This window comes from Oncorhynchus tshawytscha, linkage group LG09 (assembly GCF_018296145.1).
Source record: "Oncorhynchus tshawytscha isolate Ot180627B linkage group LG09, Otsh_v2.0, whole genome shotgun sequence".
NCBI lineage: Eukaryota > Metazoa > Chordata > Actinopteri > Salmoniformes > Salmonidae > Oncorhynchus > Oncorhynchus tshawytscha.
In genome coordinates, this window is record NC_056437.1 from 14,224,156 (window position 1) to 14,368,334 (window position 144,179).

The 144,179-nt window shown below is 43.5% G+C and overlaps 4 protein-coding genes and 1 non-coding gene across 7 annotated transcripts in view; 2 read left to right on the forward strand and 3 right to left on the reverse strand.

Moving 5' to 3' along the window:
- Positions 1-3,674: 3,674 nt before the first annotated feature.
- On the reverse strand, positions 3,675-30,272 carry dhx29 (DEAH (Asp-Glu-Ala-His) box polypeptide 29). Its single transcript, XM_024430778.2, has 27 exons — positions 29,704-30,272; positions 29,458-29,531; positions 29,256-29,369; positions 28,991-29,120; positions 28,731-28,858; positions 28,412-28,555; positions 27,981-28,107; positions 23,436-23,603; positions 22,874-23,042; positions 21,992-22,112; positions 21,347-21,709; positions 20,990-21,256; positions 20,616-20,759; positions 11,006-11,182; positions 10,454-10,594; positions 10,040-10,184; positions 9,717-9,837; positions 9,486-9,570; positions 9,162-9,379; positions 8,965-9,040; positions 7,666-7,890; positions 6,997-7,133; positions 6,606-6,696; positions 5,679-6,011; positions 5,270-5,401; positions 4,263-4,359; positions 3,675-4,060 (listed from the first exon to the last, which is right to left on the reverse strand). Exons 1-27 carry the CDS (start codon positions 29,867-29,869, stop codon positions 4,005-4,007), a joined length of 4,149 nt encoding a protein of 1,382 aa, XP_024286546.1. The 5' UTR covers positions 29,870-30,272; the 3' UTR covers positions 3,675-4,004.
- Positions 30,273-30,287: 15 nt separating this feature from the next.
- LOC112257290 (exosome RNA helicase MTR4) lies at positions 30,288-90,240 on the forward strand. 2 transcript variants are annotated; one of them, XM_042326582.1, is made up of 26 exons: positions 30,288-30,411; positions 32,424-32,567; positions 32,842-32,908; positions 33,043-33,105; positions 33,245-33,357; positions 33,557-33,731; positions 33,975-34,190; positions 34,587-34,685; positions 38,125-38,245; positions 38,395-38,526; positions 45,010-45,089; positions 46,081-46,191; positions 46,481-46,582; positions 52,277-52,402; positions 59,573-59,723; positions 60,270-60,442; positions 60,672-60,740; positions 62,334-62,462; positions 63,783-63,893; positions 64,088-64,276; positions 74,266-74,429; positions 83,055-83,160; positions 85,483-85,539; positions 86,384-86,546; positions 89,239-89,343; positions 89,966-90,240. In XM_042326582.1, the coding sequence occupies exons 1-26, from the start codon at positions 30,320-30,322 to the stop codon at positions 90,016-90,018; spliced, it is 3,111 nt and encodes a 1,036-aa protein (XP_042182516.1). In that variant the 5' UTR covers positions 30,288-30,319; the 3' UTR covers positions 90,019-90,240. The 2 variants fall into 2 exon arrangements, with proteins under 2 accessions (XP_042182516.1, XP_024286548.1); XM_024430780.2 differs by lacking the exons at positions 83,055-83,160; positions 85,483-85,539; positions 86,384-86,546; positions 89,239-89,343; positions 89,966-90,240 and adding an exon at positions 74,801-74,885.
- Positions 34,362-34,490, forward strand: LOC112259501. The gene has a single exon (XR_002954853.1). It is a non-coding gene; the product is annotated as a small nucleolar RNA SNORA35 (small nucleolar RNA).
- plpp1a (phospholipid phosphatase 1a) lies at positions 90,076-120,222 on the reverse strand. Of its 2 annotated transcripts, none has more exons than XM_024430782.2 (6): positions 119,685-120,222; positions 104,393-104,544; positions 102,264-102,547; positions 99,640-99,697; positions 92,440-92,616; positions 90,076-91,086 (listed from the first exon to the last, which is right to left on the reverse strand). In XM_024430782.2, exons 1-6 carry the CDS (start codon positions 119,740-119,742, stop codon positions 90,967-90,969), a joined length of 849 nt encoding a protein of 282 aa, XP_024286550.1. In that variant the 5' UTR covers positions 119,743-120,222; the 3' UTR covers positions 90,076-90,966. The 2 variants fall into 2 exon arrangements, with proteins under 2 accessions (XP_024286550.1, XP_024286549.1); XM_024430781.2 differs by lacking the exon at positions 104,393-104,544 and adding an exon at positions 108,228-108,382 and having other exon boundaries at positions 119,685-120,219.
- Positions 120,223-132,683: 12,461 nt separating this feature from the next.
- The window catches only part of LOC112259460 (chondroitin sulfate N-acetylgalactosaminyltransferase 1), an 80,197-nt gene continuing 68,701 nt past the window's right edge, over positions 132,684-144,179 (reverse strand). The window contains exons 5-8 of the mRNA XM_042326583.1: positions 139,762-139,940; positions 139,502-139,596; positions 138,322-138,403; positions 132,684-134,365 (exon numbers count right to left, since the gene is read on the reverse strand). Coding sequence (XP_042182517.1) covers positions 134,070-134,365; positions 138,322-138,403; positions 139,502-139,596; positions 139,762-139,940 — 652 coding nt within the window. The 3' untranslated portion in view covers positions 132,684-134,069. The remainder of the gene's footprint in view (positions 134,366-138,321; positions 138,404-139,501; positions 139,597-139,761; positions 139,941-144,179) is intronic.

Genomic DNA, 144,179 nt, shown 5'->3' on the forward strand with positions numbered 1-144,179 from the left:
GAGCGTTAAGAAACAAATGCACAAGATTGATCAGGAAGTCCAAATCAGATTTCTATCCAAATGCAGTCACAGAGAACCTGAACAACCCTACCAAGTTCTGGAAGCTAATAAAATCTGTGTCAGGTCCTAATACTGAGGTAAAGACAGTTTCAGGTTGGATATTCAACGGATATTCGCGCTTTCAAACCTCAATAGCTTTTAAACTACTTCAGCAAAAGAATCCAAATAAGTGTCATGATGTTGGAAAAATGTGTTCTTATTTTCAAGATATATACATTAATTTGCATTCCAAAGCTAATAAACATGTGGAAATGTGAGCAGCATTTTGTATTCCTAGTTGAATTAATTAGGGAGCATAAGCAAAGTACTTCTTTTTTTTTTACATTCGAATTTCAACAGCTCCTTGGTCATGTGACTGACTGACCTCAAACAAGGTTCAGAATGTACACTCAGTGGGCCTACACATTGCACACCTTTTAGTTTGTCCATTTTCATCTCACACGATTTTACATGAATTTTGTAATCTTTAGAATTGCAATAGCTCCTTGGTCATGTGACCTACTGACCTCGAACAAGGTTCAGAATGTACACTCAGTGGGCCTCACACGATTTTATATTAATTCATTTTCAGTGTTTCCAATTTCAATAGCTCTTTGGTCATGTGACCTACTGGACTCAAACAAGGTTCAGAATGTCCACCGACTACCCTTCTATATTGCACACCCTTTAGTTAATGTAAAATCGTGTGAATTTGATCATATTACTCCTGTGCTAGCCTCTCTACACTGGCTTCCTGTCAAAGCAAGGGCTGATTTCAAGGTTTTACTGCTAACCTACAAAGCATTACATGGGCTTGCTCCTACCTATCTCTCTGATTTGGTCCTGCCGTACATACCTACACATACGCTACGGTCACAAGACGCAGGCCTCCTAATTGTCCCCAGAATTTCTAAGCAAACAGCTGGAGGCAGGGCTTTCTCCTATAGAGCTCCATTTTTATGGAACGGTCTGCCTACCCATGTCAGAGACGCAAACTCGGTCTCAACCTTTAAGTCCTTACTGAAGACTTATCTCTTCAGTGGGTCATATGATTGAGTGTAGTCTGGCCCAGGAGTGGGAAGGTGAACGGAAAGGCTCTGGAGCAACGAACTGCCCTTGCTGTCTCTGCCTGGCCGGTTCCCCTCTTCCCACTGGGATTCTCTGCCTCTAACCCTATTACAGGGGCTGAGTCACTGGCTTACTGGGGCTCTCTCATGTCGTCCCTGGAAGGGGTGCGTCACCTGAGTGGGTTGATTCACTGATGTGGTCATCCTGTCTGGGTTGGCGCCCCCCCTTGGGTTGTGCCATGGCGGAGATCTTTGTGGGCACAAGGACAGGTGAAACAGATCAGGGCGTGACAGTTGGTGGATGTAAGGAAAACTACAAGCTAATATTTGTTGAATACCCAACCTGAATCTGTTTTTACCTCTGTGGTTCTAATGTATCCTCTGGCCTTCCTGACCATTTAATGATGGATTCTAATGAAGTGAAGGATAAAGCCGATAATGGAGTTTTTAACAAGCAAATATCTGCTGGTTCAGTTTTTGATAATGGTGGGGCCCAGGCCTCTAATGTAAGCTCTGTTACAGTAAACTATGATATAGGCCCTCATGGGAACTATTTGAACTTTGAGCCTGTTTCTTATGCGGAGGTCTATAAAGCACTAAAGGCAATAGACACTAAAAAGTCTGCAGGTCCAGACAACCTGGATCACTACCTCTTAAAGGTAGCAGCTTGTATTATTACTGAACCTGTGGCTCACATTTTCAACGTGTCTCTTGACCAATTCCTTCAGGAGATCCTTCAGATGCTAATAACTATCGTCCTATCTCTAAACTCCCTATCCTGGCCAAAGTCTATGAATCCCTAGTGAACTCCCTATCCTGGCCAAAGTCTATGAATCCCTAGTGAACTCCCTATCCTGGCCAAAGTCTATGAATCCCTAGTGAACTCACAGCTGAAAAACTTCTTATTTGAAAAGAATATACTGAGCAGGGTTCAGTCTGGCTTTAGATTGGGACACAGCACCACAACTGCAGCTATGGCCGTGGCAAATAACATACTGAGCGGGGTTCAGTCTGGCTTTAGATCAGGACACAGTACCACAATTGCAGCTATGGCAGTGGCAAATGACATTAATGGACTTGATAAAAAGCAACGTTGTGCTGCTCTGTTTGTTGATTTATCAAAGGCATTTGATTCAGGTGACCATGCATTGTTGCTAGCTAGACTCAGTAACATTGGTCTCTGTGAAGGGGCAGTAAACTGGTTTAGGAACTATCTTTCTGACAGAAAATAATGTGTATATACTGACAATCACAAGCCTAGCTTTCTTGACATTAATAGAGGGGTTCCCCAGGGTTCCATTTTAGCTCCTGTGTTCTCAATTTTTATTAATGATTTGGGAAATGCAATGCAACCAGCAAAGTTGCATCTATACGCAGATGATAGTCATATATTCATGTGCTCCTTCTCTGGTTCAGGCTGTTGAAGAGCTCCAGACTGCTTTTCAGTCACTGCAGGCCTCCCTTTATGGTCTCAAACTGGTCTTGAATGTACAAAAAACAAAATTAATGAACTTTACCAGAGTTCGCACTCAGCCAGAGAACTTTAGCATTGTCACATCTGGTGGCTTATACATTGAAAAAGTGTAATCCTACAAATACCTTTGTATATGGTTGGATGACAAGTTGTCCTTTAAAGTTCATATGGATAATCTTGTAAGGAAGCTTAAATTGAAATTGTTTTCTTATTTTCGTAATAAGGCTTGCTTGCCGCTTATGGCTAGAAAGTAGCTTATTGAGGCCACTTTTCTCTCTGTAATTGAGTATGGTGACTTATTGTATATGCATGCAGGCTCCTCTGTCTTACAGAGATCAGACTCTGTTTATCATGCATCCTTTATTACAAATGCCAAGTCACTCACCCACCATTGCACCTTCTACCAAATGGTAGGTTGGACCTCACTTCATATACGCAGAAAGCTACATTAGTATATGTTCATCTACAAAGCCCTTTGGGGTAAACTCCCTCTTCACCACCAGCCAAGTTCTGTTTGGTAGCATCCGAACCGTTTGGGCTACAAACCAATGGGACCCCACTATAGAAAGATTCTGAGCAACGTGGTGTTCTTGTAAAGGCCAAAATCAATATTTTTTTCCGCAATTTTTTTTTATAAACATTTTTTTTTAATACCTAAATCAAATGGCTAAATGAGCCGTAGTATGACCATCTTAAAACATTTCCATGTCACCTTTTCACCCCCCTCCCCCAACAACCTAAACTTTAAAGAATTATGCAATAAGGCCCGAGGGGGTGTGGTATATGGCCAATATACCACGGTTAACGGCTGTTGTCTGGCACGACGCAACGCAAAGTGCCTGGATACAGCACTTATCCATGGTATATTGGCCATATACCACAAACCAGTGAGGTACCTTATTGCTATTATAAACTGGTTACCAACGTAATTAGAGCAGTGAAAATAAATGTTTTTTCATACCCATGGTATACGGTCTGATATACCATGGCTGTCAGAACCACCCAGTTTATAATCTGAAATAACTGTTTGGGCAGCACCAGTCTGACATAATTGCAGGAATATTTCAAGGATGTTTACTAGGCGCACACACAAGGCCATTAGAGTTTTGTTTATTTTAGAAAACAAAGACATGCTAATCACCAAAGGATGTTTGTTACATTCCGAGGGAGGGAGCTATGAATTAATTTCAAATGTTTATTTCCCTAAAACAGATATCAAACATAAATTAGCCATCAACACCTCATACAGCTTTATTTTGTTTGGCAACAGTCATCATTGATAAGAGAAGAAATATATTCTTTAATTTCATGATTTAAATGTCATTATACAGTGCAACCACCACCCTCTGCTTTAGGATGTCCATCTGTCCTTGGACAACCATGTATGACCGAGGTCTCCAATGAGAGGTCAGAGGTCACAGTGGTCAGAAGACATTCTCCATCTTTATCAGTTCTATTATCAACTGGATGGTCTTCTCATCTACGGGAGAGAGTAAAAGAGTAAACAACACCATTTACCACTACACAGTTAAACAACACACAGCACAATGTCATGAACACAAAAAAGAAAAATGTAGCGGGCTTAGGAAGAGACGAAGGATGAGGAAGATGGAAACAGAAAATGAGAGAGGGATTCAAGAGAAAAGGGAGGGGGAAAAGACAGAAAAAGGGTAGAATATTACCTTCTAGATTCATCCTTGGGTTCTCCAGCTTCTTCTCCAGTAGTGAGTCTATGAGCTTCCTCAGATGTTTAAAGATCACTCCGATCCTCACTGGGGCCTGGGAGAGAGAGAGGAGGACAGGGAGGAACAGAGATCAGACAGAGCCTTGCTTGCGACAGTATGCTCAAGTACAAGGGTTTCCTGGACCTAGATTAAGGCTGCAGTCCAAACACAGTAATTTTAGCCCTCGCAATAGCCACTTTCCCTTGGGGGAATCCTCGTCAAAACCGGATGCAGTTTGATTGCCATCTTAAGTGGAGGTCCAATTCACTAACGTTGCCCCCTCGGTCCTTGATTTAGCTTGAGGGAGCAAGTGAAGAACTTTGATCACTTGTGGGGTTGATATGACCCACAATTCAATGCAAACTGTAGTCACGTGTCAAATTGAATCAACATGGCTGAATTTTCGGCATGTCAGACAAAATTATGACGCTAGCTTGCTAAAAAAAAATATATAGATGGCATTGATTTTAGCATTGGCAAATTGGCTTAGTCTCGTAGTGAGGACCCTATGAAAACGTAGTTAGCTTCATAAACATATTTTTGGGGAATTCAGAAATGTATTGGAATAAAGTAGCTAGCTACCTGACAGGACTGCTAGCTAGCTGTTAGCTTACTAGGTACATTAATAGCTTTAGGTTGTTTGTTTTTAAACTCAATTTCAATATTTCCTCCAACAACGTTGCCTCTCCGATCAACACTCTTCCTCGCTTGGGCAAGGGACATTTAAAGTACACTCGGATGTAATGATGTAAAACATCATTCAAGGGCTGAGGGTTTAGGGCCGAGGGCTGTCTACTTTGAATTTGGATTGTAGCCTTTTTTATCTGGGTCTGGGAAACTGGCTACAAGAGTTTGATTTTCTTTCTCTTTGTGTATCACACTGTCTCTGCTGTAGCACTGACACACCACTCTAGTCATTCACGACACAGACATGTAATACAGCTGACCCAGATATGAACCCTGACCTGGAAGTGTATCCATCCATCCAGAGAGATGAGTCTCTCCCGGTGTTGTACGTCGATGTCCCCTCCAAACAGTAGCATGGGGAAGGGAGAGATCAGCGTCGTGTCCCGCAGGTAGATCTTAGAGTATTTTACCTGAGGGAGAGTCAAAATTAGATTAAAAAAATGTGCAACTTAATAGTATTTTACCTACAATTACACACAGTAAATTATTCTATTTACGCCTACCTGGAGCTAGAGGTTGCCCCGGCCTAGCCACATCCTTGGTTAGGATTACAAGTAGGGAGAATTTGATCCTATCTCCAGTTAAGGGCACCTTCTACACCCAGTGAGTAATCGATTTCACCATAGAGATTACAGACGGGTAGATTGAATGATCATGGATCAATAGATCTCTATGGGACCAACTGACCTTCTCCTGGAAGAGCAGCCAGCCGCGTGTCTGCAGGCAGCGGTTGACAGAGGAGGGGTGGACTTGGGCCTTCCCCTGGGCGGTCTCCACAGAGCACGCCACCCGGTCCAGGACGTCCACAGAGGGAGCGTAGAGGATCCGCCCCACGCTGTCATACAGTCCTGCCGTCAGCACCGCGTTCAGGACACAGATCTGAGGCTTACCAAGGGGGGTGAGGGGAGCCTGGGGACCTCTGGGGTCAGACCGATCCCGGGAAGGTGGTCCTCGACCGGACCTGGAGGAACCAGAGAATCCAGCCTGGTCCATCATACGCATCAGCTCCTGTTTGATGTCCTGATGGAGAAGAGATCCATGTTTAATGTCCTTACCAACCACTCTAAATGTCATATGATCTCTTATAACTACTGTCACTGTGTACAGCAGTTGTACATGCTCAACAGGGTTGGGGTAAATTCAATTTCAACGGCCTCCCGAGTGACAAAGTGGTCTAAGACACTGCATCGCAGTGCTAGCTGTGCCACTAGAGATTCTGGGTTGGAGTCCAGGCTCTGTCGCAGTCGGCTGCAACCGGGAGACCCATGAGGCGGCGCACAATTGTCCCAGCGTCGTCCGGGTTAGGGGAGGGTTTTGGCGGCAGGGTCCTTGTCCCATCGCACACTAGCGACTCCTGTGGCGGGCCGGGCACAGTGCACGCTGACACGGTCACAGTGTTTCTTCTGGGTTAAGTGGGCATTGTGTCAAGAAGCAGAACTCCCAGACGGGAGTTGCAGCAATGAGACAAGACTGTAACTACCAATTGGATACCACAAAATTTCAATTCAGTCAATTCAAGAAGTAAACTGAAATTTGAAATAGACCCCAACCCTGATGCTCACTGTTAAAGCATATCAGATGAGAGAACCATACACAAGTTAGAAAATAGAGTACCTCTATGGTGATGAGGGCGGTACGGTTCAGGAAGTGTTTCCTGCAGTAGGCCATTTCAGCTCGATATCCCTCACTGCGTATGTTCTTCCACCTGTTAGCAGAACAATACCATTAGAGAACAGAAACCAAGATGGTGGCTGAGCCATTAAAATGGCACAGGAACAATCAACTTCTTCAGGGTTAGGCTATGTGTCATTGCTTTTAAAAAAATGTATTAGGCACAATATGGAATAAAATGTATTGAAACAGAGAGGGACTAGGTGAACTTGACCAAGACACACGTTTTCTTTACTGTCGCAAAACAATTTGCTGCCACGTGCCCAACTGAACATGACCCTGAATTATCTCTCAGATTTGAGTCATTCATACTCTTGAAAAGAGATGCACCTACCCCAGGTAAGCATTGTAGATAGTCAGGTGATCTGAGTTGGCTACAGCCAGGGCAGCTTTAGCCAGGTTAGCCTGATCCTTCTGGTTCATGGGTGTGGCAAAGGGAGACTTCTCCGAGATCGCTGCTGCTATAGTCGCCTGCAATACAATTACATTCAGTCATTATGGAAATTAGATTTATCCTTTAAAGCTGGAATCCTTAGTTGCTACATCTATTTTTGGACTTAAAAATAAATTCTATATACCCATTTATTCTTGAAGAAAATAACTTCTAAATGCCTCTTGAGCTTAGTTCAACTGTCGTACCCCATCAGTACCCAAAGTATAAGCTTGTTTTACTCCAATATTTGTAAACAATGTCAAATGTAAACAAACACTGTATAGCCTGAAAACATGGTTAAAACTATAATTTTGATATCATGGATCGTCAGTCCTTGAATCCATAGCTCTTGTCTATGAATTTGAGAGTGGTTAAATTTCTCCAGGCCCATCCCTCAGCTTTTTACCAAGACACAGGCGGGGTGACTGCTTTGTTCTTGTTTCAATTAAGGATTCTAGCTTTAACTAGGTGAGTCCCATTTCACATGTTTGATTGCTGATTTTGCAAGCAGTTAATACAATACAATGCTAATTCAGATATGTATGACACCCCGCATGGACTGTAACTTACAATGGGGTCCAGGCAGCCCAAGATGGCACCAAAGATGAGCATCTTGCCGATCTTGACGTTGACAGGCAAGGTGGCGAGATGGTGACCCAGCGGGGTGAGGGCGTGGCCCTCCGGTATACACGCTCCGATCCTCCGGAGCAGGCACACGGCGTTACTCACAGACTGGGGCTGGGGCGCGTCTAGGGCTCGACACAGGAACTCCTCTGGAGAGCCATACTCACATTTCTGTATAGGGGACAGAGACGGAACAGTGATGGTTAGGGTGGTTTACAGTGGTTAGGGTGGTTTACAGTGGTTGAGGTGGTTTACAGTGGTTTACAGTGGTTTACAGTGGTTATGGTAGTTTACAGTGGTTTACAGTGTTTAGGGTGGTTTACAGTGGTTAGGGTGGTTTACAGTGGTTAGGGTGGTTTACAGTGGTTAGGGTGGTTTACAGTGGTTAGGGTGGTTTACAGTGGTTAGGGTGGTTTACAGTGGTTACGGTGGTTAGGGTGGTTTACAGTGGTTAGGGTGGTTGAGGTGGTTTAGGGTGGTTGAGGTGGTTTAGGGTGGTTTACAGTGGTTAGGTGGTTTACAGTGGTTTACAGTGGTTAGGGTGGTTTACAGTGGTTAGGTGGTTTACAGTGGTTAGGGTGGTTTACAGTGGTTAGGTGGTTAGGTGGTTTACAGTGGTTAGGGGTGGTTTTACAGTGGTTAGGTGGTTTGGTTACAGTGGTTTACAGTGGTTAGGGTTAGGTGGTGAGGTGGTTTAGGTGGTGGTGGTGAGGTGGTTTAGGTGGTTAGGTTTTACAGAGGTGGTTTACAGTGGTTAGGGTGGTTTACAGTGGTTACGGTGGTTTACAGTGGTTACGGTGGTTTACAGTGGTTAGGGGTGGTTTACAGTGGTTTGGGGTGGTTACGGTGGTTTGGGGTGGTTACGGTGGTTTGGGGTGGTTGGTGTGGTTACGGTGGTTACATTGAGATTGCCATCTATTTTTCAAGTGAGCCCTGTGAGTGGATTGTTCCTGTGTTTATTATGAAGAATATCTAAGAATAATTAAGCAATAAGGCACCTTGGGGGGGGGGTTGTGGTAAATAGCCAAATATACCATAGCTAAGGGCTGTTCTTAGGCACAGTCCTTAGCTGTGGTATATTGGCCATTTACCACAAACCCCAGCTGCCTTATTGCTATTATAATGTAATTAGAGCAGTAAAAATAAATGTTTTGTCATACCCGTGGTATACGGTCTGATATACCACGGCTGTCTGCCAATCAGCATTCAGGGCACGAACCACCCAGTTTACAGTTGTCAGTGTACCATGATATGAAGACACAGCTCCTCCAGTGGAACCCTCAGTATCTCTGGTATGGAGTAATCCATGAAAGCCTGAAACCTGTTACATAGAAGAACATTCACAATCAGGCTGTAACTTGTGTAGCTGCTGACCTCAGATAAGGCAGTAGAGGTATTTGTGTCGTAGACAGCAACTTGTTCTGTGATTGAGAGGGGCTGACCTGAATTTGGGGTACAGGCGGAAGCAGAAGCCGTCCCGCACGCGTCCTGCTCTGCCTTGCCTCTGGAGGGCGCTGGCCTTGCTGACAAACGTCTCCACCAGGGAACTCATCTGGCTACTCTCATGGTACTTGTTTTCTTTGGTCTTTCCGGTATCAATAACGAACACAACATCAGGTATTGTTACTCCAGTTTCCGCTATGTTTGTGGACAGCACAATCTAAAATAGGGTAGACAGGGTAATAAAAATTAGTTTTTCACTTTTGTTAATTCATAGCGATATGTATCTCAGTTCATCACTGCACTAAACAAAGAAACCCCAGTACCTTTCTAACTCCAGTAGGGGGCACTGTAAATGCAGCAGCCTGGTCCTTAGATGACAGTGTGGAGTGCAGGGCTACCAGTTTGTACCTGGACAGTGAGACATAAACCAATCTCTTTATGAAAGCTAAAACCTTTGCTACAACAAAATAGTTTATAAATTAATTTAGAAATTGCTAGCACGCAAGATGGCATTCTTCTCAGGATGACATTGTCAGTGAAGACTATAAACTCACCTGTCTTTGCCACGGAACCTCTTGTCTGTGGAGAGCAGGTCATAAAGCTGTTGGATGTGGGCCAGACCTGGGAGGAACACCAGAACAGCTCCATCCACCACTGCAAACTGAGGAGACTTATCTGGGGGAAGGGGAAAAAATATTACAGTTGGCGCAACACCTATCAATCAATCAACATCTAAATTGCCCCAACATGTAGTATAGCCATATCAACAACCATAAACCAAATATAAACTGGACTAACTCTCCAGTCTCCAGCTCTCTCCACGTCCTCACACTAGGCTGAATGAACCCGCAACTCTGTCCAGGAGCTGTGTATTTACCCAGGTAGTCGAGCAAGTCCAGGACCAGTTCCATGTTGATTTTGTTGGGGTTCATGTACTGCAGGGCGTGGCGGGTCCGGCTGCTGAAGTGGTCCAGGTCAGGACCCAGGTCCCAGCCAGAGCCTGAGTCTTTCACTATAAACTCCTGGAGAACACACACAAAACACCATGAGTTACATATTGGTTCCTGTTCACTGTAATGCACAACATGGATCTGAGGCATTTGCAGTAGTGTAGAATAGGATAGCACACAGCACAATGATTCAGTATAGTTAAGGAAATAAGGCATTTCTACAGTGTTTTCAGAGACAAGTCAGTAATCAATCTGGCCCTGTGACCCAATGCAGCAGGTAGGTACTATCACCAGGCCCCTCAATCCCAAAGATCTCACCCCTCTGTCACATCCCCTCTCACCTGGTGCTGCATGCTCTTCCCTCCTTTCTGCGTGAAGTTGATGTTGACCTCCTCCTCCTCCTCCAGGATCTTTTGGCTGTATTCAGAGTCCTTCTCCAGGACATAGCCTGTCTCCTCCACTATGTCCTCCAGATGGAACACCTGACAATAGAGGTGCAACAAAGCACTTCAGAACCACAGAAATATAATCACTTTCCGCTTTATTGCCGTGGGGACACTCAAAATGGCCGACCAGTCCACACATTATGACATTTTATTTCACCTTTCTATTCATTTTAATGATATGGTCAGAACACATCAGGACAACACCATACAACAGAATATCTGAGAGACACACTGTAACAATGCTCTACTACATCAATCGCTGAAATAACATTTTATATCAGGACAACCACAAGTAGTATGATACAAATAACATCCTTTTTGGCACTTAGACAGACTAGGACAGGAATATAATTCACTTGTGATGGAAAATACCATTTAAACAGAAAATACAGTTCATATTTTCATATCTGTGAACTATAGGGAAATGAAAAGTTCCTGACATCTAACCTCGACAGGGAAGGTTCTGCCAGGGATGTTGACTATAGGACAGCGGTTGAAGTAGGCAGCGAACTTATCACAGTCGACCGTGGCGCTCATCATGACCAGGTGCAGGTTGGACCGTTTCTGGACCATATCCTTCAGGATGGTCAGCAGGAAATCAGACTGGACGCTGCGTTCATGGACCTAGAATGGATGAGACAGACAGCGTGTTTGGGATCGGTTTGAGCAAGGCAAGGCAAGGCGCAGCATAGTTTATTTTGGTTATTTGGCATGCAGGGTAATATGTAGATTAGTAAGTCTGCCCAGTTTGGCTGCAATGTAGTTGATCTGAAACATGCACAGACTGAAGTGTGAGAGTCTGACCGAACCCTGGGCACAGTGGGCAGTGTGTAAGAGGTCAGGTGTCTAGACTAGAGTTTTCATAGATCAGCCTGGACACAAATTCCACAGACGCAATCGGGAACTGAGCGGGTCCAGATCCAGAATTCAAAATAATTTCACAGGTCTGTGTCAGATCTGTTATGATTGTCATGGGTCAAATCAAATCAAATTGTATTAGTCACGTGCCAAATACAACAGTGAAATGCTTACTTATGAGCCCCTAACCAACAATGCAGTTAAAAAAAAATAAGAGTAAGAATAAGAAATAAAAGTAACAAGTAATTAAAGAGCAGTAGTAAAATAACAATAGCGAGACTATACACAGAGGGGTACCGGTACAGAGTCAATGTGCGGGGGCACCGGTTAGTTGAGGTAATATGTACATGTAGGTAGAGTTATTAAAGTGACTATGCATAGATGGTAACAGCAGAGTAGCAGCAGTGTAAAGGGGGGGGGGGGGGTGCAAATAGTCTGGGTATCCATTTGATTAGATGGTCAGGAGTCTTATGACTTGGGGGTAGGAGCGGTTTAGAAGCTTCTTCGACCTAGACTTGGCACTCCGGTACCGCTTGCCCTGCGGAAGCAGAAAGAACAGTCTATGACTAGAGTGGCTGGAGTCTTTGACAACTTTTAGGGCCTTCCTCTGACACCGCCTGGTGCAGAGGTCCTGGATGGCAGGAAGCTTGGCCCCGGTGATGTATTGGGCCGTTCGCACTACCCTCTGTAGTGCCTTGCAGTCGGAAGCCGAGCAGTTGCCATACCAGGCAATGATGCAACCAGAGGAAGCTCTCGATGGTGTAGCTGTAGAACCTTTTGAGGATCTGAAGACACATGCCAAATATTTTCAGTCTCCTGAGGGGGAATAGGTTTTGTCATGCCCGCTTCACAACGGTCTTGGTGTGCTTGGACCATGTTAGTTTGTTGGTGATGTGGACACCAAGGAACTTGAAGCTCTCAACCTGCTCCACTACAGCCCTGTCGATGAGAATGGTGGCGAGCAATGTCCTCTTTTTCCTGTAGTCCACAATAATCTCCTGTCTTGATCACGTTGAGGGAAAGGTTGTTGTCCTGGCACCACACAGCCAGGTCTCTGACCTCCTCCCTATAGGCTGTCTCGTCGGCAAACTTCATGTTGGAGTCGTGCCTGGCAGTGCAGTCATGAGTGAACAGGGAGTACAGGAGGGGACTGAGCACGCACCCCTGAGGGGCCCCCGTGTTGAGGATCAGCGTGGCGGATGTGTTGTTACCTACCCTTACCACCTGGAGGCACCTGAATAGCATTCTCACATGTGTTCCTTTTGTCCAGGTGGGAAATGGCAGTGTGGAGTGCAATCAAGATTGCATCATCTGTGGATCTGTTAGGGCAGTATGCAAATTGGAGTGGTTCTAGAGTCTCTGGGATAATGGTGTTGATGTGAGCCATGATCAGCCTTTCAAAGCCCTTCATGGCTACAGACGTCAGTGCTATGGGTCGGTGGTCATTTAGGCAGGTTACCTTTGTGTTCTTGGACACAAGGACTATGGTGGTCTGCTTAAAACATGTCGATATTACAGACTCAGACAGGGATAGGTTGAAAATGTCAGTGAAGACACTTGCCAGTTGGTCAGCGTATGGTTGCATTACATGTTTTGGAAATCCGTCTGGCCCTGCGGCCTTATGAATGTTGACCTGTTTAAATGTCTTCTATCGGCTGCGGAGAGCGTGATTACACAGTCTTCCGGCAGCAGCTGGTGCTCTCATGCATGTTTCAGTGTTATTTGCCTCGAAGCGAGCATAGAAGTAGTTTAGCTCGTCTGGTAGGCCTGTGTCACTGGGCAGCTCTTGGCTGTGCTTCCCTTTGTAGTCTGTAATGGTTTGCAAGCCCAGTCACATCCGACGAGCGTCAAAGCCGGTGTAGTACGATTCGATCTTAGTCCTGTATTGACGATTTGCCGGTTCGTCGTTTGATGGTTCGTCGGAGGGCATAGCGGGATTTCTTATAAGCTCCCGGGTTAGAGTCCTGCTCCTTAAAAGTGGCAGCTCTAGCCATTAGCTCAGTGTGGATGTTGCCTGTAATACATGGCTTCTGGTTGGGGTATGTACGTATGTACGGTCACTGTGGGGATGACATCATCAATGCACTTATTGATAGAGCCAATTGTGTTACATTCTCCTACATTCAATTCACATTTACACAAACTTCAGAGTGTTTTCTTTCAAATGGTACCAATAATATGCATATCCTTGGTTCTGTGCCTGACCTACAGGCAGTTAGATTTGGGTATGTCTTCAGGCGGAAATTTAAAAAAGTAGGGGGGGTAGCTCTAAGAGGTTTTAACATAATCACTAGTAAACTACACATGATTGATGATATTACTAGTTTATCTAGCTTGTCCTGCGTTGCATATAATCGATGCGGTGCCTGTTTATTTCTCATCGAATCACAGCCTACTTCGCCAAATAGGTGATTATTTAACAAGCGCATTCGCGAAAAAAGCACTGTCGTTGCACCAATGTGTACCTAACCATAAACATCAATGCCCTTCTTTAAAATCAATACACAAGTATATATTGTTAAACCTGCATATTTTGTTAATATTGCCTGCTAACATGAATTTCTTTTAACTAGGGAAATTATCTTGCGTTCCGTGCAAGCAGTCAGGGTATATGCAGCAGTTTGGGCCGCCTGGCTCGTTGCGAACTGTGTGAAGACCATTTAATCCTAATAAAGACCATAATTAATTTGCCAGAATTGTACAGAATTATGACATAACATTTAAGGTTCTGCAACGTAACAGCAATATTTAGACTTAGGGATGCCACCTGTTAGATAAAATACGTAACGGTTCCGTATTTCACCGAAAGAATAAACGCTTTGTTTTCGAAATGATAGGTCATTATTATGGTCAAATCTGGAAACTAAGGCTCGTATTTCTGTGTGTTATTATGTTATAATTAAGTCTATGATTTGATAGAGCAGTCTGACTGAGCCGTGGTAGGCAGGAGCAGGCTCGTAAGCATTCATTCAAACAGCACTTTCATGCGTTTGCCTGCAGCTCTTTGCTGTGCTTCAAGCATTGAGCTGTTTATGACTTCAAGCCTATCAACTCCCGAGATTAGGCTGGTGTAACCAATGTGAAATGGCTAGCTAGTTAGCTCGGCGCGCGCTAATAGTGTTTCAGTCGGTGACGTCACTCGCTCTGAGACCTTGAAGTAGTTGTTCCCCTTGCTCTGCAAGGGACGTGGCTTTTGTGGAGCGATGGGTAATGACGCTTCGAGGGTGGCTGTTGTCGATGTGTTCCTGGTTCGAGCCCAGGTAGGGGCGAGGAGAGGGACGGAAGCATGATTCACAATATACACTGCATTCGGGAAAGAATTCAGACCATGACTTTTTTCACATTTTGTTACTTTACAGCTGTAATCGCTGCCAAAAGGTGCTTCAACAAAGTACTGAGTAAAGGGTCTGAATACTTATGTAAATGTTATATTTCAGTCCATGTTTTTTTATACATTTGTAAAAATGTATGAAACCTGTTTTTGCTTTGTCATTATATAGGGTATTGTGTATAGATTGAGAGGGTATTGTGTATAGATGAGATAAATCTATTTTAGAAGGCTGTAAAGTAACAAAACGTGAAAAAAAATCAAGGAGTCTGAATTCTTTCCGAATGCAGTGTATATTGTGAATCACCCATAAGTTTGAAAATAATCTTATATGATTTCTAGGCCATATCACCAAGTCCTAAGAATATGGTCATTCAGTAGACATAAGGAAAGATGAGTAACTCAGTGAACATATGGTACAGAAGACCAAGTCATGCTGTTCAATGAGGAACATCGGAAATTCAGATCAACTGACTGAATTGAAATGAAGGGTTTGACTACAACCCCGAATCAATGCATGACATAAGGAGAGCTGAGCAACTCATGGTTCAGTTTAAACTGAACAGATCTTGAATCAGTTAAACATTGTCATCACGTCTTTCTCTCACCACAGGAGTTGTCAGAGTATGAAACATGAACATGGAGTTTGACCCTCCCATTGAAATCAATACCAGCTGTTCGTGAGGGACTTAAAAGGGGCAATCAGCAGTTGCTACATCCATTTCCAGAGTTCTAAATTAATGATATGTACCCATTGATTCTTGAAGAACATAACTTCTCAATGCCTCATGAGCTGCCACACTCCAATGTTAGTAAACAACGTAAATGTAAACACATATCATAATAAGCCTGAAAAACACACATCCATAGCTTTATGAATGGTTACATTTCTTCATCCCCACCCATCAGCTTTTTACCGAAACAGTGGCGGGGAGTGCACTTCGTTATCGTTTCTGTTTTGAGTAGAGGTCGACCGATTAATCGGAATGGCCAATTAATTTGGCCGATTTCAAGTTATCATAATCGGAAATCGGTATTTTTGGACTGCGATTTTTTTTAAAATATTTTTTTTACAACTTTATTTAACAAGGCAAGTCAGTTAAGAACACATTCTTATTTTCAATGATGGCCTAGGAAAGGTGGGTTAACTGCCTTGTTCAGGGGCAGAACGACAGATTTTTACCTTGTCTGCTCAGGGATTCAATCTTACAACCTTACAGTTAACTCGTCCAACGCTCTAACCACCTGCCTCACGAGAAGCCTGCCTGTTACGCGAATGTAGTAAGAAGCCAAGGTAAGTTGCTAGCTAGCATTAAACTTATCTTATAAAAAACAATCAATCATATTCACTACTTACACATGGTTGATGATATTACTAGTTGATCTAGCGTGTCCTGTGTTGCATATGAAATCCAAGTTTATTTGTCACGTGCACCAAATACAACAGGTGTCAACCTTACAGTGAAATGCTTTCTTACAGGCTCTAACAAATGGTGCGAAAAAAAATGGTGTTTGTGTGTGTAGGTAAGTAAAGAAATAAAACAGTAAAAGGACATTTGAAAAAAAGAGTAGCAAGGCTATATACAGACACCTGTTAGTCAGGCTTATTGAGGTAGTATGTATATATACAGTGCCTTGCGAAAGTATTCAGCCCCCTTGAACTTTGCGACCTTTTGCCACATTTCAGGCTTCAAACATAAAGATATAAAACTGTATTTTTTTGTGAAGAATCAACAACAAGTGGGACACAATCATGAAGTGGAACGACATTTATTGGATATTTCAAACTTTTTTAACAAATCAAAAACTGAAAAATTGGGCGTGCAAAATTATTCAGCCCCTTAAGTTAATACTTTGTAGCGCCACCTTTTGCTGCGATTACAGCTGTATGTCGCTTGGGGTATGTCTCTATCAGTTTTGCACATCGAGAGACTGAAATTTTTTCCCATTCCTCCTTGCAAAACAGCTCGAGCTCAGTGAGGTTGGATGGAGAGCATTTGTGAACAGCAGTTTTCAGTTCTTTCCACAGATTCTCGATTGGATTCAGGTCTGGACTTTGACTTGGCCATTCTAACACCTGGATATGTTTATTTTTGAACCATTCCATTGTAGATTTTGCTTTATGTTTTGGATCATGGTCTTGTTGGAAGACAAATCTCTGTCCCAGTCTTAGGTCTTTTGCAGACTCCATCAGGTTTTCTTCCAGAATGGTCCTGTATTTGGCTCCATCCATCTTCCCATCAATTTTAACCATCTTCCCTGTCCCTGCTGAAGCAAAAGCAGGCCCAAACCATGATGCTGCCACCACCATGTTTGACAGTGGGGATGGTGTGTTCAGGGTGATGAGCTGTGTTGCTTTTACGCCAAACATAACGTTTTGCATTGTTGCCAAAAAGTTCAATTTTGGTTTCATCTGACCAGAGCACCTTCTTCAACATGTTTGGTGTGTCTCCCAGGTGGCTTGTGGCAAACTTTAAACAACACTTTTTATGGATATCTTTAAGAAATGGCTTTCTTCTTGCCACTCTTCCATAAAGGCCAGATTTGTGCAATATACGACTGATTGTTGTCCTATGGACAGAGTCTCCCACCTCAGCTGTAGATCTCTGCAGTTCATCCAGAGTGATCATGGGCCTCTTGGCTGCATCTCTGATCAGTCTTCTCCTTGTAGGAGCTGAAAGTTTAGAGGGACGGCCAGGTCTTGGTAGATTTGCAGTGGTCTGATACTCCTTCCATTTCAATATTATCGCTTGCACAGTGCTCCTTGGGATGTTTAAAGCTTGGGAAATCTTTTTGTATCCAAATCCGGCTTTAAACTTCTTCACAACAGTATCTTGGATCTTGGCGCTTTTAACGGACCTCTGAGACTAGCACAGTGCAGGTGCATTTATACGGAGACTTGATTACACACAGGTGGATTGTATTTATCATCATTAGTCATTTAGGTCAACATTGGATCATTCAGAGATCCTCACTGAACTTCTGGAGAGAGTTTGCTGCACTGAAAGTAAAGGGGCTGAATAATTTTGCACGACCAATTTTTCAGTTTTTGATTTGTTAAAAAAGTTTGAAATATCCAATAAATGTCGTTCCACTTCATGATTGTGTCCCACTTGTTGTTGATTCTTCACAAAAAAATACAGTTTTATATCTTTATGTTTGAAGCCTGAAATGTGGCAAAAGGTCGCAAAGTTCAAGGGGGCCGAATATTCGCAAGGCACTGTATATAATTCTGTGTGATTATTTAGGTATTTAGTAAATAAATAATTAAGCCTATTTGTGTATTGCTGATTGAACTTATTAGTTAGGGTTCGTGCAGATAACCCATTTCTTACAACAATCAGAATGAGACTGATCAAGGTGCCGATTAATAATTGACTGCTATTGATATAAAAGATCTTCAGATCTTTAAGAGAGTGGATTCTGGAGATAACCGCTCTATATAAATTAATGCTTCCCCAGGTTATTAATGGTTTAATTGTTGCATGGTTTAATTCAATCACGTAATAAATTAAACGTTAGGTAATCGATTTGATAAAATAGCATGTCATATAATTTAATCATAGTCAGAGATACGACAGGCCAGATTGGGAATTCAGCCAGGACATCGGGGTTGACACTAGAGGTTGACTGATTAAATCGGAAAGGCCGATTAATTAGGGCCAATTTCAAGTTTTCATAACAATCGGTATTTTTGGACGCCGATTTTGCCTTTTTTTTTTTTACAACTTTATTTAACAAGGCAAGTCAGTTAAGAACACATTCTTATTTTCAATGATGGCCTAGGAACAGTGGGTTTAACTGCCTTGTTCAGGAGCAGAACGACAGATTTTTACCTTGTCAGCTCTGGGATTCAATCTTGCAACCTTGCGGTTAACTCGTCCAATGCTTTAACCACCTGCCTCACGAGAAGCCTGCCTGTTACGCGAATGCAGTAAGAAGCCAAGGTAAGTTGCTAGCTAGCATTAAACTTATCTTATAAAAAATCTAATCAATCAATAATAATCAATAGTTAACTACACATGGTTGATATATTACTAGTTTATCTAGCATATAATCAATGCAACGCAGGGGGATGATTTAACAAAAGCACATTTGCGAAAAAATACCAAACGGTTCTGTATTTCACTGAAATAAACGTTTTGTTTTCGAAATTATAGTTTCCGGATTCGACCATATTAATGACCAAAGGCTTGTATTTTTGTGTGTTATTATGATAGACTTAATTCTATGATTTGATATTTGATAGAGCAGTCTGACTGAGCGATGGTAGGCAGCAGCAGGCTCGTAGGCATTCATTCAAACAGCACTTTTGTGCGTTTTGCCAGCAGCACTTCGCAAGCACAGCATTGTTTATGACTTCAAGCCTATCAACTCCCGAAATTAGGCGGGTGTAACCGATGTGAAATGGTTAGCTAGTTAGCGGAGTGCGCGCTAATAGCGTTTCAAACATCACTCGCTCTGAGACTTGGAGTGGTTGTTCCCCTTGCTCTGCAAGGGCTGCGGCATCTGTGGAGCGATGGGTAACGCTGCTTCGAGGGTGGTTGTTGTCGATGTGTTCCTGGTTCGAGCCCAGGTAGGGGCGAGGAGAGGGACGGAAGCTATACTGTTACACTGGCAATACTAAAGTGCCTATAAGAACATCCAATAGTTAAAGGTATATGAAATACAAATGGTATAGAGAAAAATAGTCCTATAAATACTATATTAACTACAACCTAAAACCTCTTACCTTGGAATATTGAAGTCTCATGTTAAAAAGGAGCCACCAACTTTCATATGTTCTCATGTTCTGAGCAGGAAACTCAAACGTTAGCTTTTTTTACATGGCAAATATATTGCACTTTTACTTTCTTCTCCAACACTTTGTTTTTGCATTATTTAAACCAAATTTAACATGTTTCATTATTTACTTGAGGCTAAATGGATTTTTATTCATGTATTATATAAAGTTAAAATAAGTGTTCATTCAGTATTGTTGTAATTATCATTATTACAAAAAAACAAACAAAAACAAAACAAAAAAAAAAATCAGCCAATTAATCAGTACCGGCTTTTTTTCCGATCCTCCAATAAATCGGTATCGGCGGTGAAAAATCATAATCGGTCAACCTCTAGTTGACACCCCTACTCTTATGATAAGTGCCATGGGATCTTTAGTGACCACAGAGAGTCAGGACACCCGTTTAATGTCCCATCCAAAAGACGGCACCCTACACAGGGCAATGTCCCCAATCACTGCCCTGGGGCATTGGGCTATTTTTTAGACCAGAGGAAAGTGTGCCTCCTACGGCTCTTCAACACCACTTCCAGCAGCATCTGGTCTCCCATCCAGGGACTGACCAGGACCAACCCTGCTTAGCTTCAGAAGCAAGCCAGCAGTGTGATATGCTGCTGGTAAAGTATCTTAAAAAATGAAATAGAGGCCTCCTTAGTGGCCCAGCGGTCTAAGGCACTGCATCGCAGTGCCAGAGGCATTCCTACAGACCCAGGTTCGATCCCGGGCTGTATCACAACCGTCCGTGATCGGGAGTCCCATTGGGCGGCACACAATTGGCCCATCGTCTTCCGGGTTAGGTTAGGGTTAGGCCGAGGGTGCTTCACTTGGCTCATCGCGCTCTAGCGACTCCTTGTGGCCTGCCACAAGGAGTCGCTAGAGCGCGATGAGCCACATTGGTGCGGCTGGCTTCCAGGTTAAGCAGGCGGGTGTTAAGAAGCGCGGCTAGGCGGGTCATGTTTCGGAGGACACATGACTCGATCTTCGCCTCCCGAGCCAGTTGGGGAGTTGCAGCGACGAGACAAGATCCAAATTGTGGAGAAAAAGGGGTAAAATACACAAAAGAACATAGATAAATAACAATAACTAAATACCTCGTCCACTATGATGTGGGTCAGAGAGCTGAGCATGTGGTCCTGCTGCAGCTTCCTGAGGAGAACCCCGGTGGTGCAGTACAGAAGACGGGTTGAGTCCGAAGACTTGTTCTCCATCCGGATCTGGTAGCCGCACAGCGATGACTAAAACATCAACATTGTAAACATGTAATAGAAAATACCTTCATCAAATGTGTTGCATTCAACTCTTCCCTTACCCAACACCTAACCTTTTTGAGGCACCCTATATATCCTAAACCACACAAAAACCACCTAACGTAACCCCAACCTACATGTAACTTATTGTTGTCAAGCTCAATCCAATCTCAAACCACCTAACCACTTCCACCAGCCCATCACATATTCCCTCTAACCTTGGATCCAGGCCCATCGTCACAGCCCAGCTCCTGAGACACCCTGCTGGCCAGACTCATGGCAGAGATCCTGCGTGGCTGGGTGACCACTATGTTACAGGGCTGTGCAGCAGCTCCCCCAGTCAGAAGCTCCTCTAGGATAAACTGGGGGATCTGGGTACTCTTCCCGCTGCCCGTCTCCCCCGCTACCACCACCACACGGTTGCGTCGCAGAGCCTCCATAACCCGCACGCGGTGCTGGAACACCGGGAGCTGCTCTCTGTCCGTCTGTAGAGTTTAGAAACATTTAGTAAAGTGTCCCTCCACAATATTACAACTATTGATAAGACATTAAAACTGATTAAAAACATTACAGACCTGTAACCGCCTGGACAGGGCCGAGCCACGGAGCTTCAGAAGAAGGGACCGAGCCGCCACCTCTGCAACCCCACCACCTCTCTCCTTCGGGGTAATGGTTTTCCCTGGGTCCTCCTCTTCCTCCAGGTTGGCCAGGCTCTCCCAGTCATCCTCGAGCTCGTCCCCAGCTCCCTGCAGCCCTGGCTGGGGAGGAGGACACTTCTTCTGGGGTTGCTGCTGCTTCAGCCGGGTCAGCAGTCGGGTGATGAATTGGTCTCGGGGTTTGTTGATGGCTGTGCGGAGCTCCTCCTCCTCTGCCTGCTCGCTGTCCCGCCACTCCAGCCACACCTCACGGTACGTGGGAGGGATCAACATATGGACTGACTGGGATGGAGAGAGAGCAAGAGAGAGACAGAGAGAAATCGAGACAGAGAGACACACACACACAGATAGAAAGGCAGACAGAAAGAGACAGACAGACACACAGACAGAGAGAGCAAGAGAAAGAGAGACAGACAGAGAAATAAAGAGACACAGAGAGCGAGAGTGAGAGACACACACAGACAGAGAGAGACAGACAGACACACAGGTTACAGTTATTGGAATGTAAAACAGCATCAGAAACACACCTGACCCTAGTTGAGGTTACATAGAGTATGAACTCACCTGTCCTTTACATAGGTTGTAGATGGCCAGTGTTGCACCCAGGTGCTGAGCCTGCATGCCGTCCTCAGTGAGAATATTGGGACAAACCTCCAAAACATCATCCAGTCTCTGAACACGAACCCTGGGAGAAACAATACCAGTCTTACTGTGAGACAAAACTTATAACACATCATACACTGTCTAAGTCTGGCTGACACCAAACTCCAAGTCTTCACCACTTGGAAAGACTCTTTGATGTTGCAGGCATGATAATGAAGGAGGCTGTGATTTTTTACAGGTTGGTTCTCCTCTGTGTCTTTCTCACTCAAATGCCCACACAGACAACCACACACAGCCCCTGAGCCCCACTGCCCCTAACCCGGATTGGTTCTCTCAAACTTTTTTTCTTTCCTGGGGGTTGAGACCTCACGGAAGTGGGCGGCGCTTAGGGGCTGTGTGTGGCTGTATCAAGGTTAGGGGGTGGCTCTCAGGGGCTGTGTATCGCTGTATCAGGGTTAGGGAGTGGCGCTCAGGGGCTGTGTTTGGTTGTATCAGGGTTAGGGGGTGGCGCTCAAGGGCTGTGTGTGAATTCTGCATTTAAAACAGACTCCAGTCCAGCTCTCCCTGGCTGTCTACCATGTCAGCCAGGCTAAAACTGTCCATCTTCCAAACACTATCCCTGGAGGATAACAGATTGCAGAAAACAGATGTGCAGCTTCTCTGACTATCAATGTTAAGGTAAATTTCATTTTAATGCAGTTAATTCAGTAAAATAAACTGAAATTCCAACTCAATGAAAACTCATTGAAAAAGCAGTTGACTGAATGAAATGGCATTGACCACAAGCCTGCAGACTACTTTAACAACATGCCAGAGATCCTGAGATTGGATCCAATCACTCACCTGCACTTCCAGTATCTCCCAGCAGCAACCTTCTGGAAGGAGGGAGCAGGGCTCTTAGGGAGGTTCTTCCTGACCCAGTCAATCAGGAACTGTTTGGGGGACTTGCCGGTCCAGCTGCGAGCCGTGTAGTCAAAGTTACGGATGTCTTTAGGCTCATTATTTTTCGCTGCTAAGGAGACAGAAATAAATATGATGTTTTATTACGAAACCTCAGTACCACAGTCAGTTATACTGTAATGTGTAGGATTTTACTACACAACTTAGTATGCATTTGAACACTCATATACAACTGCCATGCACTATTGTTTTGAATAAGTACAGATATAGTGCATCATATACTCAGTTGACACCACAGGAGGCTGGTGGTGCCTTAATTGGGGAGGATGGACTCCTGGTAATGGCTGGAGTGGAATAAGTGGAATGGTATCACCAACATCAAACACATGGTTTCCATGGTTTCCATGTGTTTGATGCCATTCCATTTGCTCCTTCCCTGCCATTATTATGAGGTGTCCTCCCCTCAGATTGACCAAACAAAGACATTTGGTCAATCCATACTTACTTTTCTCTGCGGGAGGGGGCGTTTCCTTTTCAGCTTGTTCAAACAGGCCGAATGCCAGTTCTTCCTTGCCCTCAGTTGGAGCAGGTGGTTTCTTCTCCTCGATTTTGGGCGTGTCTACAACTTTTATCACTGTGTTGAACATAGGATGGGATTCTAGTGGCTTCATCTCTAAAATGTGAATAGAAACATAACCATTAATATGTGGTGTGAAAATAAAACCTATATAAACTCAGCTAAAAAAGAAATGTCCCTTTTTCAGGACCCTGTCTTTCAAAGATAATTCGTAAAAATAAAAATAACTTCACAGATCTTCATTGTAAAAGGGTTTAAACACTGTTTCCCATGCTTGTTCAAAGAACCATAAACAATTAACAGGTACAGGATGGCAACAACAACTGCCCGAGTTACACCAGGAACGCACAATCCCTCCATCAGTGCTCAGACTGTCCACAATAGGCTGAGAGAGGCTGGACTGAGGGCTTGTAGGCCTGTTGTAAGGCAGGTCCTCACAAGACATCCCCGGCAACAACGTTGCCTATGGGCACAAACCCGTCGCTGGACCAGACAGGACTGGCAAAAAGTGCTCTTCACTGATGAGTTGCAGTTGTCTCACCAGGGGTGATAGCCGGATTCGCATTGATCATCGAAGGAATGAGCGTTACACCGAGGCCTGTACAGTCGTAACCAAAAGTTGAGAACGACACAAATATAAATATCTTTAGAATATTATATATTTTTGTCAGATGTTACTATGGAATACTGAAGTATAATTACAAGCATTTCATAACTGTCAAAGGCTTTTATTGACAATTACATGAAGTTGATGCAAGAGTCAATATTTGCAGTGTTGACCCTTCTTTCTCAAGACCTCTGCAATCCGCCCTGGCATGCTGTCAATTAACTTCTGGGCCACATCCTGACTGATGGCAGCCCATTCTTGCATAATCAATGCTTGGAGTTTGTCAGAATTTGTGGATTTTTGATTGTCCACCCGCCTCTTGAGGATTGACCACAAGTTCTCAATGGGATTAAGGTCTGGGGAGTTTCCTGGCCATGGACCCAACATATCGATGTTTTGTTCCCCAAGCCACTTAGTTATCACTTTTGCCTTATGGCAAGGTGCTCCATCATACTGGAAAAGGCATTGTTCGTCCCCAAACTGTTCCTGGATGGTTGGAAGAAGTTGATCTCAGAGGTGTGTTCTTTATTCATGGCTGTGTTCTTAGGCAAAATTGTGAGTGAGCCCACTCCCTTGCCTGAGAAGTAACCCCACACACAAATGGTCTCAGGATGCTTTACTGTTGGCATGACACAGGACTGATGGTAGCACTCACCTTGTCTTCCCCGGACAAGCTTTTTTCTGAATGCCCCAAACAATCGGAAAGGGGATTCATCAGAGAAAATGACTTTACCCCCATCCTCAGCAGTCCAATCCCTGTACCTTCTGCAGAATATCAGTCTGTCCCTGATGTTTTTCCTGGAGAGAAGTGGCTTCTTTGCTGCCCTTCTTGACACCAGGCCATCCTCCAAAAGTCTTTGCCTCACTGTGCATGCAGATGCAGTCACACCTGCCTGCTGCCATTCCTGAGCAAGCTCTGTACTGGTGGTGCCCCGATCCCGCAGCTGAATCAACTATAGGAGACGGTCCTGGCGCTTGCTGGACTTTCTTGGGCGCTCTGAAGCCTTCTTCACAACAATTGAACTGCTCTCCTTAAAGTTCTTGATGATCCGATAAATGGTTGATTTAGGTGCCATCTTACTGGCAGCAATATCCTTGCCTGTGAAGCCCTTTTTGTGCAAAGCAATGATGATGGCACGTGTTTCCTTGCAGGTAACCATGGTTGACAGAGGAAGAACAAGAAACAATTCCAAGCACCACCCTCCTTTTGAAGCTTCCAGTCTGTTATTCGAACTCAATCAGCATGACAGAGTGATCTCCAGCCTTGTCCTCGTCAACACTCACACCTGTGTTAACGAGAGAATCACTGACATGTCAGCTGGTCCTTCTGTGGCAAGGCTGAAATGTAGTGTAAATGTTTTTTGGGGATTCAGTTCATTTGCATGGCAAAGGGGGACTTTGCAATTAATTGCAATTCATCTTATCACTCTTCATAACATTCTGGAGAATATGCAAATTGCCATTATTCAAACTGAGGCAGCAGACTTTGTGAAAATTTATATTTGTGTCATTCTCAAAACTTTTGGCCACGACTGTACTCTGGAGTGGGATTGATTTGGAGGTGGAGGGTCAGTCATGGTCTGGGGAGGTATGTCACAGCATCATCGGACTGAGCCGGTTGTCATTGTAGGCAATCTCAACGCTGTGCGTTACAGGGAAGACATCCTCCTCCCTCATGTGGTACGCTTCCTGCAGGCTAATCCTGACATGACCCTGCAGCATGACAATGCCACCAGCCGTACTGCTCGTTCTGTGCGTGAGTTCCTGCAAGACAGGAATGTCAGTGTTCTGCCATGGCCAGCGAAGAGCCCGGATCTCAATCCCATTGAGCACGTCTGGGACCTGTTGGATCGGAGGGTGAGGGCTAGGGCCATTCCCCCCAGAAATATCCGGGAAATTGCAGGTGCTTTGGTGGAAGAGTGGGGTAACATCTCACAGCAAGAACTGGCAAATCTGGTGCAGTCCATGAGGAGGAGATACACTGCAGTACTTAATGCAGCTGGTGGCCACATCAGATACTAACTGTTACTTTTGATTTTGACTCCCCCCTTTGTTCAGGGACTCATTATTCCATTTATGTTAGTCACATGTCTGTGGAACTTGTTCAGTTTATGTCTTGAATGTTTTTATGTTCATACAAATATTCACACTAAGTTTTTAGAAAATCAACGCAGTTGACAGTCACAGGACGTTTCTTTTTTTGCTGAGTTTACTTCTAGGAAATATTATTTAAAAAAAATGCTCTGTGGTCAAATACGGAACATTGGTGAATATGTTATTGTAAATAGTTTGAAAGAATGTATGCAGATCAGGGGTGGGCAACTGGCAGCGGCCCCCATTATGTAGGCACACGGATACATTTCCAAATACCAAAACATCAAATATTTACAGTATCATAGGACTGGTACTGTATATATATATTTTTAGGAACTCAGTCCAGGGTCTCAGCTTACTGTTGAGAGTTAGAATAGTAGAACACACAAAGTGCAATTTCGAAAATGGGTTGTGCATCAGCAGTTCCTCTTTCTATGTCAGTCAGTAGCTAGGTTTCCATCCAGTTTGCAACAGATTTTCATGCAAATATTCAAAGATTTGTATAAAACAATATGAGCACTTTCCCACCAGGGATGTGTTTCAATTAAACTGACCTTTTGTGGATAAAAGGCTGTGCATGATGACATAGTGCACATAAAAATGTACTTTTGCCATTAGATTCCAATGGGTTTCCATCGCATTTTCAACTCTGCTGATGGTTTTGTCACAAAACTGTTGTAATATAGTAAATATGCCTAATCTGGTCTTGGCAGATGTGCTCTAACCAACAGCTGGCAGATACAGTGCAGGTAGGCTACCTGCATTATGAGATTATTATAGATAAGAGATATTTATTTGTATTTGTCAAACGGTGGCCAAGCATTGATGTCAACAGAGTAAGACCCTCAATATTTATTGGAAAGGAGCATCAAGCTCATCACCTTGCACTATCACCCCCCTGTGAAGTTCATAACTTATTTAATCTGTAGTCTAAAAAACTGCATGCATTCCTGAGTCGTAGTGGGAGGACCACACAGCATATCATCGTGTGACTCCAAGTTTACTTCCATATGATGGTTATTGTTATTACATCATAAGGGTGTTTCTACTGCCATTTCTTGCATAATTAATTTTACAGACACAAAAAGATCCCACTATGTCTAACGAACAAATTGTCTGTCGGCATTTATAAAATTGTACCGTCATTTCATGTTTCCATCAGCCCGGTCTTTACTTTATTCACGCGTCAGGTAATCAAATAGTTGGATGGAAACCTGGTTACTGACAGTCACTCAATTAAAAATGGTTTTAGATTGGTAAGTTATCTAAACTTGTAGTAATCATGGTTGAATTACCAACTGGGTGGTCCCCCATTGATTTTGTTAATCACTCTGATTCAGATATCATATTAAAAACTGCTAACATTTCTTTCTACTCTATGGAAAAATGTGTACAAGTGCAGGAAAGTAGCTGTAAAACTTCACATTTTTCTCCACGCCCCATGGCAAAATTAGTAGAATTAGATTAAATGAGTTATAAAACAACAACATCTTCTTTCTGCCCCATGGCTAAATATGTAGAATTGGAGCAAACGTGCTTTAAAATGGAAAAATGATTCTGTTGTTGGGGGAGGGGGCAACAACATTTTGCTTAGGGCCGGCTCCGGCTCTGACTGCATGTGTGGGTATGGATGTGAGTACGGAGACCGACGTGCCACTGAGGCCCCTCATGATGAGTTCCGATTTTCTGTGGCACCCATCCCCGTTCAAAGTTGCCCGTCCCCGATATAGATAATGTGGGTGTTCAGTTGACAATGGAGGACCCAGACAGACCTTGCTGTATGACTCTGATTCTGTCCTGTGCAGTCCTCTGTCCTCCTTTGTCCTTCTTGGCCTTGGCTGTAGCAGCCATCTCCTTGGCATCGTACAGCTGTGCAGTGAGCACCAGGTACCTGTCGTTCTACACAACATCACATGACATAACCAGAGTGAAGGGAAACAGTACTACCCATCAAGTAGTGCCCAGTAGTTATAATCCCTAGAACTTTCAGAAAAGTAGCCTGGGTGCCAGTCTGTTTCTGCTCTCTTGCTAACTCCTTATGGAATTGTCATGCTAAACATTCCATAATGTGTTGGCAAGAGTGCAGAAACAGAGTTGCACCCAGGCTATGAGAAAAGTAAGACCAGCTTAGATTGTCACCATTTATACAGTACATATCAGTGTAACAGGTGAATGTGTGACATGATTGCTGAGTTCAGCTTACCGGATCAAACTTCTCATCCAGTTCTGGGTTCCGTGTCTTCTTCCCACTCTGCTCCTCCTCTTCTTCGCTGCTCTCCTCACTGGACTGCTCTGCGTATCTAAGGATCCACTCCTTCACACTGGCTCCCTCATCCTTCACAGGCACCTGTCAACATGGAGATCACCATGGAGATGACTGATCATTCATTGACTCACAGACTCAGAATGTGTAGAAAATGTTTCCCATAATCTTACGTTGCCAGACTGTAAATGTCACATTTGCTCCGCATACTCTAAGCAACACAATAGGAAAGAATGGATCAAGGCTATATTTTCCCCACCTTTGCAGGCTCTTTCTTCGGCTCTTTGGGAGACTCAGGTTCGGGTGCTTGGGGTGCAGGCTGGAACTTTGGCTTGGTCTCATGGTTCTCTTCCTGCATCCTCTGACTGAAACCTGCTGGCAGCTCCTCTGGAGGAGAGGAGGTGGAGGGAATGAAAGAAAGCTAGAGTAAAACGAGTCAGTCAGAGGATCAGTGAAGAAGTTTACTGCGATAAGAGGGTAAAAAAAAAACAGACAATTTGAAAATCAAAGTATAAGTACCATCTTTCAGGTTCAGGCAAAGCCAGTCGAGGGCAGAGTGCAGGTCTCCTCCATACAACACACTGCTTTTCATGGCTTCCTCAATGTGCTCCGTCTTAAACTTGAACTTCTGCAGAGCTAAGTAGAGATCCTGTATAACACAATCACAGGCTACATCATGACAGTGTAACACAAAGCATATGACATTAGAATATATTAACAAAATACATATGACAGACATGTGAATAAAGGATTGTTTGTTACTGTGACACATGATGTTCTTTACCAGCAGTTTCTTGTTGGTGAGTCTTCCTGATATCGGTCCTTTGTCTCCATTCTCTTGCCTGAAATCATTGATCAGTTTGATGATCTTCTTCTCCAAGTCTGTTTGAATGACAACCTGTCACAGAAGTAAAACATTTCAGAACGTGTTTATAAAGTAGTAGGCTAATAACAGGGTTAAACATCAGTCTATTCTGCACACTTACTTTGAGTATAGACTTGTCAGTGACTCCTCCTGTGTCCACTTGTGCTGTGTTTGTGAGGCTGTAGGTCTTTGGACCTGTCAAACAAGTCAATGAAAGTGTCAGACTCACACAGATGGTTTAATTATGCCTGCCATATGCCATCCAACATTGAATCATGTATTACAGGCTATCATTACCCACCAGGGGTTTCTGACTCATAACAATAGCCACAGCCTTCTGAGACATTACTTTATATGAGTGACATACCTTTTGGCTTGATATCTTTCACAGCAGCTTTAGCAGGAGTTGGCTTCTGCTTTTTCCCAGTAGTAGCAGGGTCAGCCACGCCGTTTCCAGCAGCAGGAACATTGTTGCCTGCTGCTGCCGGTTGGACTGTAGGGACAGTGGCTGATTTCTTCTTCTTTCCACCCATTCAGAAACTGTGATCTGTTGCCCTACAGGTCTAATAAATTGAAAAACATCTGCCAACAGCTAATTTCATATGTTTCTTAAAATATAACGGTTGTTTGGCTACTCTAAAAACAGATAGATAGCTAGTAACGTTAGCTAGTTAGCAAACAGCTACACCTTGCAGGCACCGGTGAAAAGACACAAGCACTTCCAACGCAATCTGTTTGTCACGTTATAATAACACGTTAAAACACCGCTCTACTAAACTAGTATATAGTCAGTTTAAACGATTGACTATTCAAGAGTGGAGTCGAGCATGTTTTCTATATTCATAATAATGTTGTGGCTAGTTTGCCAAATAATAAAACTCGTCTAAAATATTTTTCGCGAGTTATGAATTGGTAGTTTCCGGTTTCCGTAGCGGAAGTAATATTGTTGCATTGTGGGATTTGTGTGCTTTCATCTTGCAATCATGGCGGACGCCTTTGGAGACGATTTGTTCAGCGTGTTCGATGAAGAACAAACATCTTCAACTAAAAAGAAACCACCAATACCTGAAAAGGGGTATGTTAGTTATGGGTTTTCATTCGGTTAGAAAGTTGTTTTCAATTCATAAAGTAATGACACAGACAACTATCCAATAAGAACACTCGCAAACAACATCTCGCATTGCTGGCTAGACAATGCTAACGACGGCTAGCTACTAAGTTTACAGCCCAATGCCTAACGTTACATTTACACCAGTTTATGTTTAATCCCAGACTCTTGGTTGTGAGACTGTTGTGTGCTTACCAGTTAGCTGATGATATGAACATTTGGCCACATTTTATTCGTTTAAATTTTTAGTGTTAATGATTTTAGATATAGTATAGTCGGAAGGTAACTATCAAACTAGGAAGCATTCTGCCTTCTCCCTACAGTCCTCAGACATTAACTTCGTCCACGACTGCCTCGTGAACTACATTACAATCCCGACGCTGTGTTAACATTTAGACACGTAGATAGGCATCGCTTACAATATGGCTGGTATTAAAGATGGTAGATAAATGACGCTGTTTTACTCAAGCCGTTTACTTTTGAAATAAATGGTCAGTTCCGGTCTGCTTAACGGGGTTGATCTCCCATGCCCCAATCCGATAGCGGCTGGGTCTGGCCTGCTTCGTTAATTGACTGTAATGTAACCGGGGGGCACTTCTGTCTCAGGTGTAATCTTTCCCAATATGCCATTCTGTACAGATGTTCCACTGTGTCCCTCATTCACTTTGACCCTTATCAAAGGACCACACTTTGGAAGATCAGCCAGATATTGCTGTGGAATAATAACCTGCCAAGATATGGGGCAGTAGTAAATATATATTTACATGTGGACACCCCTTCAAATGAGTGGATTTGGCATTTTCGGTCACACCCATTGCTGACAGGTGTATAAAATAGAGCACACAGAGCTCAGTGACTTTCAGCGTGGCACTGTCCTAGTATGCCACCTTTCCAACAAGTCAGTATGTCAAGTTTCTGCCCTACTAAAGCTGCCCTTGTCAACTGTAAGTGCTGGAAATGCCTTGGAACCGTTACGGCTCAGCCGCAAAGTGGTAGGCCACACAAGTTCACAGAACGGGAGTGCTGAAGCGCGTAACAACTGTCTGGCCTCGGTTGCAAAACTCACTACCGAGTTCCAAGCTGCCTCTTGAAGCAACATCAGCTTCATGAAATGGGTTTCCATGGCCGAGCAGCAGCACACAAGCCCTAGAGCTCCATGAACATGCCTATGCCTAACATTTTTAGAAGCATTAGACCAGAACCGTGATACTGTTTGAGCATTAGTCATGAAGCCAAGCGTCGGCTGGAGTGGTGTAAAGCTCGCTGCCATTGGACACTGGAAAGGCGTTGTCTAGAGTGAATCACGCTTCACCATCTGGCAGTCCGAAGGCCGAATCACGCTTTGGCGGATGCCAGGAGAATGCTACCTGCACCAATGCATAGTGCCAACTGTAAAGTTAGGTGGAGGAGGAATAATGGTTTGGGCTAGGCCCCTTAGTTCCAGTGACGGGAAATCGTAACACTTCAGCATACAATGACATTCTAGACAATTCTGTGCTGCCATCTTTGTGACAACAGTTTTGGGAAGGCCCTTTCCTGTTTCAGCATGACAATGCCGCCATGCACAAATGAGGTCCATACAGAAATGGTTTGTCAAGATCGATGTGAAATAACTAGACTGGCTTGCACAGGGTCCTAACCTCAACCCCATCAATCAACTTTGGGATGAATTGGAATGGCAACTGCGAGCCAGGCCTAATCGCCCAACATCAAAGCCCAACCTCACTAATGCTCTTGTGGCTGAATGGAAGCAAGTCCCCGCATCAATGTTCCAACATCTAGTGAAAAGCCTTCCCAGAAGAGTGGAGGCTGTTATAACAGCAAAAGGGGTAACAAATCCAGATGAATGCCCATGATTTTGGAGTGAGTTGTTCGGCGAGCAGGTATCCACATACATTTGGTCGTGTAGTGTATCTAATCAATGGAAGATGTAATTGACGGAATTACTGATTTATTCTCACTTTATTCTCACTTTTCAGGAAAGCAACCAGTAATAATGATAAAGGCGGAACGAATGAGCCCCCTGCTGCCAAGACCAAGAGGGAAGCAGACAATGACGGGACAGATGAGGTGGTGTTCGGGAAAAAGGCCAAGCTGGAGACTGTCTCTACAGAGGAGATCAAGTAAGATGACGTGACTTTGAACAATTCTATATTTGCTGCCTTAAGATCAAATATAGCTGCAGCATGGGTTTGAGTCCGGCCCACTGCAATTTCAGTGCACTCTTACATCTCTACCGACTGCTAGATTTGTAATTGTGTCAAGTGTTATGATTCCCTGTTGGTGTAGACACATGGCTTCATGGCTATATGATACGCAAATTAGAGTGATGTGTGAATTCTACTCATGGTTGGTTAACGGATTGAATGCTAATGAATATGAAATGGCCCTCCCCAGTCTTGCAGACTGCATGCCCAAAGTGAAGGTGGAGCCGGTTGAGACAGTGGAAGGATGCAATCACGAGGTAAGAGCTTTCACAGATCTTTTGAAATATTAACAAAATATATATTTTTTTAGTTAATTTATGAAACCTGGGTATAGTCCAATATATCAACCGGCTTCCCCTTACTGACATTTCTGTTTTCCTTACCTGAACAGGTGGCTCTGCCAGCCAATGAGGAGTACACACAGCTTAAGCCTCGTGTGGGGAAAGCAGCCAAGGTAGTGTAACTGTAAATCTCTGTTGCGTGGATATGGTGAAAGCACGGTCTGAAAATCAGGGCCTTAAACATTGCTTTGTCAAGTGACTCCAGTCCACCCATTTCTGTTCCTGCTAACGTCTTTCTGGTCTGTTTTGCAGGAGTACCCCTTCATTCTGGATCCCTTCCAACGTGAGGCCATTCTGTGTATAGACAACAACCAGTCAGTGCTTGTGTCTGCCCACACCTCTGCAGGAAAGACTGTCTGTGCAGAGTGAGTTTGACACACCCAGTGTGTGTTATTTTGGCTGTAAATTAGTTAATTGATTCATGTCACTGATTGGCTTGAGATTCCACTCACCTGATGTCCCAGGTAAAAATCAGTACCTGTACTTAGGACCTCAAAGGCCAGATTAGTGTATCTAGGCAGTCTCTTAAACACTTTCCCAAAACCACGTCTACCCCTCCTCCAGGTATGCCATAGCTCTAGCCCTGAAAGGGAAGCAGAGGGTCATCTTCACCAGCCCCATCAAGGCCCTGAGTAACCAGAAGTACAGAGAGATGTACGAAGAGTTCCAAGATGTTGGCTTGATGACCGGTGATGTCACCATCAACCCCACTGCCTCCTGCCTTGTCATGACCACTGAGGTACAACATCAGAGCTTTCCGTTATCATTCGATTATCATCACATTATCAACTCTCCACTCTGTCTGCTCAACTTGATATTGCCCTTGGTGCCGACCCCCGCTCTGACCTCCGCCCCCTGCTCTCATCTGTCTCCTCTGCTCCATTCTATATTTTGGAGGGATAAGGATCAAATGGAAGATGCATTTCTGTGGGCATTTGTGTATACATTGGACAATAAAGTTAACTTCTCCTTATTGTTTCAGATTCTGAGGAGCATGTTGTACCGAGGGTCAGAGGTCATGAGAGAGGTGGCATGGGTCATCTTTGATGAGATCCATTACATGAGAGATGCAGAGCGTGGTGTGGTCTGGGAGGAGACCATCATCCTGCTTCCTGACAATGTCCACTATGTCTTCCTGTCCGCCACTATCCCCAACGCCAAGCAGTTTGCTGAGTGGATCTGCCACCTCCACAAACAGGTGGGGTTTATTTCATTAACTTGGTCACTTACTTGACTTAACCCTTGGTTCCTATAAGATGCGCAGGCTGTTGACGGATGTCCCACATCTTGTGCCTCCAGAGGTGTCCACCACATATCCTATTACTTTTAAAGACCGGTCCCCTCTGCACGGTCTAGTGACCGGTCCCCTCTGCACGGTCTAGTGACCGGTCTGCCTTCCCCCTGGCTGCCCAGTCTCACTCCAGTGCCGACTAACCTTGGTCAGCAGAAGGACTGGGCCGCAACACTGGCCGTTCCCTTTCGAAGGCCGAGCACACACTTGCAAGAATTTACTGAATCGACTTAACTGTGAATAAATTGTTATTGTGATGAGATGCTAATACTTTACTGGTGACTTCCTCTTGTCCCCATGCAGCCCTGTCACGTGGTGTATACTGACTTTCGGCCCACCCCCCTGCAGCACTACATCTTCCCAGCAGGTGGCGACGGACTTCACCTTGTGGTGGATGAGAATGTAAGGACATCCACAATACCAGAGGTTTCCTCTTGTCTTGACTGTGACAACACGTTACCTTCTGCATTTACTTTTCACACTCACACACACAGATGATGCACACCCTGTCATGGTGGAAATACACTTAATTCACTTCCTTGTACAGTCATTTGATAGATGTATCCATAAAGATAAAGTGGAAATGTTTAGGAGCAGCAAGGGCTCAGTTGTGAAGTGGATGATCACACAAGCTCACAGAACAGTACCGCTGATGCGTGTAGCGCATAAAAATATTAATTCATCAGTTGCAACGCTCACTACCAAGTTCCAACCCGCCTCTGGAAGCAATGTTAGCACAATAACTGTTAGTTGGGAGTTTGATGAAATGGGTTTCCATGGCCGAGCAGCCACACATAAGCCTAAGATCACCATGCGCAATGCCAAGTGTTGGCTGGACTGGTGTAAAGCTCTGCGCTATTGGAATCTTGAGCAGTGGAAACTCATTGTCTGGAGTGATGAATCACGCTTCACCATCTGGCAATCCGACAGGCCAATCTGTGTTTGGCGGATGCCAGGAGAATATTTTTTATTTTTATTTAACCAGGTAGGCCAGTTAAAAACACGTTCTCATTTACAACTGCGACCTGGTCAAGATAAAGCAAAGCAGTGCGACACAAACAACAGTGTTACACACAAACAAAAGTACAGTCAATAACACAATAGAAAAATATATATACAGTGTATGCGAATGTAGTAAGATTATGGAGGTAAGGCAATACATAGGCCATTGTGGTGAAATAATTACAATTTAGCATCAACACTGGAGTGATAGATGTGCAGAAGATGAATGTGCAGGTAGAGATACTGGGGTGCAAAATAACAATATGGGGACGAGGTAGTTGGGTGGGCTGTGTACAGGTTCAATGATCGGTAAGCTGCTCTGACAGCTGATACGTAAAGTTAGTAAGGTAGTAATGCTACCTGCCCTAATGCATAGTGCCAACTGTAAAGGAGGAATAATGGTCTGGGGCTGTTTTTCATGGTTCGGGCTAGGTCTGTGTTAAGCATTGCTTGCATCACACTGTTGTCCTAACAGGCCAGGTGGGTTACAGTGATGAGAGCACACAAAAATCACTCCATTATTTAGGTTCGGTTTACAATGTCTGTCAGTGGGATGACTAAGCATGGTGTTAGGTACCTGGCTAAACATACAAGTGGCCGCTTAGTGATAGCCATTCACACCTCTGGGAATAGTAGCGTAGTGATAGCCATTCACACCTCTGGGAATAGTAGCGTAGTGATAGCCATTCACACCTCTGGGAATAGTGATAGCCATTCACACCTCTGGGAATAGTAGCGTAGTGATAGCCATTCACACCTCTGGGAATAGTAGCCATAGTGATAGCCATTCACACCTCTGGGAATAGTAGCATAGTGATAGCCATTCTCACCTCTGGGAATAGTAGCGTAGTGATAGCCATTCACACCTCTGGGAATAGTAGCATAGTGATAGCCATTCTCACCTCTGGGAATAGTAGCGTAGTGATAGCCATTCACACCTCTGGGAATAGTAGCGTAGTGATAGCCATTCACACCTCTGGGAATAGTAGCGTAGTGATAGCCATTCACACCTCTGGGAATAGTAGCATAGTGATAGCCATTCTCACCTCTGGGAATTCTCACCTCTGGGAGTAGCATAGTGATAGCCATTCACACCTCTGGGAATAGTAGCGTAGTGATAGCCATTCACACCTCTGGGAATAGTAGCATAGTATTCTCACCTCTGGGAATAGTAGCCATTCACACCTCTGGGAATAGTGATAGCCATTCACACCTCTGGGAATAGTAGCATAGTGATAGCCATTCACACCTCTGGGAATAGTAGCATAGTGATAGCCATTCACACCTCTGGGAATAGTAGCATAGTGATAGCCATTCACACCTCTGGGAATAGTAGCATAGTGATAGCCATTCACACCTCTGGGAATAGTAGCGTAGTGATAGCCATTCACACCTCTGGGAATAGTAGCATAGTGATAGCCATTCACACCTCTGGGAATAGTAGCATAGTGATAGCCATTCACACCTCTGGGAATAGTAGCATAGTGATAGCCATTCACACCTCTGGGAATAGTAGCATAGTGATAGCCATTCACACCTCTGGGAATAGTAGCATAGTGATAGCCATTCACACCTCTGGGAATAGTAGCATAGTGATAGCCATTCTCACCTCTGGGAATAGTAGCATAGTGATAGCCATTCACACCTCTGGGAATAGTAGCATAGTGATAGCCATTCACACCTCTGGGAATAGTAGCATAGTGATAGCCATTCTCACCTCTGGGAATAGTAGCATAGTGATAGCCATTCTCACCTCTGGGAATAGTAGCATAGTGATAGCCATTCACACCTCTGGGAATAGTAGCGGGAATAGTGATAGCCATTCACACCTCTGGGAATAGTAGCGTAGTGATAGCCATTCACACCTCTGGGAATAGTAGCGTAGTGATAGCCATTCACACCTCTGGGAATAGTAGCGTAGTGATAGCCATTCACACCTCTGGGAATAGTAGCGTAGTGATAGCCATTCACACCTCTGGGAATAGTAGCGTAGTGATAGCCATTCACACCTCTGGGAATAGTAGCATAGTGATAGCCATTCACACCTCTGGGAATAGTAGCATAGTGATAGCCATTCACACCTCTGGGAATAGTAGCATAGTGATAGCCATTCACACCTCTGGGAATAGTAGCGTAGTGATAGCCATTCACACCTCTGGGAATGACCTATGTGTTGAATATTAGGGCCGGGTGATGACTGTCCAGATTACTTACAACTGTTAAAGTTTTATCCTTTACCACAGAAGACCGACCTGCGTCAAAGTTAGACATGTCAGTTTGTAATAGAATGTGAAATAAGCCCAGAGTGTCTGATCGTGTCTACTCTAGGGTCGGTTATTGATCCAGAGTGTCTGATCGTGTCTACTCTAGGGTCGGTTATTGATCCAGAGTGTCTGATCGTGTCTACTCTAGGGTCGGTTATTGATCCAGAGTGTCTGATCGTGTCTACTCTAGGGTCGGTTATTGATCCAGAGTGTCTGATCGTGTCTACTCTAGGGTCCAGGTTATTGATCCAGAGTGTCTGATCATGTCTACTCTAGGGTCGGTTATTGATCCAGAGTGTCTGATTGTGTCTACTCTAGGGTCGGTTATTGGTCCAGAGTGTCTGATTGTGTCTACTCTAGGGTCGGTTATTGGTCCAGAGTGTCTGATCGTGTCTACTCAAGGGTCGGTTATTGATCCAGAGTGTCTGATCGTGTCTACTCTAGGGTCGGTTATTGATCCAGAGTGTCTGATCGTGTCTACTCAAGGGTCGGTTATTGATCCAGAGTGTCTGATCGTGTCTACTCTAGGGTCGGTTATTGATCCAGTGTGTCTGATCGTGTCTTGTTTCCTCCAGGGAGAGTTCAGAGAGGACAACTTCAACACGGCCATGCAGGTGCTGAGAGACACAGGGGACTCTGGGGGCAGCAGCGGAGGTGGCAAGTGGGACACCAAGGGACGCAAAGGAGGAACACGAGGTGTGTGACTAACTGCCTATACTGCTGACCACAAGTACTAATGTGAGCAAAGTTTTGTCAGATGACTTAGTGTCATCTAAATTTGGGTTTCAAAATTCCTGGAATGTTATCCAAAATCCCCTGTTTTGTTCACGGTGTGTTTCCTTTAGGGCCGTCCAACGTGTTCAAGATTGTGAAGATGATCATGGAGAAGAACTTCCAGCCGGTTATCATCTTCAGCTTCAGTAAGAAGGAGTGCGAGGCATACGCCCTGCAAGTGTCCAAGCTGGACTTCAACACAGGTAGCTATTCCCTCGATGGGGGAGGGCTGTCTTAATGAGAATTCATTAGAGCACACCATAGCAATGCGCTTTGCAGTGGAAAACGGATGATTCTTATTGGACATGTTCAGGTAGTCTGCCTCCACCAGTCTGTTTTCTTCTACTTGGTGCTTGCTGCGTACAATCATGTACCTCCTCCAAGGGTGGGACGGGAATGTCAGGAATTTTGCTAACAGTGTTTTTAATAGTCGCCATCACTCAAGATTCAAACAGGGCCTAAAATGAACCCCTGCCAGCTGCGGGTAGATTTCACCAGCCACGTTGGCGTGTGGTCAGGGCTCCACAGTGCTAGTATTTCATTTGTATAAAAAAATGGTATGGTATCTGTATAGTGTGGTGTCTGTATGGTGTGTGGCTCCCCAGTGCTAGCACTTCACTCGCATTTGTAAATAAAAATTGTGTAGTGTGTGTGGGGTGTCTGTAATACAGACACCCCACACACACACCATACAGACACCCCACACAGACACCCCACACACACACACCATACAGACACCCCACACACACCAGACTACACAATTTTTATTTACAAATGCGAGTGAAGTGCTAGCACTGTGGAATGGGTGTCTGTATGTGTGGGTGGTGTCTGTATGGTGGGTAGTGTGTGTGTGGGTGGTGTCTGTATGGTGTGTGGGGTGTCATTTCTTTGTAAAAAGGTATTTTGGGATCTACCAGCCACAAAATGTTAATTTTAACTGTACATGTAACTCACTGCTCTCTCTCATTTGCTCTCTTCGTGGTGTGACTAACAATACAAACTAAATCCACTGATTTGAAGGCAGAGCATGCCAGCCATGGGCTACATAAAAGCATGCCACTCAACACTGGACTACACAACTTTTCTGTCCCAAATGGAACTCTATTCCCTACTTTTCACCAGGGCCCATTCAGAATACCTTTTGATACATAGCCATAGAATGGCTAGTAAACACTTGACGACACTCTGTGCCAGTATGTTATGCAGACTATGCTGATTCATTGCGCGATGATCCTGAGTAGCAGCAGCAGGATGATGAATCTAGGCTGCAGATTTAATTGGTTAACTGTGGAAAAACCCACGAGTCAGAGTACGTTCTGCGTAGCTGGTTGAAAGTTTAAGTCAGCTAAGTGCAAGGGCACCAAATGTTCTCTGTCCACCGGCCAGACTAGGATGGCTGCGTATCCAGTGAGCCGACGACTCCAGTAGACATCAATATGCCCCATTGTGCTTTCTCGGCTGCTTTTAGATCTCTGCTCCACTTACAGTGAAGAAATGCATTATGGGGTACTGCCCAGTCAGTCTCTGAGGGGGGAGAGACAACACAGTGTAATGATAAAGATGATGGAGCAGATAAATCTTGGCTTGACCCTACAGAGGTTTCTATCCCTCCATCCTGACCAGAGGCTGTTTGTACTAAAATAACAAATATTTTGACATTCTTCCTCCCTTTGTTGTTGCGTTGCAACACACTGACGCTGATACATCTTGTGAAAGATTTTGTATTTACACAACCAATTTCGCTAAGCCGTGCGTGTGGTTTATGCAGAAGGTTTTAGAATTCCCTCTCTCACCGTAGCAGTTCTTTAATAGCATCGTAATAAGGAGCAGCACTGTTGTAGTTTCATCTGTTGTATTTATAGAAACAGAGCTGCTGGTCTGTTTTCAGGTTTAGGCAAATCCAGTGTTTCTTTAACTCTGTCCTCAGGACTCCAAGGGCTGCACATTTTGTTTTTTTGCCCTAGTACTACACAGCTGATTCAACTAATCATCCAGCTTTGATTATTTAACTTCGCTGTGTAGTACTAGGGCAAAAAAACAAATGTGCAGCCCTTTGTGTCCCCGGGACGGCAAGGGTTGTAGTAATGCTATTGAGGATCATAGAGAGAAGGGAGCCACGTGCATCAGTCTTTCTCTTCTCTCTCCCTCCTGACCCCTGCCCATCTTTGTCAATTTCCCCTCCCCCTCTAATGAACTTCTCTGGCTGGGGTTTAATCCTTTATGACATTGTTTCTGGGCTGTGTTTCTGGAACTGTCAGGTATGGCTTTTCCTCTGACACTGCCCCTGGAACCAACCAACCAACAGCATCACAGACTGACTGGCTCTATGATGAGTAGTCACATGTTGAAGTGTCTGCTGCTGTCTAATTGACTGAAAGTGTGCTGTTGTTAAATATGTAGTCTATCACTTGACTAGGCTACCAAGAGAATCAGACTATGATAAATGGTCATATGTTTGTTTCTCAGGCTGACCTGGATGTCATCTGATTAACTGTATGGCGTGGTGTGTGTGTGTGGGTGACGTGGAGCCTGTATTGTGTGTGTGTGGGGCCTGTATTGTGTGGGGCCTGTATTGTGTGGGGCCTGTATTGTGTGTGTGGTGTGGGGCCTGTATTGTGTGTGGTGTGGGGCCTGTATTGTGTGTGTGTGGTGTGGGGCCTGTATTGTGTGTGTGTGGTGTGGGCCTGTATTCTGTGTGTGTGTGTGGTGTGGCGCCTGTACTGTGTGTGTGTGTGTGTGTGTGGGCGCCTGTATTCTGTGTGTGTGTGTGTGGCGCCTGTATTCTGTGTGTGTGTGTAGTGTGGCGCCTGTATTCTGTGTGTGTGTGTGGTGTGGCGCCTGTATTCTGTGTGTGTGTGTGTGTGTGGCGCCTGTATTCTGTGTGTGTGTGTGTGGTGTGGCGCCTGTATTCTGTGTGTGTGGTGTGTGCGCCTGTATTCTGTGTGTGTGGTGTGGCGCCTGTATTCTGTGTGTGTGGTGTGTGCGCCTGTATTCTGTGTGTGGTGTGTGTGTGTGGTGTGGCGCCTGTATTCTGTGTGTGGTGTGGCGCCTGTATTCTGTGTGTGGTGTGGCGCCTGTATTCTGTGTGTGTGTGTGGCGCCTGTATTCTGTGTGTGGTGTGGCGCCTGTATTCTGTGTGTGGTGTGGCGCCTGTATTCTGTGTGTGGTGTGGCGCCTGTATTCTGTGTGTGGTGTGGCGCCTGTATTCTGTGTGTGGTGTGGCGCCTGTATTCTGTGTGTGGTGTGGCGCCTGTATTCTGTGTGTGGTGTGGCGCCTGTATTCTGTGTGTGTGGTGTGGCGCCTGTATTCTGTGTGTGTGTGTGGTGTGGCGCCTGTATTCTGTGTGTGGTGTGGCGCCTGTATTCTGTGTGGGTGTGGCGCCTGTATTCTGTGTGTGTGTGGCGCCTGTATTCTGTGTGTGGTGTGGCGCCTGTATTCTGTGTGTGTGTGTGCCTGTATTCTGTGTGTGTGTGGCGCCTGTATTCTGTGTGTGTGTGGCGCCTGTGTGTGTGTGGCGCCTGTATTCTGTGTGTGTGTGGCGCCTGTATTCTGTGTGTGGTGTGCGCCTGTATTCTGTGTGTGGTGTGGCGCCTGTATTCTGTGTGTGGTGGCGCCTGTATTCTGTGTGTGGTGTGGCGCCTGTATTCTGTGGTGTGGCGCCTGTATTCTGTGTGTGGTGTGGCGCCTGTATTCTGTGTGTGTGTGTGGTGTGGCGCCTGTATTCTGTGTGTGTGTGTGTGGTGTGGCGCCTGTATTCTGTGTGTGGTGTGGCGCCTGTATTCTGTGTGTGGTGGCGCCTGTATTCTGTGTGTGGTGTGGCGCCTGTATTCTGTGTGTGGTGTGGCGCCTGTATTCTGTGGTGGTGTGGCGCCTGTATTCTGTGTGTGGTGTGGCGCCTGTATTCTGTGTGTGTGTGTGTGGTGTGGCGCCTGTATTCTGTGTGTGTGTGTGTGTGTGTGTGCGCCTGTATTCTGTGTGTGTGTGTGTGTGTGGCGCCTGTATTCTGTGTGTGTGTGTGTGGTGTGGCGCCTGTATTCTGTGTGTGTGTGTGTGTGTGTGGCGCCTGTATTCTGTGTGTGTGTGTGTGTGTGGCGCCTGTATTCTGTGTGTGTGTGTGGTGTGGCGCCTGTATTCTGTGTGTGTGTGGTGTGGCGCCTGTATTCTGTGTGTGTGTGTGGTGTGGCGCCTGTATTCTGTGTGTGTGTGTGTGGTGTGGCGCCTGTATTCTGTGTGTGTGTGTGTGGTGTGGCGCCTGTATTCTGTGTGTGTGTGTGTGTGTGGCGCCTGTATTCTGTGTGTGTGGTGTGGCGCCTGTATTCTGTGTGTGTGTGTGGTGTGGCGCCTGTATTCTGTGTGTGTGTGTGTGGTGTGGCGCCTGTATTCTGTGTGTGTGTGTGTGTGGCGCCTGTATTCTGTGTGTGTGTGGCGCCTGTATTCTGTGTGTGTGGTGTGGCGCCTGTATTCTGTGTGTGTGTGTGTGGGTGTGGCGCCTGTATTCTGTGTGTGTGTGTGTGTGGTGTGGCGCCTGTATTCTGTGTGTGTGTGTGTGTGGCGCCTGTATTCTGTGTGTGTGTGTGTGTGGTGTGGCGCCTGTATTCTGTGTGTGTGTGTGTGTGGTGTGGCGCCTGTATTCTGTGTGTGTGTGTGTGGTGTGGCGCCTGTATTCTGTGTGTGTGTGTGTGGTGTGGCGCCTGTATTCTGTGTGTGTGTGTGGTGTGGCGCCTGTATTCTGTGTGTGTGGTGTGGCGCCTGTATTCTGTGTGTGTGGGTGTGGCGCCTGTATTCTGTGTGTGTGTGTGGTGTGGCGCCTGTATTCTGTGTGTATGGTGTGGCGCCTGTATTCTGTGTGTGTGGTGTGGCGCCTGTATTCTGTGTGTGTGTGTGTGGTGTGGCGCCTGTATTCTGTGTGTGTGTGTGTGTGACCATGGCGCCTGTATTCTGTGTGTGTGTGTGTGTGTGGCGCCTGTATTCTGTGTGTGTGTGTGGTGTGGCGCCTGTATTCTGTGTGTGTGTGGTGTGGCGCCTGTATTCTGTGTGTGTGTGTGTGTGTGGTGTGGCGCCTGTATTCTGTGTGTGTGTGGTGTGGCGCCTGTGTGTGTGTGTGGTGTGGCGCCTGTGTGTGGTGTGGTGTGGCGCCTGTGTGTGGTGTGGTGTGGCGCCTGTGTGTGTGTGTGTATTTTATTCCTGTTTGTGGCGCCTGTATTGTGTGTGTGGTGTGGCGCGTGTGTGTTTTACATGGTGTGGCGCTGCAACATTGTGTGGTGTGGCAAAATTGTGTGTGGTGTGGCGCTGTCAGTGTGTGTGTGTGTGTGTGTGTCTGTGTGTGTGGCACCTGTATTGTGTGTGGCGCCTGTATTGTGTGTGGCGTCTGTATTGTGTGTGGCGTGGTGCCTGTATTGTGTGTGGCGTGGCGCCTGTATAGCGTGTGTGCACGTGGCGCCTGTATGGCGTCTGTGTGGCATGGCGTCTGTGTGGCGTGGCGCCTGTATGGCTCTGTGTGGCTACGCCTGTATGGCGTCTGTGTGGCGTGGCGCCTGTATGGCGTCTGTGTGGTGTGGCGTCTGTATGGTGTGGCGCCGGTGTGGAGTCTGTATGGTGTGGCGTCTGTATGGTGTGGCGTCTGTATAGCGTCTGTATGGTGTGGCACCTGTATAGTGTCTGTATGGTGTCTGGTGTCTGTATGGTGTGGCACCTGTATAGTGTCTGTATGGTGTCTGGTGTCTGTATGGTGTGGCGCATGTGTGGTGTGTGTCTGTATAGTAATGTGACCATGGCGTCTAGTACTTCTATAGCGGTGTGAACACATTTATAGGAAAGGAGAGGCGCACTCTCCCATACCGGCACACACAGGGTCCTGCCTACAGTCACCGTGGAGTGCAAATACAAGTCATGTATTTGAATATGAAAATGGCTGTGGGTTATCATATCTGCATGTATTTTATTCCTGTTTGCCTCAGTTCCTGGTCTGATCCATCAGACTGTCTATCACTGCATGTACTTTTACATGGTCTGCGCTGCAACATTGTTCTCAGACAAAACACTCACTACCTGCCCTGTCAGAGGGTCCTGTCTGGCTGTCTGTAGAGCGTGGCGTTTGCAACGCAAGGGTTGTGGGTTCGATTCCTATTGGGGACCAGTACAAAAAATGTATGCACTCACTACTGTAAGTGGCTCTGGATAAGAGGGTCTGCTAAATGACTCACTACTGTAAGTGGCTCTGGATAAGAGCGTCTGCTAAATGACTCACTACTGTAGTGAATAAGACTCTGCTAAATGACTCACTACTGTAGTGGATAAGAGTCTGCTAAATGACTCAATACTGTAAGTGGCTCTGGATAAGAGGGTCTGCTAAATGACTCACTACTGTAAGTGGCTCTGGATAAGTGTCTGCTAAATGACTCACTACTGTAAGTGGCTCTGGATAAGTGTCTGCTAAATGACTCACTACTGTAAGTGGCTCTGGATAAGAGGGTCTGCTAAATGACTCAATACTGTAAGTGGCTCTGGATAAGAGGGTCTGCTAAATGACTCACTACTGTAAGTGGCTCTGGATAAGTGTCTGCTCAATTGACTCATGTAAATGTAGAAGGCTGTTGATCTTTGGAGTGGTGGCGGAAGTGGCACTATACACGTCTGATGGTCAACCGTGTCAGTTAATATGCACATGTCCCATTTGTTTTTCCAGATGAGGAGAAGCAGCTTGTAGAGGAGGTGTTTAACAACGCTGTAGACTGTCTGTCTGACGATGACAAGAAGCTGCCTCAGGTGGGTCGGTTGATTTGAATATCATTAAATATGCACACACACTGAAAAAAAAGCCTGATTTGCTTGTTTGCAATACATGCTGTTCTCACTTAAATCAGCCAATTCATGCACCCCATACAATGTCAATAGAGGCAGAAGAAAAGTCTCCTGTCATGTTGAACTCCACTCTAATGAAGTCTGTGTGAATTGGGTCTCCTTGATGTGTGGTCATCCGTGGCTATTAGAACTGTAACACACGAGCCACAGCAAAGAGCAACGTGAAGAGCTTGTTCTGAAATGGTTCAGCTTGGTGACATGCAGAGATATTTTGGAGGTTCTGAAAGTGGATTCTTTATTAGCCTGTAAAAGTTTCCACCAGTCTCTCTGTGGTTTGTGCTAGTGGTTTTGATTACAAGCACACACAATATTTCCTTATTTCTCTATCCCTTTATACCGTTAGTTCAGGCTGTATAGGATGTGTTCTCCTGTGGTTGTTTCTGTTTGTGTAGTTTTAGCAGGCAGACTAGCGATTTAAGACAATTGGGACAGTAACGAAAGGTTGCTGGTTCGAATCCTTGAACCGACTAAGTTAACCTGTCAACATAATCCCTTGAGCAAGGCACTTAACCCTAATTGTTCCTGTAAGTCGCTCTGGGTAAGAGCATCTGCTGAGTGACAAATGTAAAATTCTACTGAGCGGTGGTCGTTGGTTTATAGTGTAGTAGAGCTGTCAGAAGGCTGCTGCAGTTTGAAGGCTGGCTCAGAGGGTCTGGTAATGGTCACAACCATGTGTGTGGCTCTGCTAGGGTCAGAGGAGGACAGCATATTTTTATTCTTCAGATGGATGGCTGGCTTAAGCTAATGTGAACAGTTAAAACATTTTTTTTAAATTTTACATTTTGATCTGAGATCATTGTATGGCTTCACTGATTTCTAGATTGTCCTGTCTTTGACATATTTAACAATAAATGTGTTATTTTCATCAAATGACTTATTATTGCTGTGTTTCCAGGTAGAGAATGTTCTACCACTACTGAAGAGAGGTATAGGGATTCACCACGGGGGACTGCTCCCCATCCTGAAGGAAACCATTGAGATCCTCTTCTCTGAGGGGCTAATTAAGGTAGGCCTTGCCGGTCTGGAACTTAACTGGATCTCACTTTAACTTATACAGAACGTTGTCATTCACTTGAAACCTTTTCACGCTATCACTCCCACCCCAAACATACTGTGCTGGCTTGGATATTGTCATTTCCAGCACGGTTCCAGCAACTATTATGGATCCAACCAGACTAGCACAGTATACCTCGGCTAATCTCAGCTCAATAGGGTGAAAAAGCTATAGCCATTCCTGTGTGTTTTAAATTGGAGTGAGTTTGCTAAATGTATTGTTGTTGATCCTTTCTCCTCAGGCGTTGTTTGCCACAGAGACCTTTGCCATGGGCATCAACATGCCTGCCCGCACCGTCCTGTTCACCAGCGCACGCAAGTTTGACGGCAAAGACTTCCGATGGGTAACACCTTTTAATAAGCCAGGCTCCCGCTGGGTAACGCACCTTTTAATGAGCCAGGCTCCCGCTGGGTAACGCACCTTTTAATGAGCCAGGCTCCCGCTGGGTAACGCACCTTTTAATGAGCCAGGCTCCCGCTGGGTAACGCACCTTTGATGAGCCAGGCTCCCGCTGGGTAACGCACCTTTGATGAGCCAGGCTCCCGCTGGGTAACGCACCTTTTAATGAGCCAGGCTCCCGCTGGGTAACGCACCTTTGATGAGCCAGGCTCCCGCTGGGTAACGCACCTTTTAATGAGCCAGGCTCCCGCTGGGTAACGCACCTTTGATGAGCCAGGCTCCCGCTGGGTAACGCACCTTTTGATGAGCCAGGCTCCCGCTGGGTAACGCACCTTTTGATGAGCCAGGCTCCCGCTGGGTAACGCACCTTTTGATGAGCCAGGCTCCCGCGGGGTAACACTCGTTTTGATGAGCCAGGCTCCCGTCGGGTAACACTCGTTTTGATGAGCCTGGCTCTCACATACCTGTGATTGTACCACGTTGATAAAGACAGGGTCACTCCATTATGTCAGTGACTGACTGTGTCCTCATGGGGACATTTTTCTTCCTTGTAAGTTTCATCACTCCCTGGAATGATTAATAGCATTAATTAGGTTCAACTCAATACCCACGTGTCTGGGTAATTTCTGCTATGTTGCAACCAGATTGACGGATGAGCACAGGGTTAACTTCATGTAGTGCAGCGTTCTTCTCTCTGTCTAGCAGGTCATATTGAGGGTTCATCATTTCCTGTGTGTGTGTGCATTGACGCCTTTATAAGGCCATGGAGGGAGCACAGAGGGAGCAGGGAGTCTCTGGCGTAAGATAAACAGCCACGTATTGTTTATGTGAGGAGCTGGGGGCCACGGGGCCGGCCGTGAATCAAGCTGTAGGGAATGAAAGGGCCAGATCGTTACACCTCTGGCTCGTAGAGTGATATGGGGGAGATAAGATGAGGAGAGAGGGAAAGGGAAGCGGCTGTCCAAGAGACTCGCGAAAAACATCTGGTGTGGTTAAACTGGTGCCAGAACACCACGCATGCAGTCAAGGCTTCCCTTCTCCTCTTCCCCTGTCTCTCCTTCCCTCCCTCAGTAACAAAACAGAGAGCAGAAATCCAGGGCCTCTTCGTGGGGTGACTGCTCCCTCTTATCTTGCTCCATATGCTCATCTTTCTCCATCCCTCCCTCCTCCCCTTCCCCCTCTCAGAGATTTATGAGGAGAGGACCGTCCAGAGCCAGTCTTATAATCAGGACCTTATGATGTAGAGCACCAAAAATGCCCAAGAGATTATGATTGAATCTGCATGACGAAGGTATCAACAGAGCTGTTTGGGTTAGTTTCGTGGCAGAGAATGTTTATACAGTTAGAGATGAAAGAAAATCTGTTGATTAGCCTAATCAGGGCCATGTGTGTCATGCAGCGTTAGTAACGCAGAGGGTTTTAAAGCCAAGGGGCAAATCAAGGCGTTCCAGCTCTCCTCCATGTTAATGTTCTGAAGAGGTGTTGCAACGCCAGGGTAAAGTTTCAAGTTTTACTAGTCTGGGATACACATGGTAAACACCGTCCAATGAAATGCTTACTTGCAGGTTCCTCCTCGACAATGCTATAACCACAATAAAAGTTAAGAATACGATCATAAAATAAATGGCTCAGTAGAATATAATAAACATTTTTGCATAAGAATCAAATCAAGTTTTATTTGTCACATGTGCCGAATACAGCAGGTGTAGACTTTACAGTGAAATGATGAATACAACAGGTGTAGACTTTACAGTGAAATGATGAATACAACAGGTGTAGACTTTACAGTGAAATGCTGAATACAGCAGGTGTAGACTTTACAGTGAAATGCTGAATACAACAGGTGTAGACTTTACAGTGAAATGCTGAATACAACAGGTGTAGACTTTACAGTGAAATGCTGAATACAACAGGTGTAGACTTTACAGTGAAATGCTGAATACAACAGGTGTAGACTTTACAGTGAAATGCTGAATACAACAGGTGTAGACTTTACAGTGAAATGCTGAATACAACAGGTGTAGACTTTACAGTGAAATGCTGAATACAACATATGTAGACTTTACAGCGAAATGCTGAATACAACAGGTGTAGACTTTACAGTGAAATGCTGAATACAACATATGTAGACTTTACAGTGAAATGCTGAATACAACAGGTGTAGACTTTACAGTGAAATGCTGAATACAACAGGTGTAGACTTTACAGTGAAATGCTGAATACAACAGGTGTAGACTTTACAGTGAAATGCTTACTTACGAGCTCCTAACCAACAATGCAGTTAAAAACAAATAAGAATAAGAAATAAAAGTAACAAGTATTAAAGAGCAGCCGTAAAATAACAATAGCGAGACTATATACAGAGTCAATGTGCGGGGGCACCGGTTAGTTGAGGTAATATGTACATGTAGGTGGAGTTATTAAAGTGACTGCATAGATGGTAACAGAGAGTAGCAGCGGTGTAAAAGGGGGGGTGCAAATAATCTGGGTAGCCATTTGATTAGACATTGCGGTGTCTTATGGCTTGGGGGTAGAATCTGTTTAGAAGCCTCTTCGACCTAGACTTGGCGCTCCGGTACTGCTTGCTGTGCGGTAGCAGAGATAAAAGTCTATTACCAAGATGGCTGGAGTCTTTGACAATGGCAGGAAGCTTGGCCCCAGTTATGTACTGGAGGGTTCGCACTACCCTTTGTAGTGCCTTGCGGTTGGAGGCCGAGCAGTTGCCATATCAGGCAGTGATGCAACCAGTCAGGATGCTCGTGATGGTGCAGCTGTAGAACCTTTTGAGGATCTGAGGACCCATGCCAAATCTTTTCAGTCTCCTGAGGGGGAATAGGTTTTGTCGTGCCCTCTTCACAACTGTTGGTGATGTGGACACCAAGGAACTTGAAGCGCTGATCCTGCTCCGCTACAGCCCTGTCGATGAGAATGGGGGTGCGCTCTGTCTTTTTCCTGTAGTCCACATTCATCTCCTTTGTCTTGATCACGTTGAGGGAGAGGTTGTTGTCCTGGCACCACACGGCCAGGTCTCTGACCACCTCCCCATAGGCTCTCTCGTTGTTGTCGGTGATCAGGCCTAACACTGTTGTGTCATCGGCAAACTTAATGATGGGGTTTTGAGTCATGCTTGGCTGAGCAGTCATGAGTGAACAAGGAGTACAGAAGGGGACTGAGCACGCACCCCTGAGGGACCCCTCTGTTGAGGATCAGCGTGGTGGATGTGTTGTTAGTTGCAGAGGGAGGTGTTTAGTTCCAGGGACCTTAGCTTATTGATGCGCTTTGAGGGCACTATGACATTGATTGCTGAGCTGTGGTCAATTAATAGCATTCTCACACAGGTGTTCTTTTTGTTCAGGTGGGAAAAGGCAGTGTGGAGTGCAATAGAGATTGCATCATCTGTGGATCTGTTGGGGAGGTATGCAAATTGGAGTGGGTCTAGGGTTTCTGGGATAATGGTGTTGATTGATGTGCGCCATGACCAGCCTTTCAAAGCACTTCATGGCTACAGACGTGAGTGTTATGGGTCGGTGGTCATTTAGGCAGGTTACCTTAGTCCCTGTGCCCAAGAACACTATGATGGTCTGCTTAAAACATGTTGGTATTACAGACTCTGACAGGGAGAGGTTGAAAATGTCAGTGAAGACACTTGCCAGTTGGTCAGCGTATGGTTGCAGTACACGTCCTGGTAATCCGTCTGGCCCTGCGGCCTTGTGACCTGTTTAAAGGTCTTACATCGGCTGCGGAGAGCGTGATCACACAGTCTTCCGGCAACAGCTGGTGCATCTCATGCATGTTTCAGTGTTATTTGCCTCGAAGCGAGCATAGAAGTAGTTTAGCTCCTCTGGGAGGCTCGTGTCATTGGGAAGCCCTCGGCAGTGCTTCCCTTAGTAGGCTAATGGTTTGCAAGCCCCGTCACATCCGACGAGCATCAGAGCCGGTGTAGTACGATTCGATCTTAGTCCTGTATTGCCGCTTTCCCTAATTGAAGGTTCGTCGGAAGGCGTAGCAGGATTTCTTATAAGCTCCCGGGTTAGAATCCCACTCTTTGAAAGCAGCAGCTCTAGCCTTAAGCTCAGTGCGATGTTGCCTGTAATTCATGGCTTCTGGTTGGCGTATGTACGGTCGGTCATTGTGGGGATGATGTCATCGATGTACTTATTGACGAAGCCAATGACTGATGTGGTGTACTCCACAATTCCATCGGCGGAATCCCGGAACATATTCCAGTCTGTGATAGCAAAACAGTTCTGTAGCTCAGCATCTGCTTCATATGACCACTTTTTATTGTTTGAGTCACTGGTCCTTCCTGCTTTAATGTTTGCTTGTAAGCAGGAATCAGGAGGCTTGAATTATGGTCAGATTTGCCAAATGGATGGCGAGGGAGAGCTGTGTATACGTCTCTGTGTATGGAGTAAAGGTGGTCTAGTTTTTTTTTCTCTCTGGTTGCAAATTACCATGCTAATTGAAATTTGGTAAGACATATTTAATGTTCCCTACATTCAAGTCCCCGGCTACGAGGAGTGGCGTCTCTGGGTGAGCGTTTTCCTATTTGCTTATGGCAGAATACAGCTCATTCAGTGCGGTCTTTGTGCCAGCATCCGTCTGTGGTGGTATATTGACACCTACAAAAAATACAGATGATAAACTCTTGGTAGATAGTGTGGTCTACAGCGTATCATGAGATACTCTACCTCAGGTGAGCAAAACCTTGAGACTTCCTTAGATATTGTGCACCAGCTGTTATTTACAAAAATACATTGTCTGCTGCTCCTTGTCTTACTAGACTCTGTTGTTCTATCCTGCTGATACAGCGTATATCAAGCCAGCTGTATGTTGATAATGTCGTTGTTCAGCCACGACTCAGTGAAGCATAAGATATTACACTTTTGAATGACCCGTTGGTAGTTTAATCTTCCGCGTAGGTCATCGATTTTATTTTCCAAAGATTGCACGTCTGCTAGCAGAATGGAGGGAAGTGGGGCTTTATTCGATCGCGTACGAGTTCTCAGAAGGCAGTCCTCCTTCTGGCCCCTTTTTCTCTGCCTTCATACAAATGAAGCAGTATATCATACACGTCAGGCTCGTCGGAGTTGTTAAAGGGTAAAAAGGATTCTGCCAGTCCATGGTGCGTAATCGGTGTTCTGATTTCCTCAAGTTCTTTTCGGTCATATGAGACGGTAGCAGCAACATTATGTACAATATAAGTAAAAAATAATCATTTACAAACGACGAAAAGAAAAAACACAATTGTTTATGAATATGGAAAACGTCAGCCTTGTTCTCCGGTGCCATCTTTATAATACAAGAATTACAGTTTATAATATTTACACGTTTGGGGGATTGGCGCCAAGTAATGTAGATGTTGCATAAAAAAAACAATCTACCTTCAGGAGCATACCCCTGCTGACTGTTCTAGCTCGTATGTACATGGTACATGTAGACCTCTAAAAGAATCCTTCCCATGACATTCTGTACACATTGGTTTGAATGACTAGAAACTGAAAGTTTTCCTTGTTTCATTGGTCATACACATTTATTCTGCTCTACATTACAGCTCTGTGTGAATGTTGACGTGCTGTGTGTGTGTGACGGATGTGTGACCATATTAATGAGTTGTGCGTCTCTCTCTCTCTGTTAGATCACGTCTGGCGAGTACATCCAGATGTCTGGCCGAGCTGGCAGGAGAGGGATGGACGAGAGAGGTATTGTCATCTTCATGGTTGATGAGAAGATGAGCCCTGCAGTGGGGAAACAGCTGCTCAAGGTACTACTGACTCCACAGACTGCACACTGGGGTTTTTAAATAACAGCCGTGTGCGTCTGTGGAACATATTCTTGGAGATGAATGATTAATCATCATAGTTTATCTCCATGTGTAAACTGTGTCAATACACACACGAACCATTGGGATGCCTAAAGTCTTGGCATTGATATCTTCTTTAGACGTTATACAGTGTACGTACTAAGACATGTGTTTTGAGTCCCTGTAGACTTTGGCCAGTTGTAAAACCCGTTCAGCACCAGACCAGTAACTCTTGGAACGTTGCAATAATCCTAACCCCTGTTGGGATGATGTCACAATGGTTCTCGTGCCAACACAGCTCTCCAAGTGTTCTAAGAACGACTCAATCTCTCCCCTCCACACGCTGTCCAAGTGACATACAGACTCTGCGAATGATTGCAATGAGGGGGGTGGAGAGATTAAGGGATTTACAATCACAACCTGAGCCAAGACCCTCATATCCTCCTGAGCTGCAGTGGGAGAGTGAGTCAGTCATTTTGGGGTTGTCTCCTGGGTCATAGAGCTATTTCCCGGCCCTCGGGTCGTTAACGAACACGCTCCACAGCCGAACACACACAGGCGTGTGCAGAAAAACACTTCTCTGAACTGTTAGCAACTTCCTGACCCACGGGTCATTTACAAACTCACTCAGCTGTATCCAAACACTTCTCTTAAACTTTAGGGAGCCATGATATCATCAGGTACCTAAGGACTCTTGGTATGATTTAACTGACTTAAACGTTCAAACCTCAACCCACTTCCTGATCCATTTTTGGAGTTCTGTAGAAGTTTTGCAAAGGGAGTCATGATATGACCAGGTACGTCTGGAGCCTTGGTTTGATTAACAGGCTTGCAGGCCTCAAACTCCAAACCTTAAACCTCTTTCTCTCCATTTAGGGGTCTGTCATGTTAAAGTTGTCTCTGGGACAACAGTCAGTCCTCCATGTCTCTGCTCTGGTACCTTGGGTTGTTGGTCCTGGGTTGAGATCCATTTAGGCTTGCACAACTGGGTCTTTAATGGGCCATGAGGCAGTTTAACACATGACAGATTAATGGCAGGGAGTGAAATGTCTCATTTTAAATTATCTGGCCCCCCTGGAGATCTCATTTCTCTTCTGACTATTCTGTTGTAATCGGTCACTAAGACTTTCGATTGCGCAAGACAGTATCTGCAAAACCCAAACTGCCCTTGGCTTCGTTGACGAGTGGTCTGAACTAGAGGTCGACCGACTATGATTTTTCAACACTGATACCGATTATTGGAGGACAAAAAAAAGCTGATACCGATTAATCTGACAATTTTTTTATTTTTTATTTTTTAAATTATATTTGTAATAATGACAATTACAACAATACTGAATGAACACTTATTTTCACTTAATATAATACATCAATAAAATACATTTAGCCTCAAATAAATAATGTTTAAAACAAAGTGTTAGAGAAGAAAGTAAAAGTGCAATATGTGCCATGTAAAAAAGCTAATGTTTAAGTTCCTTGCTCAGAACATGAGAACATATGAAAGCTGGTGGTTACTTTTAACATGAGACTTCAATATTCCCAGGTAAGAAGTTTTAGGTTGTAGTTATTATAGGAATTATAGGACTATTTCTCTCTCTACCATTTGTATCTTTGATATCTTTGACTATTGGATGTTCTTATAGGCACTTTAGTATTGCCAGTGTAACAGTATAGCTTCCACCCCTCTCCTCGACGCTACCTGGGCTCGAACCAGGAACACATTGACAACAACCACCCTCGAAGCAGCGTTACCCATGCAGAGCAAGGGGAACAACTACCCCAAGTCTGAGTGAGTGACATTTAAAATGCTGTTAGCGCACACCGAGCTAACTAGCTAGCCATTTTACATCGGTTACACCAGCCTAATCTCGGGAGTTGATAGGCTTGAAGTCATAAACAGCTCAATGCTTGAAGCAAAGTGAAGAGCTGCTGGCAAACGCACGAAAGTGCTGTTTGAATGAATGCTTACGAGCCTGCTCCTGCCTACCACGGCTCAGTCAGACTGCTCTATCAAATCAGACTTAATTATAACATAACAACACACAGAAATACGAGCCTTAGGTCATTATTATGGTCGAATCTGGAAACTATCATTTCGAGAAAAAAAAACTGTTTGTTTCGGTGAAATACGGAACCGTTCCGTATTTTATCTAACGGGTGGCATCCCTAAGTCTAAATATTGCTGTTACGTTGCAGAACCTTAAATGTTATGTCATAATTCTGTACAATTCTGGCAAATTAATTATGGTCTTTATTAGGATTAAATGGTCTTCACACAGTTCGCAACGAGCCAGGCGGCCCAAACTGCTGCATATACCCTGACTGCTTGCACGGAACGCGAGACAATTTCCCTAGTGAAAAGAATTTCATGTTAGCAGGCAATATTAACAAAATATACAGGTTTAACAATATATACTTGTGTATTGATTTTAAAGAAGGGCATTGATGTTTATGGTTAGGTCCACATTGGTGCAACGACAGTGCTTTTTTCACGAATGTGCTTGTTAAATAATCACCCATTTGGCGAAGTAGGCTGTGATTCAATGAGAAATAAACAGGCACCGCATCGATTATATGCAACGCAGGACAAGCTAGATAAACTAGTAATATCATCAATCATGTGTAGTTTACTAGTGATTATGTTAAGATTGATTGTTTTTTATAAGATATGTTTAATGCTAGCTAGCAACTTACCTTGGCTTCTTGCGGCACTCGCGTAACAGGTATGCAGCCTGCCACGCAGTCTCCTCGTGGAGTGCAATCTATGTCCAAAAATGCCGATTACCGATTGTTATGAAAACTTGAAATCAGCTCTAATTAATCGGCGCTAATTAATCAGCCATTCCGATTAATCGGTCGACCTCTAATGTTAACATCAGAAGCCTCCTCTCTAAGTTTGTTTTATAAACTGCTTTAGCACACACTGCCAACCTGGATGTACTAGCTGTGACTGAATCCTGGTTTAGGAAGACCACCAAATATCCTGAAATTTCCATCTCTAACATTTTCCATTCGAGATACAACTGTCAAAGGGGGTGGAGTTGCAATCTACTGCAGAGATGGCATGCAGAGTTGTCTTACTACCCAGGTCTGTACCCAAATTTTTCGAGCTTCTACTTCTAAAAATCCACCTTTCCAGAAACAAGTCTCTCACCGTTGTCACTTGCTATAGACCACCCTCTGCCCCCAGCTGTGCCCTGGACATCATATGTGAATTGATTTCCCCCTGTCTATCTTCAGAGCCCGTACTGCTAGGTGACTAAACTGGGACATGCTTAACACCCCGGCCATCCTACAATCTAAGCTTGATGCCCTCAATCTCACACAAATTATCAATGAACCTACCAGGTACAACCCCAAATCCGTAAACACGGGCACCCTCATAGATATCATCCTAACCAACTTGCCCTCCAAATACACCTCTGCTGTCTTCAACCAAGATCTCAGCGATCACTGCCTCATTGCCTGCATCCGTAATGGGTCTGCGGTCAAACGACCACCCCTCATCACTGTCAAACGCTCCCTGAAACACTTCAGCGACCAGGCCATTCTAATCGACCTGGCCCGTGTATCCTGGAAGGATATTGACCTCATCCCATCAGTTAAAAGTGCCTTCCTCACCATCTTAAATAAGCATGCCCCATTCAAAAAAATCAGAAACAGATATATAGCCCTTGGTTCACTCCAGACCTCTGCCCTTGACCAGCACAAAAACATCCTGTGGCGTACTGCACTAGCATCAAATATCCTCCGTGATATGCAACTTTTCAGGGACGTTAGGAACCAATATACACAGGCAGTTAGGAAAGCTAAGGCTAGCTTTTTCAAACAGAAATTTGTAGCACAAACTCAAAAAAAAAAGTTCTGGGACACTGTAAAGTCCATGGAGAATAAGAACACCTCCTCCCAGCTGCCCACTGCACTGAGGCTAGGAAACACTGTCACCACCGATAAATCCATGATAATTGAGAATTTCAAAAAGCATTTTTCTACGGCTGACCATGCCCTGCTGACTGCCCTGCACCCCCCACAGCAACTCCCCCAAGCCTCCTGCAATTCTCCATCACCCAAATCCAGATGGCTGATGTTCTGAAAGAGCTGCAAAATCTGGACCCCTACAAATCACCTGGGCTAGACAATCTGGACCCTCTCTTTCTAAAATTATCACATGAAATTGTTGCAACCCCTATTACTAGCCTGTTCAACCTCTCTTTCGTATCATCTGAGATCCCCAAAGATTGGAAAGCTGCCGCGGTCATCCCCCTCTTCAAAGGGGGAGACACTCTAGACCCAAACTGCTACATACCTATATCCTACCCTGCCTTTCTAAGGTCTTCGAAAGCCAAGTTAACAAACCGATCACCGACCATTTTGAATCCCACCATACCTTCTCCGCTATGCAATCTGGTTTCTGAGCTGGTCATGGGTACACCTCAGCCACGCTCAAGGTCCTAAACGACATCATAACTGCCATCAATAAGAGACAATACTGTGCAGCCGTTTTCATCGACCTGGCCAAGGCTTTCGACTCTGTCAATCACCACTTTCTTATCGGCAGACTCAACAGCCTCGGTTTCTCAAATAACAGCCTCGCCTGGTTCACCAATTACTTCTCTAATAGAGTTCAGTGCGTAAAATCGGAAGGCCTGTTGTCCGGACCTCTGGCAGTCTCTAAGGGGGTGCCACAGGGTTCAATTCTCGGGCCGACTCTCTTCTCTTTATACATCAATGATGTCGCTCGTGCTTCTCTGATCCACCTCTATGCAAACGACACCATTCTATATACATCTGGCCCTTCTTTGGACACTGCTACCTAACCTCCAGATGAGCTTCAATACCATACAACTCTCATTCCGTGGCCTCCAACTGCTCTTAAATGCAAGTAAAACTAAATGCATCCTCTTCAACCGATTGCTGCCCGCACCTGCCCACTGGTCCAGCATCACTACTCTGGATGGTTCTGACTTAGAATATGTGGACAACTACACGTACCTAGGTGTCTGGTTAGACTGTAAACTTTCCAGACCCACATTAAGCATCTTCAATCCAAGATTAAATCTAGAATCGGTTGCTTTTTCGCAAAAAGCAAAAACCTTCACTCATGCTGGCAAACATACCCTCGTAAAACTGACTATCCTACCAATCCTCGACTTCGGCGATGTCATCTATAAAATAGCCTCCAACACTACTCAACAAATTGGATGCAGTTTATCACAGTGCCATCCGTTTTGTCACCAAAGCCCCATATACTACCCACCACTACGACCTGTATGCTCTCGTTGGCTGGCCCTCGCTTCATACTCGTCGCCAAACCCACTGGCTCCAGGTCATCTACAAGTCTTTGCTAGGTAAAACCCCGCCTTATTTCAGTTCACTGGTAGCAGCACCCACCCGCAGCATGGGCTCCAGCAGGTATATTTCACTGGTCACCCCCAAAGCCAATTTCTCCTTTGGCCACCTTTCCTTCCAGTTCTCTGCTGCCAATGACTGGAATTAACTGCAAAAATCACTGAAGCTGGAGACTCATATCTCCCTCACTAACTTCAAGCACCAGCTGTCAGAGCATTGCACCTGTATGTAGCCTATCTGTAAATAGCCCATCCAACTACCTCACCCCTATACTCTATTTATTTATTTTGCACCCCAGTATCTCTACTTGCACGTTTATCTTCTGCACATCTATCGCTCCTGTGTTTAATTGCTATATCGTAATTACCTTGCCACTATGGCCTATTTATTGCCTTACCTCCCTAATCTTACCTCATTTGCACACACTGTATAGACATTTTTTCTTACTGTATTATTGACTGTATGTTGGTTTATTCCATGTGTAACTCTGTGGTGTTGTATGTGTCGAACTGCTGTGCTTTATCTTGGCCAGGTAGCAGTTGTAAATGAGTACTTGTTCTCAACTAGCCTACCTGGTAAAATAAAGGTGAAATAAAAAAATATATAAAAAAATGTGAACACCTTTGGGATGAATTGGAGCGCAGAATGCAAGCCAGGCCTTATTGCCCAACATTAGCGCCCGACCTCACTAATGCTCTTGTGGCTGAATGGAAGCAATTCCCGCAGCAATGTTTCAACATCAAGTGGAAAGCCTTCCCAGAAGAGTGGAGGCTGTTATCGCAGCAAAGGGGGGACCAACTCCAAATGAATGTCAATGATTTTAGAATGAAATGTTTGATGCACAGGTGTCCACACACTTTTGGCCATGTAGTGTATATCTCATGTACAGTTTTTTTTAATGCTAAATATAAGCCACACTAAAAATATTATTTAATCAAATAGTTTAACGTGCTTTTTTGTTTAAGTCGGTCTATGAAAATACCCTTTTTGTTACAAATTTGACCAGAACCATGCACAATGTACGAATAATGACTAACTTCTTGAAGCAGGCATTATAGAACAATGAACACGGGTCTCATACACAATCTCTCAAGCACAAGTCCACGTGCTAGTGAGTAGCCAGCTAATCTTTATACTTAAAGTTTAGCCTACTTGGATCTATTTACTTGCGAACACATCAGAACAGTTGAATTATGAACACAGCCGTCTCCAACCATTTGAACAGCATGCTAGTCTGTCCAATTTGTTCAGATGTTGAAATAAATGACCTGCCTCATTTTTCAGAATGAGAACATGTTACCAATTCCTTATATAATTGTTTTATGCTTATTACACTTTTATAGAACAGACTAGACAGCTAGTATAAGTCTTTGGCTTAAAAGCTGATGGCGGTACTGCAACCTGAGCATTCATTTTCCAGAATCAATGTTCATTGATACTTTAGTTTTAGCAGTGTCTGTTCTGCGCACAATTTGAGTAGTTGAGACATTAAAATGGTGTAGATAGAAAGGGTAACTTCTCTATTACAGTGTAATGTCTCAATGTGTTTGTGTCCATATGACCCATTCTGTTGGACCAAACCTCAAATGCAAATAGCGAGTTGAAACCGCTTGACAGGAATTTGGAAATTCGCACATAAAAACAAACATTCGAGTTAATCGAATTCATTTGATGTATCGCTCAGCCTTACTTCCTCTCCTGTTCCACCTCACCTACAACATGGTCCTCAACCTGCTGAATAGCGACCTGTTTAACCTTCCTCTCTCCTCCCGCTCTCCACAGGGCTCAGCTGACCCTCTCAACAGTGCCTTCCACCTCACCTACAACATGGTTCTCAACCTGCTGCGGGTGGAGGAGATCAACCCGGAGTACATGCTGGAGAAGTCTTTCTACCAGTTTCAGCACTACAGGGCTGTGCCCGGCGTCGTAGAGAGTGAGTGCAGACAACTTCTCAACTCTAGTCCTATATGTAATTCTCGGATCCTCTTTCATAGGAATTCCCCTGCCAGTGGTGCTTTGATTCAACTTGGTAAATTAATTTGAATAATGTTCTGTTCTGTTGATTTGGTCTGGCTAAGTATAGCACAAGTAATGTTTTGTAAATGCATGTTTTATCTTTGAGCATCTGAACTCTATACACTGAGTGTACAAAACATGAACACCTGCTCTTTCCATGGCGTAGACTGACCAGGTGAATCCAGGTGAAAGCTATGGTCCCTTACTGATGTCACTTAGGGCTGCCTGGTATACCAGTATTGATGCACTGACCGCCAAGCAAGCATCTCAATGTTAGCAAGGTGTTCTTAATGTTTTGTACACACTGTACATGGCAACATTAGGTGCTATTTCTGTGTCGTTTGACCACCGCTGTGGACAATGTGTTAGGTTTGCTATGATCACCTTAGAATTAGAATAGAGTACGAGAATCCCCATTCTAGTTTTTCTCTGGGTATGATTGAACTCTGTTTTAACTCCACAGAGATGGGGAAGCTGGAGAAGATGTATAACGCCATAGAGATCCCCAACGAGGAGAGTGTGGTCACTTACTATAAGATCCGCCAGCAGCTGGCTAAACTGGGCAAAGAGATCGAAGAGTTTGTCCACAAACCCAAGTACTGCCTTCCTTTCCTCCAGCCTGGTAGATTGGTCAAGGTTAGAAACAAATAGCACTCATACCACAGCCAACACCACCAACTGAAATATTTCTATATTGCACACCCACACAGACAACTTGTGCTCTACCATTTCCCATCTACTTTGTCATTGTTCTGTTTAATAAGGCTTCCGCAGGTAGAAACCACTTAGTTTTGCTCAGATAAGGAACTATTATGGTTATTGCTGAACATACAGATGTGCCAATTGCGTTGACCCTTTTTTACAGGTCAAAAACGAAGAAGTTGACTTTGGATGGGGCGTAGTCGTTAATTTCTCAAAGAAGTCAAACGTCAAGGTAATATGGATTTTAAAAAAACTTTATTTTCAGCAAACTTAACGTGTAAATATTTGTATGACCACAACAAGATTCAACAACTGAGACATAAACTGAACAAGTTCCACAGACATGGAAAAATGTGTCCCTTAAGAAAGGGGGGGGGGGTCAAAATCAAAAGTAACAGTCAGTATCTGGTGTGGCCACCAGCTGAATTAAGTACTGCAGAGCATCTCCTTCTCATGGACTGCACCAGATTTGCCAGTTCTTGCTGTGAGCGGTTACCCCGCTCTTCCACCAAGGTGCCTGCAAGATCCCAGACATTTCTGGGGGGAATGGCCCTAGCCCTCACCCCCGATCCAACAGGTCCCAGACGTGCTCAATGGGATTGAGATCTGGGCTCTTCGCTGGCCATGGCAGAACACTGACATTCCTGTCTTGCAGGAACTCACGCATAGAATGAGCAGTATGGCTGGTGGCTTTGTCATGCTGGAGTGTCATGTAAGGATGAGCCTGCAGAAAGGGTACCACATGAGGGAGGAGGATGTCTTCCCTGTATAACGCACAGCGTTGAGATTGCATACAATGACATGCTCAGTCCGATGATGCTGTGACACACTCTCCCAGACCATGACAGACCCTCCACCTCCAAATTGATCCCACTTCAGAGTACAGGTCTCGGTGTAACGCTCATTCCTTTGACGAAAAACTCGAATCCAACCATCACCCCTGGTGAGACACAACCGCGACTCGGCAGTGAAGATCACCTTTTTGCCAGTCCTGTCTGTTCCAGCGATGGTGGATTTGTGCCCATAGGCGATGTTGTTGCCGGTGATACAACAGGCCTACAAGCCCTCAGTCCAGTCTCTCTCAGCCTATTGCGAATATTCTGAGCACTGATGGCGGGATTGTTCGTTCCTGGTGTACCTCAGGCAGTTGTTGTACCTGTACCTGTCCCGCAGGTGTGATGTTCGGATGTATTGATTCTGTGCAGGTGTTACACGTGGTCTGCCTCTGCGAGGACAATCAGCTGTCGGTCTCCCTGTAGCGCTGCCTTAGACGTCTCACAGTACGGATATTGCAACTTATTGCCCTGGCCACAGCTGCAGTCCTCATGCTTCCTTGCAGCATGCCTAAGGCACGTTCACGCAGATGAGCAAGGACCCTGGGCATCTTTATTTTGGTGTTTTTCAGAGTCAGTAGAAAGGCCTCTTTAATGTCCTAAGTTTTCATAGCTGTGATCTTATTTGCCTACCGTCTGTAAGCTATTAGTGTCTTAACGACCGTTCCACAGGTGCATGTTCATTAATTGTTTATGGTTCATTGAACAAGCATGGCAAACAGTGTTTAAACCCTTTACAATGAAGCTCTGTGAAGTTATTTGGATTTTTACTAATTTTCTTTGAAAGACAGGGTCCTGAGAAAGAGACTTCTTTTTTGCTGAGTTTGTTGAATGTTATCAGAAAGTATATTTGAAAACATAACATTTAGTATTTAAAGTAACTACAAAGTAGATATAGTTTATCGCTTATGTTTTGGCCTTTGTGTAATGTACGTGTTGTCCTTCAGCTTAGTGTCGTGCCCATGTTGAGTATGTATGTTTTTCTTCTCCAGGCCAGTACAGGTGATGCAGACCCTCTGTACGTGGTGGAGGTGCTGGTCCACTGTAGTCAGGAGAGTGTGAAGAATGCAGCTACAGAGGCTGCTAAACCTGCTGCCACTGGGGAGAAGGGTGAAATGCAGGTGTGCATATGATGGAAAACGCCATGGCTCTGTCAGAAGTAGCACCCTATTCTAGTGCACTACATTTGACCCTGTATGGCCTCACACGGGGCCAGAGATCCAATAGGTGCCAATTGAGAAATAGTCCATGTGTATGCATTGCTGTGACGACTGGACACTATATACTCCTAGTTTGGTGGTCAGCAGTAGGATGGAATCCAAAATTAATACATTCTAGAATGTAGTCCACACACAATCATTATGGGAGGGGTTACTAACTGTCCTTGAGACTGAAGGAAATCAAACATGGCCAAGGTGTTAGTGGTCAAACTGCTGCTGGGCTGTGTCCTAGAGAGCTTCTCTTCAACTTAAAGCAACATCCACACAATTAAATGGAATAATGTTTGGCTATACTGCATATCCTCTTGATTTTAAGATACATTTTCTAAAATGGTATCTAATTTAGAGCCATTTAAGACGTTCCTTCATTCTCAGATTGAAACATACCATGCTTGTGTGGTTGGAAAAGATGCTCCTCATTCAAAACATGTAATATAAACACCTTCCAAACTCTTAGATCTCTTTCAGTTAAGAGTTCATATTCACACACTCCCACAGTGTTATTTTTTACCTGATTTCATTAGCTGTTGCTGCTGCACATTTGACTTAAGTTTGCTTGGCTTAATGGACCAATAGAACAGCCCCTAAAGTACAAACCCTGCCCACCACCTGGCCCTCCAGGCAGGTTAAAGGATACACTCAAAGTATTTGAATGATCTCAAGTGGTATTTGAACCCAGATCCACCGAATTCCATGCATTAAAACTGCCTCTGCTGTTGCGGCATATTTTCCCTCAATTGTACGCTAGTCCCTTTAGAGTCCCAGTGTCTTGTGTTATTTAGTTCTGTCAACCAGTCCTAAACCCCTGAGCTCTGTGTCTACATCAAGAGTACTTCAGCTGCCTGGCTGCCTCTTGGCTCATATTATCTCTGAGGAGCCAATAAACTCCAGCTAAAACACTTCCTGGTCCTGCTCTCTGGGCTGGCTTCTGCTAAATGCCTTATGCTGCATTAACTAGAAGTACAGGCTAGGGGAACAAGTTTGATTTAAACTGGAAAGGTTAAATCAGGTGTGCTAAGATTAAGATCCCACAGACTTGTAGACATAGCAGCAGTCAGGATTGCGTTTTAGTGCTGTATTTGTGTTTAAAACCCCCATTAAGTGTTCAGGATCTCCTGCTGCAGTCGATGATGGCTACCATGTTGGATACTAAATAGATACTAATATATTTAGAGATGAACTGTATACATAAAATAATATACTATTTGTCTTTGTGATCAGGTGGTTCCTGTGATGCTCCGCCTCTTGACCTCTATCAGTTCAGTCCGTCTCTACATCCCCAAAGACCTCCGGCCTTATGACAACAGACAGAGCATGCTGAAATCCATACAGGTGAGAGACACAGCCTTGTGTTCATCAATGCCTTTCTCAACCATTAACACTATTGCTCAAGCTACTCAGAAATCAGTTTTATTCCATGAAAACAGGCTGGGACATTGGAGACGGTTATATATAGTTTTATTGTATTTTACTTTCATTAAAGCTGTTCTTATGCTTCATTCTCTGGTCCCTTCTCCACCACACAGGAGGTGCAGAAGCGCTTCCCAGACGGAGTTCCCCTGCTGGACCCCATTGATGACATGGGCATCAAGGACCCAGGCCTGAAGAAGATCATCCAGAAGGTGGAGGCATTCGAACACAGGATGTACTCCCACCCCATGCACTCTGACCCCAGCCTGGAGGCTGTCTACTCCCTCTGCGAGAAGAAAGCCCTGGTGAGCATGGGTGGGGTGGTGTTATTTTGGATGGTTGGTTCATGTCCTGTAGGACCACACTGCGGTGTGTGTGTGGCAGGGGACCATACAACGTTCTGTCAGTAATGTACTGACATAAACAAGCACAGGATGAGTATCAGAGGAAAATAATATTGGATCTGGCTCTCATTCACTTACTCACATTTTGGCAGAACATTCAGCACCAAACGACTGTTCATCTTTTTAATTGACCTTTATTTAACTAGGCAAGTCAGTACAAATTCTTATTTACAATGACGCCAAACCCGAACGACGTTGGGCCAATTGTGCGCCTCCCTATGGGACTACCAATCATGGCCAGATGTGATGCAATATAAGAGAATATAAAGACTCCTATTTCACTTACCCGTCTAACGTTAGCATCCTCTCATTTAGCTGTTGTCGATTACATTTTTCTGCAAGACTATCGTCCAAAATCTGTATACTTGGACTTTGATTTAGCTTTTCCAATATTAGTAGCCATATTGTAAGTTCAACATTTGCAAAACACTTCGTTTTCATAACTTTCATAACTCACAGGTATGCTTAACACGGAACCCAAACCGGCTGCGCGCGTGCGCTATTGTGCATAAATGTATTTTGCCCCCCCCCCCACACCAAACGCGATCACGACATGCAGGTTCAAATATCAAAACAAACTGAACCAATGACATTAATTTGGGGACAGGTCGAAAAGCATTAAACATGTATGGCAATTTAGCTAATTTGCACTTGCTAGCTAACGTTAATTTGTCCTATTTAGCTAACTTGTTGTTGCTAGCTAATTTGTCCTGGGATATAAACATTGAGTTGTTATTTTACCTGAAATGCACAAGGACCTCAACTCTGACAATTAATCCACACATAAAACGGCCAACCGAATCGTTTCTCATCATCTCTCCTCCTTCCAGGCTTTTTCATCTTTGAACTTATATGGTGATCGCATCTAAACTTTCATTGTATTACCCCGACAACCGGCAACAAAGTTCGTCTTTCAATCACCCACGTGGGTATAACCAATGAGATGGCACCTGCTTCTATAAACCAATGAGGAGATTACCTTCAGCGTGATCTGTGTCAGAAATAGGAACGACTTCTATTTTAGCCCTTGGCGTCGCAGACGCCCATTGGCGCGTGCGAGCAGTGTGTGCGCGCAGTAATTGAATAACATGGATTTCTACATTTATTTTGCGACGCAAGCGACGTGTCCGGTCTGGTCAGCATGTAACGCGCTTCGCCATATTCTTGCATGAATGTACAAGAGGAACTAGCTTCCTGGCGCAAGGTTTACTGGATGATTGTGCGACGGATACTGGGTTTCCACATACTCTCATAAAGCCCAGCTCATTGGCTATGTAGCTAGCTTGGTTTGAACACGATTGGTGCTCGTTTGACAAAGTTAGTCAATCAAGTGAACACCGCCCGTGTCATCCCTTACTAAAATTGGTGTCCTATTGGATATACTAAATGCCAAACAATATCGTGAAGTCTGGTTACATTTGAGGGTGTCTGATTAATAAATATGACTGTAATTTGACTGGTTGAAACAACGTTTGGCATTAGATTTTCACAGATTTCTTTCTTTGCAAGTTGTACGGGTGGAAATACAAAATCGATCGCTATGTGGACCTTTTTAGTATATGATGACATGTTATTTCTGGGACCCTTAGGATGACAAATCAGAGCAAGATTTCAGAATGTAAGTACATATTTCACCTTTAGATGTGAATGTATCAAACCTGTCGTGGTGAAGTGTTTTTTTGTTTTGTGCTCTCCTCAAACAATAGCATGGCATTTTTCACAGTCATAGTTACTGTAAATAGGACAATGCGGTTAGATTAGCAAGAATTTAAGCTTTCAGCCGATATGTACCACAAAAAAATTTTCCGCTAAAATCAGCATACATGACATTGCGCTACATGATTTACAACGGTCCCGTTGACCGGAAACCAATCCTGAAGAAATGAACTTGTTAGGGATCAGCCGCATTTTTTTCTAATTTCGCCTTAAATGACGTACCCAAACTTAACTGCCCGTAGCTCAGGCCCTGAAACAAGGATATGCATCTTCTTGGTACCATTTTAAAGGAAACACTTTGAAGTTTGTGGAAATGTGAAATTAATGTAGGAGAATATAACGCAATAGATCTGGTAGAAGAAAATACAAAGAAAAAAACAACCTATATTTGTTGTACTGTCTCTGAAATGCAAGAGAAAGGTCACACATCTAGCCTTGAAGCTGGATGTAATTTAGATGGTGTCCACAAGAGGGCAACAGTGTTTGCGCAAAGTTTAAACTGAATACTTGAAGAATGAACAATCCACGTAACATTTAGAATGAAGTCACCCAGGTGTCTGTCACTATTTGCCCAAATGTACCAAAGTGTCTGAATTGGTAAATTGCTACATTTTCAAGAACATAACTACAGAAAACGTACAAAAATGCTATGCCAATAAAAAATACAAGTTTACGCACTCCCAGGAATGTCATACATTATGAAAATGTACTAACAGCAGACCCAACAAGAATGCTGATCCAATGTCTCCAAATACATGTGAAATATTTAAGATAAGGGCCGTGTTAGCAGCCAACACTGATCAAATGTCATAAGTGTACACACCACAAACACAAAGTAAAAAAATGACACATTATTTACAATGACTGGACTTACAACACACCCTCTACACAAGATTGTGCTGCTGGTCCCAAGTCCCTTTCAGCAGTAAAGCACTTACCATCTACTTGTAGGCTGGCTGGGTATTCACACCTCTAGATGGTGAGCCACAGAGCAGCAGTCAGACTAAGTGGGGGATGGAGGCCTTGAATGTGGCATCTTTGAAGTCAGTAAACTCAAGTTTACTTATTATATTATTATATTGAACCTTTTTTTGCAATACACCAAATAAACAACATCTATAAACATATATATTATATTGAGTGGAGAACACTGTGGTGAAGGTTGTATACCAAATCTTTGTCTTTCTAATTGGCTAGCTTTGAAATGCAGAGGAGGAGATTTCAAAGAAATAAGGGAGAAAAATGAATCTAATTTTGCGGCCAGGTGCCTGTGAAAGCATTAGTGTTAAGTCCCAGCTGTAGTCCGACTTTGCTGGCTTGGGTATTATATTTTCCATTCCGCACTGCCCTTTTTCCCAGTTCAAGTTCAGCACATATGGTGAATGTGTAGCCAGGTCAGTACAGTACAGCTCGGCTTGGTTAAAGTTAGCTCTGTAGTGTGAAACGGGCCCTGCTCCTACAAGTGGCCTTGGTCATGACCTCTGTGACCTCTGCGCAATCGATGTGTGTGAGATATATTACATATCTGTGCATGGGGAGGGACAAAGCCCTATAAACCAGATTACAAACACACTGTGTTTGATTTGGCAAGACTTGAGAATTACACCCATAATAATCCAAGATGGCGTAGCAGTCGGACGTGTGTTTTGTCTTGTCCCGTGTAAATAGTCGTTTTCCTTGGTTTTTTTTCGTATACTAATCTCACTTTCCATCTACGGACTGAATATACTTTCCTGCAACCCGCCTCACCCAATGTGGTACAGATCTGCTATTTTTATACTTTAGAACCGGAACCCCCATCAGAAGCTAACTAGCTACTAGCTGGTAGTCAGTTAGCCACTGCTAGCGGTCTTCACCTTTAACTCGGACGCCAGCTAGCTTCAGCTCGGTCAATACCTGCCAGTCTGCACAGCGTGATATCAACCCAGAGTATATCGGACTGCTTTTTCTCTACCATGTTCCTGCCGCAAGCTCTGGACCATTACACCGGATCATCGCAGTTAGCTGCAACGGAGTGGCTACTGCTGGCTAACGCCTCTGTCCCGAAGCAAGCACCAGATAGCCTTGAGCTAGCCTCGAGCAAGGCCCATCTCCTGGCTAGCCGAAGAGGTCTACCAGCTAATTCTTGGGCTACAATACCTGGAATTGGAAAGCTGCCGCGGTCATCCCGCTCTTCAAAGGGGGAGACACTCTAGACCCAAACTGCTACATACCTATATCTATCCTGCCCTGCCTTCTCTAAAATATTCGAAAGCCAAGGTAACAAACAGATCACCGACCATTTCGATTCCCACCATACATTCTCCACTATGCAATCTGGTTTCTGAGCTGGTCATGGGTGCACCTCAGCCACGCTCAAGGTCCTAAACGATATCATAACTGCCATCCATAAAAGACAGTACAGTGCAGCTGTCTTTATCAACCTGGCCAAGGCTTTCGACTCTGTCAATCACTGCATTCTTATTGGCAGACTCAATAGCCTTGGCTTCTCAAATGACTGCCTTGCCTGGTTCACCAACTACTTCTCAGAGTTCAGTGTGTCAAATCGGAGGGCCTGTTGTCCGGACCTCTGGCAGTCTCTATGGGGGTGCCACAGGGTTCAATTCTCGGGCCGACTCTCTTCTCTGTATACATGATATAGGTGATTCTGTATAGGTGATTCTCTGATCCACCTCTACGCAGACGACACCATTCTGTATACATCTGGCCCTTTGGACACTGTTAACCTCAAAACAAGCCTCAATGCCATATAACATTCCTTCTGTGGTCTCCAACTGCTTTTAAATGCTAGTAAAACTAAATGCATGCTCTTCAACCGATTGCTGCTCGCACCCGCCCGCCCGACAATCATCACTACTCTGGACGGTTCTGACTTAGAATATGTGGACAACTACAAATACCTTGGTGTTTGAGACTGTAAACTCTCTTTCCGGGCTCACATTAAGCATCTCTAATCCAAAATTAAATCTAGAATCGGCTTCCTATTTCGCAACAAAGCCTCCTTCCCTCAATCATACCCTCGTAAAACGGACTATTCTACTGATCCTTGACTTTGGCGATGTCATTTACAAAATAGCATCCAACACTCTACTCAGCAAACTGGATGAAGTCTATTACAGTGCCATCCGTTTTGTCACCAAATCCCCTTATACTACCCTCCACTGCGACCTGTACGTTCTCTTTGGCTGGCCCTCACTACATATTCGTCGCCAAACCCACTGGCTCCAGGTCATCTATAAGTCTTTGCTAGGTAAAGCCCGACCATATCTCAGCTCACGGGTCACCATAGCAACACCCACCCGTAGCACGCGTTCCAGCAGGTATATTTCACTGGTCATCTGCAAAGCCAACACCTCCTTTGGCCACCTTTCCTTCCAGTTCTCTGCTGCCAATGACTGGAACGAATTGCAAAAATCACTGAAGCTGGATACTCATATCTCCCTCACTAACTTTAAGCATCAACTGTCAGAGCAGTTTACCGATCACTGTACCTGTACACAGCCCATCTGTAAATAGCACACCCAACTACCTCATCCCCATATTGTTTTTTTAAATTTTATTTTGCACATCATCTGCACCTCTCACTCCAGTGTTAATGCTAAATTATTATTATGTATTGCCTTAGCTCCCTAATCTTACTACATTTGCACAAAATCAAATAAAATGTATTTATAAAGCCCTTCTTACATCAGCTGATATCTCAGTGCTGTACAGAAACCCAGCCTAAAACCCCAAACAGCAAGCAATGCCGGTGTAGAAGCACGGGGGCTAGGAAAAACTCCCTTGAAAGGCCAGAACCTAGGAAGAAACCTAGAGGGAACCAGGCTATGGGGGGTGGCCAGTCCTCTTCTGGCTGTGCCAGGTGGAGATTATAACAGTACATGGGCAAGATGTTCAAATGTTCATAGATGACCAGCAGGGTCAAATAATAATAATGTGGTTGTCGAGGGTGCAACAGGTCAGAACCTCAGGAGTAATTGTCAGTTGGCTTTTCATAGCCGATCATTGGAGTATCTCTACCGCTCCTGCTGTCTCTAGAGAGTTGAAAACAACAGGTTTGATAGGTAGCATGTCCGGTGAACAGGTCGGGGTTCCATAGCCGCAGGCAGAACAGTTGAAACTGGAGCATCAGCACAGCCAGGTGGACTGGGGACAGACAGCAAGGAGTCATCAGGCCGGTTAGTTCTGAGGCATGGTCCTAGGGCTCAGGTCCTCTGAGAGAAAGAGAGCATTTAGAGAGGGCATACTTCAATTCGCACAGGACACCGGATAAGACTGGAGAAATTCTCCAGATACAACAGACGGACCTAGTACCCCGACACAAACTACTGCAGCATAAATACTGAAGGCTGAGACAGGAGGGGTCGGAAGACACTGTGGCCATGTCCGACGATACTCCCGGGCAGGGCCAAACAGGCAGGATATAACCTGTATATAGATTTTTCTATTGTGTTATTGACTATACGTTTGTTTATCCCATGTGTAACTCTGTTGTTTTTGTCGCAATACTTTGCTTTATCTGGGCCAGGTCGCAGTTGTAAATGAGAACTTATTCTCAACTGGCCTACCTGGTGAAATAAAATCTAAATGAAAATAAACGCGCTCATAAAAAATTTAATCTCCAACCCTCTGCTTGGCTTCTGGGACTATGCCACTGCACAAAGTATCGGCCTGCATAACATCTTGTCCAAATCCTGCCAGAGCAGGACACACATGCATACAGACCGGCAGGCAGACACTTTCACTAGAAACACAAAGCTGGTTAAATTCTATTTCTAGTGCATTTGTTGTAATTGACTTAGGCTTGAATTCAAGACATAGTACAGTATAAGTTTGTAGGGTTATGCCTAAGTATCTGCTAATCAGCTTTACAATATCAATTAATGTGTAAAATAAATATCCTCTGCCTTAGTGGATTGCCTAGAGCTGGAGGTAGCCTAACACAGGACCTGGAGGTTGCCTAGCACCGCTGTTGTCTATCCCATGTTGTCAAACTCTCCCCGCAGCATGTTCTAGTGGTGTTGGGTGAGCCTGTAATTGGATAATGGTCTTAAGCAGGGACAGTTACACAAGGTGTGTGGCGGAGAGGAACAAACTGGCCTGTAAGACAGACCGAGACTATTAACCAACACTTGGTCTCAGCTGTGTCAGTTCCGACTGGGCTGAGATCTGATTGGATTTCATTCCTTAGTTTGCAGCTTCAGTCATGCAAGGCAGCTTTGTGCTACTGTTTTACGGGCTCCTAACCAACTGTGCTTTATTACATGCTCCTTACAGACACACATGCTCCTTTTTTTCGCATTGTTTGTAACTTATTTTGTACATAATGTTGCTACTACCGTCTCCACTCTGGGCTCCCGAGTGGCGCAGCACAGCATCTCGGTGCAAGAGGCGTCACTGCAGTACCTGGTTCGAATCCAGCCTGCATCACATCCAACCGTGATTGGGAGTCCCATAGGGCGGTGCACATTTGGCCCAGCGTCGTCCGGGTTTGGCCGTCATTGTAAGTAAGAATTTGTTCTTAACTGACTTGCCTAGTTATATAAAGTTTTTATTTTTATTTTTTTAAATACGCCCAAAAGAGCTTCTGGATATCAGAACAGTGATTACTCACCTCGAACTGGATGAAGATTTTCTCTTTAATGAGTCCGACTCGAAAGAATACTGTTTCTCTGAAACCAGGCCCAAATCCCCGTCATTCGCGTGAAGAAAAGACTGATACAGAGGGGGAGATGGGGGTGTCTTGTGAGACTTTGGTGACAAGTGGGGAACCCGCCTCTACCGTCCGATCTATTGGCCAACGTACAATCGCTGGAGAATAAACTGGATTAGCTCTGTACAAGACTATCCTACAAACGGGACGTTAACTGTTAACTATATCTTGCTCCTACCCCAAAGCCATAAGACTGCTGAATAATTAATCAAATGGCCACTGGACTATTTACATTACAATTAAAACATTTGATTTATATGATTTAAAATAGTACATTTAAAGGGTTGTTTGCACTGAGAGCAGGGATTTTTCTGCCACAGAAGCACTTGGCTGGGCCACCTAAGCATATATTTTGGATGCCTAAGTCTAATCTATTTGTTTTTTTATATATACGAATTTAAAATACATTTTTAGAATGTAAAACTAAAACCAGATATAAAGTATGTAGGAAAGAAAATGGTGATGCGCTTAAATGTCCTTGTTTTCCATGAAAACATACTTGAAATGAGTTGCAAAATGATGAATAGGAAATATAGTCAAGATGTTGGCAAGGTTATAAATAATGATTTTTTTTTTTATTGAAATAATAATTGTGTCCTTCAAATTGAGCTTTTGTCAAAAAATCCTCCATTTGCAGCAATTACAGCCTTACAGACCTTTGGCATTCTAGTTGTCAATTTGTTGATGTAATCTGAAGAGATTTCACCCCATGCTTCCTGAAGCACCTCCCACAACTTGGGTTGGCTTGATGGGCACTTCTTACGTACCATACGGTCAAGCTGCTCCCACAACAGCTCAATAGGGTTGAGATCCGGTGACTGTGCTGGTCACTCCATTAGACAGAATACCAGCTGAATGCTTCTTCCCTAAATAGTTCTTGCATAGTTTGAAACGGTGCTTTGGATCATTGTCCTGTTGTAGGAGGACATTGGCTCCAATTAAACGCCGTCCACAAGGCATGGCGTAGCCTTCCTTCAAGATCCCTTTTAGCCTGTACAAATCTCCCCCTTTACTACCACCAAAGCACCCCCAGACATTACATTGTTTCCACCATGCTTGACAGATGGCGTCAAGCACTTTTCTGCATCTCTCTTCTTCATTGTGATCCGAACACCTCTAACTTACATTTGTCTGTCCATAACACTTTTCCCCCCAATCTTCCTTTCTTTGCAACTCTGCCTAGAAGGCCAGCATCCCGGAGTCGCCTCTTCACTGACATTGAGACTGGTGTTTCTCGCAGGGAATAGCGTTCATTTCTCAGAACAAGAATAGAGTGACGAGTTTCAGAAGAAAGTACTTTGCTTCTGGCCATTTTGAGCCTGTAATCGAATCCACAAATGCTGATGCTCCAGATACTCAACCAGTCTGAAGGCCAGTTTTATTGCTTATTTAATCAGAACAACAGTTTTCAACTGTGCTAACATAATTGCAAAAAGGTTTTCTAATGATCAATTAGCCTTAAAAATCCACTGTATTTCTGATCAATTTGATGTGATTTTAATGGACAAAATATTAGCTTTTCTTTAAAAAACAAGGACATTTTAAGTGACCCCAAACTTTTGAACGTGTGTTATTTTTTATAATGATATAATCTTTGTGCGCTAACAATCACCAAAATCAAAGCTAGACCGTCAGGGTAATTGAAAATATGAATTTAACAGTATTGCTTTTACGTTTGAGCAGAAAAACGGCATAAGCCGTGGCAAAATTGTAATTTTTTTATTTGTTATTTCACCTTTATTTAACCAGGTAGGCTAGTTGAGAACAAGTTCTCATTTGCAACTGCGACCTGGCCAAGATAAAGCATAGCTGTGTGAACAGAGTTACACATAGAGTAAACCAATTAACAGGTCAATAACACAGTAGGAAAAAAAAGAGTCTATATACATTGTGTGCAGAAGGCATGAGGAGGTAGGCGAATAATTATTTTGCAGATTAACACTGGAGTGATAAATGATCAGATGGTCATGTACAGGTAGAGATATTGGTGTGCAAAAGAGCAGAAAAGTAAATAAATATAAATGGTATGGGGAAGAGGTAGGGAAAGTTGGGTGGGCTATTTACCGATAGACTATGTAGGGAATTGCAGGGAATTATCTTGAAAACGGCAACAGTTTCCCTCACCTCGTGGCAGAATATGTAGAATCCTGAGAAATTTGCTTTAAAACGGCAACATTTTCTCTCCGCCCCATGGCAAAATGTGTAGAATTGTAGGAAATTAAGTTTAAAGCTGATAAAATGCATCTTGACTCCATGGAGAATTGCAGGAAATTGGTGTAAAAATGCTGAAATTGTACACACAAAAATTTGGGTCTTTAAAATGTATTAAAAATTCTGCTGCTCCAATTGCAACTCCCCCTGCAATGCCTAAGCCCCTTTTTGATTCACAGAGACTATTTTCTTTATCCTTAATAGAGGCTAATGTTTTAAGCAGTTATGTTATCCCGTGTCTCTCTGTCAGATTGCAGGGGACATTAAAGGGGCCAAGCGGGAGCTGAAAAAGGCTAGGACCGTCCTGCAGATGGACGAGCTGAAGTGCAGGAAGCGTGTCCTGAGACGTCTGGGGTTCGCTACTTCCTCTGATGTCATCGAGGTGAAGGGCAGAGTGGCCTGTGAGATCAGCAGGTAAGGAAAAGAACACCTGCAGCAGTAACACTTTACCCCAAAGTTTGTATTTTGGTAATGATGATGAAAAGCACAGGACATAGAATAAAACCTACACCAGTCTGATTTAATCCCATCCACATGGATACATGTCGATCTTAGGTAGTTCTAATCTAAAACAAGAAAATAGCAGATGTACCGAGCCCAATCTTATCATGCAACCTGTTTAAAAGCAAGGTTATGTTATAATTCTGTTTAAGGCTGTATTAAACCCCTCTCTGTAATAATACTATGATTGATCCTAGAACAGTGTGTATATTACCTTGCTATTGAATCTCTGTAACAATACTGTGACAGATCTGATACCTGTGTTATTGCTGTGTATGAGCCAGTGCTGATGAGCTGCTGCGAACAGAGTTGTTCAACTTAGAACAGTTATATACATCAAACAAAATTATCTGATTCCACACTCCAAGACTGCTTCCATCACGTGGACTGGGATATGTTCCGTATTGCGTCAGAAGACAACATTGACAAATACGCTGATTCGGTGTGCGAGTTCATTGGAACGTGCGTTGAAGATGTCGTTCCCATAGCAACGATTAAAACATTCCCAAACCAGAAACCGTGGATTGATGGCAGCATTCACGTGAAACTGAAAGCGCGAACCACTGCTTTTAATCAGGGCAAGGTGACTGGAAACATGACCGAATACAAACAGTGTAACTATTCCCTCCGCAAGGCAATCAAACAAGCTAAGCGTCAGTATAGAGACAAAGTAGAATCTCAATTCAACGGCTCAGACACGAGGTATGTGGCAGGGTCTACAGTCAATCACGGATTACAAAAAGAAAACCAGCACCGTCACGGACCAGGATGTCTTGCTCCCAGGCAGACTAAATAACTTTTTTGCCCGCTTTGAGGACAATACAGTGCCACTGACACTGCCCGCAACTAAAACATATGGACTCTCCTTCACTGCAGCCGACGTGAGGAAAACATTTAAACGTGTCAACCCTCGCAAGGCTGCAGGCCCAGACGGCATCCCCAGCCGCGCCCTCAGAGCATGCGCAGACCAGCTGGCTGGTGTGTTTACGGACATATTCAATCAATCCCTATCCCAGTCTGTTGTTCCCACATGCTTCAAGAGGGCCACCATTGTTCCTGTTCCCAAGAAAGCTAATGTAACTGAGCTAAACGACTACCGCCCCGTAGCACTCACTTCAGTCATCATGAAGTGCTTTGAGAGACTAGTCAAGGACCATATCACCTCCACCCTACCTGACACCCTAGACCCACTCCAATTTGCTTACCGCCCAAATAGGTCCACAGACGATGCAATCTCAACCACACTGCACACTGCCCTAACCCATCTGGACAAGAGGAATACCTATGTGAGAATGCTGTTCATCGACTACAGCTCGGCATTTAACACCATAGTGCCCTCCAAGCTCGTCATCAAGCTCGAGACCCTGGGTCTCGACCCCGCCCCTGTGCAACTGGGTACTGGACTTCCTGACGGGCCGCCCCAGGTGGTGAGGGTAGGCAACAACATCTCCACCCCGCTGATCCTCAACACTGGGGCCCCACAAGGGTGCGTTCTGAGCCCTCTGCTGTACTCCCTGTTCACCCACGACTGCGTGGCCACGCACGCCTCCAACTCAATCATCAAGTTTGCGGACGACACAACAGTGGTAGGCTTGATTACCAACAACGACGAGACAGCCTACAGGGAGGAGGTGAGGGCCCTCGGAGTGTGGTGTCAGGAAAATAACCTCACACTCAACGTCAACAAAACTAAGGAGATGATTGTGGACTTCAGGAAACAGCAGAGGGAACACCCCCCTATCCACATCGATGGAACATTAGTGGAGAGGGTAGTAAGTTTTTTAAGTTCCTAGGCGTACACATCACAGACAAACTGAATTGGTCCACCCACATAGACAGCATCGTGAAGAAGGCGCAGCAGCGCCTCTTCAACCTCAGGAGGCTGAAGAAATTCGGCTTGTCACCAAAAGCACTCACAAACTTCTACAGATGCACAATCGAGAGCATCCTGTCGGGCTGTATCACTGCCTGGTACGGCAACTGCTCCGCCCACAACCGTAAGGCTCTCCAGAGGGTAGTGAGGTCTGCACAACGCATCACCGGGGGCAAACTACCTGCCCTCCAGGACACCTACACCACCCGATGTCACAGGAAGGCCATAAAGATCAACAAGGACAACAACCACCCGAGCCACTGCCTGTTCACCCCGCTATCATCCAGAAGGCGAGGTCAGTACAGGTGCATCAAAGCTGGGACCGAGAGACTGAAAAACAGCTTCTATCTCAAGGCCATCAGACTGTTAAACAGCCACCACTAACATTGAGTGGCTGCTGCCAACACACTGACTCAACTCCAGCCACTTTAATAATGGGAATTGATGGGAAATTATGTAAAATATATCACTAGCCACTTTAAACAATGCTACCTAATATAATGTTTACATACCCTACATCATTCATCTCATATGTATACGTATATACTGTACTCTATATCATCTACTGCATCCTTATGTAATACATGTATCACTAGCCACTTTAACTATGCCACTTTGTTTACATACTCATCTCATATGTATATACTGCACTCAATACCATCTACTGTATTTTGCAAATGCCGCTCTGTACCATCACTCATTCATATATCTTTATGTACATATTCTTTATCCCCTTACACTTGTGTCTATAAGGTAGTAGTTTTGGAATTGTTAGCTAGATTACTTGTTGGTTATTACTGCATTGTCGGAACTAGAAGCACAAGCATTTCGCTACACTCGCACTAACATCTGCTAACCATGTGTATGTGACAAATAAAATTTGATTTGACATTACTCAAGAGGGAGCCAGAGATCAAGATAATCAGAAGAAAAAACCTTCACCTGTCCCGACCATTCTCCCGCTCCTTCTGGCTTTCGCAGATTCCGCCATTACGCTCCTGAAGTTGCCAGTAATAGGCTACACAAGGAGTCGGCAAATTTTCTAATGTGGAATGCCAATTTATCTTACCATTTCTTCCGATCTGCGTTCAAATTCTGGTTTTCATATGCACATTTAGGTGCAACAATTTTATTTATGTCTTTGTATCTGACTCATTATCATGTGGTTAATCAAAATTCTATCCAAATGAAAATTAGACAAACCTATAAAGTAACAATTGCCATCTATGTAAAAATAACCTATAAAGCCAACAAATGAAAACATTGCAGCCTGCAGGTAGAAAACAACCTGATAAAAATAAATATCCTGGGCCTCCCGAGTGGTGCAGCAGTCTTAAGGCAAAGCAGTGCTTGAGGCGTCACTACAGACCCGGGATCGATCCCAGGCTGTCACAACCTACCCATGGCAGGGAGTCCTATAGGGAGGCGCACAATTGTCCCAGCTTCGTCTGGGTTAGGGGAGGGTTTGGCCGGCGGGGGCTTTACTTGGCTCATCGCGTTCTAGCGACTTCTTGTGGTGGGCCAGGCGCCTGCAGGCTGACCTCGGTCGTCAGTTGAACTGTGTTTCCTCAGACACATTGGTGCAGTTGGCTTCCGGTTTAAGCGGGCGAGTGTTAAGGAGTGCAGTTTGGTGGGACATGTTTCATAGGACGCATGACTCAACCTTCGCCTCTCCCGAGCCCGTTGGGGAGTTGCATCAATGGGACAAGATCGTAATTAAAATTGGGAGAAAGAGGCTAAAAATTAATACAAATACAAATTAAAATACACTCTTTTAAAATCCTTTAAATCACATTGGCTATGCATGCCCTGTTTGCAACAGCTTGAAACATTGTGTCAACTATTAACTTGGGTCTGGCCTGAAGCTCCTTGGAACATTGTGTAAAATATTCTGGGCCCTCAGTTTCCACCTCCTGTGAGCTCAGAACAGACACAGCTGTAGGCTATTTGCGCAAGGGATAAGAAGTAATCAGGTAGGCCTACTTTATGACAGTTCAACTGGATTTTAATATTTTTCCTTTTCATGCTGAGTGGTTATCAAAAGGGATAGAGCTGGAAAGATTATTCAAATTAATTGAGGAAATATTGTAATTCTCAATGGATGTAAAAGCACACTTTGTTTGCTTGCTGTTCGAGGTGAAGATTTCTTTTTAATATATTTATTTTTAACCTTTAACTAGGCAAGTCAGTTAAGAACAAATTCTTATTTTCAATGATGGCCTAGGATCAAATCAAATCAAATCAAATTTTATTTGTCACATACACATGGTTAGCAGATGTTAATGCGAGTGTAGCGAAATGCTTGTGCTTCTAGTTCCGACAATGCAGTAATAACGAGCAAGTAATCTAACTAACTATTCCAAAAAAAACTACTGTCATACACAGTGTAAGGGGATAAAGAATATGTACATAAGGATATATGAATGAGTGATGGTACAGAGCAGCATAGGCAAGATACAGTAGATGATATCGAGTACAGTATATACATATGAGATAAGTATGTAAACCAAGTGGCATAGTTAGTGGCTAGTGATACATGTACTACATAAGGATGCAGTCGATGATATAGAGTACAGTATCAACGTATGCATATGAGATGAACAATGTAGGGTAAGTAACATTATATAAGGTAGCATTGTTTAAAGTGGCTAGTGATATATTTACATCATTTCCCATCAATTCCCATGATTAAAGTGGCTGGAGTAGAGTCAGTGTCATTGACAGTGTGTTGGCAGTAGCCACTCAATGTTAGTGGTGGCTGTTTAACAGTCTGATGGCCTTGAGATAGAAGCTGTTTTTCAGTCTCTCGGTCCCAGCTTTGATGCACCTGTACTGACCTCGCCTTCTGGATGGCAGCGGGGTGAACAGGCAGTGGCTCGGGTGGTTGATGTCCTTGATGATCTTTATGGCCTTCCTGTAGCATCGGGTGGTGTAGGTGTCCTGGAGGGCAGGTAGTTTGCCCCCGGTGATGCGTTGTGCAGACCTCACTACCCTCTGGAGAGCCTTACGGTTGAGGGCGGTGCAGTTGCCATACCAGGCGGTGATACAGCCCGCCAGGATGCTCTCGATTGTGCATCTGTAGAAGTTTGTGAGTGCTTTTGGTGACAAGCCGAATTTCTTCAGCCTCCTGAGGTTGAAGAGGCGCTGCTGCGCCTTCCTCACGATGCTGTCTGTGTGAGTGGACCAATTCAGTTTGTCTGTGATGTGTATGCCGAGGAACTTAAAACTTGCTACCCTCTCCACTACTGTTCCATCGATGTGGATGGGGGGGTGTTCCCTCTGCTGTTTCCTGAAGTCCACAATCATCTCCTTAGTTTTGTTGACGTTGAGTGTGAGGTTATTTTCCTGACACCACACTCCGAGGGCCCTCACCTCCTCCCTGTAGGCCGTCTCGTCGTTGTTGGTAATCAAGCCTACCACTGTTGTGTCGTCCGCAAACTTGATGATTGAGTTGGAGGCGTGCGTGGCCACGCAGTTTACTTGTACTTCCGGCGCCGACAGAGATGGCCGCCTCGCTTCGCGTTCCTAGGAAACTATGCAGTTTTTTGTTTTTTTACGTGTTATTTCTTACACTAGTACCCCAGGTCATCTTAGGTTTCTTTACATACAGCCGAGAAGAACTACTGAATATAAGATCAGCGTCAACTCACCATCAGTACGACCAAGAATATGTTTTTCGCGATGCGGATCCTGTGTTCTGCCTTACAACCAGTGTAACCGAGTGGATCACATGCAGCGACCCAAAAAAAAAAACGACTCAGAAAAAGAGGGAAACGAAGCGGTCTTCTGGTCAGACTCCGGAGACGGGCACATCGTGCACCACTCCCTAGCATTCTTCTTGCCAATGTCCAGTCTCTTGACAACAAGGTTGATGAAATCCGAGCAAGGGTAGCATTCCAGAGGGACATCAGAGACTGTAACGTTCTTTGCTTCACGGAAACATGGCTAACTGGAGAGACGCAATCCGAAGCGGTGCAGCCAGCGGGTTTCTCCACGCATCGCGCCGACAGAAACAAACATCTTTCTGGTAAGAAGACGGGCGGGGGCGTATGCCTTATGGCCAACGTGACATGGTGTGATGAAAGAAACATACAGGAACTCAAATCCTTCTGTTCACCTGATTTAGAATTCCTCACAATCAAATGTAGACCGCATTATCTACCAAGAGAATTCTCTTCGATTATAATCACAGCCGTATATATCCCCCCCAAGCAGACACATCGATGGCTCTGAACGAATTTTATTTAACTCTCTGCAAACTGGAAACGATTTATCCGGAGGCTGCATTCATTGTAGCTGGGGATTTTAACAAGGCTAATCTGAAAACAAGACTCCCTAAATTTTATCAGCATATCGATTGCGCAACCAGGGGTGGAAAGACCCTGGATCATTGTTACTTTAACTTCCGCGACGCATATAAGGCCCTGCCCCGCCCCCTTTCGGAAAAGCTGACCACGACTCCATTTTGTTGATCCCTGCCTACAGACAGAAACTAAAACAAGAAGCTCCCACGCTGAGGTCTGTCCAACGCTGGTCCGACCAAGCTGACTCCACACTCCAAGACTGCTTCCATCACGTGGACTGGGAGATGTTTCGTATTGCGTCAGACAACAACATTGACGAATACGCTGATTCGGTGTGCGAGTTCATTAGAACGTGCGTTGAAGATGTCGTTCCCATAGCAACAATTAAAACATTCCCTAACCAGAAACCGTGGATTGATGGCAGCATTCGTGTGAAACTGAAGGCACGAACCACTGCTTTTAATCAGGGCAAGGTGTCTGGTAACATGACTGAATACAAACAGTGCAGCTATTCCCTCCGCAAGGCTATCAAACAAGCTAAGCGCCAGTACAGAGACAAAGTAGAATCTCAATTCAATGGCTCAGACACAAGAGGTATGTGGCAGGGTCTACAGTCAATCACGGACTACAGGAAGAAACCCAGCCCAGTCACGGACCAGGATGTCTTGCTCCCAGGCAGACTAAATAACTTTTTTGCCCGCTTTGTCAGTGCCACTGACACGGCCTGCAACGGAAACATGCGGTCTCTCCTTCACTGCAGCCGAAGTGAGTAAGACATTTAAACGTGTTAACCCTCGCAAGGCTGCAGGCCCAGACGGCATCCCCAGCCGCGCCCTCAGAGCATGCGCAGACCAGCTGGCCGGTGTGTTTACGGACATATTCAATCAATCCCTATACCAGTCTGCTGTTCCCACATGCTTCAAGAGGGCCACCATTGTTCCTGTTCCCAAGAAAGCTAAGGTAACTGAGCTAAACGACTACCGCCCCGTAGCACTCACATCCGTCATCATGAAGTGCTTTGAGAGACTAGTCAAGGACCATATCACCTCCACCCTACCTGACACCCTTGACCCACTCCAATTTGCTTACCGCCCAAATAGGTCCACAGACGATGCAATCTCAACCACACTGCACACTGCCCTAACCCATCAGGAACAGTGGGTTAACTTCCTGTTCAGGGGCAGAACGAGAAGCTCCACAGCTCATAAGTGGTGGTGCATTAAACCAATCAGAAATGCTATCAGATCCCCAAATGTGCACATTTAAATGCCTACATTTGCACGCAGACCAGGTAGCCCGTACTTCTAAAAATCTAATAAAATTTTATTGGTCACATACACATGGTTAGCAGATGTTAATGCGAGTGTAGCGAAATGCTTGTGCTTCTAGTTCCTACCGTGCAGTAATATTTAACAAGTAATCTAACAATTTCACAACTACCTTATACACACAAGTGTAAAGGAATGAATAAGAATATGTACATATAAATATATGGATGAGCGAACGACATAGGCAAGATGCAGTAGATGGTATAGAGTACAGTATATACATATGAGATGAGTAATGTAGAGTATGTAAGCTTTATATAAAGTGGCATTGTTTAAAGTGACTGGTGATACATTTATTACATCCAATTATTAATTATTAAAGTGGCTAGAGATTGCGTCAGTATGTTGGCAGCAGCCACTCAATGTTAGTGATGGCTGTTTTAACAGTCTCTGATGGCCTTGAGATTGAAAAACAGTTTCTGTCTCGGTCCCTGCTTTGATGCACCTGTACTAACCTCACCTTCTGGATGATTAATTGAGGAATTGATACATTCCTGTGGCATGCCAATTTCAGGCTCCCTCAACTTGAGACATCTGTGGCATTGTGTGTGACAGTAGTTTTTTTTGGAATTGTTAGTTAGATTACTTGCTCGTTATTACTGCATTGTCGGAACTAGAAGCACAAGCATTTCGCTACACTCGCATTAACATCTGCTAACCATGTGTATGTGACAAATAAAATTTGATTTGATTTGATTTGGTGTTTTATTGTCCCCAGTACAAGGTGCACCTGTGAATTGATCGTGCTGTTTAATAATCTTCTTGATATGCCACACTTCAAGTGAAGGGATTATTTTGGCAATGAGAAATGCTCAATAACAGGGATGTGAACAAAATTGTGCCCCAAAATTGAGAAATAAGTGCGTATGAAACTTTTCTGGGATCTTTTATTTCAGCTCATGAAACATGGGACCAACACTTTACATGTTGCATTTATATTTTTGTTCGGTGTATATTAACATGCTGTAAAAAAACAAAAAACAAATGTATTGACAATGTGACTGATCTTAGAGCTGTGTTCTGTTTGATCCAGTGCTGATGAGCTGCTGCTGACTGAGATGGTGTTCAATGGTCTGTTCAACGATCTGACTGCAGAACAGGTTACTGCTCTGCTCAGTGTCTTCGTCTTCCAGGAGAATGTAAGACATACACACTCCGATGCACACCATTTCCTACGCAATCAGATAAAACACTTTTGGCCAGATAAACAACATCCTCCTTTCCCCATGCCATCACGCCACCTCTTACTTACACACACACACACACACACACACACACACACACACACACACACACACACACACACACACACACACACACACACGCACACATCAACAAAAGCACACTAACCTATTACCTTGCAGTAACCTAGTGACCTTATCTCTTGAGTTTACGATTCGATCTCCAGTACATCCTCTTGGAGCTTCCTCTCTCCTCAAGGATTTCCTGTGTCAATTGTTTGAAAACATTTTGTCTTGTCTAGCTCAATTTCAGACCTCTCCAATAACAAATTCCACTCACTCAGGCAGCGGCCGGTCAATCTGTTAAAAGTAGACCTTAGTAGGTCTCTGGCACGCTAAGTGATATGAGCCTTCACCGATTTCTCAGTACTGCCAGATGCGATCGTGTTCCCTGCACTCACCCCCTCCCAAGCTTCATTATGGCACCCCTCATGTCTCTTTTGTATCTAATGCTCCTATACTTCTGAGTATAACAATGTTCAAAGTTTCACCCAGAATCCAACAACACCAAGGAACTTGAAGCTCTCAACCTGCTCCACTACAGCTCCGTCGATGAGAATGGGGGCGTGCTCTGTCCTCTTTTTCCTGTCCATCTCCTTTGTCTTGATCACGTTGAGGGAGAGGTTGTTGTCCTGGCACCACACGGCCAGGTCTCTGACCACCTCCCTATAGGCTGTCTTGTCGTTGTCGGTGATCAGGCCTACCACTGTTGTGTCATTGGCAAACTTGATGATGGTGTTGGAGTCGTGCCTGGCCGTGCAGTCATGAGTATGGGAGGGAACTGAGCACGCACCCCTGTGGGGCCTCTATGTTGAGGATCAGCGTGGCATATGTGTTGTTACCTACCCTTACCATCTGGGGGCGGCCCGTCAGGAAGTCCAGGATCCAGTTGCAGAGGGAAGTGTTTAGTTCTAGGGTCCATAGCTTAGTTTAGTGATGAGCTTTGAGGGTACTATGGTGTTGAACGCTGAGCTGTAGTCAATGAATAGCATTATCACATAGGTGTTACTTTTGTCCAGGTGGGAAAGGGCAGTGTGGAGTGCAATAGAGATTGCATCATCTGTGGATCTGTTGCTGCGGTATGCAAAGTGGAGTGGGTCTAGGGTTTCTGGGATAATGGTGTTGATGTGAGCCATGACCAGCCTTTCAAAGCCCTTCATGGCTACAGACGTGAGTGCTATGGGTCAGTGGTCATTTAGGCAGGTTACCTTCGTGTTCTTGGGCACAGACACTATGGTGGTTTGCTTAAAACATGTTGGTATTACAGACTCGGACAGGGAGAGGTTGAAAATGTCAGTGAAGACACTTGCCAGTTGGTCAGCGCATGCTTGCAGTACACGTCCTAGTAATCCGTCTGGCCCTGCGGCCTTGTGAATGTTGACCTGTTTAAAGGTCTTACATCGGCTGCGGAGAGCGTGATCACACAGTCTTCCGGAACAGCTGGTGCATCTCATGCATGTTTCAGTGTTATTTGCCTCGAAGCGAGCATAGAAGTAGTTTAGCTCGTCCGGTAGGCTCGTGTCACTGGGCAGCTCTCGGCAGTGCTTCCCTTTTGTATTCTGTAATGGTTTGCAAGCCTTGCCACATCCGACGAGCGTCAGAGCCGGTGTACTACGAGACTACATTGCAATTTAGTCTTTTATAGTCTTCTATATGTCATATCTACTGCCTGCAAGTCTCCGTCTCTTGTCCCTCTTGTCTGTCAGCAGATAGTCTCTGTGACATTCACATGCCACTGTCGTCCAGTGTCTGGGTGCCCCGCTGGCGTCCATTGTCCTATCATTAGTCAAGCTAACAAAGGACATGCCAATTTGAAGCTAAGGACAAAATATTGTGACCTTTCATAGTTTGAGATCTGTTAAGGTCAACCGTATCCTTTAGAGAAGAAGCATTTAGCCGTCACAGTAAAACGAGATGCTCTGCAGTCTGAGGGCTTCGTCCCATTACTGAAGTGGGTCACTCTGCATGTTTCTTAAATCAATAACCGACAGACGGCAGTAATGTTTTATTGACACTTAGGAGTACTGTAGCAGAGACCGATCAGTTATCCTGCCGAGTGCCATGGACCACAACATCGGCTGACATTTTCTGTTGATTTTCCAACTATTCTTCATGTTGAATTGGCGAAAACAGCCTCTGCTCTTTGACACACAGCAGGTGGTCGCGGTGTGTCCAAAGTTTTAGACTAACGTCATGTTTGTGTTCTCCTCCTTCCCTCAGGCGAATGAGATGCCCAAGCTGACAGAGCAGCTGGCTGGACCACTGAGACAGATGCAGGTAAACATTCCACATGACGCTGCGGAATAGGAGCTGTCCAGGGGGTTAGCCTAGGTTACAAAGCAAGATCAATGTGTGTCCCTGGTCAAAAGTAGTGTATTTGGGGCACAGCCAATGAGTTTAGCAGCTGGCTTTTATAAATATTATTAAATAATTTTAGGTTGCCTAGTGGTGCCAGTAACCGAGAGGTTGCTAGATCGAATCCCTGAGCTGACAAGGTCAAAATCTGTTGTTCTGCCCCTGAACAAGGCAGTTAACCCACTGTTCCTAGGCTGTCATTGTAAATAAGAATTTGTTCTTAACTGACTTGCCTAGTTAAATAAAGGTTAAATAAATATAGCATTGCAATGGGCATGGTAGCCAACTGGATATGTGGTGATGATGCTTTATGACACACCCCTCAGACCTGGTTTAGTCTGCTTTTCAGGTGTGTGGTTTCTTATACTTAGTTCATGTTAAACCAAAGCATTGATGTTTAACTAGACTGCAATCTATGTGAGACTTGGCAGCCAACCAGTTTACCTATTCTATTGACTTACTGCTGTTTCTGTCTGCTGAGACTTGGCACATTCTGCAAAGCCAGCTAGGTCCAGTCTACAATCTAGATGTTTGGTGAAAGATTAAAGATGTGGGTCTCCCTGCCTGAGTGTTTGCCTTCATTTGAATGGCTGCTTGAGATGAACAGGAAACTACAAATAAAGCTTAAGTTAATGATACATTTCCTGTCCATTTTAATTTTCTATTTATAAGGATTCTGCACCAAAACAACTTCAATAATTATTCTGAGCTCGAGCATGTTATTATCCAATGTCTGTTTTCTTGAACTGTCTGTTGTGGTTGTCAGGAGTGTGCCAAGCGCATTGCTAAGGTGTCTGCAGAGGCTAAACTGGAGGTGGATGAGGAGACCTACCTGGACAAGTTCAGGCCTCACCTGATGGATGTGGTCTACACCTGGGCTAACGGATCCACCTTCGCTCAGATCTGCAAGATGACCGACGTCTTCGAAGGTAACAACCCCACCAACACCTGTCGCCCTAATACCAGTACAGAACTGCGAAATGGTTAGCTCTTTCCAAATGTTCTTATGCAGGACGTCAGACATCTTTGAAGGTAAATTATACATGCATTTTAATCATTTAGCAGGTGATCTTATCAAACTTAGTCAGTGCAAGGTAACTTGCTTAATTAACGCCTGCCCCCAATGTCAATGAAATGGATGTCTGAGCGCTTTCAATTGTTGTCTTTGTTTCCATGTGGGGTCTTTCTGTTTCCAATGTCTACAACTAGCAGTTAATCAAACTATTTGGTTTGGCATCTTTCATGTTGTAGGTCATTGAAGGTGAGCCAAAAGACCTGGTGAGGAACTTAGTTGAAACACATGGTTTTCTCTGCATTCTGACTTGGCTTTGGTCCATTACATATTGTCAGGAATCGTTTTTGTCTGAATGAGGCACTTAGTTGGGGGCTTGGAGTGGGAGAGCCTCTTCAAAGGAGGACAGATTTGAAGCCCTCTCTTCAATGGGCTGAAATGTAGAGCTTCAAAATGTTTAGAACTATCATGTGGGTGCAATGGACTGTCCTTACATCAAGAGTTGCACTGTCTATGAATTTGAGAGGGATTAGGCCTGCATTTCCCTATCCCCAATCTGTAATCCAAAATAAATTTAGCTGAAAAACGAATCCCAGATTGTAGCTTTAAAGGGAAACCCATTTGTATGTCTCTATGTGCAGTTTGAAGGAAGTTGCGAACTAGCATTAGTGTAATGTCTGGAAGTCTTTGGTACGTCTAGCATGCTAGTAGATACCATAGACTTCCAGTCATTGCGCTAACACTAGTTAGCATTGGCTCGCAAAACTACCTTTAACTTCCTTCATCCTGGACGCAGAGACAAAATGGTATCCATGAGTTCGTTGGGGTCTGGGGAAGTAGATCAAGGGCTTTATTGCCAAAATCCCGAAGTATCCCTTTAAGGCACCATGAGAGTAGAGGATTTAAAATGAGAAATGGCTGAAACCGATCCCCCCCCTAATGCTCTCATTCTCTCCCAAAAGTCAATGTGAGAACGCTCCGGACATCACCCTGACATGAGCAGTAAAATATGTAGCTCCCTTTTTAATTACCATGAGTGAGATCCATGTTAATTTATTAGATCTTTTTGAGATTGTCTCTGGCTTCCATGCTAAGCTTGACTGGAAACTGGTTGTATTTTACTAAGGGGGAATGGGGAGTTGAAGTGAGTAAGAGGGAGTATTGCTCTTCTCTCTCGTTGAGTGAGGGTGTGGTCACTGACCGGGGGATCCTTGGTGTGGTTGGTGCTCATGGTACTGCGGTGTGGTTCAGTTAACCCCTTAATGCTTACCTATATATACCCCCCCCGTTCTGTCGGTCTTTAGTATATTCCCTCCCTGTTCTGTCGGTCTTTAGTATACCCCCCGTTATGTCGGTCTTTAGTATAATCCCTCCCTGTTCTGTCGGTCTTTAGTATACCCCCCGTTATGTCGGTCTTTAGTATAATCCCCCTGTTCTGTCGGTCTTTAGTGTAATCCCCCTGTTCTGTCGGTCTTCAGTGTAATCCCCCTGTTCTGTCGGCCTTTAGTATAATCCCCCTGTTCTGTCGGTCTTTAGCAAACCCCCCCACCCGTTCTGTTGGTCTTTAGTATAATCCCCCTTGTTCTGTCGGTCTTTAGTATAATCCCCCTGTTCTGTCGGTATTTAGTATAATCCCCCTGTTCTGTCGGTATTTAGTATAATCCCCCTGTTCTGTCGGCCTTTAGTAAACCCCCCCACCCGTTCTGTCGGTCTTTAGTGTACCCCCTGTTCTGTCGGTCTTTAGGTATAATCCCCCGTTCTGTCGGTCTTTAGTATAACCCCCCACCCGTTCTGTTGGTCTTTAGTATAATCCCCCCACCCGTTCTGTCGGTCTTTAGTGTACCCCCCCTGTTCTGTCGGTCTTTAGGTATAATCCCCCTGTTCTGTCGGCCTTTAGGTATAATCCCCCTGTTCTGTCGGTCTTTAGTATAATCCCACCCGTTCTGTTGGTCTTTAGTAAACCCCCACCCGTTCTGTTGGTCTTTAGTATAATCCCCCTGTTCTGTCGGTCTTTAGTATAATCCCCCTGTTCTGTCGGTATTTAGTATAATCCCCCTGTTCTGTCGGTCTTTAGTATAATCCTCCCTGTTCTGTCGGTCTTTAGTAAACCCCCCACCCGTTCTGTTGGTCTTTAGTAAACCCCCCACCCGTTCTGTTGGTCTTTAGTAACCCCCCACCCGTTCTGTTGGTCTTTAGTATACTTCCCCCCTCTGTTCTGTCGGTCTTTAGTATCATCCCCCGTTCTGTTGGTCTTTAGTAAACCCCCTCCGTTCTGTCGGTCTTTAGTATAATCCCCCTGTTTTGTCGGTCTTTAGTATAACCCCTGTTCTGTCGGTCTTTAGTAAACCCCCTCCGTTCTGTCGGTCTTTAGTATAATCCCCCGTTCTGTCGGTCTTTAGTATAATCCCTCTCCCATTCTGTCGGTCTTTAGTATAATCCCTCCCGTTCTGTCGGTCTTTAGTATAATTCCCCCGTTCTGTCGGTCTTTAGTATAATCCCCCCGTTTTGTCGGTCTTTAGTATAACCCCCCTGTTCTGTCGGTCTAAATGGAGTATCATTCTGTCTCCCTGCGCTGAGTTGTCTGTTTGCATATTGATCCCTGTCTGTAGGTAGTATCATCCGCTGTATGCGTCGCCTGGAAGAACTGCTGCGTCAGATGTGTCAGGCAGCCAAGGCCATCGGCAACACCGAGCTGGAGAACAAGTTTGCAGATGGTAAGATCTGTTATGCACACTGGCTGACTCGATCCTCACACAGCTCAGAGAATTCAACTATAATCTCAACTAGTAGATCAAGTTTGCAGAGGGTAAATTTGTTCTGCCTACTTCCCTCTTGTAGCCTGCTTCCCAGACCCAGATTAAGCCTACTGGACGAGGAAGCATTCTCAACTGCAAATCTTGTTAAATGGCTTTTTAGATATTTTTGGCAAACTGGTCCTAAAATTTCCTCTGCAGTCTGTGAAGGTAACCCTCTGCAGTCTGTGAAGGTAACCCTCTGCAGTCTGTGGAGGTAACCCTCTGCAGTCTGTGGAGGTAACCCTCTGCAGTCTGTGGAGGTAACCCTCTGCAGTCTGTGGAGGTAACCCTCTGCAGTCTGTGGAGGTAACCCTTGGGTCTACTGTACACTGGGTTCTGTGTTAGGTTTCAGCCAGACACTTGTAAACTGAATTACTACAAACTTGTGCGTAACTTTGGACCCCAACAGTAACAAATCTCGAGTTGTATGGACCAGTTTGTTGTGAGGCACCCATTAGACTGTAATAATAGTCTTAGTCTATAGGTGTACATTGGCTTTAGCAAGTAAATAGTCATGTATTTCTTCTGTTTTTCCTTATAGGTATCACAAAAATCAAGAGGGATATTGTGTTTGCTGCTAGTCTATATCTGTAATTTGTTGTAAGAATAAGATTGTGTTTGTGTAATTTCATCATGATATCATCCAGACAATGTTTTTTTATTTTTTTATTTGTATTCATGTTGATAAGCATGAAATGGCTTTTTTTCCTTCCAAAAAGTGCAACACATTTGTACATAGTTAACACAATTTTAATTTTAAAAAACGTCTGTAGTGATTTTTTTTACATACGGATGGATAAAAAAAAAAGTAAGGTATTTTGTTTTGTCTATTTTGTTGCTTCCGGTACAGATGCATTATATTAGTGTTGTTGGGATAGTCAGGTACAGATATATTATATTAGTCTTGTTGGGATAGTCAGGTACAGATATATTATATTAGTCTTGTTGGGATAGTCAGGTACAGATATATTATATTAGTCTTGTTGGGATAGTTAGGTACAGATATATTATGTTAGTCTTGTTGGGATTGTCAGGTACAGATATATTATATTAGTCTTGTTGGGATAGTCAGGTACAGATATATTATATTAGTCTTGTTGGGATAGTCAGGTACATATATATTATGTTAGTCTTGTTGGGATTGTCAGGTACAGATATATTATATTAGTCTTGTTGGGATAGTAACGATAATACAAAGGAAGCTATGATAGTAGCAGTCCAGCCAAGGCAACATGGGTGTGACTCAATGTCCAATAGGGAGCTAGGCTCCAGGTCATAGGTCAGAAATGCACAAAGCAGGGTTACATTCACAGGTTTGGCAATGCTCCAAATGGCACCCTATTTCCCTACATAGTACAGTACTTTTGACCAGAGCCCTATAGGCTATGCTATATAGGGAATACAGGGCCATTTGGTACTTAAGCCTTTCTGTCCACCCCAGTGGTCTGTCCCTTAGTGGGGTATGATGCGCATGCAGTAAACACTTCCCCACTGGCTACACGCCATGTATGGTTCCGGATGGTTCCTCCTCTCCTTTATAGTTTAGTTGGGGCTGCTGTCGTAGTGGTTTCCGTTTGTGGGTGTCTCCTGCAGGGTGGTGTGGGGAATATCCTCCTTCTGAGGCTCAACCTTCTTCTTGAAGAAGTCTGACACGAAGAAGACCTGCAGCAGAAAGAGTGGTAAGAGTAAGTGGAAGGAGAAGTGGGAGATTCCTAGGTCTACAGTGCCTTCGGAATGTATTGTAGTGAAACAGCAGGGAGCAGGTCTCGAACCCTCGACCTTCGAGCCTGAGGTCCGGCGCGCTATCGACTGTGCCGCAAAAACAGCAGAATCGATTTACGCGCTTATAAACCCAGGGTCGTCACAGTATTCAGACCCCTTCACTTTCTCCACATTTTGTTATGTCATAGCCTTATTCTAAAATTGATTAAATAGTTTTTTCCCCACTCATCAATCTACACGGAACACCACATAATGATAAAGCAAAAACAGGTTTTTAGACATTTATAAAAAATGAACTGAAATGACATTACTCAGTACTTTGAAGTACCCTTTGGCAGCGATTACAGCATCAAGTCTTGGGTATGATGCTACAAGCTTGGCAACCTGTATTTGGTGAGTTTCTCGCATTCTCTGCAGATCCTCTCCAGCTCTGTCAAGTTGGATGGGGAGCATTGCTGCACAGCTATTTTCAGGTCTCTCCAGAGAGGTTCAATCGGGTTCAAGTCCAGGTTCTGACTGGGCCACTCAAGGACATTCAGAGACTTGTCCCGAAGCCACTCCTGTGTTGTCTTGGCTGTGTGCTTAGGGTCGTTGTCCTGTGTGAAGGTAAACCTTCGCCCCAGTCTGAGGTCCTGAATGCTCTGGAGCAGGTTTTCATTAATGGTCTTTCTGTACTTTCCTCCGTTCATCTTTCCCTCGATCCTGACTAGTCTCCCAGTCCCTGCTACTGAAAAACATTCCCAGAGCATGATGCTGTCACCACCATGTTTCACCTTAGGGATGGTGCCAGGTTTCCTCCAGATGTGACACTTGGCATTCAGGCCAAAGAGCTCAATCTTCGTTTCATCAGACCAGAGAATCTTGTTCCTCATGGTCGGAAAGTCCTTTAGGTGCCTTTTGGCGAACTCCAAGTGGGCTGTCGTGCTTTTTACTGAGGAGTGGCTTCTGTCTGGCCACTCTACCATAAGGGCCTGATTGGTGGAGTGCTTCCTAAAAAGCTATTTTCACTTTGTCATTATGGGGTATTGTGTGTAGATTGATGAAAAATAATCATAATTTAATCAATTTTAGATTAAGGCTGTAATGTAAAAAATGTGGAAAAACAAAGGGTCTGAATACGTTCCTGAATGCACTGTATAAGCCACTTTAATGCTACAGATCACAAGGTTTGGAAACCACCTCTGGGTGATAGATAGCAGAGAGTATCAAAGCTGAAAACCAATTTCCATTGTAAAAAATGGACCAATCAAGTTATTATTTTGAACCAAATGAAGCGGTGTCGTGGTTACTCACTACCAGTGTGGCCATGAGCACTCCCTGGATAAGGCCAACCAGGACGTCGCTCCAGTGGTGTTTGTAGTCAGACACACGAGACAGTCCGGTGTACACAGACGCCGCGATCAGGAAGAACTGTAGGGTTGGTCTCAGGAGTCTGGCCCACCCTGCCTGCAGCCTGGCCTGGATGTACAGCTGGGAGACACAGATGGAAATTAGTTGTTAGAATAAGGCCTTGTGGTTTTACTACTAACTTGTTTGGCCAGTTTAGCCTGTAACTCATTTCCAGTTTAAGTCATGTTTATACCTGGTGCTAACACGTGGTTGTTGTCATCTGATTAAGATAATCCAATCTCTGATGAAGATTTGCCACGTCAACACTTGGCATAAAAATGTGTTTGTCTGCATTGTGACCAGATTTCATGGTCCCGCTGTATGAAAATGATTAGACTTAAAATGAATCAATTCATACTATAATATATATATCAAATCAAATCAAATTTTATTTGTCACATACACATGGTTAGCAGATGTTAATGCGAGTGTAGCGAAATGCTTGTGCTTCTAGTTCCGACAATGCAGTAATAACGAGCAAGTAATCTAACTAACAATTCCAAAAAAAACTACTGTCATACACAGTGTAAGGGGATAAAGAATATGTACATAAGGATATATGAATGAGTGATGGTACAGAGCAGCATAGGCAAGATACAGTAGATGATATCGAGTACAGTATATACATATGAGATAAGTATGTAAACCAAGTGGCATAGTTAAAGTGGCTAGTGATACATGTATTACATAAGGATGCAGTCGATGATATAGAGTACAGTATCAACGTATGCATATGAGATGAACAATGTAGGGTAAGTAACATTATATAAGGTAGCATTGTTTAAAGTGGCTAGTGATATATTTACATCATTTCCCATCGATTCCCATGATTAAAGTGGCTGGAGTAGAGTCAGTGTCATTGACAGTGTGTTGGCAGTAGCCACTCAATGTTAGTGGTGGCTGTTTAACAGTCTGATGGCCTTGAGATAGAAGCTGTTTTTCAGTCTCTCGGTCCCAGCTTTGATGCACCTGTACTGACCTCGCCTTCTGGATGGCAGCGGGGTGAACAGGCAGTGGCTCGGGTGGTTGATGTCCTTGATGATCTTTATGGCCTTCCTGTAGCATCGGGTGGTGTAGGTGTCCTGGAGGGCAGGTAGTTTGCCCCCGGTGATGCGTTGTGCAGACCTCACTACCCTCTGGAGAGCCTTACGGTTGAGGGCGGTGCAGTTGCCATACCAGGCGGTGATACAGCCCGCCAGGATGCTCTCGATTGTGCATCTGTAGAAGTTTGTGAGTGCTTTTGGTGACAAGCCGAATTTCTTCAGCCTCCTGAGGTTGAAGAGGCGCTGCTGCGCCTTCCTCACGATGCTGTCTGTGTGAGTGGACCAATTCAGTTTGTCTGTGATGTGTATGCCGAGGAACTTAAAACTTGCTACCCTCTCCACTACTGTTCCATCGATGTGGATGGGGGTGTTCCCTCTGCTGTTTCCTGAAGTCCACAATCATCTCCTTAGTTTTGTTGACGTTGAGTGTGAGGTTATTTTCCTGACACCACACTCCGAGGGCCCTCACCTCCTCCCTGTAGGCCGTCTCGTCGTTGTTGGTAATCAAGCCTACCACTGTTGTGTCGTCCGCAAACTTGATGATTGAGTTGGAGGCGTGCATGGCCACGCAGTCGTGGGTGAACAGGGAGTACAGGAGAGGGCTCAGAACGCACCCTTGTGGGGCCCCAGTGTTGAGGATCAGCGGGGAGGAGATGTTGTTGCCTACCCTCACCACCTGGGGCGGCCCGTCAGGAAGTCCAGTACCCAGTTGCACAGGGCGGGGTCGAGACCCAGGGTCTCGAGCTTGATGACGAGCTTGGAGGGTACTATGGTGTTGAATGCCGAGCTGTAGTCGATAAACAGCATTCTCACATAGGTATTCCTCTTGTCCAGATGGGTTAGGGCAGTGTGCAGTGTGGTTGAGATTGCATCGTCTGTGGACCTATTTGGGCGGTAAGCAAATTGGAGTGGGTCAAGGGTGTCAGGTAGGGTGGAGGTGATATGGTCCTTGACTAGTCTCTCAAAGCACTTCATGATGACGGATGTGAGTGCTACGGGCGGTAGTCGTTTAGCTCAGTTACCTTAGCTTTCTTGGGAACAGGAACAATGGTGGCCCTCTTGAAGCATGTGGGAACAGCAGACTGGTATAGGGATTGATTGAATATGTCCGTAAACACACCGGCCAGCTGGTCTGCGCATGCTCTGAGGGCGCGGCTGGGGATGCCGTCTGGGCCTGCAGCCTTGCGAGGGTTAACACGTTTAAATGTCTTACTCACTTCGGCTGCAGTGAAGGAGAGACCGCATGTTTCCGTTGCAGGCCGTTTCCGTTTTAAGACCATTATGGTCAATGGTGCCAGCTGTGAATTTAGATGACGGGATAATCATCATTTAAATGTTTTTATTGACCAGATCAATCTACACTATATTCAGACACAATGCATGCCTGGGTACTTTACACGTATTCTGACCTTGGACTTAATGGTGGAAATGCCAGTACCAGAAAGCCACGCATTTGGGGTGAAGATTAAAGAAATTGAGGCGTGGCGGAGGCGTATATAGATACGCCGTATTCTTACCTTGAAACCATAAGGTAGCGCTAACCTGCCTGTTGGAAAACGTATGACTTAATTTGTTTTGTTAGAAATAACGCCATTCTCCATGCGCTGTAATTTATAAATTGATATGAATAGCTAGGTAAACCAGTAATCCATTTGGATAAGGGGATCATAAATATAGGCTAATTGACCATTTGTTTTATCTATTTGACCTTGTTTGCCTGAGATGAATGTGAAGCCAGTCATATGGCAGGAAACTGGAACGCATAACATGACAGGTAGTCCCATTTATGCCTCTTTCTCACAGTGAAGTAAGAAATGCTGTGCCATTATGCATGATTTTAATTGTATGGCCTAATAACTTGCAGTGATTACATTTGGATATCAAAGCAAAGAGTCTCGTCAAATATACCCTTTCAACTCTCTAGAATGTTCTAATCATTATGCCCCGACTTTTCCTGCCTCCTTCAATTTGTAGGCTATAGCCTATGATGACTATTATTATTTACTATTGGTAGCGACCGTAAGTAATAAACACTTATATTTAAATGCCAAATAAGTGTTATTTCCCTTCCCTACATTTGTCTCATTCCATTGCGTTGTTTGATTTTGCCTGCCGTTCTTTGTTTCCTCTGTAAAGCCTCTGTCATATCCTTGTGGCTGAGGGTGAAGTAGTGGATACTATAGTATTTAATGAAGGCCAAACACATTGTAGGAACAATGAATTGGGACATGTATGCTTATTAAATCACGGCATAAGACTTGGCACTTGCCATCACAGTTCTATGATCAGTGCGGGCAATTAGGGTATACTATTGTGTACTATTCTCCATATTATAATTGTAGGCTTACAGTACTTCCAACGTTACCATTGATTAACTGAACGCGGTAACTTTAGGTAGGAATCAAACCACCTTTTTTTAATACCTGCCACAAACCTGGTTACACACCTCCATAAGGTAAGTCTGAATAACTACTGAGAAGTGCGTAGGATAGACATTCATTCCTTAAGTCTGAATCGGCCCCAGGGCTTTTGATCGTCTACACCTGTCTACAAAATGTGGGCACAATCAGGGCAAAGGATGAATGTTAGCACCAGGTTTAAATGGATTTACTACTATCTTGTTGGACTAGAATAAAATCCAAGGTTTGCTGTCCCAATACCCAACCTCAACACAAAACAGAAGGGTAAGGAGCAGCACACTGTCTGCTGCATAGCAGTGTCGCCAGAGCAATTGTAGTTTGAGGCTAGTTGTTGACATGCTTTAAACCTCTCTTGGGTTTCTACTTGAGTTTGTGTGTTTCTTTTGGGTGGGTCACAGTGCTGGCTAATTTAAGTCTGGTCTGGTTTTGTCGTTTAATGATGTTCGTGAGGAGCTGGTTTTGCCACTGTGTGCTCTGGTAATTGTTTATGCAAACGTTCTGATGAGGGCGGCTGTGTGCCCTTGCATGCTCTCTTCTGTTTCCTTAAATCAGCACTGTGGCTGGGCTATTCTCTATCACCACTCTACATGGCAGATTCTCAACTGCTGGGTATATACATTCTGCACAGCCAAAACCTCCAAAAAGTATTATTTAACCAACCAATCAGCTTCCGTTAACAAGGCCTATAACTTTTTGAATAAAGTTTAAAGGCATTAAAATGTCAAATTTAATATACAGGTTGAGATACGTGTGTCAAATCTGTATCAGTTATCAAAACAAATCATCTACTGATCAATTTAGAGCCATTTCCATCATTTCCATCCAAAGGTGACTGACTGCTTATTGTCTACAAATCAGTGTACATGGTTGAAAAACACATCTATGCTTGCCTCAGTAGTTCTCAATAATGGGTGTGTCTGGTCTATTCATTTAAATGACAAACAAACCAGCCACACTTCTTAAAATAGACTATGGGATTGTCATTGCCACTCCTTCAGTTCTGTCTGACGTAAACATAGTGATTTTACTGGTATGCAGGGATAGACCGGACACTTGGTCTCTTGTTTGAAGAATGTTTTACTGCTATTTGAAGGACTTTTAACTTCCATTTAGTGACACGGTGCTTCCATTTGCTACAGTGAGTGTCCATACTTTGTAATGTGCCAGGACTTTGTCCCCACGACTATTTTTATGTTTTGTTCCTCACTGAGTCACCACAGTGTAATAAACCAAAAACTGTTCAAACAGGAACAGCCAATCATGAAGAGCTGTTGCTGGTGTGATCCTGGGTCGTCCCGTACCTCACCACTGATAAGACAACTGGTTTAAACTGGGGTCATGTTCAGTAGTGTTTCCCGTTGCAAAACGTTTAATGGAAGATGACAGTTCTGTGCTCTAATTGGATATGTTAGCGTTTTCTCCCTATTGCACACACCCCTCTCTGACCCTGGTCACAGTACTAATGGGGAGGCCCAGTAGTGACATATAGGGGTTATGGTCATAAAGCTTGTCAGTCTTGCTCATAACTGAATTAAGTTTGGTTCCTGGAGGAGAGGGAGCAACAGCACAGGCTACCTCTGTCAATGTGCTGTTGTTAGAGCCTACAGTGTGTTAAAGCTATGCCCCCCGTGCCATTTTTATATTCATTTTGAAAGTTACTGTAGGTAATGAAAGGGTGTATTATAAATTGTGCGTGTTACTGTATCCCAGAGTAGAGGTCTATACGGGTCCACCCGAATACCCGCGCAGGTCCGGATCCAGAATTCAGATCCTGAAGGCACAATAGTGCCTCTTCAACCTCAGGAGGCTGAAGAAATTTGTCTTGGCCCCTAAAACCCTCACACACGTTTACAGATGCACAATTGAGAGCATCCTGTCGGGCTATATCACCGCCTGGTACGGTAACTGGACCGCCTGCAACAGGGCTCTTCAGAGGGTGGTGCGGTCTTCCCAATGCATCACTGGGGTCACACTGCCTGCCCTCCAGGACACCTACAGCACCCGATCACAGGAAGGCCAAAAGGGACATCAATCACCCGAGACACTGCCTGTTCACCCCGCTATCATCCAGAAGGTGAGGTCAGTACAGGTGCAGCAAAGCTGGGACCAAGAGACTGAAAAACAGTTCAAGGCCATCAGACTAAATAGCCATCACTAGCCGGCTTCCACCCGGTTACACAACCCTGCACTTTGGAGTCGGCTGCTTTGGAATCACTGGCCACTTTTGTGTTTAAATGTTTGCATACTGCTTTACTCATCTCATGTATATACTATTCTACTGTATTTTAGTCAATGCCACTCCGACATTGCTCAATCTAATAGGCCCATATTTCAAGATGTGTATTTTTGTGAATTGTTAGATATTACTACACTGTTGGAGCTAGGAACACAAGTATTTCACTACACCCACAATAATATCTGCTAAATATGTGTATGTGCCCAATAACATTTCATTTGAATCCTGTTTCTAAGAACGCTCCAAATAAACCCTAGTGTTCTGTTGTGGTCAGGAGTCAGACCTCGTGGAAGATCTGCATAAAAATGTTCAAGTACTTTTCAGTTGAGCCGACACATGCAGTGTGTACCATGAATACAGTCTCCGTGACTGGGAAGATTGCCTTTAATTGTCAATCGCGCTATAAGGTGGGTCTTCAGCGCTACGGATTGAATAGAGCCCTAACACACACTACTATGTGGACCATTCAGAGCTGCCTAATGTAACGTTACACTGTGCACCCCAGTAAAGAACAACATGACCAAACCCACTTTTTTTCCCCCATTTTACCCCTAAATGTACAAATGTACAAACGCCTCTAAATGTACCCCTGCACATTGACTCGGTACCGGTACGCATTGTATATAGAGAAAGGGAAGTTATTTTGTTACTTTTTTTTTATATATACTTCAGTTTTAGTAAATATTTTAACTGCATTGTTAAGGGCTTTTAGTAAGCATTTCACGGTAAAGTCTACACCTGTTGTATTCAGCATTTCACTGTAAAGTCTACACCTGTTGTATTCAGCATTTCACGGTAAAGTCTACACCTGCTGTATTCAGCATTTCACTGTAAAGTCTACACCTGTTGTATTCAGCATTTCACTGTAAAGTCTACACCTGTTGTATTCAGCATTTCACTGTAAAGTCTACACCTGTTGTATTCAGCATTTCACTGTAAAGTCTACACCTGTTGTATTCAGCATTTCACTGTCAAGTCTACACCTGTTGTATTCGGCTTGTGACAAATAAAATTAGATTTGAACACAGTGCACTGCATGTCTTGTGCTGTAATGACCTTGAAGTAAACTCAGTTGGTCGCTAAGCAATAAGGCACAAGGGGGTGTGGTATATGGCCAATATACCATGGCTGAGGGCTGTTCTTTGGCACGACGCAACGTGGAGTACCTGGATACAGCCCTTAGCCGTAGTATATTGGCCATATACCACACACCCCCGAGATGACTTAGTTATTATAAACTGGTTACCAATGTAAATAGACAAGTAAAAATACATGTCATACCCGTGGTATACGGTCTGATATACCATGGCTGTCAGCCAATCAGCATTCAGTTTATAATATTATACATGCCCTATCAGTGAGTGCACATATTGCCCTTTGAGGAAACCCCATAGTGGATACTTACTGCCAGGAACAGCATGCAGTACATGGAGAAGGAGGAATGGCCAGAGTAGAAAGACAGCCTGCAACACAACAACAATGGCATCATGGGATTGCTGTGGACACTTTGAATGCTGGGAAAAAACTGGGAAATAATTCAGCATCCACCTCAATTGGCTCTGTGTTGGTGATAGTTATGTTATTCAATGGAACAATAGGATAATCTAACTGGCTAAACTGTGACACACCCTTTTCCGGGTGATAGGGTTGTGCTGGAGAGCGGGGAGAGACGTCTGTTGACGTCTGTTATTGGGGGGGGGGGTTGAATGTTGACCAGGCAGCCTGGTCGATCGGGGCAGTTAGAGGGCCGCTAGCCTAGCTCACTCATCCGGCCAGCTTTAGTGTCTTCCTGTTTACTTAAGCAGTGCTGCACTGCCCGCCCAGCAGATTACTGATAACCAGCGTCTGATATAAACACTGTGGAGAGTTGCAGGCCCACAGACACTAGTTACTGTTGAGATGGCCGCAGTGCTGATGTGGACACTAGTTTGTGTTGAGATAGCCGCAGTGCTGATGTGGACACTAGTTCGTGTTGAGAGAAAGCCACAGTACTGAAGTGGATACTAGTTAGTGTTGGAGAGTCAGTGTAACACTGATAAATAGGCTGGCTGCTTATCAGGGAAAATGTCTTAAGCGCTTTCTCTGTACTTTAACCCTTCCACATCGATAAGTGTGGGAGTAAAGGCCAAACTTGAATAAACAGAGGTAGGCCCATAGCCTCTCTGTAATAAACAGAGGTAGGCCCATAGCCTCTCTGTAATAAACAGAGGTAGGCCCATAGCCTCTATTTCCTTTGACATTGTACTGGGAAGCCTGGGGTTGCCCTAAATACACTTGACTAGGAAGCTTGGGTTTACCTTGGCTTGTCTTTGTGTTAATGGGTCTTGCAATTCTGCTACTGAACCGGTGGTGGGTCTGACTGAGCTTGGACGTTCCTTCCGAGGTCTGCTCGGCCTCTCTGACCTTTCACTGAAAGCTTTTCTCCAAGCGTACGTGTTAATTATCACCATGGTAAATTGTCAGTATCAGATGAGGCGCTAATCGAATTCTGTAAAACCAGGTCACTCTAAATTGAATCTGACAAGATTCGAACACCCTCCCTTGTTTACTCAAACTGACGGATGTACACAGGAGAGGAAGTCTGTCCTTATTTTAGTTTTGAAATCAACATCCAGGATTTTCTATTTCTAGAGAAACAAACAAGTTAGTTGTCGAGTGGCTGTTGGGCTGTCCCACCCTTAGACATACCTTATTGTTACTGGCTGTGGTGGGCGATAGTTAGCTAGCTAGTGGTCTGTCTCTATACAGACTTTCATTATGGCTGTGGTGTGAGACAGCTGCCTATCTGTAGACTGTCATTACCTCATGGTCATGTGGTGAACCTCCCATGTTAGCCAAGTATAACCTATACAGAGACTACCCTAATCTCTACCATGATCCTTGGGTGGGCTCTCCCAGTATCTTGTGGCCACAGAAGGTCATATTTACCTGGGTGTGGCTCTGGTCTCCCATGGCAGCCCTTGCCTGATCGGGCCCGGCTTTCGGTGTTTTCTTTGGTATGGTAGTCATTAATAGAACAAACACCTGCCTGGTGGACCGAGTGAGTAGAGCAGGTCAGAATAACCTAGGGATCATCTTTCTGCAATGTTAGCATTTCCCTTCAGCCAGAGCCTTGGCTTGTGTATGTGTGTTATATAGGTAATCCTCTCTAATGGTTTACAGAGGATTTGGGACCTGACTCTGTCGTCCCTCACTGCTGTACTGTCCTCACAGGGTAAATAAAGATAATTAAATAGTGAGGTTGACTTACAACTCTCTTGGCTCCCTCTCTGTGTGATATCTGGCTGAACTTTTGTCTTCAGCCTTATCCACCAGAACAGTGGAATACTGAGCTCTCTCAACACTAACTAGTGTCCACTTCAGTACTGTGGCTCTCTCCCAAAACGAACTAGTATCCACTTCAGTACGTGGCTCTCTCCCAAAACGAACTAGTATCCACTTCAGTACTGTGGCTCTCTCAACACTAACGCAGCCTGAAACTTCAGTGTGGGCTTGCCTTCCTCAATGATCTCATGGTCAGCACTCAGCATATTATCTGACCATAATAAACAATACAACAGGATATTGTATTTCAGTTGATGGATGACGTCATAATTCAGTCAGTAGATTTGAAAGAAGCATCCCAGCCAGTCAAATAGTTTCCTACCCGTCCCTTTGATGTTTGCATATCTGTAAGGCATATGGTGGAAGCTCCACCGAGTCACTGTACATACTACCTCAACTAACCGGTGCCCCTTCACATTGACTTTGTACCGGTACGCCCCTTTTATACATATATTTTTTTACTGCTCTTTAATTACTTGTTACTTTTATCTTATTCTTATCCATATTTTTTTTAAACTGCACTGTCGGTTAGGGGCTTGTAAGTAAGCATTTCACTGTAAGGTCTACACCGGTTGTATTCGGCGCATGTGACTAATACAATTTTATTTGACTCTTCAGATCTGCTTTGAACACTAAAGCGATAGGGGGCCAAGGGGTAGTGGGTAAATTTGGCCCAATTGTCAGTTTCCCCTCAACAACACCCACCTGCCCTCATTGGCCAAGCGTGCGTCCCCTGTGCAGGTAAAGTCCTCTATGTAGGTGCCTGCCGTGCAGTTGATCAGCTTCCAGTCAGGCTTGCACACGTCCAGGAAGTGGGGTCGGAGCCGGCCAATCGAATACTTGGCGATGTCAGTGAGCGATTGGCTCATGGCTGCCCCAAACACAAATGTGCCGATGGCTTTGTAAACACGGGCCACATACATGTTGCTGAAAGAGGACTTTGATTTGATGCGTTTGAGATAGACTGAAAGGCACTCTCCAAAGACCATCTGTGAGGAAGGGAGGAGAGGAAGTAGACATGTCATGAGGTTAGGTCTCTCAATGTTCCCTCACAGCTTGGAGTTACAAGATTACAACTGTTACAAGTCAGTCACTAAAATTACAGGAATTTCAAAAGGTCCAAGCTGTTTTATCTCAATATCAATTCATTTCAGGGTAACAAGTACCGTACTGTGATTGTTTGTAGTTAAAATGGTCAAAAAGAAACACATAGCTTCTTAGCAGAGAACAATTTCTCAAGGAAAAATGTTGCTTAGACTGTCAGTGGTTTGAGTGGAGAGGGAAAACTGAAAAGCTAGCTGCTGTTGGCAGAGGTTTGGAACTCTTAATGGTCTATTAATAAATGTACTGCATGGTGAAGTCACCATGGAAGGCCAAAGCTCCCTCCAATCAAAACAGGCTGACATTTCAGGTGGTCTTTTCAAACAGCTCTTACACTAAAAGGGCATTATAATTTTTTACAATTTCACAATTATTCAAAACCTCAATGTGGAAATATAAAACACAGAAAAATCATGTTCTTGACTGCACTGACCCTTTAAGTAAAATAGACCCTTGCATTTTAGAGGAATGTCCATCTGAGTGACTATAAAGACCTAACAAGGATGTCCACTGAAAAACGTGTGTAAAGTCAAATGAGTAGATGTTTTTAAACAGGGAAAACAAACACACTGGTGCATCACAATACAGCTTCTGAGTCACACCTGAGCAGTCGAACTTAACCTGTTCCTTTAGAAGATATAGCTATTTGTGGTCAGATGTGTGTCAACAGTAGAAACGTTTTTGAGACCATGTTGAATGTAAAACATACGTCATGGAATCATTGTGGGTGGGTTGGGGGTCTTTTTTAAATGGTGTGTTCTTGTAAATAAGCGGATGTGGTTATTATAACTGTCTGGCTCACACCTCTCTACCACTCTGAGGGACAATGGACCTGAAAGCATGAGAGGTTATTTGGAAGTGTGTTTACATTCCCCTATCTGGAAATAGGCCTAAAACTACCATATGAACATACGCTTACTGCTGTACTGTCAAGGGGGTGTTGTTGTCCTGGTAACGGTTTCTGTTTAACTTAAAGCCCAACTGTTCAAACATTTAGGGTAATTCCAGGTCATTCATGACGTGTAAATGAGTTGCATCCAGTGTGAGGGTTTACTGGAAATGTGTGCAGACCATGAGGTGAATTTATGTACATTTAATGGAACAAAAAAAGCTTTTTTGAATGAATGCTGCAAAACCTGTTGTAAGACTTGATAACAGCCACAACAGGGCTCATCTAAAGTGCCTCATCTCAGAGTAGGAGTGCTGATGTAGGATCAGTTTTGTTTTGATGAATAAATATGTGGACAGAGGGGACCTGATCCTAGATCAGCACTCCTACTCCGACGCTTTATGAATATGATATTTACTAAGACAGTCAGTGGAATACTGGCCAAGAGTCAAGCGGGAGATCTCTGAGGGAGGGACAGTTTGGCTATTCCTATTGTATCGTTCAGATGGAGACAATGAGTAGGCTTATGGAGAGGCCTTTGTTTCAGTGATTTTAAAGGTCAACCGCCATGGTCTGTGAGTACACAGAACTAACACAGGTTGGGGTTTGATTTTTCAGTTTTTGTGATACTCTAAAATAGGAAGTTCTTACTACTCTGTTTACATGCGCCATCTTTGGTTGATTTTATTATTTTTAATAGTGTTATTATTAGACAATACGATTAATGAAGCAAGCCGTTAAACTAGACATACAAGTAATTTGTGTATGTATGTATAGCCTAAATTAATGAAGCACAAAATGGCAAAGGAAGAGAAAGAAGTTAACATAAAACAGGTGCACTTACAGTGAGTACTGTGACTGGTATCATAACTCCACCTAACAACTCATAGGATATGGTGTCTTCTTTTAGAGGGTACTTGATCGAATCATCGTTACAGAAAAATCCCCGTTTGAAGGGATTGTGTAGCGGTGTGAGTATTGCGAACGGGAGTCCAGCTAGCAAAATGAAAGAGAACAGGAGGAATAGGTTAGGAGAGTAGACTCTGAACACCTTGTTATCCTGCCCCCACATACACCCGTCTAACACTGAGCAGAAGAGAGCATTCGGAGAGGAAAGTCCCGACCAGCCAAGACATACACTGTAGTGATCTTGTATGGCTCAGTGGCATTGCCAGGTTTGTGGGTTTGAGTCCCGGGGCCACCCATATGTAAAACGTGTGCAAGCCTGACTAAAAGTCACTTTAGATAAAAGCATCTGCAAGTAGATATTTCAACATTGCAGGCTGTCAGGAACAGGAGGAATGGAAAAACAACATGGTAGCTAAAGTGTTGTCATGGGAACTAACACTACTCTCTCCCCTGGCGAAGAGAAGGTGTTAGTGGAAGAACCAACTAAGCCCAAATGATCCTCCCTCTCCACCACCCTAAACTTTCACAGCTGTTTCGTGCTTGAGTGCACAGTGCAATGGACATGCAATCCACAAGTAGGCCTAGATGTCCATTCCACAACGACCAGCAATAGTGTTCTCTCTCTGCTCTCTTCTCTCGAAATTCAATTCAAGGGGCTTTATTGGCATGGGAAACAAATGTTTACATTGCCAAAGCAAGTGAAATCTCTCTCTCTGTTCCTCTTTCTCTCTCCCTGCGTTCCTTAAAGCACAGTGGGTCATCATGTGGGAAGTAACTGGAATGCTTTTTCAGGAAGATGTTAGTTACATTAGAAACTTCAGGAATATGTTAGTTACATTAGAAACTTCCAAATAGTTTCCCACTACATACAGTAGGGAAACGGTATACTTCAAACGTGCTGTGGAAGCAATCATTAGTAATTCGTAATAAACACAAAACCATAGTTTTTAAATCGCACACTGCAAGCTTTGACACACATTGACCCAAGGAAAGTAGAAGCAGGATGTGTAAAAAGGTTAGTTGAGCTTAGTTCACATTAGTATGCAAATCATTTCCATAGCTGAATAAAGGGGTGATATTTTTTTACATTATCATGGTCAAATCATACTACTGACATCAATAAGGACCCCAGCACAGGTTTGCTGTTAAGGACAGAGACGAGAAACTGGTCCCACACAGACTCTCAGGCGATAGATTCACTCTCACTAGCCAGACCCCTTTTATCTGTTCTGCTGAAAGCTGCATTGTGAAGCACCACAGTTTGAAATGTTGCCACGGCAACAGGTTGATGTATAGAGAAATAAATCAGTTGGTCTGGTCCAGGGGACTGGAGTTGAGATGTAAGTGTTGTGTATGGGACTCCAGTGAATTATAATGGAATAGACATAGTTTATGAAAAACAAAAGTCTAGTGTGTGTTTTAAGGTTTTCATCACAGTAAAGAATTTAGAAGACCAGGAAGAGGAATCAGTCACCAACACTACACGCACACCAGCTCACCTTCTGACCGTAACACAGGATAGTAGACATTAGCTAGTAGTAGACATGCTTTCCTAACTAACACACAAAGGGAACAGTGTGCCAACACTTCTGCCTCTGTCATTCTTCAAATAGAATCTGTATCCAGTGTTCCAGGAAAGTGTTCCAGTTCTTTTTGGACAGAGAATGTAACCTGTGTTTGTTCCAAAGCCTATCAGCAGGAACCTCAATAACAGACATGTCAATTTCATTTAATCTCATTTCTGGTAGAATCAATCATTTATGAATGCCCAAGTCAGAATAAGTGATATGTTATAAATCATGTTTGAATGGCCTAGTTAACAGGGTAACAAAATAAACAGCTTGACTACAGGGTTGCTAGGTCTTTTCAGGTTTTCTGAACTCATGCTCTGTGATATTCAACCCCAGAACACCCCTTCTGGGAGTGGCCAAACTTACACCAGGACTTCCTACTTCCTGATCGGTTGGACTCTAAAGGCCTTACTATTGATGAAAACCACAAATGATCCAATAACACCTGAGAAGCTTTCACAACACAAGCTTCAGAGGTGACTGAAATGACATGCGGATATCAGGATATGTGTGAATGAAATACTCTATAGGGGTGGCTGAAATGACATGCGGATATCAGGATATGTGTGAATGAAATACTCTATAGGGGTGGCTGAAATGACGTGTCAAAATAAAATGGGGATATGTGAAAGGGGAATGGGGACACTTTGTGGACTGGGCATCCTCTTTTGAGTTAACCCTTACCCGGTCGGCAAATCTGGTTGAAATATCATTCCAATCAGTTTATATGGTTGTAATCTGGTTAAAATAACATTACATTATACCCTGATGAAGACAGCTTGTCTGTCAACGTTGAATATTAGGTTATTCAATTATTGCACCTGAGCTTCTAGCCAGCACCTCGCCTTAACAGGTGTTCTACTCTGCTAGCCAGCACCTCGCCTTAACAGGTGTTCTACTCTGCTAGCCAGCACCTCGCCTTAACAGGTGTTCTACCCTGCTAGCCAGCACCTCGCCTTAACAGGTGTTCTACTCTGCTAGCCAGCACCTCACCTTAACAGGTGTTCTACTCTGCTAGCCAGCACCTCGCCTTAACAGGTGTTCTACTCTGCTAGCCAGCACCTCGCCTTAACAGGTGTTCTACTCTGCTAGCCAGCACCTCGCCTTAACAGGTGTTCTACTCTGCTAGCCAGCACCTCGCCTTAACAGGTGTTCTACTCTGCTAGCCAGCACCTCACCTTAACAGGTGTTCTACTCTGCTAGCCAGCACCTCGCCTTAACAGGTGTTCTACTCTGCTAGCCAGCACCTCACCTTAACAGGTGTTCTACTCTGCTAGCCAGCACCTCGCCTTAACAGGTGTTCTACTCTGCTAGCCAGCACCTCGCCTTAACAGGTGTTCTACTCTGCTAGCCAGCACCTCGCCTTAACAGGTGTTCTACTCTGCTAGCCAGCACCTCGCCTTAACAGGTGTTCTACTCTGCTAGCCAGCACCTCGCCTTAACAGGTGTTCTACTCTGCTAGCCAGCACCTCGCCTTAACAGGTGTTCTACTCTGCTAGCCAGCACCTCACCTTAACAGGTGTTCTACTCTGCTAGCCAGCACCTCGCCTTAACAGGTGTTCTACTCTGCTAGCCAGCACCTCACCTTAACAGGTGTTCTACTCTGCTAGCCAGCACCTCGCCTTAACAGGTGTTCTTTCGCCTCCACACTGAAATAACATTACAATCAGTTTATATGGTTATAAGCTGGTTAAGGTAACATAATTACAAACGGTTTATATGGTTATAAACTGGTTGAAATAATAATGGGGCGGCAGGTAGCGTAGTGGTTAGAGGTTTGGGGCTGTAACTGAAAAGGTTGCTGGATCGAATCCCCGGGCGGTTTATATGGTTATAAGCTGGTTGAAATATCAATCTGTTTACATGGTTGTAATCTGGTTGTAGTGGCATCGTATCAATTTGTTTTGCTTACTGGGTGTATGGCCTTGTTGAATTGAACTCTTTGGTTCTGATACCTAAGCTCTATGGACATCCTCCCTAAAGTTGAAGCCTTACATCATGACCAGGTGTTTAACAAAATGGAACACTGTGTATGGTATCAAAAGTTAACTGTCAATTTGGATAGAACAGCTGCCTGTTTATTAGTTAGTGTAGTACTGTAGCTGTCCATTATAATGTACTCTAAGCCAGCTGTTCAATATTTGGTTAGTAAAAATGTAAGAAATATTGTGTTTTGTCAACTCTTCCATTGTTACTTACAGAGCAAATGGGCAAAGTGAAGCCCACACCGTAGAGCACATTGGAGGTGACTGTGCTGGGGTGGAAGGGGTAGCTGATGCTGTCATCGTTACAGAAAAAGCCCCTCTGATAGGGCTTGATTTGGCCCAATTTAAGGGCTGCCAGGGGCAGTCCCGCTGTGGATGGAGAGAGGAAGTTAAGGGGTTAACTTTGTAACAATAGTATTGTGTCTTGCAGCAGGGACACTATTGACAGCAGCAACACCACAGTGTCTACCATGCGACTACAGTACCAGCACGTGTTTGTAATGATGCAGAGATGTTAATATTCAACCAGAGACTTCAGACTCAGAGCAGTGTTTCCTCTATAATTGTACAGGCGAGGCATGCATCCCTGCCTAGCTGTCTTGTCCCCTGCCCAGGTGTGGAATTGGAAAAAGTCACTCATGGAACTGAATTTACTTTAAAGAACTCACACATTCCACCCCAATTCTATTCTTTCCCTGACCTGAAATTGTTTGGTTTCTATTCATTTTTTCCAGAAATGCTGGTTGGATGATTACCAGATTTCCTGCTTATTCACTCATAATTCCAGGAATCTCCAGGATTTCTGAAAAACGAGGGAGTTTTGGGAAACGTACCAGAATTTTGCAACCCTACTCTAAGGGAACGATTGTTTCAGAGAGGAATGTTTTAGAGACTGGTCTGGGACCAATCCGTCACTAGCTATGAGAATGAGTTCCCAAGGGAGGCCCTTCAGTAAATGCTCCAGTTGAATGACAACATAGCATCAAAAGAAACAGTTCAACAACAATGACATCACCGGACGGAATATATGATGAAATGACAACATAATGACCGCTTTTTCACAGCACAGGGGATTCTTGAAAGATTGTACAATCTCTTTGGGAAATCGGTGCTGTAGTGCAATTGGTGAGTAGTAGCTCATTACTCTATGGATCCAAACGGTAAAGACCGGTTGATAGTGTATCATAAATAATAGGTTGTGACCGTTCAATGTCTGAGTTGAATGTGTCTGTTCTCTGGCTCCCTGTCCGTTCAGCCTTTTGTTATTGCTGGGGAAAGGCATGCTGGGAAAACGGCACAGCCTTTTTATTCTGGTTCAGGTTGAAGCCAGAAGCATGAGGCCCCTCTTCCCCTGAGGGACAGAGTGGAGGTCTGTGTTGCTCAACTGTCACACTACATCCTCAAACTCATACACTCATCATGTAAACACTCTGCCGTACTCAGCATGTAAACACTCTGCCGTACTCAGCATGTAAACACTCTGCCGCACTCAGCATGTAAACACTCTGCCGTACTCAGTATGTAAACACTCTGCCGCACTCAGCATGTAAACACTCTGCCGCACTCAGCATGTAAACACTCTGCCGCACTCAGCATGTAAACACTCTGCCGCACTCAGCATGTAAACACTCTGCCGCACTCAGCATGTAAACACTCTGCCGCACTCAGCATGTAAACACTCTGCCGCACTCAGCATGTAAACACTCTGCCGCACTCAGCATGTAAACACTCTGCCGCACTCAGCATGTAAACACTCTGCCGCACTCAGCATGTAAACGCTCTGCCGTACTCAGCATGTAAACGCTCTGCCGCACTCAGCATGTAAACGCTCTGCCGCACTCAGCATGTAAACGCTCTGCCGCACTCAGTATGTAAACGCTCTGCCGCACTCAGCATGTAAACGCTCTGCCGCACTCAGCATGTAAACGCTCTGCCGCACTCAGTATGTAAACGCTCTGCCGCACTCAGCATGTAAACGCTCTGCCGCACTCAGTATGTAAACGCTCTGCCGCACTCAGTATGTAAACACTCTGCCGTACTCAGTATGTAAACACTCTGGCGTACTCAGTATGTAAACACTCTGCCGCACTCAGCATGTAAACACTCTGCCGTACTCAGCATGTAAACACTCTGCCGCACTCAGCATGTAAACACTCTGCCGCACTCAGCATGTAAACACTCTGCCGTACTCAGCATGTAAACACTCTGCCGTACTCAGCATGTAAACACTCTGCCGCACTCAGCATGTAAACACTCTGCCGCACTCAGCATGTAAACACTCTGCCGCACTCAGTATGTAAACACTCTGCCGCACTCAGCATGTAAACACTCTGCCGTACTCAGTATGTAAACACTCTGCCGCACTCAGTATGTAAACACTCTGCCGCACTCAGCATGTAAACACTCTGCCGCACTCAGCATGTAAACACTCTGCCGCACTCAGCATGTAAACACTCTGCCGTACTCAGCATGTAAACACTCTGCCGTACTCAGCATGTAAACACTCTGCCGTACTCAGCATGTAAACACTCTGCCGCACTCAGCATGTAAACACTCTGCCGCACTCAGCATGTAAACACTCTGCCGTACTCAGCATGTAAACGATGTACAAATGGTTAAAGTACAAAGGGGAAAATAAATAAACATAAATATGGGTTGTATTTACAATGGTGTTTGTTATTCACTGGTTGCCCTTGTGGCAACAGGTCACAAATATAGCTGCTGTGATGGCACACTGTGTAATCTGAGGGAAATAGGTCTCTCTAATATGGTCATACATTTGGCAATAGGTTAGGAAGTGCAACTCAGTTTCCACCTCCTTTTGTGGTCAGTGTGCACATAGCCTGTCTTCTCTTGAGAGCCAGGTCTGGCTATGGCAGCTTTTATCAATAGCAAGGCCATGCTTACTGAGTCTGTACATAGTCAAAGCTTTCCTTAAGTTTGGGTCAGTCACAGTGGTCTGGTATTTTGCCACTGTGTAGTCTCTGTTTAGGGCCAATAGCATTCTAGTTTGCGCTGTTTTTGTTCATTAAGTAATTATCTTTTTGTTTTCTCATGATTTGGTTGGGTCTAATTGTGTTGCTGTCCTGGGGCTCTGTGGGGTCTGTCTGTGTTTGTGAACAGAGTCCAAGGACCAGCTTGCTTAGGGGACTCTTCTCCAGGTTAATCTCTCTGTAGGTGTGAGATTTGTTTTGGAAGGTTTGGGAATCGCTTCCTTTTAGATGGTTGTAGAATTTAACGTCTCTTTTCTGGATTTTGATAATTATTGGGTATCGGATTGATCCTTAAATTGAACACAAAGGATATTTTTGCAGAATTCGGCATTCAGAGTCTCAATTTGGTGTTTGTCCCATTTTGTGAATTCTTGGTTGGTGAGGGGACCCCATACCTCACTTCCATAAAGGGCAATGGGTTCTATAACTGATTCAAGTATTTTTTGCCAGATCCTAATTGATATGTCAAATTTTATGTTCCTTTTGATGGCATAGAGGGCCCTTCCTGGCTTTGTCTTTCAGCTCGTTCGCAGCTATGTGGAAGTTACTTGTGGCACTGATGTTTAGGCCATGGATTTTATAGTGTCGTATTTTTCCCCCCAAACACCACTTTCCATCCATTTGTATAGCAGACCCTCATGCCAAATTGGGTCAAAGGTTTTTTGAAATCAACAAAGCAGGAGAAGATTTTGCCTCTGTTTTGTTTGTCAATTAGGGTTTGCAGGGTAAACACGGTCTGTTGTACGGTAATTTGGTAAAAAGCTAATTTGACATTTGCTCAGTACATTGTTTTCACTGAGGAAATGTACGAGTCTGCTGTTAATGATAATGCAGAGGATTTTCCCAAAGTTGCTGTTGACGCATATCCCACGGTAGTTACTGTGGTCAAATTTGTCTCCACTTTTGTGGATTAGGGTGATCAGTCCTTGGTTCCAAATATTGGAGAAGAAACCAGAGCTGAGGATGATGTTAGAGTTTAAGTATAGCCAATTGGAATTTGTCATCTGTATATTTTATCGTTTCATTGAGGATACCATCAACACCACAGGCCGTTTTGGGTTGGAGGGTTTGTACTTAGTCCTGTAGTTCATTCAATGTAATTGGAGAATTCAGTGTGTTCCGGTAGTCTTAAATAGTTGATTCTAAGATTTGTATTTGATCATGTATATGTTTTTGCTGTTTGTTCTTTGTTATAGGGCCAAAAAGATTGGAGAAGTGGTTTCTCCATACATCTCCATTTTGGATGGATAACTCTTCGTGTTGTTTGTTTAGTGTTTTCCCAGAAGTGGTTTACCCATACATCTCTGTTTTGGATGGATAACTCTTCGTGTTGTTTGTTTAGTGTTTTCCCAGAAGTGGTTTACCCATACATCTCTGTTTTGGATGGATAACTCTTCGTGTTGTTTGTTTAGTGTTTTCCCAGAAGTGGTTTACCCATACATCTCTGTTTTGGATGGATAACTCTTCGTGTTGTTTGTTTAGTGTTTTCCCAGAAGTGGTTTACCCATACATCTCTGTTTTGGATGGATAACTCTTCGTGTTGTTTGTTTAGTGTTTTCCCAGAAGGGGTTTACCCATACATCTCCATTTTGGATGGATAACTCTTCGTGTTGTTTGTTTAGTGTTTTCCCAGAAGTGGTTTACCCATACATCTCCATTTTGGATGGATAACTCTTCGTGTTGTTTGTTTAGTGTTTTCCCAGAAGTGGTTTACCCATACATCTCCATTTTGGATGGATAACTCTTCGTGTTGTTTGTTTAGTGTTTTCCCAGAAGTGGTTTACCCATACATCTCCATTTTGGATGGATAACTCTTCGTGTTGTTTGTTTAGTGTTTTCCCAGAAGGGGTTTACCCATACATCTCCATTTTGGATGGATAACTCTTCGTGTTGTTTGTTTAGTGTTTTCCCAGAAGTGGTTTACCCATACATCTCTGTTTTGGATGGATAACTCTTCGTGTTGTTTGTTTAGTGTTTTCCCAGAAGTGGTTTACCCATACATCTCTGTTTTGGATGGATAACTCTTCGTGTGTTTTCCCAGAAGTGGTTTACCCATGTTTGTTTAGTGTTTTCCCAGAAGTGGTTTACCCATACATCTCCATTTTGGATGGATAACTCTTCGTGTTGTTTGTTTAGTGTTTTCCCAGAAGTGGTTTACCCATACATCTCCATTTTGGATGGATAACTCTTCGTGTTGTTTGTTTAGTGTTTTCCCAGAAGTGGTTTACCCATACATCTCCATTTTGGATGGATAACTCTTCGTGTTGTTTGTTTAGTGTTTTCCCAGAAGGGGTTTACCCATACATCTCCATTTTGGATGGATAACTCTTCGTGTTGTTTGTTTAGTGTTTTCCCAGAAGTGGTTTACCCATACATCTCCATTTTGGATGGATAACTCTTCGTGTTGTTTGTTTAGTGTTTTCCCAGAAGTGGTTTACCCATACATCTCTGTTTTGGATGGATAACTCTTCGTGTTGTTTGTTTAGTGTTTTCCCAGAAGTGGTTTACCCATACATCTCCATTTTGGATGGATAACTCTTCGTGTTGTTTTTGTTTAGTGTTTTCCCAGAAGTGGTTTACCCATACATCTCCATTTTGGATGGATAACTCTTCGTGTTGTTTGTTTAGTGTTTTCCCAGAAGTGGTTTACCCATACATCTCCGTTTTGGATGGATAACTCTTCGTGTTGTTTGTTTAGTGTTTTCCCAGAAGTGGTTTACCCATACATCTCCATTTTGGATGGATAACTCTTCGTGTTGTTTGTTTAGTGTTTTCCCAGAAGGGGTTTACCCATACATCTCTGTTTTGGATGGATAACTCTTCGTGTTGTTTGTTTAGTGTTTTCCCAGAAGTGGTTTACCCATACATCTCCATTTTGGATGGATAACTCTTCGTGTTGTTTGTTTAGTGTTTTCCCAGAAGTGGTTTACCCATACATCTCCATTTTGGATGGATAACTCTTCGTGTTGTTTGTTTAGTGTTTTCCCAGAAGTGGTTTACCCATACATCTCCATTTTGGATGGATAACTCTTCGTGTTGTTTGTTTAGTGTTTTCCCAGAAGGGGTTTACCCATACATCTCCGTTTTGGATGGATAACTCTTCGTGTTGTTTGTTTAGTGTTTTCCAAGAAGTGGTTAGTCTATTGATTCTTCAATTACATTGAGCTGATTTCTCACGTGCTGTTCCTTCTTTTTCCATAGTGTATTTCTGTATTGTTTTAGTGATTCACCATAGTGAAGGTGTAGGCTCAGGTTTTCTGGGTCTCTATGTTTATGGTAGGATAGGTTGCTCAATTTCTTTTTAGGTTTTTGCATTTATCAAACCATTTGTCATAGTTGTTCATTTTGTGGTTCTGTTTGACATTTTTAGATTTGATAGGGAAGCTGAGGTCAAATATACTGCTTAGGTTCTCTCTCTCTCCAAAGAGGACAGGAGAGGACACACACAGGAGAAGCTGGTCATGGTTAAGCTTCAGTGCAAATAGCTCAGAGATATCCATTCACCAAAACACTTCAAATAGTAGGATCTTTATGGACATTGGTTATCTCAATCGCATTCAAAATGTCAGAAACATTTCAAAGGGTATAATGTGTTTTGGTTACTTTGTTGTCAGTGGATAGAACACCACACAGACATGCAGCAGACAGTCATGATATTCACATTAAGGTTTCTGGCAACCAGCAGAGTAAATGCGGAACCATTGCTTGACAGGGGGTGCGGAACCATTGCTTGACAGGGGGTGCGGAACCATTGCTTGACAGGGGGTGCGGAACCATTGCTTGACAGGGTGTGCGGAACCATTGCTTGACAGGGGGTGCGGAACCATTGCTCGACAGGGTGTGCGGAACCATTGCTTGACAGGGGGTGCGGAACCATTGCTCGACAGGGGGTGCGGAACCATTGCTTGACAGGGAGTGTGGGATTTCTTTTGAAGCCTAATTTAGATATGTTTATCATTTCTGATATTTTGGTAGGCTATTTGTTAGTCAACTTGTCTATAATTAGATACATGAAGCTTCTCTTGTCATTACTGCCCTACAAGACTACATAAACCATTTCTCACCAGAATGTCATAAATCGATGAAGGTTTCAATCTAGTTGACATCGGTAAAGTTCTCTTTCATCTCTGCTTCTATCACGCAGCAGACATTTCAGGGACCGGGGATAACAAACAAAAAGCTTGACAATAACAGGAAAGATTTTAGGGGAATTAAAAGCTGTGAAAACGACCCAACATGATCCTAAAAAATATTTGAGTTCGACTTGGATGTGTATTTATGTCAAACCTATGGACAAAAATAGTCTTGTTCATGCATCTAGCTACCATCCTGACGCTTTGAAGAGAGGCTTTCCATACAGCCAATTCTTACGCATCAGACGCATCTGCACCCGAAACATGGACTTTGTCATCGAATCAAATAAACATTACTTGAATTTCCTCAGAGGCCTGCAGTTGAGGACATGTTCAGATCTGACACATTACAAGTGATCTTAAGTTCTGTGCCATTGACCATGTTTCCCAAGCCCCAGATGCCACGATATGGATGAACGTCTTCTCCAGAGTGAAGCCTGATGGATCTTCTATCTGAAAACTCTACATCCCCAAGGCTTAAATTAGTAATTGGACCTTGTAATGTTGTGTCTGGATGCACCAGCAGTCCCCCCACCTGCCCTCTTTGAGCTGTACACCTGAGTACTGTACCGATACATTTTTCTAAAATGTTTTTACGATAACGCTATTTAGCCTATAACGTTGTTTTACTTCAATCGTATGTTAACATTTGAATTGTGATTTTTGTATATTTCTCTACATATTCTCTGTTCATATATACTTTGTTGACTCCCCATTCGCTAGTATCTAATGAAATAGATGTTTGCACCTGCTGCGCTACACAGTGTCTACTGAAGTCTCTTATTTGCTCTTTTTACTTTTAGTTTTTTAATAAAAACTGTTACCCTGTGTATTCTTTTGAGTGTGGATTAAACTGACTATATTATTTTTGCATCTCGGCCTCTGTGTTTTTCCTTTTCATGGTTTGAGTGGGAGTACCTTTTGAACTCTGTTTATCATTTCCGACCTTTTGGTCGGCTATTTTTTAGCTCTCAAACAGTTCTCAGCGGCTACACATTCGCCCACAGTTGGTTCCAAGTGAACGACAATTCCCGAAACTGTATTTTAACATTAAGAAACATCAATAATCATTGCTTTCAAACCGGTTTTTGAAACATATGGCCCTTATCTTTCATATCAGTGAGAAATAATCTTTCAAATAAAAAAATACACTTACTGTAGCAGTTTTGCACAGAACCACAAACTGTGTGACTCCAGTTGCAAACTACACCTCCTCCCCAGTTACGCTTACACACATTGTGTATACTTACTCCTTAATCACCACTGATGAGTATAAAAGTACTGTAGTGGAGGTATACACCGTTTCAATTAAGGCGGATGGAACAAATTAGAATGTTTAGCTTAATGTTGCTAAACTAATATGTCTTCACGTTTTAAACGCAGCAATGTGCATACAGAGGTAAACTCAAATGTTCCAAAATGCAATATGCGTTGGAAAAAACGTTCATGAGGTTTCATGGACAGAAATGGAAATATCCATTAGAAATGTAGAAATATGACTGCATTTGACCCTTGCCTGTTTCTGGACTTTGTACCCGCCTGCCTGACCATTCTGCCTGCCTTTATTTCACCTTTATTTAAACAGGTTGGCCAGTTGAGAACAAGTTCTCATTTACAACTGCGACCTGACCAAGATGATTAAACATTGTAAGACTCCAACCATCTGCCTCCTGTGTCTCGTCTTGTGCCTTGATAACTAGACAATGAAAGAAAGTGGAATGGTCAGGAGAGCGCATACGAGGATGTGTTTATAAAACATTTCCCTCAATTTCCCTCGGATTTTGGCTAATATGAAGTTAAACATCCAGGTTTCAAACAATTGAGGAACTGGAAAAATATAGTGATAATGATAGACCTAACCATCTTCTGGTAGATGGAAAGGATTTCCCCAAAAACGTCTAAATTAAACGTCAACTAGCTACAAGGTAGCCTACCTGGCAAAATTATATGATTATTTGCATAAATTCAGTGGCCAATTGTTCTGCAAAGTAGGTGCTTGGCACTTTGCACATGAATTAAAGGGTAACTACACTAAAATCAAAATTGTATTGTTTTTTTCCCCAGACCACAAGAGGTCTCCTGATGTGGTGTAAGCATTGTTGTGGACTTAGAACATCCAATGTTGTTTTTATATAAATAAATTAGAAATAGTGACAGTGGGAAAACATGGGGAAAAAATCGGAGACTTGTGAATTTCAGACTCAGTTGACAGCCTCATTATCTATTTCAATATCAGGTCTACTATTAGCCTACTTGCACAGTACAGCTTGGGTTGGCCTGATTGTGAAAGACCAGTATGTGATTAAACATTTTAGGCCATTCAGAGTACATGTCACTGTTTCTCATAGAATTTCACACAGGGCACATTTCCTTTGCTGGATGGGCCATTTGGGAATTTGGGGCCAAATTCAAGTACAGTGCCTTGCAAAAGTATTCATCCCCCTTGGTGTTTTTCCTATTTGGTTGCATTACAACCTGTATTTAAATAGATGTTTATTTGTATTTCATGTAATGGACATACACAAAATAGTCCAAATTGGTGAAGTGAAATCTAAAAAATAAAAATAAAATAAAGTGGTGCTTGCATATGTATTCACCCCCTTTGATATGAAGCCCCTAAATAAGATCTGAAGGTAATTGGTTGCACCAGAAGTCACATTATTAGTTAAATAAAGTCCACGTGTGTGCAATCTAAGTGTCACATGATCTCAGTTCTGAAAGGCCCCCCAGAGTCTGCAGCACCACTAAGCAAGGGGCACCACCAAGCAAGCGGCACCATGAAGACCAAGGTTCTCTCCAAACAGGTCAGGGACAAAGTTGTGGAGAAGTACAGATCAGGGTTGGGTTATAAAAAATATCAGAAACTTTGAACATCCCACAGAGCACCATTAAATCCATTATTAAAAATTGAAAAAATATGGCACCACAACAAACCTGCCACTGTCACTGAGTCTGAAGGTAGGTCTTGAAATACCTCCACAGGGACACCTCCAATTCACTCAAATGAGGTCAATTAGCCTATCAAAAGCTTCTAAAATCATGACATAATTTTCTGTAATTTTCCAAGCTGTTTAATTAAAGGCACAGTCAACTTAGTGTATGTGAACTTCTGACCCACTGGAATTGTGATACAGTGAATTATAAGTGAAATTATCTGTCTGTAAACAATTGTTGGAAAAATTACTTGTCATGCACATAGTATATGTCCTAACCGACTTGCCAAAACTATAGTTTGTAATAAGAAATTGGTGGAGTGGTTTTAATGACTCCAACCTAAGTGTATGTAAACTTCCGACTTCAACTGTATCTCTAGTATTTACTATATGTTCTGAGAAAACCATAGAATCCACTTTCAACACACACCTATGAAGGTATCGGTAGTTGCATCTGGAGACACACATCTAGACATTTGTGATGAAGGGTTTGTATTTTTAGTATGCTATCACCCCAAACCATATGTATGTCATGACTGAGGAAGCTCTATCTAGTAGAGAGAAACTATCTGAGTGTGAAATCAGTTCCAAGTTGATGTAATCTTGACAGAAAAAAGTAGCACTCACATCAGTTATATTCATATTGCTAAGTTTCTTACTCTCTAAGCACATTTAAAACATCTGAATCAGTTCTTCAGTACCATAGAGTTAGACTAATGTTCAGCACACAGGGAAAGGAAATTAGTGCACTGCACTCTGGGATACCTTATCTATGACCCATCCAGGACTTCCATAATTCATAATTAGATTAAACTCCTACACCAGGATTCCTAAATAGAGGGCAAGTAGGATCAAGAATCATTAACACAATAAGGCCATGACATTTCCAAGCAACAATGGATAAATCATTACAAATTAATGGTTATTCAGTACTGCCTGAAATAGAAACCAGCACCCTCTGAAAATTCTGAATTAAAACTATTAATAATTTATTTTAAAAAACATTTTCCCCACAAATGTAGGCCACTGGGCCTTTACTAGTCCTGTATTGGCAGCTATGGAAAACAGCACCTGATAGCTTTGAAAAGCCAATATAATTTGTTGACGCTAGATACTGTAGGGGTGATGGCTATAACTGACGCCAGATAATGTAGGGGTGATGGCTATAATTTAATGCAATCTAAACAACAGCAAGGCTCATTCCATAGTCCCTACTTTTACAACAGGAATACAATTTTAATAATCATTCTAGAACGTAAGAGTTACATTTGTTATCGTTCTATTACATTGTATCATCACCAATTCCACAAGCAACATTAACTGTTCAACATCAATCAACCGAGTGCAGCAGGAGCAGTAAGACATATGGCACTCAATCTCTTTCACTGCTTTGGTCACAAAATACTTGTTTTGGTGTTAATTAGCCTACTTATTATCAAATGATCAACTTCTTCTCGAAAGATTCACCCTCGTTTGACCAATAAGCAACATATAACCACTCCCTCGATAGCCTATACACGTGACAGCGATTGTCAAATATTATGTAAATAAGGTTAACTCGTTACAATATAACAACATTATAATAAGCAAGTCATAGCAAGCAGACACATACCGAGAATTAGACAGGCGATGTCAAGCAGAATAAAAGGAATCCCTCTCGTCTCGAACATTTTTACGGTTTCTCCTCAGCTCGTTGACACAGATGATCCTAGGACGACTCGTGTTGTCGTCGTATCCTTGAAAGCGTAGTAGCCAAGTAACCGTAGATCTGATTAGACTAAACCTAAACAATACTTCGACCTAAAAATAATATTAGAAACCGTCAATGGTGAAGCATAACCTTTGAAGCCTTAGAATGGCGACAGATAGCGTAAATGCCGTAAATTGACACAGAATGTTAGAGCTGATCCTCCCCTTTAAATGATCGTGCGCATCGAATCGTCGTGCGCATCGAAATTCTAATCACCGTGGCCCGGTAAATTAGACAGTCCTTTGCGTATCATTTAAAATCGGTTGGCAGAGCCGAAGGTGAAGGCTATAATGTAGAGGTCTGTATACTCTGTAGTCTACCAGACTGCGCAAAGAGCCATGAGCACAGTGGGGTTTCGTTATGGCAGCTGGCGAAGAGGATGGACAGAAGAGACTATCGCCTGCCAGCACAATAGAATATGACATCACGGATAACGTCTAATTTACTTTTCGCTCCGCCTACTCTAGGCCTACTCCCATTGCTGTGTTAACGTTGCTACTTTAATTGAATACATTATTATCGTCCTTTAATAACTAATTGAGCAAAGGATACACAGATATCACATAGGAAGAAAATATCTTATGCAGCCTGCTTGATAGGCTAAATGCAAAGCATAATTTGTAAACCTGTAACAAAAAGCTGTATTGGTTTTATCAATAAACATTCCCAAGACTTCTCATAAATATTGTATGCTTTATCTTATAAAGCCTATATCATTTATCCAGGACATTTTATTGATGTTTAGGAACCATATTGTTTTCTCCTTGTGCTCGTGTGAAATGGGAAACTGGGAGGTGGAAAGTCTGAAATCCTACATGTTCGTGTTCAAGTGCTGTTATTAATGTTGTTAATAATAACGTTGTTGATAATGAAGTTAGCTAGTTTGCTTAATATTGACAATATGGTCAAACTAGCTAGGCCTACATGAGCTAAAGGCTACCTATTAATAAGGAAGTTGTCAAAAACTGATCTGTCAACTTTTGGTTGAAAAGGTGAAAGGTAAGTGGTAAAAATTCACCGACGTGGAGTACAGATAACTCCGATAGCACGTGAACACGGGCGAGAATGAAACGAAAGATGGTCCCACTCATGCACGGGTTGGTTCTTATTCAACCTGTAGGCGTATGGTACAGATTACTTTTCTCAGGATTATATTTTATTACAATATTTTTTTGTATTTTTTTTGTTTTGTTTATTTATAACCTTCATTTAACTAGGCAAATCAGTTAAGAAAAATATTGAATTTACAATGATGGCCTACCAAAAGGCCTCCTGCGGGATGGGGGCTGGGATTAAAAATACAAAATTAAATAAAAATATAGGACAAAACACACATCACAACAAGCGAAACACCACAACACTACATAAAGAGAGACCTAAGACAACAACATAGCATGGCTGCAACACATGACAACACAGCATGGTAGCAACACAACATGACAACAAAATGGCAGCAACACAAAACCTGACCACATCTCCATCCTCTAATAATGCATGATGTTGTGTGCTAGGATGTAACAGGATGCACTAAAGGTCAGTCTCCGGTTGCAAATGGCTTATAGGCAAATAATATCCAAAGTGATAGCCTCATCTCCACAACATTCAAACAGGTTTTGGCACTTCGGTTCCTCAACAGCGATACAATGCTGCCATCTAGGTGTACCACTGAAAACTGTAATGATGAGACAACCATCTACTGGACATCACTGAAAAATATCACTGAGTGTCCGGAGCCCCAATGGCTGCCAGTGTGGCCTGAGGTGCGGGTAAGATGGTGGACAGGAAAACAAGGAGAAATGTGGAACATAAGTAAATATGGAATGGGGGAATGCACATGAAATCTATGCAGCCTACTCCATCACTTTTTATAGCTGCTGTTTACAGGCCTCCTGGGCCATATACAGCGTTCCACACTGAGTTCCCTGAATTCCTATCGGACATTGTAGTCATGGCAGATGATATTCTAATTTTTGTTGACTTTAATATTCACATGGAAAAGTTCATGGACCCACTCTAAAAGGCTTTCAGAGACATCATCGACTAAATGTCTCCGGACCTACTCACTGCCACAGTCATACTCTAGACCTAGTTTTGTCCCGTGGAATAAATGTTGTGGATCTTAATGTTTTTCCTCATAATCCTGGACTATGGACCACCATTTTATTACATTTGCAATCGCAACAAATGCTCAGACCCCAACCAAGGATAATCAAAAGCCGTGCTATAAATTCTCGGGCAACCCAAAGATTTCTAGATGCCCTTCCAGACTCCCTCCACCTACCCAAGGAAGTCTGAGTACAAAAATCAGTTAACCACCTAACTAAGGAACTCAATTTAACCTTGCGCAAAACCCTAGATGCAGTCGCACCCCTAAAAACAAAAAACATTTTTCATAAGAATCTGGGTCCCTGGTATACATATAATACCCGAGCTCTGAAGCAAGCTTCCAGAAAATTGGAAAGGAAATGGAGCTACACCAAACTGGAAGTCTTCCGACTAGCTTGGAATGACAGTACCGTGCAGTATCGAAGAGCCCTCACTGCTGCTCGATCATCCTATTTTTCAAACTTAATTGAGGAAAATAAGAACAATCACAAATGTATTTTTGATACTGTCGCAAAGCAAGCTAAAAAGCAGAGAGGATGGCTTTCACTTCGGCAATGATAAATTCATTAACTTCTTTGAGGAAAAGATCATGATCATAAGAAGGCAAATTACAGACTCCTCTTTAAATCTGTGTATTCCTCCAAAGCTCAGTTGTCCTGAGTCTGCATAACTCTGCTAGGACCTAGGATCAAGGGAGACACTCAAGTGTTTAAGTACTATATCTCTTGACACATTGATGAAAATAATCATGGCCTCTCAACCTTCAAGCATACTGGACCCTATTCCAACTAAACTACTGAAAGAGCTGCTTTCTGTGCTTGGCCTTCCTATGTTGAACATCATAAATGTCTCTCTATCCACCGGATGTGTACCAAACTCACTAAAACTGGCAGTAATAAAGCCTCTCTTGAAAAAGCCAAACCTTGACCCAGAAAATATAAAAAACTATCGGCCTATATCGAATCTCCTATTCCTCTCAAAAATGTTTGAAAAAGCTTCCTTCCTGAAGACAAACAATGTATACGAAACACTTCAGTGTGGTTTTAGACCCCATCATAACACTGAGACTGCACTTGTAAAGGTGGTAAATTACCGTTTAATGGCATCAGACCGAGGCTCTGCATCTGTTCTCGTGCTCCTAGACCTTAGTGCTGCTTTTGATACCATCGATCAAGACATTCTTTTGGAGAGATTGGAAACCCAAATTGCTCTACACGGACAAGTTCTGGCCTGGTTTAGATCTTATCTGTCGGAAAGATATCAGTTTGTTTCTGTGGGTGGTTTGTCCTCTGACAAATCAGCTGTAAATTTCAGTGTTCCTCAAGGCTCCGTTTTAGGACCACTATTGTTTTCACTATATATTTTAACTCTTGGTGATGTCATTCGGAAACATAACGTTAACTTTCACTGTTATGCGGACGACACACAGCTGTACATTTTGATGAAACATGGTGAAGCCCCAAAATGTCCCTACCTGGAAGCCTGTGTTTCAGACATAAGGAAGTGCATGGCGGCAAATGTTCTACTTTTAAAAACAGAGATGCTAGTTCTAGGTCCCAAGAAACAAAGAGATCTTCTGTTGAATCTGACAATTAATATTGATGGTTGTACAGTCGTCTCAAATAAAACTGTGAAGGACCTCGGCGTTCCTCTGGACCCTGATCTTTCTTTTGACGAACATATCAAGACTGTTTCAAGGACAGCTTTTTGCAAAAATCTGAAACTTTCTGTACAAAAATTACGTAGAAAAATTCATCCATGCTTTTGTCACCACTAGGTCAGACTACTGCAATGCTCTACTTTCCGCCTACCCAGATAAAGCACTAAATAAACACCATTGCTAGAATCTTGACTAGAACCAAAAAATTTGATCATATTACTCCAGTGCTAGCCTCTCTACACTGGCTTCCTGTTAAGGCAAGGGCTGATTTCAAGGTTTTACTGCTAACCTACAAAGCATTACATGGGCTTGCTCCTACCTATCTTTCCGATTTGGTCCTGCCGTACATACCTGCACGTACGCTACGGTCACAAGACGCAGGCCTCCTTATTGTCCGTAGAATTTCTAAGCAAACAGTTGAAGGCAGGGCTTTCTCCTATAGAGCTCAATTTTTATGGAATGGTCTGCCTATCCATGTAAGAGACGCAGACTCGGTCTGAACCTTTAAGTCTTTATTGAAGACTCATCTCTTCAGTAGGTCCTGTGATTGAGTGTAGTCTGGCCCAGGAGTGTGAAGGTGAACGGAAAGGCACTGGAGCAACAAACCTTCCTTGCTGTCTCTGCCTGGCCAGATTCTCTGCCTCAAACCTTATTACAGGGGCTGAGTCACTGGCTTACTGGTGCTCTTCCATGCCATCCCTAGGAGGGGTGCATCACTTGAGTGGGTTGTGTCACTGACGTGATCTTCTTGTCCGGGTTGGCACCCCAATTGGGTTGTGCCATGGGGGAGATCTTCGTGGGCTATGCTCGGCCTTGTCTCAGGATGGTAAGTTGGTGGTTGGAGATATCCCTCCAGTGGTGTGGGGGCTGTGCTTTGGCAAAGTGGGTGGGGTTATATCTTGCCTGTTTGGCCCTGTCCGGGGGTATCGTCGACCCCTCCTTTCTCAGCCTCCAGTATTTATGCTGCAATAGTTTATATTTCTCCTGTCTTATCTGGTGTCCTGTGTGAATTTAAGTATGCTCTCTTTAATTTTCTTTCTCAGAGGACCTGAGCCCTAGGACCATGCCTAGTAGCTGAAACCTAGTAACTGAAATGCGCAGTAGCTGAAACCTGGTCCTGACGGAGTCCGAACGCTCCTTGACAACAACAACACTAGGCTCTAGAGCACCAACGCTGAATTATTATACAATCGATAGCTGTAATCACCGTCAGACACACCTGGTTAACTTGATGGGTCATGTAATCATCTGGTAAAGTGGAGTATTTTGTTTAGACATGTAGCTAGCTAGAGGGCGGCGCACAATTGGCCCAGCGTCGCCTGGGTTTGGACGGTGTAGGCCGTCATTGTAAATAAGAATTTGTTCTTAACTGACTTGCCTAGTTAAATTAAATAAATAAATCAAATAAATGCTAGATAGCTAGCTTAACAAGTACTAGCAATACAAACCGATTGACAAGGTAAAGCTACCCAACTAGGTTCAATGTTAGTTAGCTAGCTAATATTAAGCTATAACTAGCAATGCAAATGGATTTCTAAGATACAAATAATTTAATGAGACATAGTAGGCAGAACAAGCAAGGAGGTGTGCAGAGCCATGCACGAGCTAGCAAGATCCTATTGGCGCGTTATAGCATACATCTGCATATTTCCATTGGGAAACAGAGGGTAAAATGCAGGTCGATTGATTGGGGAAATGACAACCAGGTGTATGAAAACAAAACAAGGCAACTGGATATATGAAAAATGGAGCGGCGATGGCTAGAAAGCCGGTGTCGTCGATCGCCGAACACCGCCCGAACAAGGAGAGGAGCCAACTTTGGCGGAAGTCGTGACAGCTTTTATCAATATATTCGCCTTTTTGATAGGTTTCAGAGATGGACTGATTAGCATCCTCTCTTGAGTCAACAGTGTGCTTACTTTACTGCTGGAACATATTGATATGTTTGCTGTTACCCTCTGGACAACATATCATTAGTATAGCTAGTAGGCAAGGTTGTGTAACCTTATTTAGTCCTACCTGCTATGGTGGGTTTTAAATTAATTGGTATTCACACATTTGTTATTGAAGTAGAATTACTGTCATGTTATTGATGCCAAATTGCAAACTTTATTTGCACCTTCTCTATTCCAGAACCAATGGGTGTGCCAGAGTCTTATCACCTCTCAACTAGGTCAGCTGTTTCATCCCGGAACACTATTCTCCTGCGTTGGTCTGTTTCAGTCATTGCAGGAAGAGTGTGAGTCAGTTCTAACACCTGACTTAAATAATCAACACCCCAAGTCACGGCGATAGACTATGATTTGTAATCAGTTGTGGGCTGGGCTGGAACAAACTCTTATACACACTCCTGCCATTCAGATCTGGACCTGTCCCTCTATTTAAGTCATAATTATGTACTATGAGTACAATTGGAGGCGGGGGTATTGCTATATAATGCATGCCTCACCTGGTTCACTCAGACAGAGTTCAGTGTGTCAAATCGGAGGGCCTGTTGTCCGAACCTCTGGCAGTCTATGGGAGTACCACAGGGTTCAATTCTCGGGCCGACTTTTTCTCTGTATATATCAAAGATGTCGCTCTTGCTGCGGGTGATTCCCTGATCCACCTCTATGCAGACGACACCATTCTGTATACATCTGGCCCTTCTTTGGACACTGTGTTAACAAACCTCCAATGAGCTTCAATGCCATATAACACTCCTTCCATGGCCTCCAACTGCTCTTAAATACTAGTAAAACGAAATACATGCATTTTAACCGTTTGCTGCCCGCACCCATCCTGCCCGACTAGCATCATGACTCTGGACGGTTCTGACTTAGAATATGTGGACAACTACAAATACCTAGGTGTCTGGCTAGACTGTAAACTCGCCTTCCAGACTCGTATTAAACATTTCCAAAGCCAAAATGAAATATAGAATCAGCTTTCTGTTCTGCAACAAAGCCTCCTTCACTCACGCCGCCAAACATCCCCTAGTAAAACTGACTCTCCTACCGATCCTTGACTTCGGCCATGTCATTTACAAAATTGCCTCCAACACTCTACTCAGCAAACTGGATGCAGTCTATCACAGTGCCATCCGTTTTGTCACCAAAGCCCCATATACCACCCACCACTGCGACCTGTATGCTCTAATCGGCTGGCCCTCGCTACATATTTGTCGCCAGACCCACTGGCTCCATGTCATAGATAAGTCTTTGCTAGGTAAAGCTCTGCCTTACCTCAGCTCACTGGTCACGATAACAACACCCACCCATAGCACTCGTATATCTCTCTGGTCATCCCCAAAGCCAACACCTCTTTTGGCCGCCTTTCCTTCCAGTTCTCTGCTGCCAATGACTGGAACGAACTGCAAAAATCTCTGAAGCTGGAGACTTATATTTCCCTCACTCATTTTAAACATCAGCTATTCGAGCAGCTAACCGATCACTGCAGCTGTACATAGCCCAACTGTAAATAGCTCATCCAATCTACCTACCTCATCCCCATATTGTTTTAACTTACTTTTCTGCTCTTTTGCACACCAGTATTTCTACTTGCACATCATCATCTGCACATCTATCACTCCAGTGTTCATTTGCTAAATTGTAATTACTTGCCACTATGGCCTATTTATTGCCTTACCTCCTCACACCATTTGTACACACTGTATATAGACTTTCTTTGTTTTTTCTAGTGTTATTGACTGTACGCTTGTTTATTCCATGTGTAACTCTGTGTTGTTGTTTGTGTCACACTGCTTTGCTTTATCTCGGCCAGGTCGCAGTTGTAAATGAGAAATTGTTCTCAACTAGCCTACCTGGTTAAATAAAGGTGCATTTAAAAAAAAAAATTAAATGCTCCACTCTCAAGTTGAACTTGAACTTGTTGACTGATGCCAGGGTAGCTGCTAAGAAGGAAGCAGCTGAGAAAAAGAAGACTGCAGACAAGGCAGCTCTGGTTCACACCTGCCTTGTCTGTCGGGTGAATAGTATTGGTTAGGTACTGTATGTGCCTTTAGGTTCATCTCCATGTGTAGGCTATTGTACTGGCCTGTTTGGTACAGTCTTTCATATGTGTAGTAGTTTGTACAGCAAAAAAAATCAAGATCACACAAACAGGCGGGAAAAGGCTGCCTAAATATGATCCCCAATCAGAGACAGTGATAGACAGCTGTCTCTGATTGGGAACCATATCAGGCCAAGAAAGAAATAGAAAACCTAGACTAGACACCCTGACCTAACCAAAATAGAGAAAAAAAAGGATCTCTAAGGTCAGGGCGTGACAAGCTAGCTGTCCTCTAATTCAACTCTGGACCTGTGTGCACTTATGTTGTAAACTTTCATTCATAGTCTAGGTTGTAGCAAACTCATGATGGGTATTGGGAAAATTTGAGTATCATGTAGTAGCCTAAACCTACCACTGTTACATTGAACTGGGTGAATGGAGTATGAATGACAGTCATCCAACATGCTGTAATAGAAATAATAAAAAAAATCTTCCACCCTCATCATAAATGGCACTGGCCGCCACTGTTTTATGTCCCATGGTCCCTTAACCTTCGGGCACTTTGGAACTCTCTGTCTTAACTCTATAAACCCACCCTACCTTCACCAATTTTCTTTATTCTAATTCCTTCATTGTTTTTCTCCTGATTTGATAACATCTAGACCCAGTAACACGTTTAAAAGTGTTGTGGTGTACTGTTTTTGCTACCTTTTTTTCACCGATGTAATGCTGTCCTCCTACTTATTCTGGGGTTCAGACTGAATGCACTGGGAAATGTGCTGCTCACAAATTACGGCAGAAACATGGACCTGTTAAATTGACAAGAAGGGTGTTGATATAGCTGTGTCTAGATATGGCTTCCTTGTTTTGAGTCTGTTAAGTGTGTTTCTCATTCTGCTTCAGTTGACATAGTATTTTTATATAACACCTACCTTACGCATCCAGTTTTTCCATTTTTAACTTACCCACCAAAATCACAATATGCTGTTTTACATGTTGTGTTGTTTGTGCTGGTCTAATTCCTATAATGGAAAAGTAGAAGAATCTGTGCTCTCTCTGATAGCAATAATAGTTCATATGGTGCTTTTCTCTGTCCCCGGTTTGTAACATTGATTAATACATATTTTATTGACTTAAAATGTAGATGTTTATACGTTATTTATAAAAGGCATATGTATGTATTGTTTACTATTTTCATTTCTTTAAAACAATGTAATTGTTGGGAGTTCAGGTGTTTTATGTGATTGATGGATGACTAGGTGCATTCTTGTCGATTTACATATTCATTCATGATTATGGATACATTCTGCAATGAGTTAATATGGCTTTGAATCTGCAACAGAACATGTCAACAAGTTAGTTCTGAATTGACTTTAATACTGCAGTGCATTCTGACACCATGAATTGAAACAGATTTCACCTTGTTCATATAATTGGCAGACATGATAAGGGATTAAATAAAGACCTCCACTGACTGAATTAGAAGAGGATCTGGTAAATTAAGGGTATGTTGCTAATATCATCTAGTATCAGTACTCAAGGCACATAGCACTCAGCCTAGTACTCAAGGCACATTGTTTGGTAATTATTTATTTCACCTTTATTTAACTAGGCAAGTCAGTTAGGAACAAATTATTATTTCAACGACGTCCTAGGAACAGTGTGTAGGAACTGCCGTGTTCAGGGGCAGAATGACAGATTTTTACCTTGTCAGCTCGGGGATTCGATCTTGCAACATTTCGGTTACTAGTCCAACGCGCTAATCACTAGACTACCTATTATAAATATCTGACTGCTATTTGGAAAGTATTCTGTACAAGACACAATACAAAATGCATAAATAAGACAACAAATACTAGTTCAATAAAATATGGGACAGCAATATAGCAATATATCTTTCGTCTTGGATCAAGGTAGCTGGTCGCTATCTAGCTGACAGCAAAGGTGTCAGCTAGAGATAGAAGCTGTTTTCAGTCTCTCGGTCCCTGCTTTGATGCACCTGTACTGACCTCGCCTTCGGGATGATAGCGGGGTGAACAGGCAGTGGCTCGGGTGGTTGTTGTCCTTGATGAACTTTATGGCCTTCCTGTGACATCGGGTGGTGTAGGTGTTCTGTAGGGCAGGTAGTTTGCCCCCCGGTGATGCGTTGTGCAGACCTCACTACCCTCTGGAGAGCCTTACGGTTGTGGGCGGAGCAGTTGCCATACCAGGCGGTGATACAGCCCGACAGGAAAAGGACTGTATAGATTGCATATGCCACCTGCAGAGCATTACACAACACAGTAAACTCAGAGGGGCAACATACAATTGGCAATAGTAGTAACCAACTATGAAGAACAATATACAAATGTCACAACTCACTTTGGGCACGCAGACCATCCCACAAGTCCAGAGATATGATTGAGTCCAGTTGTTGGTGCGGGCAGAGACAGAGATGTTGCTCTCTGGCACTGCTTGAGGGAGACTACAAGTATTGTGTGACCTGCAGAGTCAAGAGGATGGGCAGATGTCTGGCCCCTTAGTAACCTCCCTAGAAACCTATCAGGGCACAGGTCACACAGGTCAGAGAAAGTTTGAGAGGCATGTTTATGGTACTCCCTAAACTCTCAGGCTCAGGTTGTGAGGTAGTGGAGTGTGCAGCTTTGGGTTGTGAGGTGCTAATAACAGTCACCAGCAGGGAATTCGTAATAATAACTCATATTTCTATGTGAATTTGGTAGGATCGCCCAAAAAGTTACTTATTGCAGCTTTAGGGTCTATTTTTCTCCACTTCCTGTCTGACTGACATGCCCAAAGTAAACTGCCTGTTACTCAGGCACAGAAGCCAGGATATGCATATAATTGGTACCATTGGATAGAAAACACTTTGAAGTTTGTAGAAATGACTATGGCTTCCACTAGATGTCAACAGTCTTTGTTAAAGGTTTCAGGCTTGTTTCTTCCCAAACAAGGAAGAATTTTGAGTTTTGGTACTGTGAGTCAGAATTGAAAGTTGGTGAGTCCATGATGAAGAGGACATGCACCTGCTAATTTTACTTTCATATTGAACATACTTCTTTCCGTGCAAAATATTATAGTTTAATTACATTTTAGGGTACCTGAGGATTACATAGAATCATATTTTTACTTGTTTTAACAAAGTTTAACGATAGCTTTTGGATTCCTTTCTCTGCACGTTGAACGAGTGGGTTACTCAAATCGATGGCGCCTACTAAACTGACTTTTTGGGATATAAAGAAGGATTTTATCTAACAAAACAACCATGCATGTTGTAGCTGGGACCCTTTGGATCTCAAATCAGAGGAAGATTTTCAAAATGTAAGTGAATATTTAATCGCTATTTGTGATTTTATGAAGCCTGATAGTGGGGTGAACAGGCAAAATATTTTATGTGGGGCGCCATCCTCAAACAATCGCATGGCATGCTTTCACTGTAAAGCTTATTGTAAATCGGACAATGCAGTTAGATTAACAAGAATTTACGCTTTGAACCGATATAAGATACTTGTATGTACCTAGATGTTTAATATCCATAATGTTTATGATTATTAATTTGAATTGCGTGCCCTCCAATTTCACCTCAAGTTGTTGACAGGTGTCCCGCTGGCCTAGCCCTAAGAAGTTCCAAAAGGTTCTATGTACGTAGAACCCCAAATAACCATTTTTTCCTAAGAGTACAGTTTAGAACAGAGTAGAATAACGTAGATTCCAGACTACTACAGAGTCAAATAACATCTGGAAAGAAGAATCACACCAGAAAATAACTTATTTTCTTCATTTTATACAATTACAATGGTCTCAAAATGAATAAGTGCATTTCAACTGAAGACAAAACTTTAAACAGAATAAAAGGTATGCATTGAGAATCAATCAAGAACATCATCAGGAAAGCTATATTTATTATTAACAGAAAGAAGTATCCTTTCATGAAACAAAACAAATGTAAAAAATAAACATTCATTAAAAAGTGTGTCTTCTTTACTCTGTTTACAGGCTTTGGTGATCCAACACAAATGTAGGTTCATATAAATTATTCCATGTGAAACAGTCCACTACTGTCATGGGATTGAAATACTCATGAGGAATGTAATCAAACACCTCAATATACAGTTAACACAAAATGTTGAGAGCTGACATTTAAGACAAATAAGTGAAATGGCATAAAGTCTTTGTCACTCGCTGTGAATGTCAAGCCTGTGAAAATGTGTTCATCTATAATCTTAGCCATCGATAGGTTACATCTCTAAGAAAAACTCTCAGTAGAAATCCACCTGGATAACATAAAAGCCATGTGTCACTTTCAAATATCAGAGGCACTTTGCCACTAACTTTACATTTCTAACCATTTCAGATTGTCTTAATTTACACTTTCATACTGGCCTTTTCTTAACCTTCCCACCCCCTGGCCTATATTGCTCTGTGGATGGACTGCCTATACTGGCCCATACCTAGCTTAAACTGCTCTATAGACATGGAGGTATTCTACTACCTCTAAACTTCCTTTGGGTCATTTAGACTTGTGTCAAGCCATCGTCATTTAAGCTTCTAAGGAAGAGTAGGCATATTATCAATACAGATAACAACATTGTTAAATAATATCTAAGAATTTTTGGAGCAATGCATTTAATCTTTTCTAACAATAAAACTTCTGATAGAGGGTGAAGACCGTTCTACCATTTTAACACTGCGTTTATAACTTAATTATGGAATCAAAGTGTATGCTATCTATTATAATATATTATTTGCCCAGTTATACCATACACAAAACAATTTGACTATTGTAGATAGTCTTTGTTTTATCTCTTAATATAAGTTAATGTTAAGGACTCTTGGAAGATTAGTCCAAATGGGGACTAAAAGAGATCCTAATAAAATCAAATAAAATCAACAACATTGAGAAATATGTTGGACACTGTATCCATATTTTCTCTCAGGACCATAACATGTTCCCTATCCCTCTGTCACGCCCTGACCATAGAGAGCCATTGTTTCTCTATGGTTTAGTAGGTCAGGGCGTGACTAGGGGGTGATCTAGTATACCCATGTCTATGTTGTGTTCTAGTTTCTTTTTCTATGTTGGTGTTTTGAATGATTCCCAATTAGAGGCAGCTGGTAATTGTTGTCTCTAATTGGGGATCATATTTAAGTAGTTATTTTTCCCACCTGTGTTTGTGGGATCTTGTTTATGTGTAGTTGCCTGTGAGCACGCCATTGTCTTCACGTTTTGTTCATTCTTCATTGTTTTTCAGTTAATATACATGTGGAAACCATATCACGCTGCACCTTGGTCCGATAATTCTTACGACAAACGTGATACCCTCATAGCTTCCTGCTCAAACAGCACACCATAATACCGCCCAAAAAAATCTCGATATTTATTTTGACCCTTCAAACTACACTCTTTTGTTTCTTGATGATAAAAAAGCACATAAAAGCACTTGTAGGATTAGTTAAACTCGTGAAAAAGCAGTACACTATAGATGTAGGATCTTAATTTGATCTGTGTTGTCACAGCAAAATAATCCTGCAGCAGTCCACAATGTTGCTTGATCGGTGGTTTGGCTATCAACTGGCCAAAAGTAGGCAACATGAAAAGTGCAATACTGTTAATATAACAGTGTATTAACCTCGTTTATACCTGGTTCTAACTTGCGTAATTTGTCCTGATTTTGTCCACATTCTGATTGTGCACAAAGGACCCATGTTAGCACCAGGTGTAAACAGGCTAGAGTTGGGGTTTTCTGTGAATTTATGTAACTCACAAAGCTCATATGCATTTGCTGCAGTGCAGGAAAATGATCAGCAACAAAGGAGTGATCAAATTAGGTTAGTACATCTGTATATTGATTCTGTGGAGCTTGAGAAATAATGAATATCTAATAGCTTCCATGTACCTCCATTGTTGCCATTGTCTCTCTACATAACCCTCAGTAATGCCTGTTTTAATGTATTGATTGATCATCAGTTCTGAGGAGAGTCACGTAACCAGCTGACATGACTTCAGATTAAGAGTATCCTCATTCCATTCACAGTCATGCTGTTCTCTTCCAGTCCACAAGGTGTCTCTAATAGGCTACAGGAAAATCTAGTTCTACTCTTTATCTAGCCTTCAAGAAAGACCAGCAGATGCCACATCATGACTCTCAAAACCAGCTGTCAGTCAGTCAACACGAGGCACATGATTTTAAACAAAATACAGCGGAGCAGTCAAGTCTTTCTGCTGCTCCTTTTGACTCTCACTGTTGTTTTTACAGTGCTCTCACTTCTTCAAGATACGACAGGTGCCTTAGCTGTGTTTTATATATCCATTTTGCCATCGGAGGATAAAATGGAGTGTTTTTCCTCCGTAGTGAGTCAGTATTGTTGTCATCAGATCACAACAATAGATCTCTGTTCTGTTGTTTTTTCCCCCTCACTGTCTCTGACTGCCATACTGTCATGCCCTCCTCCTAAAGTCTAGAGTCCTGTGTGACTCCCTCATCATGTCTTCATCATGTCTTCTTGGCAGGGTTTAGCCTCTGGGGTTTCTGCTTGTGCAGGTGTGCCTCGATCTCGTGTCGGAAAAAGAGCATGCCCAGCTGGCCGTGCGAGGCCTCGTTCATGGCCTTGGACTGCATGCACATCCTGTACTGTTCCGGGGGCAGCTCGTCCGCGCAGCGCTTCTCGTGCCACAGGTGGAAGAGGCCCCTAGACGGGGACCGCACCACCAGCAGGTTGCTGTGAAGGTATTTCCTGTAAAGGTGCACGTCCTCGCCGCCCCAGCCTTTGATGTCCACGTCGAAACCACCTGGAGGAGGGACAACATGAACTCATCAACTCACTGCACATATATAACAGAGGAGGGAGATCAGGGGTGCGTTCAGTAGGACGTTGTGGAGCGTTCATATAGAAAAATGTTATGTGGAAATACAATTAAGCCTCTCTTAAATGCAGAATGTAGTCAAATAAATCATGCCGGCTCTTTTCATTACATTTCTATTTGCAACATTGCACAACATTTTCCCACTGAACTATGCCCCTGATTGATTGATCAGGTCAAACAGGGGTCAGAGGTCAAATCCTGATGACAGGGTTCTGTTTTTGTCATGATGACAGTTTGTTAAATTAATATGTTAATGCAAACACATCCGGTTTGTTGGGATCTGTTCTACATGCATAATGTCTGGGGTCTGTTGCTATTTCACTGTAAGGTCTACTACACCTGTTGTATTCGGCGCACGTGACAAATAAACTTTGATTTGATTTATGACCGCAGAGGAGTGATGAGCTATTGGGATAGAACCTCAGAACATGTCCTAACTCAGAGAGGCAGAGGTAAAGCGGGAGGCTCTGTCCATGTGAGAAAATAGCAATAAGCAGACAAAGTGAGGATTTTCTGTATGGAGTTCTATGAGAGAGGTTCAGATTTGGTCAACAACTTTTTTTATTTCTAATTTGCTAACTAAGGCTTATTTGATCGAGTAGAAGTTAGGAAATGTTTAGATTGATACGAATGTACTGATATAAGTGGATGCACGTGGCATCTCGGAAACTTTGAGAAAAACAATTTTATCTCGGAATTGTGTCTGTTGTTCAAATGCGTAATTGCCCTCTGATTGGCTAGAATGTTCCCATCTGATCTCACCTCCTCCCGCCTGCCTTTCCACGTTTGTGACAACGACTCCCATTGTTAGGCCGGAGACGAGACCATTTTGTCATTATAGATTATCTCTGCCTCCTAACACGACTTTCAGAGGAATTAAGATGCTGACGTCAGTTCTTTCGAACTATCTGGACTACATTCTCCTCATGCCCTAGGTGACACAGGTAATCATGTTTTGTTTATTTATGCAGCAGTGTGTTTTTCTTCCTTTTTCTCTTACTGCAGACTGCTCAGTGCTCAACCATAGACAGAAACTGCTTATCCAATAGAAATCCCCGATCACACTTGTGGGCGATGTCATGGTGACATTAGCTAGCTAAGCTCATGCGCAGAAACAAGTCTTCGGGTCTAATGGTCGTGTAGTGCCGAACTGCGTATGTGCAGACTGTAAAATCAAATGCGCTCCATCGATATATAAAATAGTTTTTGATGAAAATGAAAATGTGTCAGTTTGTCATTTTCACTTGGATTTAGTGATGAGGTGTGACAAATAAAATTGGATTTGATTTGAAAGTTTCAGACACTAAAGACATCAAATCTAGTTTATGTAATCAGAAAAATGAAATTGACAGAAAATAAACAACTAAAGCCTGGCGTACACTATTTTTGATCTGATTTAGCTGTCCCAGACCAGTCCTGATATTTTGAAATAGGTTTGATTTTATCGGCACAAAATCTGCAATGCTCTTGTAAATGTGAGATGTGCAACGACAAGTTTTGAGAACGATTATCAGCGATTGTTTGTATGCTGGGACCTAAAAATGTCCTCTCTATTTGAACTCATTCTGTCTCTTCTCTTCATCTCACTGGGAGAAGCAAATTGTCTATATTCCTCCCTTCTTCCCCCCACCCTCTCACCCTCTCACTCTCTGCCTTTCATTCTCTCTCTCTCTCTCTCTCTCTCTCTCTCTCTCTCTACTTTGGGTGAAAATCTCAACACATGGATCAATTATTTATTAATTACTATTCACATCTAATCTGAAATCACCCCGCCAAAGAGTTGCAAGGACTATTTTACGTACATATATTATAGGTAGTTTTATATCATGAGGTGGACAGTGATATAATGTATCTCTCTCCTGAGAGCCTAAGGTCAGACAGATGCTGTACCTCTGTCTCCCGCCACAGTAATATCAATGATTTCTGTTGGGAATAAGGACTGTCTCTGGACAGTATCTGCGTCCCAAATTACACACTATTCCTTATATAGTGCATTACTTCTCCCTATGGGCCCTTGTAAAAAAAAGAAGAGTGCACTATAAAGGGAATAGGGTGCCATTTGGGACAGCCAGACACGGATACAGAAAAGGTCCTTATTCCCACCATAGTTTATAGCCTCTGATTTCATCTAATGGCCTCAACTGAGGTGGAAAATCGTGTTGAGGCATAACATGTCCTGAGAGCCAATATACCTGAATCCATAATGATATTGCTGGTGGTTTGGATATGAATGGAAATACAGTGCATTCGGAAAGTATTCAGAGCCCTTCCCTTTTTCCCCACGTTGTTACGTTACAGCCTTGTTCTAAAATGGATTCAATAAAACATTTTCCTCATCAATCTACACACAATACCCCATAATGACAAAGTGAAAACAGGTTGAGAACTTTTTGCTAATTTATAAAAATAAAAAACAGAAATACCTTATTTATGGAAGTATTCAGACCCTTTGCTATGAGACTCTTTTCCATTGATTATCCCTGAAATGTTTTTACAACTTGAATTGGAGTCCACTTGTGGTAAATTCAATTGATTGGACATGATTTGGAAATGCACACACCTGTCTATATACAGTCTCACAGTTGACATTGCATGTCAGAGCAAAAACAAAGCCATGAGGTCGAAGGAATTGTCCGTAGAGCTCCGATACAGGATTGTGTCGAGGCACAGATCTGGAGAAGAGTACCCAAAAATGTATGCAGCATTGAAGGTCCCCAACAAGACAGTGGCCTCCATCATTCTGAAATGAAAGAAGTTTGGAACCACCAAGACACTTCCTAGAGCTGGCCGCCCGGCCGAACTGAGCAATCGGGGGAGATGGGCCTTGGTCAGGGAGATGACCAAGAACCCGATGGTCACTTTGACAGAGCTCCAAAGTTCCTCTGTGGAGATGGGAGAACCTTCCAGAAGGACAACCATCTCTGCAGCACTACACCAATCAGGCCTTTATGGTAGAGTGGCCAGACGGAAGCCACTCCTCAGTAAAAGGTACTTGGAGTTTGCCAAAAGGCACCTAAAGACTTTCAGACTATAAGAATCTTTGGCCTGATTGCCAAGCGTGTCTGGAGGAAACCTGGCACCACCCCTATGGTGAAGCATGGTGGTGGCAGCATCACATCTGGAGGAGACCTGGCACCATCCCTACGGTGAAGCATGATGGTGGCAGCATCATGCTCTGGGGATGTTTTTCAGAGGCAGGAACTGGGAGACTACTCAGGATCGAGGGAAAGATGAATGAAGCAAAGTACAGAGAGACCCTTGATGAAAACCTGCTCCAGAGTGTCCAGGACCTCAGACTGGGGCGAAGGTTCACCCTCCAACAGGACAATGACCCTAAGCACACATCCAAGACAACGCAGGAGTGGCTTCGGGACAAGTCTGAATGTCCTTGAGTGGCCCAGCCAGAGCACGGACTTGAACCTGATCGAGCATATCTGGAGAGACCTGAAAATAGCTGTGCAGCAACGCTCCCTGACAAGCTTGAGAGGATCTGCAGAGAAGAATGCGAGAAACTCCCCAAATACAGGTGTGCCAAGCTTGTATCATCATACCCAAGAAGACTCAAGGCTGTATCGCTACCAAAGGTGCTCAACAAAGTACTGAGTAAAGGGTCTGAAAATTTATGTAAATGTAAATGTGATAATTCAGTTTTTTTTCTTTTTTTTCTTCTAAAAACCTGTTTTTATTTGTCATTATGGGGTATTGTGTGTAGATTGATGAGGGGGAAAAAAACAATTTAATCAATTTTAGAATAAGGCTGTAACGTAACAACATAATCGGAATACTTTCCGAATGCACTGTATATGTTTCTCTTAGCACAATTTGCATTAGCATTAATATGAAGGCATAATTGACCAGCAATGAGTTAACATGGTCTTTACCTATGTTGATGAAATCTGATCGGTATTGGCATGTCATTCCGAAGCCAAAGTCTCTCCAGAATCCTGTATCCTTTTTAATGACCTATTAAACCAGAGTAATACAGAACAGGCAAATGCAATGTGAGAAAACATGATGTTGTACCATGTATGTGGTATCTCTTAACCTTTGTGAAGAATCATTTAGAGGACATCAGTGAAAACATGCTGTTGTACCATGTATGTGGTATCTCTTAACCTTTGTGAAGAATCATTTAGAGGACATCAGTGAAAACATGCTGTTGTACCATGTATGTGGTATCTCTTAACCTTTGTGAAGAGTCATTTATGTGAAGAATCATTTATGAAGAATCATTTAGACATCAGTGAAAACATGCTGTTGTACCATGTATGTGGTATCTCTTAACCTTTATGAAGAGTCATTTAGAGGACATCAGTGAAAACATGCTGTTGTACCATGTATGTGGTATCTCTTAACCTTTATGAAGAGTCTCCATGTAATCTCTTAACCTTTATGAAGTGTCATTTATCAGTGAAAACATGACCATGTATGTGGTATCTCTTAACCTTTATGAAGTGTCATTTAGAGGACATCAGTGAAAACATGCTGTTGTACCATGTATGTGGCATCTCTTAACCTTTATGAAGAGTCATTTAGAGGACATCAGTGAAAACATGCTGTTGTACCATGTATGTGGTATCTCTTAACCTTTATGAAGAGTCATTTAGAGGACATCAGTGAAAACATGCTGTTGTACCATGTATGTGGTATCTCTTAACCTTTGTGAAGAATCATTTAGAGGACATCAGTGAAAACATGCTGTTGTACCATGTATGTGGTATCTCTTAACCTTTATGAAGAGTCATATAGAGGACATCAGTGAAAACATGCTGTTGTACCATGTATGTGGCATCTCTTAACCTTTATGAAGAGTCATTTAGAGGACATCAGTGAAAACATGCTGTTGTACCATGTATGTGGCATCTCTTAACCTTTATGAAGTGTCATTTAGAGGACATCAGTGAAAACATGCTGTTGTACCATGTATGTGGCATCTCTTAACCTTTATGAAGAGTCATTTAGAGGACATCAGTGAAAACATGCTGTTGTACCATGTATGTGGTATCTCTTAACCTTTATGAAGAGTCATTTAGAGGACATCAGTGAAAACAGCTTTCTTACCAGTTGCTGCTCCACTGGAGGGATGTAGTCGTGGTTACCGTAAATCAGGGTTGGGTTGTACTGGCTGAACAGAACAGGATAGAACACCTTTTTACCTACGGAAGAAAAGTATGCAAATGTTATCAAACAAATCAAAAGATTCCTAATGTATTTATTACCCATGTTAAATAAAGTTGAAGTTGAACATGTTGTTAGAGCCTCCCACTCTGAACACAGCACGGATGTGGGTTTGTTCAGTCAAGTGTAGTATCCTCACTCACCAGGTTGAGTGTTGAGTCGGCAGGTGTTGAGGAAGTCAGCGGTGAAGTAGATGTCGACATCACAGAAGAAAAGGAGAACGTTCCCTCCTTTCCACGCCCTGGCACCCACATCCAGGCCACGCCCCCGGGAGAACTCCTCATTCAGCTGGAGCAGAGTGAAGTTCTTGAAGTTGATCTCCCTGTGAGGTGGGAAAGGAAGAGATTTTATTCATTCGATTTGTGGACAATTGAAAAACAAATGTCAGCTACACGTGAATACACTGTATTTAAAATCATCAAGAATAACACAATAACGTTTAAAGATCCAATTCAGATGTTTTTATTTCAAGGTCAAATCATTTCTGGGTAATAATTAAGTACCATACTGTGATTGTTTTCAATTAAAATAGTCAAAAAATAAAATAAATATAGCTTCTTAGCAAAAATACATTTCTCAAGCAAGAATTGTGCTAGGACTGTCTGGGAGTGTTCTGAGTGGGGAGGGGAAACTGAAAACTAGCTGTTATTGGCAGAGAGGTTTGGAACACAGACACCCTCTGGAAAAATGTAACTGTCTTTCTTATTGGTCTATTAACTCATTTATCGCCTAATTAATATGGCTTAGATCTAATGGGATCGATATGACAACAGCCAGTGAAAGTGCAGGGCGCCAAATTCAAAACAACAAATCTCAATTCAAATTCCTCAAATATTTTGCACAATTTTAAAGATAAACTTGTTGTTAATCCGACCACAGTGTCCAATTTCAAAAAGGCTTTACGACGAAAGCATACCAAATGATTATGTAAGGTCTGCACCTAGTCACAGAAAAACACAGCCAATTTTCCAGCCAAAGAGAGGAGTCACAAAAAGCAGAAATAGAGATAAAATGAACCACTAATCTTTGATCACAATACATGTATGTTTTGTTCAATAAAGTTCATATTTATATCCAAAAATCTCAGTTTACTTTGGCGCGTTATGTTCCATAATGTTTTGCTTCCAAAAAATCTGGTGATTTTGCAGAGAGCCACATCAATTTACAGAAATACTCATTATAAACATTGATAAAAGATACAACTGTTCTGCATGGAACTTTAGATAAACTTCTCCTTAATGCAACCGTTGTGTCAGATTTCAAAAAAGCTTTACCGAAAGAGTACACCATGCAATAATCTGAGTACAGCGCTCAGACAACAAAACAAGCCATACAGATATCCGCCATGTTGTGGAGTCAACAAAGTCAGAAATAGCATTATAAATATTCACTTACCTTTGATGATCTTCATCAGAATGCACTCCCAGGACCCAGTTCCACAATAAATGTTGGATTTGTTCGATAAAGTCCATCATTTATGTCCAAATACCTTTTTGTTTGTTTGCGCGTTTAGTACACAATACAAACTCACGACGCGCGGGCAAGTCCAGGTGAAAAAGTAATATTACAGTTCGTAGAAACATGTCAAACAAAGTATAGAATCAATCTTTAAGATGTTTTTATCATAAATCTTCAATAATGTTCCAACCGGAGAATTCCTTTGTCTGTAGAAATGCAATGGAATGCAAGCTAACTCTCACGTGAGCATGCGTGATCAGCTCATGCCACTCTGGCAGACCTCTGACTCATTCAGCTCCCATTCCTCCCTCCTCACAGTAGAAGCATCAAACAAGGTTCAACAAGACTTGACATCTAGTGGAAGCCTTGGGAAGTGCAATATGACCCCATAGACACTGTATATTCGATAGGCAATGACTTGAAAAACTACAAACCTCAGATTTCCCACTACCTGGTTGGATTTTTTCTCAGGTTTTTGCCTGCCATATGAGTTCTGTTGTACTCACAGACATCATTCAAACAGTTTTAGAAACTTCAGAGTGTTTTCTATCCAAATATACTAATAATATGCATATATTGACAACTGGGCCTGAGTAGCAGGCAGTTTACTCTGGGCACCCTATTCATCCAAGATACTCAATACTGCCCCTGGCCATAAGAAGTTTTTAATAGACCAATAATAAAGACAGTTAATATTTTCCAGAGGGTGTCTGTGTTCCAAACCTCTCTGGCAATAACAGCACACATTTTTGACTGTATTGGACCTTTAAAAATGTATTGCTGCTGTGGTCCTCTGAGGAGAGGAGGGAGAGAAAGAGAGAAGAAAGGAGAGGGAGAGGACAAGAGAGGAGAAAAAGAAACCCAACCCAATGGATACCAGAAAGAGGGAAACCGCATGGCTCCTCAAGAAATTGCTCAAAAAGTGAATTAGCTTAATTGGTTCAAAGTTAACTTAGTAGAGGGAATGGGACAGTCTTAATTGATCAGTTACTAATGGGTGTTATGAGAGCAGAAAGGGCAGAGGACCCAGCTGAGCCTGGATACAGGCACTACATAAAATAAATAAAAAGCTACCATTAAGGTACCATTAACTACAGTACACACACACACACACACACACACACACACACATCCCTATTCCCTACATTCCTACACTACTTTTGACTAGGGCACTTACTTAGGGCTCTGGTAAAAAGTAGTGCAATATATAGGGAATATTGTGAATTGTATGATGAGAAGTACGGTTTGTTAATATATATGCTGCTCACTGTCAATGTGGCAAATGTGTTTTAACATCTCAGCCTCTTTTAGGCATCATCCTCCACCCACGGTAAACATCCACTGACTGTTGTTCCTGTATTAGTGAGGGATTACTGCCCTGCTGGATAGTGTCAGCGACTGAATGGCACCTTGGGGGATCAACTCAAACACAAGCCTGCTAACACAAGACCAACAGAGAGAGATAGAGAGAGACGCATGGAGAGACTGAGGTCTGCCACACACACACACGCACACACACACTGCAGGATCCAGCAGGATAAATTATACATTAAATCCTAACCTTGGGCCTTGTACTAGGGGGAATTAGCTAGAATCTCCAAAAAACATTGCAATTAATCGTTTGAGATGTGAACACTATAAAATTGCTAATGCATTATTAACAAACTCTCTCAAATGAACATAATCACAGATTCATGCCCATAATAGATCATAACACAAACTTTTTCCAGTTAAAAGGAGAACATCGTTAGTCATCTGTGACATAGTTGAACCAAGTCTGGAACCAACAGGACCCTAAACAGCTTCAAGCCTCAAGACTGCTGTAAGGGTGCGCGACAACTGCTACGTACTTAACCAATAGCTATATGGACTATATGCATTGCACCTTTTTGCTATAACTGTTTTGACACATACGCTGCTGCTGTTACTGTTTATTATCTATCCCGTTGCCTTATCACTTTGTCCCTACCTACACTGTATAAGTATTCCAGGTGACTACCACATGAAGCTGGTTGAGAGAATGCCAAGAGTGTGCAAAGCTGTCACCAAGGCAAAGGGTGGCTACTTTGAAGAATCTCAAATATAAAATATATTTTGATTTATTTAGCACTTTTTTGGTTACTACATGATTCCATTTGTGTTATTTCATAGTTTTGATGTCTCCACTATTATTCTACAATGTAGAAAATAGTCTAAATAAAGAAAAACCCTTGAATGAGTAGGTGTTTCCAAACTTTTGACTGGTACTGTATATCAATATAAGGCTATGGCTAGTGTGACATTGGCTGTCATTCACACTCTACAGGTTGTAGGCTCTTCCCAGTGCTGAACAGTCCTCCCATCTCCCTAGCAGCAGCTGAACCAGATGGAAGGGCTTCCTGTTGCCTCTCTGGGGACTCTGGCTCTGGAAATGATGAGCTGGGTGTTTCATTTCAGATCAATCTGTACGGAGCCTTATTTATATCTGCTGTCGGAAAGAAAATGTTGATTTAGGACCCGTATACTTGTACTTAATCCTGTTTAGACACAGATACACCCACGAATTGGCTGGTGTAGCCAAAGCATTAACGCGCACCAAGAAATACAGACTGGCTGACAAATACAGACAGACAGAAACACAGACACACACAAACGCAAAAGCAAACACACCACATACACACGCCTACCATTCACTCGTACTAAAATCAGAAAAGAGCCGAATGTCCTTGTAAGGGCTGCCACCAGAATTCTCAGCCTGTGGTTTTTCCAAGGTGCACAAAATCTTGGGACACGAAAACATTGTTCACCAAGACCCATGGGAGTTGTTTTGCATCGGATAAATACCTTTCAAACCACTAATTCCCACAAAAATAAGCACACACAATGTATGTGGGCCAGCAATCCTGTGGGATTCGGAGTAGTTAAAAGTAGGCAATCAGGATTTTATTTCAATCACATTAAGAGCGAGTAGGAGTGTCCTGAAACGGTCATGAAAGAGCTTCATTGGACTCTATGTAAACTGGAAACCACATATCCTGAGGCTGCATTTATTGTAGCTGGGGATTTTGACAAAGCTAATCTGAAAACAAGGCTCATCATCATGAAGTGCTTTGAGAGACTAGTC

What these genes read in the sequence shown, in the direction of transcription:
- dhx29 (XM_024430778.2), bottom strand. Translation starts at nt 29,869, where the DNA reads ATGGGTGGAAAGAAGAAGAAATCAGCCACTGTCCCTACAGTCCAACCG. An exon ending in GGGAGATACTGGAAGTGCAG is followed by an intron (nt 22,113 to 22,873) that starts GTGAGTGATTGG and finishes TGTTTCTCCCAG; the next exon opens with GGTTCGTGTTCAGAGACTGG. An exon ending in ATCTACAATGCTTACCTGGG is followed by an intron (nt 6,697 to 6,996) that starts GTAGGTGCATCT and finishes TTCTGCTAACAG; the next exon opens with GTGGAAGAACATACGCAGTG.
- LOC112257290 (XM_042326582.1), top strand. Translation starts at nt 30,320, where the DNA reads ATGGCGGACGCCTTTGGAGACGATTTGTTCAGCGTGTTCGATGAAGAA. An exon ending in GATGACCGACGTCTTCGAAG is followed by an intron (nt 86,547 to 89,238) that starts GTAACAACCCCA and finishes CCCTGTCTGTAG; the next exon opens with GTAGTATCATCCGCTGTATG. An exon ending in GGAGAACAAGTTTGCAGATG is followed by an intron (nt 89,344 to 89,965) that starts GTAAGATCTGTT and finishes TTTTCCTTATAG; the next exon opens with GTATCACAAAAATCAAGAGG.
- plpp1a (XM_024430781.2), bottom strand. Translation starts at nt 119,742, where the DNA reads ATGTTCGAGACGAGAGGGATTCCTTTTATTCTGCTTGACATCGCCTGT. An exon ending in CATCGCCTGTCTAATTCTCG is followed by an intron (nt 108,383 to 119,684) that starts GTATGTGTCTGC and finishes CTCCATCCACAG; the next exon opens with CGGGACTGCCCCTGGCAGCC. An exon ending in TCACTTTGCCCATTTGCTCT is followed by an intron (nt 102,548 to 108,227) that starts GTAAGTAACAAT and finishes CCTTCCTCACAG; the next exon opens with ATGGTCTTTGGAGAGTGCCT.